The sequence below is a fragment of the Podarcis pityusensis genome (genome assembly GCF_964106645.2).
Source record: "Podarcis pityusensis genome assembly, chromosome: 14".
In the NCBI taxonomy this organism is placed as follows: domain Eukaryota; kingdom Metazoa; phylum Chordata; class Lepidosauria; order Squamata; family Lacertidae; genus Podarcis; species Podarcis pityusensis.
Genome location: NC_138039.1, coordinates 1,711,018 through 1,841,222, shown reverse-complemented (window position 1 = coordinate 1,841,222; position 130,205 = coordinate 1,711,018). Strand labels below are relative to the sequence as shown.

At 48.1% G+C, this 130,205-nt stretch overlaps 1 protein-coding gene and 2 long non-coding RNA genes across 3 annotated transcripts; 1 reads left to right on the top strand and 2 right to left on the bottom strand.

Moving 5' to 3' along the window:
- Positions 1–10,460: 10,460 nt before the first annotated feature.
- LOC308462959 (trinucleotide repeat-containing gene 18 protein-like) lies at positions 10,461–60,056 on the bottom strand. The gene is made up of 3 exons (XM_080981052.1): positions 59,915–60,056; positions 14,497–14,622; positions 10,461–12,438 (listed from the first exon to the last, which is right to left on the bottom strand). Exons 1-3 carry the CDS (start codon positions 60,033–60,035, stop codon positions 10,541–10,543), a joined length of 2,145 nt encoding a protein of 714 aa, XP_080837178.1. The 5' UTR covers positions 60,036–60,056; the 3' UTR covers positions 10,461–10,540.
- A 104-nt stretch (positions 60,057–60,160) lies between these two features.
- On the bottom strand, positions 60,161–65,557 carry LOC308463121. Its single transcript, XR_013979453.1, has 3 exons — positions 64,845–65,557; positions 63,127–63,589; positions 60,161–60,258 (listed from the first exon to the last, which is right to left on the bottom strand). It is a non-coding gene; the product is annotated as an uncharacterized lncRNA (long non-coding RNA).
- Positions 63,828–65,563, top strand: LOC308463125. The gene is made up of 2 exons (XR_013979457.1): positions 63,828–64,314; positions 64,824–65,563. It is a non-coding gene; the product is annotated as an uncharacterized lncRNA (long non-coding RNA).
- The last annotated feature ends 64,642 nt before the right edge of the window (positions 65,564–130,205 follow it).

Below are 130,205 nucleotides of genomic sequence, written 5' to 3'. Positions count from 1 at the left end.
AATGTAAAAATGCATCCACTATATTATTGCAAAAACCAGTTGGTCAATGCAAAACGATGGTTTAAAAATCAGTATTAGCTTCCTACTAAATAACACCAGTAACACTAAGTAAACTCTGCCTAATTGCTTTTAAAATAGGATTGGAGGAAGCGAGGGGCATATTAACAACATAATCCTATGTCTACTCAAAAGTAAATCCTCTTCACTTCCATGGGGTTTACTCCCAAGTAAATGGGATTAGGACTGTAGCCTTGCACTTGGAAAAGTGAGTCTAGGATGCTGGGAAGGAGCAGATTCAAGGCACTCTCAGAATTAGAGGCGTAAACTGCATTGTTCAGCAGACCAGGGAAGAACGAAACTTGTATAGCTCTTTATATTTAGAAAATAGCTATCAGCACATTTTAATGGCATCATTAACTGCATGTGCACTTTTAGATTTCTTTCCAAAAATTATTTGATGGACAAAAAGTACAATATGCTGCTCTTTCATATTTCAATGCCTCATATGTACACTTGGAGGGGAAAAAAGAATTGGCACCCGGGCTGCAGTCCTAAAATGTTCAGAAGTCTTAAATTCATTAAGCAGAGAGACACACATTTGATCTGGTTTTGATGTGCACAGCCTCCCAAGAATAAAGGAAATGAAGACCCAAAGGTTCACAAATCAGACAAGCGGGTGCACTGGAAAAAGGAAGGGAGGGCCCAACTTCTGCAGACAAAAAGTGGGGCATGATTCTCCTATGAAGGACCACTCTCCCCATCTTTAGTTGTGATTTGTGCATTGGCAGCGGGTTGGCCCTAGATGACGTCGCTTCCAACTCTACTGGAGCTGAAGTCTCCTAAAACATCAGCTGTATGTGGCATGGATTTGCTGTGGAACAGCCCTGCTTTGCACTAATTTAAAGGAAAAGAAAACAGCACACCTTCAGATTGAAGTTGCAGGTAGGCAGCAGTGTTGGCCTGCCGTAGTCGAAACAAAATAAAAATTTCCTTCCAGTAGCAACTTAGAGACCAACTAAGTTTGTTATTGGTATGAGCTTTCATGGGTGATACAGTCATCAACAGGTTTACCACACCTATCAGCCAATCACCCATCCCCACCACCCTTTTAAGTACAGTGGACGCTCGGGTAGCGAACGTGATCCGTGTGGGATGCACGTTCACAATCCGCAGCGGTGCGTCTGTGCATGTGTGGGTTGCGATTTGGCGCTTCTGTGCATGCGCGACCACTGAAACCTGGAAGTAACCCGAAAAAACAACCTGAAGCATCTGTAACCTGAGGTATGACTGTAATAGCACACCCCACCTTCTCACTATACAGTGGTACCTCGGGTTACATACGCTTCAGGTTACATACGCTTCAGGTTACAGACTCCGCTAACCCAGAGACAGTACCTCAGATTAAGAACTTTGCTTCAGGATGAGAACAGAAATCGTGCTCCGACGGCAGCGGGAGGCCCCATTAGCTAAAGTGGTCTTCAGGTTAAGAACAGTTTCAGGTTAAGTACAGACCTCCTGAACGAATAAAGTTCTTAACCTGAGGTATATAAGGGTCTGGTGACTTCTGTTTCAGTGTATCTGAAGAAGTGTGCATGCACACGAAAGCCCATACCAAGAACAAACTTAGTTGGTCTCTAAAGTGCTACTGGAAGGAATTTTTTTATTTTGTTTCAACTTCAGATTGAAGATACAGTATGCCAGACAAACGTGAAGTGCAACTCGGCAGCTACGCTGTGCAAAATGGCAGGCTGCTTGGTGTTTTGGTGTTCGCTGTTCATGCATTTTTAGAGGGATGAGGTGCATGACGCAATTACCGTATTTTTCGCTCTATAAGGCGCAACAGACCATAAGACACACCTATTTTTTGGAGGAAGAAAACAAGGAAAAAAATATTCTGAATCCCAGAAGCCAGAACAGCAAGAGGGATCGCTGCGCAGTGAAAGCAGCAATCCCTCTTGCTGTTCTGGCTTCTGGGATAGCTGAGCAGCCTGCATTCGCTCCATAAGACGCACACACATTTCCCCTTACTTTTTAGGAGGGAAAAAGTGCGTCTTATAGAGCGAAAAATATGGTACTCCCCAGAGATTCTCACAGTCCCTCTGCCCTCTGGAGATGGAAATGTGTATGACTTCATTCTCTCCACTGCTGAATTTGTCGCTCATTCTGCTGAAGAGAGGCAAACCCTAAAGTATGACAAGTCTAGCTAACATTTTAACAAGGCATCCCAAAAAAGGTTTGTTTGTTTGTTTGTTTTTAAACCAAATCAAGGAGAAAATCTGATGTTGATTTTCTAGGTACTGATATTTTCCGCCCTCTAAAAAATAAGGTGCGGGCCATCCCAGCAAATAGAGATCGGGAAGCACACAGAGGCGACAAGCAATGATTTTTGGTGTGAAGAGAGGGAGAGTCACCATTTCCAGAGGGGATCTCCTTTTGCAGGAAAAACAATCTTGTGGTACCTTCAAAGTCTAGCACATTTCTTATAGCAAGATGGGCTCCACTCCATCAGAAGCACAAAGTCCTATCCTGCGTTGCAGGTACATATATTAAAGGTAAAGGTAAAGGACCCCTGATAGTTAAGTCCAGTCGCGGATGACTCTGGGGTTGCGGTGCTCATCTCACTCTACTGGCCGAGGGAGCCGACACAGTTTTTCTGGGTCATGTGGCCAGCATGACTAAGCCGCTTCTGGTGAACCAGAGCAGCACATGGAAATGCCGTTTACCTGCCCTCCGGAGCGGTACCTATTTATCTACTTGAACTTTGACGTGCTTTTGAACTGCTAGGTGGACAGGAGCAGGGACCGAACAACAGGAGCTCACCCTGTCGCAGGGATTTGAATCGCCGACCTTCCGATCGGCAAGCCCAAGGCTCAGTGGTTTAGACCACAGCGCCACCCACGTAAGATACATATATTACAGAGTGGTAAATAGTGAGGTCAGAAGGAAATGAAATTATAGAATCAGAGGAAAGGAGAGCTGGAAGAGTCGACAAGGGTCATCTAGGCCAACCCTCTGCAGTCCAAGAATCTTTTGCCCAACGTGGGACTTGAACCCGCAACCCTGAGATTAAGAGTACAGTGGTACCTCGGGTTAAGAACTTAATTCGTTCCGGAGGTCCGTTCTTAATCTGAAACTGTTCTTAACCTGAAGCACCACTTTAGCTAATGGGGCCTCCTGCTGCTGCCGTGCTGCTGGAGCACAATTTCTGTTCTCATCCTGAAGCAAAGTTCTTAACCCGAGGTACTATTTCTGGGTTAGCGGAATCTGTAACCTGAAGTGTCTGTAACCCGAGGTACCACTGTCTTGTGCTCTACTGACTGAGCAAAATGCACACGGGGCTATAACTGTGTCATAAACAGGGCTCCCTTGCGAAAGATTTTAGAAAAACCTCCCTAGTTTTGCTGGTGAAAACACGGAGAGCATATGAGGGACTGACCCTCGCTGCTTTCGGACTCCCAAACTTCTTTGCCCAGCGACACCAAACCTTCCCTGCAACGCATGCCGGAGTCCACAACCCAAATGCGGAGTGCTTGGTGCCAGCTGATTTGGGGTTATTTTTGCACCTGCTAACTAAGCCCAGCCAACAGGCAGCCTCGGGGGTGACCCTCACCGCAATGGCACATCCAGCACACTAACCCACACCCCTGCCACGCAGTGCATTTTATTTATTTAATGAAATGTTCAGCCGCTTTTCAGGGGGGCTGCTGGGTTGGAGGCAGCCTGGACTCAGTCTCCCACACACAGACACACACTCCCTGCCACTCTTGCATGCGCCAAAATGGCCTGAAACCAAACAAACAACTGGCGTGGTGTTTATTTTTGCAAGACACATTATTATTATTCCAAACTATTTGTTGCTGCGGCGGTTCATTGTGACGTCTGACTGCAAAAAATAAGGAGGGTGGATAACAGCCAGCATACTCTTTGCTCTCTCTCCCCCCCCCACTTGCTCATAAATGTCACCCACCCCATTCCTGCAACAGGATAGGCCCCCCTGCAATTTACAAGCCGGCAATTGTCTCCGGCAACTCAATGGCCGGTCTTGTCTCGATAAAATACGCCCGGCGTTTGACGCACGAAGCGCCTTCGAGATTCAATCAGTTATGCGCAGGCTAAAGCCAGAGGGGTGGGGAGCAACCCTGGGCCCCGTTGCCTCGGCAACCGATGCCCTGCATTAAAGGAGTATAGGTTTACTTGCCAAATACGAGGAGATTAGCCAAGTAAAGCCCTGGGCTTTTCTCTTAAGGGCGGGGGGGAAACGCTTCTGAGCATTCAAGCGCCCTCCACTCGGCGCAAGCGAACTAATGTTATTAGCGAAAACGTCTCTTGGCACACCGGGACGGGGGGAAAGGGGGCAGACGTGGCTGGAGAGAAAGGCAGGCCTTGTTTTCTTTCTGAAAGCCAATTCCATCGCTTAGCAACCGCCCGGGCAGCCTGGCAGAATGCAAGCCTTGTTTGCAGGCTTTTAGTTCTGCTCAGTAAATTATGTTTAACGCGGCCGGGGAGGGTGGCTGGGGTGGGGTGGGCTGCGGTACAGAGCAAGGGTTGGGGGGGCCCTCTCTCCAAACCAGCTCAGACAAACAAATCCCCTCCGTGGGCTTGCAGCCACCACCCCTCCCCGTCTCCTGGCTCCAGCCAAAGCAGTGGGCCGGGTGCTGTGGGAACCGGGTGCAAGGCGGAGCAGGGAGACGTCTGCCAGAAAAAAACGAGGCCCCGGAACAAAAGCGCTGGCCTGGCCGTCGGTGGCAGACGGACTGATGGATACGTCCAAGTCTGCCTCTCCCTTTCTGAAGTGCAAAGAGGGAGGGTTCGCTCCACCAGGCCCAACGCATCTGCCTCGGAGAGCATCAGCGGCGCACCTTTGAGTGGCCAGGGAAGGAAGGAGAGGCAGGAAGGCTGCAGGGCCGCCAGCGAGCATGGGAAGGCACATGCCTTGCGAGCTGGCGGCAAGGAACAGCATCCTCGGCTGGCTGGAGTCCTGCTCCTCTTGGCTATACAGTCACACCTCAAGTTACGTTTGCTTTGGGTTGCGCATTTTCAGGTTGCATCCCGTGGTGAACCAGAAGTAATGGAACGGGTTACTTCCAGGTTTCACCGCTCGCGCATGTGCAGATGCGCAAAATGACATCACGCGCATGCGCAGAAGCGGCGAATCGTGACCCACACGTGCGCAGGCGCGGGTTACGTTCTTTTCCGCTTGCGAACAGGCCTCCTGAACGGATCTCATTCGCAACCAGAGGTACCACTGTAAATTTAAGGAGCACTCTGCAAATTCTAGAATTAAGATGCCTTCGCTCTTGGCTCTACCTCTCTCACACGCAAATGCATGCACCAGCCGCTCCCAAATCTCAGCAACCTCAGTCAGTGTGCAAAAATCCCTTTCTGAGCCAAATCCTGTGTGCATTTTAACAATACGGGTCATTTTTCATGTGGGGCTCCTAAACCTAAAAACTAGCCAGTGGGCAACACAGTGGAACCTCGGTTGTCAAACGTAATTCTTTCCAGAAGACCGTTCGACTTCCGAACCGTCCGACAACCAAGGCGCAAAGGGCGGTCAGCAAATTCCATTGAGAAACGCACCTCGGAAGCTGTCCGACTTCTGAAAAGCGTTCAGAAACAGAGGCAATTACTTCCGGGTTTTGGGCGTTTGAAAGCCGAAATGTTTGGCTACCGAGACGCTCGAAAACCGAGGTTCCACTGTAAATACTTTTTCTCACGGAGTAGGGAGGTGAACAGACCACACGGTCTTAATTTTGTGAGAGTTCTCTCCAGTTATGTTAACACCGCAAAGGCTTTCAGCCTCACACAGCGCTGCTACACATAATTCACGCTCTAATATTTTGTGCAAAGCTTCTGTTCAATTTGGCAAATGGACCGGACTCCCTGACCCTCAAATCCAACAGTAATGCGAGTTGTCAGTTAATTCTGCTACGGGTTTGATTTTTCATCATGTCTCTCTTTCCTTTTCCTTCTCTGTTGCACAGCACACCCATGTACAACTCAAAACCCTAGTGAAGATTTGACGTTTTCATCCCCAAAAAGTTTTTGATTTGAGTTTCTACTGAAATGAGGCTGCATTTTAATGTTGCACGTTAATCTTGTCTTTAAGTTGTATTTTAATCAATGGTTTTTATACCTGGTGTTAGCCGCCCTGAGCCTGGTCTTGGCTGGGGAGGGAGGGCGGGGTATAAATAAAATTTTATTATTTATTATACAGCGGCTCATTTTGGCTCATTATGCTAGAAAAGGGGGACCCCATGTCTCCAAATACATTTTTATTTTTTTTAACCACTGCTCAGAGGTACACCACATGGTTTGCATATGGACTATCCCAGCTTCAGTTCTGGGCATCTGTTGTTTAAAAGGAACCAAGTCACAAACCCTGTGAAAAGACTCTTGGCCAAGACTCTCAAGAGCTGCTGCCATTCAGGGCCAAGAATGCTGCGCTCGATGGTTCAATGGGTTCACCCATTATATGGCAGCTTCCTACCTTCCCCTTCTAGGGCTGCTTCCAAGTTAATGGTGGAATCCAGTGTGGCTCATTCATGTGATTTTTATTATTATTATTATTATTATTATTATTATTGTGGTACCCACACAGGGCTGTTGGGACCAAAAAGGCCAGACAACATTTGAACCAGATTCTCCCTGTAACGTGGAAAAAATAACCCATTAAATGTTCACAGTTGCTGCTGGTAGGAGGGACCTTTCGTGGTATGTGGGTAGGCTCTCTGGCCATGTTCCTACTTCCTTTTGCTCCTCACCTGAGCACAACCAGCGCCATTTTGTTCTCAGTGGCCTATTGCCACAGATCATCCCATGATCACATTGCCACCACCGCACTAGGAGGAGCCGGGTGCTCAAGATCTCCACATAGGACACATCGCATCAAAGTGATTTCAGGGCCATTTCCACAAAAGGCAGCAAATAGCTATGTCCGGCTTTAAAATAAGAGCAATAATGTGGAGGTCTTGAGCAAGACCTGTTTTTCACTCTTGGGCAAGCTACGGTTAGGCAAAGAACACTCTTGGACAACAGCTGAACATTGAAAACAGAACAAGGACACCCAGAAATGGATTTTACCAGCACCACCAAAAGATCTAGTCTCCATTTTGCCCAGACACAACTCACTCACTCTAACATCTATCTATCTATCTATCTATCTATCTATCTATCTATCTATCTATCGTTCAAAATGTACCTGTGTATAGTGCAAAATGGCAGGCTGTGCACCGAACGCTGAATTGACACCAAAAAAGACGCCACGGTGGGCCGGAGTGTGCACGCACGCTCGCACGCAGGCGCAAACGCTATTTCTGATGCTTCGTCTGGCGCGGAGGAGGCGTGCACAGCTTCCCATTGGCTGCAGGAGCGTCCTGCAGCCAATGGGAAGCCGACTAGCGTCACAGAAGGCAGTCCCCGCTCTACTCCGCGCCGGTTTAGCGTGGTGCATGAGAGCCGACTGAGCTGGCAGCGGGAGTCCATGGCCCCCTTGTGGCCCATGGGCCTTAGGTTGCCAACCCCTGCTCCACCACCACTGCCAACACATCATTCAGGAACCTAACTTCTACTAGGAGTTCTTGAGGAAGAAGTGGGGCTCTTCAGCTCTAAGACAATTTTCCTCAAATGACCCAGCAAAGCTGAACAGGGATGCAGATATTCTAGAGGCAGGACCGTGAAACGGGGACTGTCCTGGATAAATATGCACAGCTGGAGTTTATGCCTGTAAAAATTAAAATAAAATACACACACACACACACACACACACACACACACACAGGTTGTCAGCCAAGCAAACAGAAAACAAAGCAGTTTTTTTAGGTCCAGTTGCTAGAGCAAGTCTTATTCCTGCCCCCTCCCCAGAAAACCGCTTCTTTAGACACACACATCAGCTGAATAAACAGGTTTTGTGCTTCACTCCACACCTCCAAACTGGCCAAAAAATGCTGGGCTTTGCCACGGGGTGAACCTGCCAAAAGCCACTGGCCCTGCCTATATCCCAGACCCATCAAAAACCAGCTGAACGCCAGCCTCCTGGCTCGGCCAACACTTCCAATAAATTGCTTTTCTCAAAAAGAAAATAAAAAATGAAGAAGCCGAGTGACCAACATTACAGAGAACTTAAGTGACACACAGACACAACCCTCACAATTACTCAGGCTAAAAGATGGCTAACGACACCAACGGCAGATTTTCAGCTTGTTTTTAACAGCAGTGGTCAAGGGGAGATTTGTTTTTCAAAACACAGGACTGACCCAGCTAGAAGGAACCGGCGGTCATTTTGCATCATTCCCTACTGAGTACAGTAGGGCTTTCTCGTGAGTAAGCATATATAGGGTCAGGCAGTCTCTCTCATATACAGTGTACACTGCACATATTTTCTCTCTCAAAAATAATAACCGTTTACTCCTTTTTGTGATACGACAGTGACACCCAATGGCCAGTCTAATTCATTGCAAGTTCAGGAGATGCCCTGTTGCATCAGTTTCTACCTCGTGGGAAATAAAAATTTGACCAGCCTCCGCTCAGTATGGAAAGAGCCATGGGTGATTACGGCACCTCTCATAAAAATTAAATGTGGCAGTTCACAGATAAAGGGGTGCTTGTTTGAGAGAGAAGCTCAGAGCCTTTGAAAAACAAAGGAGAGAGACCTTCGCAAGTAACCAGCCACGTCTCTGCGCAAGGACTTTGGGATGCCTGCAAAGGGAACAAACAAACACAGACCCCCTTTGCATGCTAGGAGAGCTTTCCGACTTAAACACACACCCTTCCAGCCTAGAGAGTTATTACTATCACTATTGATTTTTAAATTTATCAGCCGCCTTCTCTCCCCTCAGGCAACTCAAGACGTCTTTGCAAAACCACAAAAAAACCCCATATATTCTGTAGGATCAATGAGTGGGGTGTGTGTGTGCTGTGAACTCAAAAAGAAAGAATACTCTTAATTCTGCAACATGAAAATACTGAAATCTGCCTGTAAACTATAAACCCAAATGTCCATAAAACTCATTTTTTTTTTTTGCATCGGTCGTTTTGCATCGTACAGTCCTGGGAAAGACCAACAGGCCTTGCTAGGCACCGGAGCCCCCTCTCATGGCCAACAGAAGCCCCCCAGCACATCACCCCACACTTGCTAGGCACTGCAGCACAACACACCTGTCTTGGCCAACCTAACACTCCCTGGGCATGGGGACTAGAGTGTCCGGCTGCCAGCCTCAGCCACAGACATCTAGCTTTGGCAGCAAGCTGGGTGAGCTCTGAGGCCCCTTCTGAATCTATGAACCCACAGCGGCTGGGCACAGCCCCACAAGCAACTCCCGCCCAGCCTGATCCATCTAATTCAGGGGTTGGCAACCTAAGGCCCATGGGCCACAAACTGCTCATGGGGGGTCATTTGACCGGCCCGTGGACCCCCGCTGCCCGCTTGGTTGGCTCCTGTGCAATAACGCAGAGGTCTTGAGCAAGACCTGCCTTTCGCTCTTGGGCAAGCTATGGTTAGGCAAAGAACATTCTTGGACAACAGCTGAGCATTGAAAACAGAACAAGACACCCAGAAATGGATTTTCCCAGCACCACCCAAAGAACAAGCCTCCATTTTGCCCAGACACACACACACTCACTTACTCACTCTATCATCTAAACTCTATCATCCATCTAAACTTTGCACAGAGCAAAGCAGGGACCACTTTTCGCAGTGCTAGCCGGCTTCCCATTGGCTAATAGCGTTCGTGCATTTGTGCATGTGCACACACTCTAGCCCACCACGGTGTCTGCAGGACCGCAAACCGGCCCAAGCCACAAAACTTTGCTGACCCCTGATCTAATTCCTGCATTGCAGGGAGTTGCATGAGCTGAGCTTTCGGTTCCCCTCCATCCACCCTACAATTCTTTTTTTAATTTTTTTTTTATATAAATTCATCTTTATTGATTTAAAATATCACCTTACATACACATTACACATAGTTACAGCAAAATTAAACACAAAAAGATAAAAGAAAAAAGATAAAGAAAATAAAAATTCAAAAGCAAAGAAGAGTTAACAATAAGATGAACATTGGCTATAACATCCTGTCTTTTCTAATAAAGTCTTCTGAAAGAAACTTCCAATCATTCTTGTTGTACTTTTTCTATTTTCTTAATTTTATCGCACAGTTTGTTTTATAACTTTTCCTGTATATTTTTCTAGTATATTTATTCCATTTGTTTATTATATACAAGTATCATTCGGTTCTGCTAGGATAACGTCATTTTTACAATATAATCTCATATATTCTTTGAATAGTCTCCATTCTCTAAATATTTTTTGATTTGGGGCCCCTCTGATTTTTCCGGTCAGCTTTGCTAATTGAAAGTACTCAAGCATAACTGATTGCCAATCTATTATTGTAGGTGTTGTTTCACATTTCCAACTTCTGGCTATCAGTATTCTTGCAGGCGTCACTGAATACATAAGCAGCGGACTTGTATTTTGCTTTATTTCTATTGGCAGTTTTCCTAGCAGGAAAATCTCCGGCCTTTCCTACAATTCTACCATCACCTGCTACCCGCCAGAGAATGCCCAGCCACCCTCCCCATCGGGTGACCTACCTTTGACGTTGCCCAGGGAGAGGGCGCGATCGTGGTCCGCCAATCCCGGCCCCACCTTCCCGCCGCTGCCACTGTTGTCCTTCTGCCTCGCCACGGCCACGGCGATGCCCACGGGGAGGTGGCGCACCTCCCCCTCGCCCTGCGACCCGATGCTCTCGCGCCCAAAGGACTTGGCACTCTCGGGCCGCTCAGGCTCCTTCTTCAGCTGTTTGCTGGCCTGGGGGGGCAGCAGCTGCTGGATCCTGGCCGAAGCCTGCAGGGCGGGGTCGGCCTTCATGTGCCCCAAACCACCGAAGGGGCTCTTCTTGCCGCTGCCCGACCGAGCCGCCGCCGCCTCCTTGGCAAAGCTGCCGCTGTACTTGATGAGGCTCTGCATGGCCGAGCCTTCTCCGTGAGAGGTAGGATGGAGGCCTTCCGCGCTCCGTGTCGCCGTCACCACGGTCCTCTGCAGGCCTCCGGGGTCGAGGTACGCCTTCTTGGCTTCCTCCTCCGCCCGGCTGGCCTGGTTGTGCTGTGCTGCCAAGACCGCCATCTGCGTGGTGGCAAAGTTGCCCATGTCGAAAGGCTTCCATTTCTGCTCGGAGGGCTTTGGGGGCTGGCCGTGGTCGAGGTGCTGCCCCCGGGATGAGGCGGACGACAAAGAAGAAGAGGAAGAGGAGGAAGAACTGTCCAAAGTGCCATAGATCTTCGCCGCGTCCTTGCAGCCGGGCCGCGGAAACCGCTCCCGCTCGCAGGAGCGATGCTCTGACTCCGAGCCCGGCTTGAGCAAGTCTTTGGAGGCGAGGAAGTCGCCCCTGCTTTCGGGGGAGCCGAGCCGGGGCCTGCTGAGGAACGTCTCTGGGGGCCCCTGCTTCCTGAGCGCCGTGGAGGTGGCTCGGATGACGGAGCCCTTCTCGCGCAAAACCTCCATCCTCTTGGCGTCGCCGTGCGCCGCAAAGTCCGGGGGCAGCAGGCTGCGGGCGCCGTCGCCCAGGCACCTCTCGGGCAAGGCCTGGAGGACACCCACCCGGGCGGCCGGCGGGTCCTTCTCCTTCACCTTGCCGCCACCGTTGTCCCGGGCCTGCGAGGCGATCTGGATGGGCCCGCTGCGTTCGTCATAAGCCTCCACGGAAGGCACAAAGGTGGGCGCGATGACCTTGTGCTCCCTGCCGGCCTCCTTGGCCAGAGGGAAGATGGTGTACATGTTGGAATGGACCGGCTGCGGGGGGAAGGCAGAGGAAGCGGGGGCCAGCTTCCCCGGCTGGCCCGGAGAGGGGCAGCTGCAGGCCACGTGCAAGGCGGCGGCCCCCGCCCCGGAATCCCCCCTCCGCAGCCGCTCCGAGTGCGAGGAAGGCCTCATGTTCTCGTCGTGTCGCGCAGGGTCCCTGGCGCAGCGGTCCTGCTCCGAGCCCAGCGCTTTCCCCAGAGGGTCCCCTCCGCCGTTGCAGTTGCTGAGCGAGGAGGTCTGCAGCGGGTTCTTGAACTTTGGTTCTCCGCCGTGGGCGCCGCGACTCGGCACGTGCTCAGCCAGGAAGGGGGGCAGCGGCTGCTCCCCGGCCCTGGCACCCTTGTCGGGGGCGCTCACTTTCCTGTCGCTGTCGGGCTTGGCGTCCTGGGTGAGGTCCACCACGCTGTGTGGTCTGGGTTCCTCCCGGGCCTTGCCCTCTTTCTTGGGGCCGGCCAGAAGGACGTCGCCCCGGCATGCCCGCTCCTTGCTGATGTCCCTGGCACCGTCCTTTGAGGCCCTGGGCAGGTGCCCAAGCTCCTTCTCGCGGTGGAGGGCGCTGGGCCCGTGGCCGGCTGCCGTCCTCAAGGGGGGGCCCTGGGGGTGCAAGGGAGGCTGCCCTGCGTGGCCGCCAAGATAAAACCCATCTGCAAAACAAGGAAGACACTTAAGCAACCCCAAGCAAGGCGGAGAGCTTGCAAAGGAAACATGATTGCACAGATTCAAAGTGCCACAGGGACCCAAACAATGCGATAATTCCAACAAAATGCGGCATGACTTAATTGTATATGCATAATAATGAGGAACATGGCAGGGACGTGTTAATGGCACAGATTGGCATATAGAGAGCAGAGATGGGTTTGGGGTTTTTGGTTTTTTATTTCACACCATCTGTACCCTATAACACAGAAAGTAAACAAGTTAATGTAGTAAACCAAACACGGCAACGTTAATGGTGAAGTGTATTATAATTTGCCTTGGGTTAGTACCCCGTTATTTCCTAATATTGAAAAGAGTTTATTTTGCTTTGGTTGGGGGGGGGCAGAGTTCTCCGATCCTAATGACTTTCACTTACTTTAGCTTCTGTATGCCTGAGACACTTGCTTTTTCCTTTTCGTGTGGATTAGTATTTTGAAATTCAATAATTAAAAAATGGAAAAATACAACGAAATATCGTTGTGTGCCGGGGAACCCCAAGTTGACCTGGCAGGTGGCGGGGAAAAGGGGTTAAGCTTTCTGCCTTGCTTGGATATGACTTGCACAATTTCAACCATGTGAGATGCACTCATCCTGTACCATGCAAATGTCTCTATGCGCATCCCATATACATTCAACACCATATTCGTCCCATATACATTCAGCCAGTGTGGTGCGGTGGTTAGAGGGCCACACTAAGAGCCGGGAGAGACCTGGGTTCGAATTCCCCACCTGACCATGGCAAAGCTCAGTGCGTGACCTGCGGCCACTCACTGCCTCTCTCAGCCTAACCTGCCTCACAGGGTTGTTGTGGGGAGCAAATGGGAGGGATAAGACCATGTGTACCAGTGCCTGAAATGGACCGTGCCTTCTGTGACAGAAGTCTAAGAAATTATGTCTATTTTGGGAGGAAATTGAGGAGAGAGAGAAGCTTTTCTCCTTCCATAAGTCTGGAAGCCACCCAGAAAACAGATTCTGGATGGAGAAATGGGAGCCTGCCCTTCTCCCAGAGCAGAAATTCCTGCCCCAAGATGGGAGGCAACAGGCGACCAGCTTAGGCAGCTGCAAAAAAGAGGATCAGGCAAATGCAAGGAGAAGGAAGGAGCCATCTCAGGCCACTAGTCCTCATGGTGCCCAGGTGCACTTACAGGACCAGAGGCACCCAGTCATGTGGCAGCTAGACTGGAGACTGGGAGTGGCTGTTGAGACCACATAACACCGATCCTGAAAGACCTACATTGGCTCCCAATATGTTTCCAAGCACAATTCAAAGTGTTGGTGCTGACCTTGAAAGCCCTAAACAGCCTCAGTCCAGTATACCTGAAGGAGCATCTCCACCCCCATCATTCAGCCCGGACACTGAGGTCCAGCTCCGAGGGCCTTCTGGTGGTTCCCTCACTGCAAGAACCCAAGTTACAGGGCCTTCTTGGTGGTGGCACCTGCCCTGTGGAACGCCCTCTTATCAGTCAAAGGAAAAAACAACTACCAAGCTTTTAGAAGACATCTGAAGGCAGCCCTGTTTGGGGAAGCTTTTAATATCTGAAGGATATTATTGTATTTTAATATTTTGTTGGAAGCCGCCCAGAGTGGCTGGGGAAACCCAGGCAGATGTGCGGGGTATAAATAAATTCTTCTTCTTCTTCTTCTTCTTCTTCTTCTTCTTCTTCTTCTTCTTCTCCCCCCAATTAACCTCCATCTCCAAGGCCTGCTCCTCTGTAGGGTTGCCATACGTCCGGAATTTCCTTGACAAAGCCAGTATTCGTCCCTTGTGAACAGCGTCCGGGTGGAAATCTGGACATATGAACGCCCTCTTGTCAGATGTCAAAGAGAACTACCACCAAACTTTTAGAAGACATCTGAAGGCAGCCCTGATTATCATCATCATCATCATCAGTGATGGTGAGCAACCACAGGAAGGGTTTGTTTGTGTTCTGCATATGTGCCATTTGGGGGCTTTCCCAGGGGCAGTTGGGGGCACTGGACAAAGGGTGGGGGGGAGCCCAACTCACCTTTTGGAGACTCAAAGAGGCTGTGCTGGCCCAACTGAGCAAGCAAGGGGCTGCCGCTGTTGTGAGGCTCCAGGTGGCTCAGAGGAATGTATGAGGGATACAGACCGTTGGGAAGGTGGGAGAATCCTGGAAAAGAGGGACAGAGGAAAGTCAGGTGTAAACCTTATTATTATTCTTATCATTATTATTTATTAAACACATCGGTTGGTTTTTATAAACCCATGCAACTCAAAGTGACACGCAAGAGTGATTAAACGACACCCGTTGATTCCAGCATAGAACACAGCACAGAAAAGTTCTAAAAATGCATTCCTAATTTTGTTATGATTAAGAATAAACAAAATAAAGCAAAGATAAAGAGCATGCAGAAATACTGCCACAGCAGGCTGAAAGCAGCATGAAGTTGGATGTTGTCATTGACTTTGTTGTTCCAAAACTTTGCAAAGAAAAATGCCCATTTTCCCCCATGAACCTGTTACGCCGGTCTATATGTATTATTTTGTAATAAGTTGGCTTAGTCATAAATTACTAAGGATAAAATGTTCTTAATCCATTCAGGTATAGTATGAGATTTTATCCCCCACCCCGCATTTAATGTGTTATAATCGTAGCAGCAGCAGCTATAAAACACTATTTGTTTATTATTTTCCGGAATAACATCTTTTAGATTATCCAGCTGAAATATTTTGGGTTCTAAGGGTGTAGTCAGATACCCTAATGCTTCAGGGATACTAGCCTGAACGTATTCCCAGAATATTACAAGATATTCAGAAGAAAACGCATCCACGTTTTTAAAACTGGAGTGCTAGGGGTCGTCCCACAAGATCTTGCGAGAGCTTCCTAAACCAAAGAGGTTTTAAGCTTCATAGAGTTGGCCGAGACCCCCAGAGGTCATCTGTTCCAACCCCCTGCAATTCAGGAATCTCATGCCTTGCTTTGATTTAACTTGCGCAATTCCAACCAGCCCTATGGTTGAAATCGGGAAAATGAAATGCTTCTGAGCTGCAAACGCACACAAATGTCCCTCTGTGCATCCCACACATTCATCACCATGTTCGTCTCGTGCATTCAGTGAGAACAGAGTAGAGGTTATTATGTCGGACTCATATCTAGGAGAGACCAGGGTTCGAATCCCCACGAGGCCACGAAGCTCACTCAATGACCTTGAGCTCAGTCACCACCTCTCCTCCGGGGTGGGGGTGTTATTATCTCTGCCCCCCCTTTACTATAATTATATTGTGTGTTTCATGGTTTATGTTGCAAAGCACCCCGTGCTCTCCGGGTGAGGGGTGGTATATAAATTTAATGAAATAATAATGACGACGGGTGTCACGGAATCACAGAACTGTAGAGTTGAAAGGCACCCAACGGGTTAACCAGTCGCACCCCCTGTGATGCAATCGTCCCGGCTAAAAAACCCCTAAGAAACTCAGATATACAATCTAATCACCAAATGGCACCTTAAACCTAGGTTATGATGTCTTTTTTTTTGCAATGGGGTTTATTAGTTCTATTAGTTTCACTACTATAATTGCTTCATAAAACCTCAAAGCGGTTGACAAGTCTTTAAAACATCAGATGAAACAATCCAGGATAGAACAAATTCAAGCTCCCAGGAAAATGTTCCAGATCCTTCTCTTAAGTGTTGTTTTGCTTTCCCCAGCGTCCAGAGATCTCCACGTGGTCGCAGTTGGACCTGCGCCAGTCGCAAAACGCACCTGGCGCCTGGCTAATTTCTAACACTGCCTGATACCTTGGGCTCATAGTAGATAGGTCAATGAAGACGTCAACCCAGGGTGCAGCGGCCATGAAAAAGGCAGATTCCGTGCTAGGAAACATTAGGGAAAGAATTGAAAATGACACTGGCAACGTCACAAGGCCATTATACAAATCTATGTTACAACTGTGTTTGGGTGTACAACTCTGGAGACCTCAAAAAAGGTTGAGAGAAAGAGCAACCAATGTTCAGGTGGTGAAGCAAACACCCCTAAGGAAGGAAGGTTGCAGCGACTTCTGAGTTCAGAGAAAATGTGAGGAGGTTTATAATATTATGCATTGCAAGGAGAAAGTGGACAGAGAAACGTTCTCCTCCCTCTTTGGTAACACCACAACTTGTGGACTTTCAATGAAGGGGAGCGTTGGGAGATTCAGAACACCTGAAAGAAACCACTTCTTCACACAACGCCTAGTTGGACTGTGGAACTCCCTCCCACAGGAAACAGTGACGGCCACTAATCTGGATAGCTTTAAAAGAGAACTGGACAAATTCATGGAGCAGAGATTCATCGAGGGCTGCTAGACTTGGTGGCTGTGCTCTGTCCTCCATAATTGGAATAATAATAATAATAATAATAATAATAATAATAATAATAATAATTTATTTATACCCTGCCCATTGGACTGAGTTTCCCCAGCCACTCTGGGCAGCTCCTAAACGAGTGTTCAAAACAATAGAGCATTAAATATTAAAAACTTCCCTAAACAGGGCTGCCTTCAGATGTCTTTTAAAGATAAGATCGCTGTTTATTTCCTTGACATCTGCTGGGAGGGCGTTCCACAGGGCAGGAGCCACTACTGAGAAGGTCCTCTGCCTGGTTCCCTGTAACCTCACTTCTCGCAGTGAGGGAACCGCCAGAAGGCCCTCGGCGCTGGATCTCAGTGTCCGGGCAGAATGATGGGGGTGGAGACACTCCTTCAGGTCTACTGGGCCAAGGCCGTTTAGGGCTTTAAAGGTCAGCACCAACACTTTGAATTGTGCTCGGAAACGTACTGGGAGCCAATGCAGATCTCTCAGGACTGGTGTTATGTGATCCCGGCGGCCGCTCAAAGTCACCAGTCTAGCTGCTGCATTCTGGATTACCGGTAATTGCAGTTTCTGAGTCACCTTCAAAGGAAGCCCCACATAGAGCGCATTGCAGTAGTCTAAGCGGGAGATAACCAGAGCATGCACCACTCTGGCAAGACAGTCTGTGGGCAGGTAGGGTCTCATCCTGCGTACCAGATGGAGCTGGGAGACAGCTGCCCGGGACACAGAATTGACCTGCACCTCCATGGACAGCTGTGAGTCCAGAATGACTCCCAGGCTGCGCACCTGGTCCTTCAGGGGCACAGTTACCCCATTCAGGACCAGGGAGTCCTCCACACCTGCTCACCTCCTTTCCCCCCAAAACAGTACTTCTGTCTTGTCAGGATTCAACCTCAATCCATTAGCCACCATCCATCCTCCAACCGCCTCCAAGCAATGCTTCTAAAGACTAATTACTAGAAACTAGAGGATGGGAGAATCCTGCTTTCTGGATTCGCACAGGCAACTGTTCAACCCCTGTGAGAATGGAGTGCTGGAGTAGATGGACCACTGGCCTGATCCAGCGGGCTTCTCTTATGCCCTTATGACAGATGGCCACCTGTCTGTCATGGACTCCCTTCCACCCCAGCCAAGGGAAGGGACCAAGTTAAGGCTGCTTTGGCTTGCTGGCTTTTTGCTCTGACCACATCTGCCCTGTCTCCCCCAAAAAGCATGCAGAAAAACTGGGGACGGCAGCGTCCGTTAGCGATATTTCACCAAAAAGCAGCAGGCGAGCAGGAACCACGCAACAGAAGCGAGTCTTGCTTAACCCTGCTGCGCAACCGCGTCGGCCACAACGACAGGCCTGTGGCTGCAGAAGGGAAGCAGGTGCAGTGGCACATGGCAGCAACATCCTCGCACATGCTTCAGCCTGCTTCCTCCCAAGCGCCCTGCCTGCGCACCGCAGCCGGATGCGGCGACAGAGGAAGCACGTCCGCAAGCTTTGAGTGCCTCGTATCTTGAAAGAACATAACAAACATGGGTTTCGTGGTTCGGAATGGCAGCAGAATGGTGTTCTTCTGGAGGAACAGGTGGCCGGGTTTGGGGCACGGCTGAACCGGGAGACTTAGCTGCCCAGGAAACCACAGATCTTGCAAAATAACACAGAGGCTGCGTTACGCAATCTGAGAACGGGAAACGGATTTGCACAGGCCTCGGAGTTGCAATAAGGAGACCATTAGCTAATGCTCTTCCAGGCTGCATCAACAGAAGTCCAGTGTCCAGATCAAGGGAACTGCTCTATTCTGCCTCGGTCGGACCACATCTGGAGTCCTGTGTTGAGATCTGGGCACCACAATTTAAGAGGCTGACAAGCTGGAAGGTGTGCAGAAGAGGGCAACCAAGATAATATGATGCTGCTGATAATAATAATAATTTATTATTTATACCCCACCCATCTGGCTGGGTTTCCCCAGCCACTCTGGGTGGCTAACAACAGAATATTAAAATACAATAACCTATTAAACATTAAAAGCTTCCCTAAACAGGGCTGCCTTCAGATGTCTTCTAAAAGTCTGGTAGTCGTTTTTCTCATTGACATCTGGTGGGAGGGCGTTCCACACAGGGTGGGGTGCCACCACCGAGAAGGTCCTCTGCCTGGTTCCCTGTGACCTGGCTTCTCGCAGTGAGGGAACCGCCAAAAGGCCCTCAGAGCTGGACCTCATTGTTTGGGCAGAACGATGGGGGTGGCGACGCTCCTTCAGGTCTACTGGACTGAGTCCGTTTAGGGCTTTCAAGGTCAGCACCAACACTTTGAATTGTGCTCGGAAACATACTGGGAGCCAATGCAGGTCTTTCAGGACCAGTGTTATGTGGTCTTGGCGGCCACTCCCAGCCACCAGTCTAGTTGCCGCAATCTGGATTAATTACAGTTTCCGAGTCACCTTCAAAGGTAGCCCCACGTAGAGTGCATTGCAGTAGTCCAAGCGAGAGATAACTAGAGCATGCACCACTCTGGCGAGATAGTCTGGAAGCCAAGCCTTATGAGGAGCGGTTGAGGGAGTTGGGCAGGTTTAGCCCTTCATGGATCACTGGCTTGCCGTGGCGAAGGGGCTTGAATAACTCAGAGAAGCTATGAACTATGCCGAGCAGGGCACCCAAGATGAACAGGTCATAGTGGAGAGTTTGGACCAAACGTGATCCACCTGGAGCAGGAACTGGCAAGCCACTCCAGTATCCCTGCCAAGAAAATTCCATGGACAAAGACAACAGGCATATAAGCTCACTGGAAGGACAGATCGTGAAGCTGAGGCTCCAATACTTTGGCCACCTCATGAGAAGAGAAGACTCCCTGGAAAAGACCCTGATGTTGGGAAAGATGGAGGGCACAAGGAGAAGGGGACGACAGAGGATGAGTTGGTTGGACAGTGTCTTCGAAGCTACCAGCATGAGTTTGACCAAACTGTGGGAGGCAGTGGAAGACAGAAGTGCCTGCCGTGCTCTGGTCCAGGGGGTCACGAAGAGGCGGACACGACTAAACGACTAAACAACAACAAGCCTAGAAGTAAAGGAGACTTGAGAGGAGATACGATCAACATCTGCAAATATCTCAAGAGCTGCAAGCTTGTTTTCTGTTGCTCCAGAGGGTAAGACTCAAACCAATGGAGTCAAGTTGCAAGAAAGGAGATTCCGACTCAACATCAGGAAGAACTTTCTGACAGTGAGAGCTGTTTGACAGTGAAAACAACTCCCTCTGGAGGTTGTGGACTCTCATTCATAGGAGGTTGGATGACTGTCATGGAAACTTCAGCTGAGATCCCTGCATTAAAGGGGGCTGGATTAGATGACCCTCAGCACCCCTTCCTATTCTGCCATTCTATGAAAACACATCTAAAAACAGGCAGGCGGGTTCTGCAAAATGCACAGGACCAGTACATTTATCTTTTGGAGTGGGGAACCTTTGGCCCTTCCAAGCATCATTGAACTACGATTCTCCCCCCCCCCCCCCAGCCCTAGCAAGCATGGCCAGCAGCCAGGGATGTTGGGAGCTGTAGTTTACCAACATCTGGAGGGACAAAGGTTCCCCACGGCTGACCTGGTGCATCGAGACCAAGGTTCGAATCCACGCTCAGCCACGCTGAAGCTCCCTGGATGACATTGGACCACTCATTGCTCCTCTCTGCCTTCACATATCCCTGTATCTCATTGTGACATTCCTGCTCATGGTTGAATCGCTCATTCTTCCAGGGTGCTGTAGTGGTTGGATCAACCTTGCGCCTCATGATGGGAGTTGTAGTCCAACAACATCTAGAGACCCACAGTTCAGAAATGCTGGGTTAGCTTTTCAGACTAGGACCCAGGGAGACCCGGGTTCGAATCCTGACTCGGCCATGAGGAACTCTGTGTTGAGCCAGACACTGTGCCTCCTGGTTGAACCTACCTCACAGGGTTGTTGTCGGGATTAAAATGAGGAGGCAAGAGCCATGTAGACTACTTTGAGCTCCCTGGAAATTAGAGTGGGAAATAAGTGCAAATCAATAGATTTGTTGCACCGCGACTCTTGTCTAGGCCTCCCAGGTGTTCCTTGGGCACAGGTGGGCATCTAGTCCAATGGCACGTTGGTAACACCAGCCCCCCAGATGGCAACTCCAGGCTTGGAAGAAGAGTCACACATCTTAGCAAAATCTCAGAAGTCCACCAAGTTCAAGCACCCTCTCTGTCCTTCCTCACAACCAGCAAAAGAAATAAATAAATCATAATCATAATCATAATTTATTATTTATCCCCCGCTCATCTGGCTGGGTTTCCCCAGACACTCTGGGCGGCTCCCAACAGAATATTAAAAGCACAATAAAACATCAAACTCTTCCGTAAACAGGGATGTCTTCAGATGTTTTCTCTTTGACAACTGGTGGGAGGGCATTCCACAGGCTGGGCGCCACCACCGAGAAGACCTCTGCCTGGTTCCCTGCAACCTCACTTCTCGCAGGGAGGAAACCGCCAGAAGGCCCTCGGAGCTGGACCTCAGTGTCCGGGCTGAACGATGGGGGTGGAGACGCTCCTTCAGGTATACTGGGCCGAGGCCGTTTAGGGCTTTCAAGGTCAGCACCAACACTTTGAATTGTGCTCGGAAATGTACTAAATTATTATTATTATTATTATTATTATTATTATTATTATTATTATTATCATCATCTAAGTGGCAGGTCCACTGCATAAAATATACCTTCTGTGAGAGCTCCTCACCCCATATATGTCCACTTGACTGCTACAGATGCCCCATACTACATGCACTGCATCTCTCAGAACTCAATTGTTTCGTGTGGCAGCACCTGCACTTTGGAACTCCCTGCCTCTTGATATTATTCCCATTTATGCAGGTTTTGCCATTTACTCCAGAAGGAGAAATAGGCAACGGCTCTCTGCACACACAATGTTAAGTTTTTTTTGGGGGGGGGCCTGAATTTAAACAGAGGGGCTGGAAAGGAAGTTACACGTAGCTTATGGACGACTCATTTTTTTTCTTCTTCCCTTTTTTACTGGTCTGTAGCTTACTCCTTGGGCTGTAGACAGCAGCCTCTGGAATGCTCTGTGGCTTCCAACTCTGTTTTACAAGGAAACTGATCGGCAAGGCGAGAGAACCCCACCCCTCTTTCCTGGAGCAGTTGTTCCAGGAGGAGTTTAGATTCCTTGAAAGCAGAGTCAAGATGCTCATTCCCTCAAGTGGGGAAGGGCAGGTAGTCCCAAGTTTGGGGCAAAGGCGGTTTCCGAGAGCCCCCCCCCCAAAAAAAAATCTCCTCCTCATTAGCAGCACAAAGGGATGGAAGAGACCCCTCCCAGAGAGAGGGGCAGGGGTCTGGAGCCAGAGACTCCTGCAGAATAAGAACACAGAAGAGCCTGCAGGATCAGGCCCATGGTCCAGCATCCTATTCTTGCTGTAGCCACCCAGGGGCCTGTAGGAAAACTGCAAGCAGAAGAGGGGCACCAGAGCCCTTTTCTCTCCTGCAGCAGTGAGTTCCAAAGTTTTAAGCAAAGTTCTTTCTTTTACCTGTCCTGGATCTTCCAACATTAGGTAAAGGTAAAGGTAAAGGGACGCGGGTGGCACTGTGGGTTAAATCACTGAGCCTAGGACTTGCCGATCAGAAGGTTGGTGGTTCGAATCCCCACGATGGGGTGAGCTCCCTTGCTCAGTCCCTGCTCCTGCCAACCTAGCAGTTCAAAAGCACTTCAAAGTGCAAGTAGATAAATAGCTCCAGCCAGTAAAGCAAGATGAGCGCCGCAACCCCAGAGTCGTTCGCTACTGGACTTAACTGTCAGGGGTCCTTTACCTTTACCTTTTAAAAGTAAAGGACCCCTGGACGGTTAAGTCTAGTCAAAGCTAAATAGAAAACTATCTTTAGAAAGATTTTTCCTCCAAAAGCATTTTATTTTAAAAATCTTATTTAAATTAATAAAAAATCTGATTTAAATTAAAAAAAAAATATTTATTTATTTATTTTATCCACCCTGGTTGGAAGGGACCCCCAAGAGTCCAAGGAGGATGGATGGCGGTTAACAGATTGAGGTTGAATCCTGACAAGACAGAAGTACTGTTTGGGGGGGACAGGAAGCGGGCAGGTGTGGGGGATTCCCTGGTCCTGAATGGGGTAACTGTGCTCCTGAAGGACCAGGTGCGCAGCCTGGGAGTCATTCTGGACTCACAGCTGTCCATGGAGGCGCGGGTTAATTCTGTGTCCAGGGCAGCTGTCTACCAGCTCCATCTGCTACACAGGCTGAAACCCACCTGCCCGTGGACTGTTTCGCCAGAGTGGTGCATGCTCTGGTTATCTCCCGCTTGGACTACTGCCATGCGCTCTACGTGGGGCTACCTTTGAAGGTGACCCGGAAACTACAACTAATCCAGAATGCAGCAGCTAGACTGGTGACTGGGAGCAGCCACCGAAACCACACAACACCAGTCCTTAAAGACCTACACTGGCTCCCAGTAGGTTTCCGAGCACAATTCAAAGTGTTGGTACTGACCTTCAAAGCTCTAAATGGCCTCAGCCCAGTATACCTGAAGGAGCATCTCCACCCCCATCGTTCTGCCCAGACACTGAGGTCCAGCGCTGAAGGCCTTCTTGTGGTTCTCTCCCTGCAAGAAGCCATGTTACAGGGAACCAGGCAGAGGGCCTTCTCAGTGGTGGCGCGCGCCCTGTGGAACGCCCTCCCACCAGTTGTCAAAGAGAAAAATAACTACCAAACTTTTAGAAGACATCTGAAGGCAGCCCTGTTTAGGGAAGCTTTTAAGGTTTAATAGGTTATTGTATTTTAGTGTTTTATTGGAAGCCGCCCAGAGTGGCTGGGGAAACCCAGCCAGATGGGCGGGGTATAAATAATATATTATTATTATTATTATTATTATTACTATTATTATTATTATTATTATTATTATTATTATTAATCTAATCCAACCCCTGCAATGCAGGAATCTCAGCTAAAGCATCCATGGCAGAGTCTATTCAACTTCTGCTTAAAAACCTCCAAGGAAGGAGAGTCCACCATCTCCCAAGGGAGGCTTGTGCCACTGCCCAACAACTCTTGCTTAACACGAGTTCCTGCGTCATGAGAGAAGAGGAAGCCCTTTCCCCTTTCTCCACGCCAGGCGTAATTTTGCAAACCTGTGTCACCTCATCCTCGCCTCTTCTCTAAACTAGGAAGTCCTGCGACCGTTCCTCATAGGGCTGCTGCTCCACCCCCTCACTCATTTTGGTGGCCCTTTTCAGAATCTTCTTCCAACCCTTCAAGATCCTTTCTGAGGTGGCCAGAACTGTGCACAGCACCCCAAATGCGGTCGCACCATAGATTAACGTAATGGCGTCAGGATCATGGCAGTTTGATTTTCAATTCCTTTGCTAAACATCTGCCCAGGCATTTGTCTGTCCAAATGATTAGTCCAGGGGCCCATCTGGAGATTATTCTAGGTAAAGGGTAAAGGGACCCCTGACCATTAGGTCCAGTCGTGGCCGACTCTGGGGTTGTGGCGTTCATCTCGCTTTATTGGCTGAGGGAACCGATGTACAGCTTCCGGGTCATGTGGCCAGCATGACTAAGCCGCTTCTGGCGAACCAGAGCAGCGCACGGAAACGCCGTTTACCTTCCTGCCAGAGCAGTACCTATTTATCTACTTGCACTTTGACGTGCTTTTGAACTGCTAGGTTGGCAGGAGCTGGGACCGAGCAACGGGAGCTCACCCCGTCACGGGGATTCGAACCGCCAACCTTCTGATCGGCAAGTCCTAGGCTCTGTGGTTTAACCCACAGCGCCACCCGTGTCCGGAGATTACTCTACCACTGCATTAAACCTGGAGACTGCCCCTCTCGATTAATTTAGATATTGGAAATCCCATGGGGAGGCTATGGGGTTGTGGGACCAGTTTTGGCCCAGATTGGCTGTGCAGGAAGGAAAAGAAACAGGCTGAATGGCTTTCTCCATCCCTGGGAATGTAAGAAAGTAAAGAACTTCTGGGAAATGATATATAATGAGATGAAAAAGATGTTGAAATACACATTCTTAAAAAAACCAGAAGCATTTTTACTTGGTATTATAGGCCAAGACATTAATAGACAAGGTGTCAAACTGTTCTTATATGCAACAACAGCGGCAAGAGTATTATTAGCCCAGAAATGGAAGCAAGAAGAAATTCCGATGAAAGAAGAATGGCAGACGAAATTAATGGACTACGCAGAATTGGACAAAATGACAGGAAGGATTCGAAACCTGCAAGACCAGAGATTTACAGAAGATTGGAAGAAGTATATGAATTATTTGAAGAGCAAATGTAATCAACAAATTATGCTAGTAGGACTACAAGAAGTTTTGTAAGGAGAAATATACGAAGTGTTACAAAGTAGAAAAAGATAGAGATATTGGTTATGAGTTTGAAATGTAATAGGGAAAATAAGAAATGCATACTAAGAGATTAGACTGGAAAATTTTCAGACAGGACTGATGGAAGTCAAAAAAATTGAATAAGATGTAAAGGTATGTTTAATTACTGTTGAAAATGATATGTTAAAAAACTAATAAAAAAATTATATATATATAAAAAGAATGGCTTTCTCCATCCCTCCCAGCCTTGACCCCTTTCCTAATTGGCAAACCAGCTAGCAGGCACCTACAGTCCGGGTCTGGAGAACGGGCCAAAGGCACCCGACCAGGAAGAAATCGCAACCTTTCCCCCGCTCTCAGACCAGACATTTCATCTGTAGACACAAACAAGAGTTTTGAAACCTCCTAAGGGGTTACATAACTCCAAACAACCGCAAGACTTTAGCAATCTTGCTGACCGCGCAGGAGAGCAAGTTGGCCCTGCGACTTCCCAGGCCCAGGAAGGGGGCAAGAAAGGAGATGGGTGCAAGGGGTTTTCTGCACACACAGTGATTGGTGTTTGCTGTGCATGCAGGATTTGGGCAAATCTGGGTGCTGGGTCAATTGCAGCTTCGCTCTTCACTCCCATCTTTGAAAGCACAGCCACCCGCTAGGTCCTTTTTCTTCCATGCGGTTTCTGTGGCCTGTTGATTCCTAATCTCATGACCGGATGCTTCCTCTCCTGTTGGTGAGTCAGATATATATATATATATATCTCACAAACACACAAATTAACCCCACCCTTTCGTGTTTAGAAAGAGGAACAAAGATTAAGATTTCTTTTTCCAGGGACGAGACGGGTGGGTTTGCCAACTTCTTGCAACATCAGCCCTCGCAGGCTCTCCTCCCAATTTCTCCCAAAGTAGGTCAGGCTCATTAACCCCATTTGATGGACAAGGAACACCGAGGAACAAGGGAGGTTTAAATGACTCGTGATTCATCTTCGGGGAGGGGGACTCGTTCTGCAGAACGCCTGGCTTCGCAGGCACTCCTCCTCCATGGAGAAACATGACAAGAGACTGGACTGCCTAGTCCAACACCCTGCTCTGCCCGTGGCCGGTCGCGTCCGCTTGCATTATGAAACACAGCTCAGTCACAGGTGGGCAGGTGCAGGGCTACAGCTTCTGAGGTGCAAAGCATGCAGAGAGGGGTGCTTCTCCTGCCCCACTTCTCTCCCCCCCGGCATTCACATACCAAGAGCCTGTTGGATCAGACTCATGGTCCTTCAACTTGAGCATCCTCACAGTGGCCAACCAGCTGCCTGGGTGGGAAACACTCAGGCAGGGCCCAAGCCAAAGGCGCCCCTCCCCTCCTATGGTTTCCACCAGCTGATATTCAGCACAGGGTGAGAAACTAAGATACTGTGGTCCCTTGGTTCTCAAACGCCTTGGTTCTCAAACAACTTGGAACCCAAACACTGCAAACCCGGAAATAAGTGTTCCGGTTTGCGAACTTTTTTCGGAAGCCAAACATGCTCCGTTTTGAGTGCCATGCTTCCATTTTGAGTGCTACACTGAGTTTTTGCTATTTATTTTGCGTTTTGAAGCAAAATTTCTGATTTGCAAATATGGGAAAATGAAAGATTCCCCTCCTTATGGATTTCAATGTTTCCTGAGGTCATTTTGTGTGTTCAGTAAAGAAAAGCCAACCAGCTTTCCCGTTGCCCCCTTGTCACCTGTAGTTTATGGGAGAGTTTCTCCAGAATTTTGTAGTTTATGGGAGAGTTTCTCCAGAATTTTGCATCCGGTGGACAACCTGAGCTGCAGAAGGAATCTGCCAAATGGCTCTGGAGATAAGCTTGGGGTGGGCTCCTGGTCAAAGGGCATTCAATTTCAGTGTTTTAGGAAGGAAAGCAAGTCACCTCCACAAGGTGCATTGCTCAGGATTGAAACCAATGTCCACCAGTGCTCAATCTCTGTACAGTGGTACCTTGGTTCTCAAATGCCTTGGTAAACAACTTGGAACCCAAACACTGCAAACCCGGAAGTAAGTGTTCCGGTTTGTGAACTTTTTTCGGAAGCCAAATGTGCTCCGTTTTGAGTGCACCACTTCCATTTTGAGTGTTACGCTGATGTCTGTCTGTTTTTGCTATTTATTTTGCTTTTTTGTTTTGTTTTTGTGACTGCGTGGAACCCAGTTCAGCTACTAATTGATTGATTGTGTGACTGCAATACATTGTCTATTGCTTTCATTTTACGGATCAACTGTGTTGTTAGATAGTAAAATCCAAGTTAAATTGCTGTTTTAAGGGTTGTTTTTAAAAGTCTGGAACAGATTAAGTTTTGCATTACTTGGTTCTGCGCCTTGGTTTTGGAACGCTTTGGTTTTGGAACGGACTTCCGGAACGGATTAAGTTTGAGAACGAGGGTACCACTGTATATAATCTCAGTGCTTTTTTTCTTAAAAAATGTTTAGGGGTACTCTCATTTTGACTCAATGAAATCACTATTTTACAGTTCAAATCGGGAAAAATAAATACAGTCAATGGACAAAAGTACAAAGATTCACAAAAAAGGTTAGGGGTTTGCGTACCCCTGCGTACCCCCAGAACAAAAAGCACTGTATAAGCTAATCGCTAAGTGGCACCTTAAACCTAGATTACGTTCGCTACAATGGAATGTCTAGGCAACTTTTCCTTTTCCAATGATGGTGATGATTAATTCATTTCTAGACCACTTTATATTTAAAATAAATCCCTCCAGGCAGTTTACAACACATTAAAACATCAAATAAAACACCCAGAATAAAAGAAATTCAAGCTTCAAGGAAAACTTTTCAGCTCCTTCAGTTTTCCCCATATTGATTTACCTGCTCAATTTTTTTATAGAGCTGTCCCATAGCAGAAGGACTCTAGGAAGGCAGCGGGGTGTAGTGGTTAGAGTGTCAGACAAAGACCTGGGAGATCAGGGTTCGAATCCCCATTCCGTTATGAAGCTCACTGGGTGACCTTTGGCCAGTTACAGCCTCTTAACCTCCCTCGCAGGGTCATTGTAGGGATTAACTCAGGCGAGGGGTAAACCATGTGCTCTCAAAAGGTGAATAAACTCTTTTGCTTACCTGTGTAGGAAAGCTAGAGGGGCCAGCCAGGTGGAGATGGCATGCAGACATCTTCACAGGGTCGCCATTGGACCCACGCCAGGTGCAAAACCCACCTGGGAAATTTCTAGCACTATAAATGACCCTCTGGGTTCCTTCCGACTCTACAATTCCATGATTCTATGGATGATGGGAACCGTAAAGAGCAAACCTGCAGTTTCCCCTGCCCAGCCATCAATTGCACCATTTTCCTAGTAGGTATTTCAAGGGATGCGGGTGGCGCTGTGGGTTAAACCACAGAGCCTAGGGCTTGCAGATCAGAAGGTCGGCGGTTCGAATCCCCACGACGGGGTGAGCTCCCGTTGCTCGGTCCCTGCTCCTGCCAACCTGGCAGTTTGAAAGCACGTCAAAGTGCAAGTAGATAAATAGGTACCGCTCCAGTGGGAAGGTAAACGGGATTTCCATGCGCTGCTCTGGTTCGCCAGAAGTGGCTTAGTCACGCTGGCCACACGACCTGGAAGCTGTATGCCGGCTCCCTCGGCCAATAAAGCGAGATGAGCACCGCAACCTGAGTCAGTCACGACTGGACCTAATGGTCAGGGGTCCCTTTACCTTTTTATTTCAAGGGATGGGAGCCGCCTTGAGATTTGCTCGGATGCTAACTTCCCCCAGTGCCTTTCGGCGCAGGGAGCAGGCAAGGACACGGCTCTGGAAGGCTCTGGAAGGGAGCCTTTTTGCCGAACGTCTTTCCTGGGGTCATCCAAGTCCCTCCCAGCCACCGACCCAGAGGCACCATCCGCACCCAGGCGGGGGCAGATGTTTCCACCTTCCACAGAATGCCATCAGCTTGCCAGCATCTCCCCCCCCCCCCAAAAAAAGCTGTATTTGACCCTCAGGAATAGGCAGGGGAGCGCTTCTCCCGGAGGAAGGCTCCTCGTGGAACAGGAATGTGATGACACAGATGGGTTGGAATCCAGACCCCTTAAGCTTGCGCAGAGGCCAGCTGTGGGTCTCCTGCAAAGAATCCATGATTGATGCTCCACAAAGGAAGCCAAGGAATGAGTTAAGGCACCTAGGCAGCTCTGCAAAAAGAGGAAAGAGTATTGGCACAAAAATGGAAGCAAGAAGAATTAGCGACGGAAGAAGAATGGAGGATGAAGTTGATGGACTATGCAGAATTAGATAAATTAACAGGAAGGATTCGAAACCTGCGGGATTCTTAAGAGGACTGGAGTAAATATATGAACTATTTGAAAAGTAATTGTGAATAACAGATTACGATAGTAGGACTGCAAGAAGTTTTGTAAGGTGGATTATTTGAAATATTACAAGAAAGACTATGAAGAGAATTATTAGTTAAGGACAATTAAATGCAATATAGAAATTAAGAAATGCAGAATGAGTGATAAAGAACGGAACATCATCAGAGGTGTTGACGGAAGTCTAAAACATTGTATAAGATGAGAAGATACGTTGTAAGACTGTTGGAACTGATATGTTAAAAAATCAATAAAAATGTATAAAGGGGGGGCAGGAGGAGAGGGGGCAATCTCAAAAAGGCACCTTTTCCCTTTGCCTGTTTCCCACACCACCGAAAGCCCTCTCCTCCATCCATTTGCCCAATGTGCTCTTAAAGCCACGAAAGCTGGTGAGCATCACTGCCTCCTGTGGGAGGGAGTTCCACAGTCTAACTATGAGCAGCGTGAAGATGGACTCTCTCATCGGTTAACACGAGCCAGAATGCGGCGTTTCTATGACTCTATTGGTGTCAGAAATCCAGATATATTAAGGTAGGCGCCAAACGGCCCCTTAAATCTAGGTTGCCACAACACAATGTCTTATTTGCCAGGGAGGTTGGACTAGATGACCCTTGGGGTTCCTTCCAAGGCTACAATTCTACGATCTCAACTACATTGCTTGACTGCAGCTTGCTCTTGCAACAATTCACTTGTCCCAATATGCAAGGAGGAGAAACACACACAGTGGAAATGGCATCAACTATGGACTAAGGAAGAGGTTTTTAAAGGTGGTCTGTGAGTTCCATTTGGGTGGCCTTTGGAAAGCCTGTAGCACAGTCAAATACAGTGGTACCTTGGTTCTCAAACACCTTGGTACTCAAACAACTTGGGACCCCAAAACTGGAAACCCAAAAGTAAGTGTTCCGGTTTGCAAACCTTTTTTGGAAGCTGAACATCCTCTGTTTTGAGTGTTATGCTTCCAATTTGAGTGCCACACTTCTATTTTGAGTGTTACGCTGTCTGTTTTTGCTATTTCTTTTGCGATTTTGTTTGATTTTTGTTTTTGTGACTGCATGGAACACTGTTCAGCTACCGATTGATTGTTTTATGGATTTTATGGATCAGTGGTCTCTTTAGATAGTAAAATTCACGTTCAATTGCTCTTTTAGGGGTCGTTTTAAAAAATCTGGCACGGATTAATCCATTTTGCATTACTTTCTAAGGGAAAGCGCACCTTGGTTTTGGAACATTTTGGTTTTGGAACAGATTTCCGGAACGGATTAAGTTTGGGAACCAAGGGACCACTGTATATCTGCTCTCAGCCCTGCATTTACTTCCCTTGATGTGATGATGGAGGACTAAGATGCCCAGAGAGGGGTCCCTGATTCATGCGGCAGCGCAGAAGCACAAGACTTGCGTCCTTTGCTGTAAACAAGTCAGCTGCCTTCATTGAGATGCCAGTTGCCAACCTGGCGCCCAGAAATATGCAGGTAGTTGCAACTGAACCCACAGCAGGAGCAAAACACACCTGGAGAATTTAAAGCACTGGATTGTATACCTTACAAAAGCAGAACAAATCTGCACAAATAAAGAGGAAACCACGTCACCGTTTCACAGGTGGCAAAACGTGGGGTTACTCTGCTAAATAATTTGGCATTCGCCACCGAGCAAACCCAGAGCCCAGGGTCACACCGCTCTACAAGAAACCGAGGTTGCTCCCTCCATCTCTGGTATTCAACCCGTTCCAAATCGCAGCTGAAGCTCTTCCTGCAAGTTCAGCCTTTGCTGTGAGGATTGTAAAACATCCTCCCTACACCTAATACCCGGCCTTCAACCGCCACGGTCTTAATTTTCACCCCAGCCTGCTCTCTGAGCCGGTTGTCACTTTGGAAAGTTTAATTTACACAGCCGATCTTATGCCTGCCCCCACCTCGAGGACCTGGCAGGCTCCGACTGGGCCCCCTCCCCTCCCTGAGGGTGGCAATATCAATTTGACGGGTTGTCTCATCTTCCAGCAGCAACAGAGGCCAGAAAAACAGCCCTCAGCAGAGGCAAGCTAGTCTATTGGGCACAGGTGTGTTTGCAGCCTGGCACTGCCAACATCCCAAGTGTGTGGCAAGAGGCTGCCACCTGGAAGGGGACCAACGGGCAATGGGAATGTGGGGGCTGCATATAGGCCGCCCGCCCCCCCCCCCCACTCCACCCCTGCATTTCTGGAAGAAGCTTGCGGCAAGATTCTCACATCGGTTTCCGGAGCGACGCTCTCAGCGGTTAGACTGTCAAGCGAATCAATCATTTACCGTCAAATTCAAAGACGGGCGTGATCAGATCTGCCGCTGGCTTTGCATTTGCCACGAAGCAAATTCCGCCGACATGCAACCAATTGCAGACGGTGTGTATCTGGCGATCGTTCGTTCCTGCTGAGGGTTTCTTAATAAAGCACATTTTGACTTCTACATTGCTGCTTTCTTTCTTTTTTTCTTTAAAAAATGAAACCTCTTTAGTTGTAGAGTTTTATTTATTACGCCGTGGGACTGATGCAAAATAAACTCTGTGCGTATCTAAAATAACCTCTGCCATGCAAGAGTAATTTATAATTGAGCGAATGGCTGCCTTTGCACATCACATTAAGGCCTGGTTAATGGCCTGCTGTATGCGCCCAGATTGATCCGCCTTTACTCATTGGCACTGGGCAGCAGGGGCAGCAAACCATGGCCTTGACTTCGTGTTATGCTTGAACCAGGAATTGCTGTTTGCTTCCCTCTGAACAATCCCATATCAGAAGTCGAGGCTTCTTCTCAGCGTACCAGCCATGCAAAACAAATTGGGATCCTGCAGGTGGATGTAACTCTACTGCCAAGGGTCGCAGTCGGCTGCTTCCACTCGGCAGAATCATCTGCGTGTCCGCGGTTTAGTTTTTCTTAATTATTATTTATTTGTTTGTTTTTTCAGAATAAAAATTTACAGACATATATTGAACACAGATCATAAAAACAAGATTCCAAGGAATCTCCTGGACTTGCATCTTCCCCTTTGTGGGTCCCATTATTAATCATTTCCTCCTGCATCTTTTATGATGATCCCAATCTTTTACATCCCCGTTATATCCAAAATCCACTATTACACTACAAGTGATAATTCCAATCCTACTAACGATGCTAACTGTTTACAATGGTCTTTAAGATTGGGAAATGTTTATTAGGTATATACAAAATCATTGTAAACAGCTCAAAACATTAGCAGGATTTTAAGCACACTTGCATTGTAACAGAAAGTACAGATAATCTAGAAATATGAAAAACTGGAGAAGTATTGATATGTAGTTGGGAATAGAATTAATAGAACCCTGGGAAGGGATAGGGGGAAGTCAAGAGATTCAGAGTAATATTGAAATGTGGAATTTTTATGATATTATAATGTAACTCTTTTTTTCTGTTCTTTTCCCTTAATCTTTCTCTTTTTGAAAGTCAATAAAAATCATATGATATTAAAAAAAGAACTCTCTCTCCCTCTCTCTATATATATTTATTCAGAAAAGACCACCCATCAGATGAGTTGGTGTTGCCCCCCGCAAAACAGCCCCAGTTCCCCAAAGTGGAACTTTGAGGGGCAGCAGGAAGAAGAAGGCCAAAGCTTCGGACCAATTCTCGTTTGGACGCTTTCCCCGAGGCTCAAGGGAGGGCTGCCAACTTGGCTGAGCCCGCTTGGCCGAAGCTCTTTGGTCTGGCAGTGCCAGCCTTTGGAATGGAGGGCCTTTCCTTCTGCCATGGCAAGAGATCAAACAATCACAGCAGTGACTGTCAGGACTGTTAAGGAAAAATTCTGGGGTGAGTGTCTACTCAACAGTCCAGCTCATCAGGGTCCCCCACGGATCCATGCATCTAGTTACAGGTAGGTAGCCGTGTTGGTCTGCCATAGTCGAAACAAACAAACAAAAAATTCCTTCCAGTAGCACCTTAAAGGTAAAAGTAAAGGGACCCCTGACCATTAGGTCCAGTCGTGGCCGACTCTGGGGTTGCGGCGCTCATCTCGCTTTATTGGCCGAGGGAGCCGGCGTACAGCTTCCGGGTCATGTGGCCAGCAGGACTAAGCCGCTTCTGGCGAACCAGAGCAGTGCACGGAAACGCCATTTACCTTCCCACTGGAGCGGTACCTATTTATCTACTTGCACTTCGACGTGCTTTCGAACTGCTAGGTTGGCAGGAGCAGGGACAGAGCAATGGGAGCTCACCCCATCGCGGGGATTCGAACCACCGACCTTCTGATTGGCAAGTCCTAGGTCCCTAGGCGTCCCAAGGTGCCACTTAGCGATTAGTTTATACAGTGCTTTTTTTCTGGGGGTACGCAAACCCCTAACCTTTTTTGTGAATTTTTGTACTTTTGTCCATTGACTGTATTTATTTTTCCCAATTTGAACTATAAAATGGTGATTTCATTGAGTCAAAATGAGAGTACCCCTAAATGTTTTTAAGAAAAAAAAGCACTGAGCTTATATACAGTGGTCCCTTGGTTCTCAAACTTAATTCATTCCAGATGTCTGTTCCAAAACCAAGGCCCACAGCACCACCCACGTCCCACCTTAGAGACCAACTAAGTTTGTTATTGGTATGAGCTTTCATGTGCATGCCCACTTCTTCAGTGTCCATGCGGTCAGTAAAAGAAGGAAGTTCCAGCCAAGTCATTTGGAGCAAAACAGCGGTCAGTAGACCATGATCTTTATTGTTGCGCAACAGGTCCCCACAGCAGTAAGAACCCCAAACATGGGGTGACATCCTCTTTAAAAACTTCCCTCTTTCCCCCAAAATACACTTTGAGAGGCATCACTGATACATCTTCACTACATCACTAGCACGTCACAAATGGGGAGGGGTCTACAAGGGTTACACAAGTTCAACATGAGGTCACTTGATCAGACCCCTTTCCCAACACCTCTTAAGTCCCCATCACTGGGAAAACAATAAAACTCTTGACATCTCCTTGCCCTCAGGACTTGTCTGGAGATGGGCTTCCGGACTTGCTCAACTGCCTCTGCAGATGTCTAGTGTTGCCCCCTTGGTCGCTCCCTGGGTGGGGGGCTGTGTCTGTGCTCTCACGCTTGGGGAATTATGGCGGGATGCCCCATTCCTGCTGCCTACGGGACTTCCTGCTTCTTGGTTCATAGAGGAAGGTGGAGCCCAAATTCACCTTTCTTTAAGGGTTAAATGGCGTTGTAAAGTTAAAGTGTGGCTTTTCTACAAATTTATAAAGCTAAGTACAGTGGTACCTCGGGTTACAGGCGCTTCAGGTTGTAGACTCCACTAACCCAGAAATAGTACCTTTGGATAAGAACTTTGCTTCAGGATGAGAACAGAAATAGTGCGGCGGCAGCGGGAGGCCCCATTAGCTAAAGTGGTACCTCAGGTTAAGAACAGTTTCAGGTTAAGAACAGACCTCCAGAACGAATTAAGTTCTTAACCCGAGGTACCACTGTATCTTCCCTGAGCTGTCAAGTTGAAAGGATACATTCAGGCAGAATATTTGTAGCACTGCAACAACTTTAAAGATGTGCCCCCCCCCATGTTATTTCCGTAACAGGACGCTCAGAGAAGCAAGACGATACGATCATCTTTACTGTCATTGTCCCATACAGAACAAGGAAATTGAAAAAATCTACACCAGACATTCAAAAATCAACAAGCCTGCTATCCCAGCCACCCCAGCCTGGTTAACCCCCTAAAAACTCTGATACCCCATAATTAAACACAATATACTCCCATAAAAACTACCTTGCACTGCGTTTAAAACCCAAGTCGCATTTGGATAGAAACTGTTTCTCAGACCTCCGCTTTTGTGCAACCGTCATTCGAGGGGGGGGGGGACTCCGAAACACACACACATGGTTCTTTGGACTGCCTCATATTGTATGGGGGGGGGAGCCTGTGGCCCTCCAGGCGTCGCTGCACTACAAATCCCAGCAGCTCACGGCAACATGTGCAGAGGACGACGACCAAGAGGATCAAGGGTCGGGGGGGGGGGCTGATGAGGAACGGTTGAAGGAGCTGTGTAGGTTTAGCCAGGAAAAGAGGAGATTGAGAGGAGATGTGAGAGCCATCTTCAAATATCTCAAGGGCTGGCGCATGGAAGAGGGAACAAGCTTGTTTTCTCCTGCTCTGGAGGGCAGGACCCAAATCAATGCCTTCAAGTTACAAGGAAGCAGCATTCAAAATTCGCCGGGTGCCAGAGGTGCATTTTGCACCTGGCTCTTGGCCACTTGCGACTGTGTGAAGATGCCCAGATGCAGCCTGACGTCTCCACCTTCTGGAGCTGCACGCCTGGGGATCCATGGATCTTGCCTGTTTTCACACTCTAGCAAAACATCCTGCAGAATTCTATCTGTGATACGTTATCTGCACAATCAGAACAAATGTCAGGAACCAAAACGTGGTACAGAAATACCTCTGCAAACATCCACCTTGTCTAGCGTCCATTCCGGGGAACATCCACTGCAAACCCAGAAGTGCCAGAAAGGGTTGCTTCCGGGTTTGCTGCTCGCGCAATGCGCAGAAGCGCAAACTGCTACGTGCGCATGCGCCACTCAGAAGGCAGGAGGAGATAGGGAAAGGAGCAACAAAGGCCCAGTCCCTTCGTGGTTTGGCCATTCTGGCTCCTGACCATCACTTGTAAATATTGACGGCTGCCCATCGGGCTCCAGGATTTGATTTCCCAAGGGGAGGGACAGCTGCCAATGCCATGGAGGTGAGCTTCACCTGCTAGTGACATGGTATTAAGCATGGGTAGGCAAACTAAGGCCCTTCTCAATCCGGCCCGCAAATGGTCTGGGAATCAGCATGTTTTTACATAAGTAGAATGTGTGCTTTTATTTAAAATGCATCTCTGGGTTATTTGTGGGGCACAGGAATTCGTTCACTCCCCCCCCCATATAGTCCGCCCCCCCCCACAAGGTCTGAGGGATAGTGGACTGGCCCCCTGCTGAAAAAGTTTGCTGGCCCCTGGTGTTAAGTCACCAGATCTGGAAAGAGATCTGTGTATCCCCCACCCTCTGGGATTGGCTAATGAGCCTGGGGGGGGGGGGAGATGGAAACCGCTCTCTTGCTGTGTGACGGAAGGGGTCGCTGCTTGCCACCAGGAACTTGGCACGGGCAGAGGGCCCGCCAGGCGCCTTCAGCACTCAGTCACAGAATAACAGAATCAACTGCCAAGTTGGAGGGGACCCCAGAGGTTCTCTAGCCCACCCCTGCAATGCAGTCACCACAAACATCTGTGCCACCCGGCTGGCCTTTGAGGAAAGAGTAGGTTGTGACAACAGCCACACGGGTGCTACTAGCCCAGAGATGGAAAGAAGACAAAGTTCGTACCAGAGAGGGATGGCAAACCAAGCCGATGGACTACGTCGAAATGGCAAAACTGACCAGAAAGCTCAGGAACCAACAAGACAAAAACTTCAAGAAAGAATGGGAGGGGATTGTAATTTAATTTAGGAGACCACGGTAAGCAGATGAAAACATTAGCAGGATTTTAGTAACACTTGTAATGTAACAATCACTGTGGACAATAGGGAGAGATACAAAATATAGATTATGAAATAATATGCAGTTGAAAATGTTGACAATAAGACCCATAGAGAGGATGGTGGGAAGTCAGGAGATTCAGAGAAATCTCTAAATATGGATATGCATTTGGTATTGTTATAACTTTACACTTGTAAAATCAAATAAAAATTATTTTCAAGAACAACAACAAAAAAGAGGAAAGGGCAGGTTCCCTCTTTTCCTTGATGGGGGAACGTCCAAAGAACCTTTTCGGTCTAAAAATGTATGATTGATCATTTCGGTGCCCCTTTTCCAAACTTTTTCCAACTCTAGACCAGGGTCAGCAAACCTTTCCAGCAGGGGGCTGGTCCACTGTCCCTCAGACCTTGTGGGGGGCCAGATTATATTTTTTGGGGGGGAGAACGAATTCCTATGCCCCACAAATAACCCAGAGATGCATTTTAAATAAAAGGACTTGTAAAAACACCCTGGTTCCTGGACCGTCTGTGGGCCAGATTGAGAAGGCAATTGGGCCGGATCCGGCCCCCAGGCCTTAGTTTGCCTACCCATGCTCTAGACCAGTGGTTCTCAACCTGTGGGTCCCCAGATGTTGTTGGACTACAACTCCCATCATCCTTGAGCTCTGGCCTTGCTAGCTAGGGGTGATGGGAGTTGTAGTTCAACAACATCTGGGGACCCACAGGTTGAGAAAGGCTGCTCTAGACAATCCTTTTTGAGGTGTGATGACCAGAATTGGCCACAGCATTCCAATGCAGCCACACTATAGATATGTATGGCGGCATTAGGATATCGGCAGGGGTTTTTTTCCCAACGCACACTATCCTGGGAATAACCTACACGAAATGCAATGCAACTTACCTCATACATAGAATTGCACTGTTGCTTGCATAGGAGCAGAGGACTGGGTCCCTGGCATCCACCGCCCGCCCGAATTTGTGGAGCCCCAGTCACAGCCAAAGCATCTGTGCGTACCATGCAAACCCAGCGCGAATAAATATAGGGTAAACCTGATTAAATAAGGTTTGGCGCGCCCGTCAGTAGGGATTCCAAAGCTGATCAAAAGGTAAATGCACAATCAAAGATGAGGCCATGCGGATCAAGTTATGTAAACATCATGCAAATTTCTAACAGCACAGCCCTCTGGCGGCAGCGGGGGTTGTGGCGAGGAGCAGAATCCTTGCACTCTTGCCAAGCTCAAAATTGCAAAAGCTTGGGCCACCCAGCAGCACATATTTCGTGCACTCACAAGTATCACGACCTGCAGTTCAGGCAGGATGGGGTAGGGCTGGGCTGGGTGGTATATTGATATATCATCCAAAGTCAGTTAGAAGTCCGTATTGGGATATTGGCTTCACACTTTTTCACCAGGCAATATACAGTGGTACCTCTGAATACGCACACATCTGGTTGCGTATCCTTCAGGATGCCGACGCGCCAAAACCCAGAAGTATTTTCCCGGGTTTCGCCGTGTGCACATGTGCTGAAACACTCTAGGTGCCGTGCGCATGTGCAGAACAAGCACCTCCGGTTGCGAATTTCTCAAGATCCGACCAGACCTCCGGAACGGATCCAGTGCACAACCGGAGGTACCACTGTACAGTGGTACCTCGGGTTAAGTACTTAAGAACAGACCTCCGGAACGAATTAACCTGAAACTGTTCCTAACCTGAAGCACCACTTTAGCTAATGGGGCCTCCTGCTGCCGCCGAAGCACAATTTCTGTTCTCATCCTGAAGCAAAGTTCTTAAGGCGAGGTAATATTTATGGGTTAGCGGCGTCTGTAACCTGAAGCGTCTGTAACCCAAGGTACCACTGTATCGCAAATCAGGATGTGTGTGTGTTAAGCAAAAATCACAATGTGGGGGGAAATGTGAAGTCAGCCTATGCTTTTCTCGATTCCTGCAACTCCTGTAAACTCTGTCAGCTCAGCTCTCCCCTGACCTGCAGGGAGCAGCAAATCGCAAGAGCAGGCGCTGGCAAAAATCACGATGAAGGAAAAACCGTGAAGCCAGCCAACGCCTCTACATAGCTCCATCCTTACATCTTGATATATCGGTAAACAAGATGTTTAGATGGTGATATATGGCGGTGTTGAAAACCAAATATTGGCCAGCCCTACACCAGGGACTAGGAGAATCCACCGCTCCTTCCAGAATGGCACAAACTGGGTGTTTGATTCTCCTCAGAGCTTCTCACATTGGCCAGGTAAAGGCCCAGTTTTCCACCAGGTGCAAAATGGAGGCAACCAAAAGGTAAGGGGAGCTGAAGCAGCAGCAAACAATAATAATAATAAAAAGATTTAAAGCAGCTTACTAAAGAAGGACGAAGGCCTCGTACATTATTATTTATTACTCTATATATTTATTACATTTATTGCATTTATACAGTGGTACCTCTGGATACAAATGGGATCCGTTCCGGAGCCCCGTTCGCATCCTGAAGCGAACGCAACCCGTGTCCACGCGTCTGTGCATGCGCGGGTCGCGATTCGCCACTTCCACGCATGTGTGTGACGTCATTTTGACCGTCTGCACATGTGCGAGCGGCGAAAGCCGGAAGTAACGTGTTCCATTACTTCTGGGTCACCGCAGAGCGCAACCCAAAAGCGCTCAACCTGAAGCAACTTGAACCCGAGGTATGACTGTATTATATTGCATTTTCCTCCAAGGAACTCAAGCTAGCATTCTCCCTCCCCCGCCCAATTTCATTCTCACAACAACCCTGTAAGGTAGGTTAGGCAGAGAGACATCTGATTGGCTTCCAAGGTCACCCAGTGAGCTGCATGACCTGGTGAGCATTTGAACCCTGGTTTCCCAGGTCCCAACCCGACACTCTCCCCGCTACATCACACTAACTCTAGCACCGTCAATGCAGATGGTTTTTTGCAGTATCATCATAAGCAACCGGAATAGGCCCCTGCCCCAGGGAGGTTACAGTTACCGCAACCAACAAGGTAGACTGGTGATCAGTTGTAGCCCCCGCCCCCCACCTTGCCTACATCACAGGGTTGTTGCAGCAGTAAAGGGAGAGTAACCCCCACATGAGTTGCCGCCCTGCACTCCTAGGGCGGGATGCAAACATAATAAACATTAATTGCTTAATTGCTTAATCATTTTAAAGCCAGGAGAGTTAATCGGCTAAAAAAGTCTTTAAGCCGCTGGCCTGCCTGGCTGGGGCATGCAGGAGGGAAGGCAAGTGAGGAAAAAACCCAACCCATGGGCTGACGATCTTGCTTATGTGACAACCACATGCAAGCAAACATCTTGCAAAAGCCTCACCACTGCAACCCGTTTGTAACCTCCAGAATGTCAGTTTCTGCAGAATAACTAGATCAGGGGTAGGCAAACCTAAGGCCCATGGGCCGGATCTGGCCCAATTGCCCTCTGGATCCGGCCCACGAACAGTTCTGCAATCGCCAATTGGATTGGCGCAATTGCCATTTTTTTAAAAAAAAAAATTCGGGTGCCATTTTTTTTGCAATTTCCTCCCCTCCCTCCCTCCCTCTTCCTGACTTCTCCCCGCCCTGTGGAGGAAGGGGGTTGGGCTTTGATAGGAAGCCTCGCCGTCCACCCACCGGCCTCTCCCCATGGCCGCACTGTGGGCTGGTGATTGGTGCAGCTATTGGCCCTGTGCCTGGGAAAGTTGGCCCAAAAAGGAGAGGCGCCACTACTGCCGCTGGCTACCAACCTCAGGCACGGTGGCGGTGGAGGTAGGCAGGGGGAGGGGAGGGGCTGGGGGAGGGAGAGAAGCCCCCTCTGCCATGTGCATGTCCGGCCCACCACTAGGTCTGGGGGACAGTGAACCGGCCCCCTCCCAAAAACGTTTGCTGACCCCTGAATTAGATGCACAAACAGAAGATGGGAGACACGGACCAGGCTTGCCAGTAGTACATGGAACAAGGATCTAGGGGTCTCAGTGGATCACAAGCTTAACGTGAGTCCACAGTGTGGTGCAGCAGCAAAAAAAGCTCATGCTATTCTAGTCTGCATCAGCAGAAGCATAGTGTCCAGAGCAAGGGAAGTAATAGAACCACTCTATTCTGCCTTAGTCCGACCACACCTGGAATACTGTGTCCAGTTCTGGGCACCACAATTTAAGAAGAATATTTATTGACCAGCTGGAACATGTGCAGAGGAAGGCAACTGAGATGATCAAGGGCAGGGGTCAGCAAACTGTTTCAGCAGGGGGCTGGCCCACTGTCCCTCAGACCTTGTGGGGGGCCGGACTATATTTTTGGGGGGTGGAATATGAACGAATTCCTGTGCCCCACAAATAACCCAGAGATGCATTTTAAATAAAAGGACACATTCTACTCATGTAAAAACATGCTGATTCCCGGACCATCCACGGGCCAGACTGAGAAGGCGATTGGGCCAGATCTGGCCATGCCTCCCAATGGACTAGATGATCCAACTCTACTATTATATAATGCACTCTCTGTGGGGCTGTCCTGAGGCCGGTCTGGAAGCTGCAACTAATGTGGCAATGTTGCCGCTCAGCTGTGGACCAGAACTCCTAACCGTGCTTGCATAACCACCACCCCTTTAGTATTACAAACTTCATTGAAAATCTTTTAAACAATTACCAAGCATAAAGTGTTATCTTCCAGGACAAATACATGTACCATATGTTAAGTCTTGTGTGCACTCATCCACACAGCATCAAAACAGACTTGGACAATCTTAAAAGAGCTGTCCTCTGGTGCCTCTCTAAGGAACAATCTCCCCGCTGGTGAAATTTCAGCGCATGCCAAACACTTGCGGACTCTCCAGAGCAGGGGTCGGCAACCTAAGGCCCATGGGCCACAAGCAGCCCATGGGGGTTCATTTAACCAGCCCATGGACCCCTGCCGCCCGCTCGGTCGGCTCTCATGCACTGCGCTAAACCGGCGTGGAGCAGAGCAGGGACCGCCTTCTGCGACAATGGCCAGCTTCCCATTGGCTGCAGGAAGCTCCTGCAGCCAATGGGAAGCTGTGCACGCCTCCTCCGTGCTGGAAGGAGACCAGATATAGCGTTTGCGCCTGTGTGTGTGCATGCACGCTCCTGCGGGACCCTGAACCGGCCCAAGCCACAAAAACTTTGCTGACCCCTGCCTTTGATAGCAAATAATGCCAGCCTGCTCCTAACCTATCAGTTTGCGATTTTCTGTGTTTGCAATGGTTATCATACACGTGTCGGTTTTATTGGCCCTTCTAAAAAAATATTGCGTTGCACACTGCTTTGTGATTTTGCAACCAACAACAGAATCATAGGACCTTAGACCTGGAAGGGACTCAAGGGTCATTGAGTCTAGAAGTGTGACATTTTTCAATAAACAAATAAATAAGAAATGTTGTGGGAGGCAAGGAGTCCCCAACCACAGAGAGGGGAGTCAAGGGATTTTGGAAGAGAGGTGTTATCGTTCTCAACCTGGGCCCCCCAGAGGTTTTGAGCTATGGCTCCCATCAGCCCCAGACAGCCCATCACCGAACCTTATTATTATAATCATTATAATTATCATGTATTGCTTTATTTATTACCCAACCTTCCCCCTAAGGTCCCAGGGCGGGTTACAGCGTTAAAAACAATAATTCTATTTCCTTGCTAATTGAGCGGTTTTAAATGTGTACTGCATATTTGACCTCCTTAGTAACGTTTGATTTTGAAATCTTTAAGATAAATTCATTTTAATTTCGCTGCGTTGAATTCTCTGTACTTGACCTTCGCGCGTGTTGTCTAATCCTGAAATCTTTAAGATAATATTTTAGTTTCCTGTTCATTACGTTGCCTCGAATGTATATTTTGTGTTTGATCTCCTCCTGCGATGTTTGTTTAGCGATGCTTTATCTAGTGTTTTGATGTCGGCTGTAAACTGCTTTGAGATTCCCCCCCCCTTAAAAACAGAAAGCAGAATAGAAATGAAATGGATGATAATGTTAAAAACAATTTAAAACAACCGACAGACATGAAAATAGGGTGGGTCCTAAAATCCTACATCTCGGCAGTCTAGATCCAGGGGAGTTTATGGGAGTTTATTTAATTTATTTGACGTATTTATATCATGCATTTCTCCCAAGCTGGGCTTTGAGACAGAATTGTAGAGTGGAAGGGGATACCAAGGATCATCCAGCCAACCCCCAAGAACACAAGAACCTCAAACTAGAAGAACTACCGACAAAAGAAGAATGGCAAATGAAATTAATGGACTATGCAGAATTAGATAAATTAACAGGAAGGATTCGAAACCTGCGGGATCAGAGATTCTTAGAGGACTGGAGTAAATATTTGAAATATTTGAAAAGCAATTGTAACAAACAGATTAACGCTAGTATGATTGCAAGAAGTTCTGTAAGGAGGATTTTGTGAAATATTGCAAGGAAGACTTTGAAAAGAATTACTGGTTAATGACCATTAAAAGTAATAGAGAAATTAAGAAACGCAGAAGAAGTGATAAAGAACGGGAAATCTTCAGAGGTTGTTGACAGAAGTCTAAAATGTTGTATAAGAGAAGAAGTTATGTTAAATGATTGTTGGAAATGATACGTTAAAAAATTAATAAAAATATATACACACAAAAATACAAGAACCTCAATTTAAAAACATCACTACGAAATAATAGAAACAAACTAGTTGCAATGCATTAACTGCATTTAAAACTGGCACTTAAATAGAGTTTACCGTGACAGCAGCCTAGCAGGCAGAGTTAGAAACTCCGATATCTCTAAGCTATCCACCAAATGGAACCTTAAACCTGGGATGTGGTCGCCACAACGGAACAGCTAGGCATTGTTTTTTTACAGAGTGAGGATTATTATTGTTATTGTTATTCTTACTCATTTCATTTCTATACTTTTTCACATGCACACACATATATTATATTTTATTCCTTTTCCAGATTGAAAGTGACATTTGTTCCTGAGTTATATTCCAATTCAACAAAACAAGCCACTTCCCTCTCAACCCGCCATCGATGTTTAGAACCCAAATTGCATACAATTGCATTTTAAGATTCTGTCTCATCTAATTTCATCCTCTTTAAGATGTTTCTTAATATATTCTGCTATTTTCTTACCCCTTTACAAACTGTAAAGAGAAAAAATCCCAAAGTGGTTTACAGCACATTAAAACATCGTCAAATAAAACAATCCAGAATAAAACAAATCCGAGCTCCAAGGAATATATTTCAGATCCTTCTCTAAATGACATTTTGCGCCCCTCATATTTATTTGCCTGCTTAATTTATAGAGCTGCCCCATAGCAGAAGGACTTTAGGAAGGCAGCAGGGTGTAGTGGTTAGAGGGTCGGAGGAGGACCTGGGAGATCAGGGTTCGAATCCCCACTCACTGGGTGACTTGGAGTCAGTCACAGCCTCTTAGCCTACCTCACAGGGTTGTTGTAGAGATTAAATGAGGAGGGAGGTGAACCATGGACTCCCTGGAGGAAAAGGTGGGAGAAAATTGCAACGAATAAATAAGCTCTTCTGCCAGGCTGAGATGTCAGGCACCAATCTGGCATCTAGAGATCTCCATGTGGGCACAACTGGACCCACACCGGTCGCAAAACACGCCTGGCGCCTGGGGGATTCCTAACCCTGCCAGTAGGTCAGCACCTCCTGTCCCTTAATTTCCAAAGGCCTGTGTGAACAGGAAGGATAACAGGGAGAGAGAGAGCCCAGTCTGACTTCTCTTGGGAGTGAATCTCACAATATGGGGGGCAGCTGCAGAAAAGGCCCTGTCTCCCTCAGATCACCACCGACTGTGCCTCCGAAGGGACCGAGAGAAGATGCTCTCCCGAGGCTTGCAAGACCTGGGCAGGTTCGTAGGAGGAGACGCCATACTGGGCTTTTTAGGTCATAACTTGGAATCGTGCCCAGGTTAGGGACAAAGCATTTGGCACAGCGGTTCTCAACCTGTGGGTCCCCAGCTGGACTACAACTCCCATCATCCCTGAGCTCTGGCCTTGCTAGCTAGGGGTGATGGGAGTTGTAGTTCAACAACATCTGGGGACCCACAGGTTGAGAAAGGCTGATTTAGCACCAGACTGGGGCAGGCTGACCCAATGCAGCCCCCAAAGCCTGCAGGAACAGACCCAAGAACCTGGAGCTCCTTGCCGGGAATTTGGGGGTCTAGCCTAGCACAGGGTGTGCCTGTGGCATCAGCCCCTTGCGACTGGAGGCAGCAGGAAGACCCCGGATGGGCCAAGCATGGCATAAGGCTAAGAGCCTGGCTTTCCAGCAGCCAAGTGCACCTGCGCAACGGATCAGCTTCTTCCGGCTGCTGAGCTGGAACCCCCAGATCCGGCCGCTGTCCTAGGGACTCCTGGTTTGTAGGACACAAACAGTGGGTCTGAACTAACCCTCCCTGCCTTGGCCCAGATAGCAGGTGTGTACACACAGAGAGAAAGAGTTATGCGCACCGATTTATGCATCTGTGTACATTAATAAAGAACTGGGCGCGACGCAGACATGAATTCATAATGCAGACAAACCGCATCTCTCTGCCGTGTGCATTCCACACCCACCGCTGCTTTCACCTCTGTTATGCAAGGCCATTCAAAAAAATGAAAGGAAAATCTGAGTAGTCCTGACTCCCCAGAGGACAGGCTGCCTTGTTCAGCCTTTTGTGTGTGAGAGTGTGTGGTTTTTATAGAGAGAAACAACAACAACAAATCCATCCATCCAGGAATTACATTTTGCAAACAAGGCTGTAACGTTTACTAGCCAATAAAGCTGCGTTTTCCACAGCTCTCCCTGCAACATTCCAGCTGCTATTGTTTGTGGCCCAATGGCTGCCTAACGCAGAGTCATTCGCTCGCAGTCGTGGTTCCACCTTGCAAAACCTCCCTCCCTGGTCACCCGGAAGCCAGTCAGACTCGCCACAGGTGAGCACCCAAAGGTTTGTCCAAAGGCCAGAATAAGGCATCCTTTGATCTTTGGAAGGTTGCGCATGAAACACGCCAGTGCTCTTTGGAAGCCTGGTTCTGCAGTTATGGCTGGAAAGGGGTTTCCACACTGCCAAGTGCTCCCCCAGTTTCTCCATACCTGCTCACTGTATGTAAATCTAAGCACACGGAAAGAAATCTTATCATTTTCCCTTATTTCTACAAGAAGCAACAATCAACATTGATCGGAACTTTGCTTTGCGTCTTTCAACATACATATATTGATGATCTACCAGAACTGTATCACTATACAACAGAACCCAGAGAAAAATACTGATCTTCCTCATCCACAGCACAAGACACAAACCCCTTTTTCTTTATGGGAGTGAGAGGGAAAAATCCACTCCTTGGTTATATCTGGATAATAAGAATAAGAATAAGAATAATAATAATAAATTTTATTTATACCCCACCTTCTCTGGCCAGAGCTGGGGCTCAGGGTGGCTAACACCAGTAAAATTACAGTAAAAACATAATGGGGGGGACTAGTTTAAAATACAGGTGAAAATGCAATTTAAAACGCGGCCTCATTTTAAAAGTAGCCCATAGATCACAACCATAAAGGGAGGGAAACACAAGGGTCAGACTGAGTCCAAGCCAAAGGCCAGGCGGAACAGCTCCATCTTGCAGGCCCTGTGGAAAGATGTCAAGTCCCGCAGGGCCCTGGTCTCTTGTGACAGAGCATTCCACCAAGTCGGGGCCAGTACTGAAAAGGCCCTGGCCCTAGTTGAGACCAACCTAACCACCTTGCGACCTGGGACCTCCAAAATGTTGTCATTTGTGGACCTTAAGGTCCTCCACGGGGCATACCAGGAGAGGCAGTCCTATAGGTATCACATTGAAACAGATTAAAAACAGACAGGTAAGTCTGGATCAGGGGTTATTCCACTGCGGTCAGGGGTTCTTATTGCATTTAAAGCCCACGTTTTTCTCCAAGAAAATCCCTCCAAGAAAATCCCGTTAATCCCTTCAATGCCCCTGTGAGGTAGGCTAGGAGGGTGACTCCAAGGTCACCCAGTGATGGAGTGGAGATTTGAACCCAGATCTCATTGGTCCTCATTTAACCCTCTAACCCAGACATCCCAAAACTCGGCTCTCCAGCTGTTTTGGGACTACAGTTCCCATCATCCCTGACCACTGCTCCTGTTAGCTAGGGGTGATGGGAGTTGTAGTCCCAAAACATCTGGAGGGCCGAGTTTGGGGGGGGTGCCTGCTCTAACCACTACACCACTCTGCCTTCCTAGAGTAGGTTTGCCGGATTCTCCGGACATATCTGGAATACTCCAGTCGGCAGCAGTGTCTGGGCGGAAATTGGAAAATCTGGATGTATAACTTTGAAATACTACAACCCTATCCTAGAGTCCTTCTGCTATGGGGCAGCTGTATAAATTAAATAGGCAGATAAATAAAGGGAAAGCAAAAACTCATTTAGAGAAGGATCCAAAATATTTCCCTTAAAGCTTCCTTTTGTTTTATTCTGGATTGTTTTATGTGCTGTTTTAACATGTTGTGAACTGCTTTGAGATATTTTCTTTAAAATATAAAGTGACATAGAATTGAAATGAATAAAATAGTAATAATCCCACTTTTTTTTTTTTTTTTAAAGGCACCTAGACATCCATCGTGGCCACCATAACCTCGGTTTAAGGTGCCATTTGGTGATTAGTTTTTGCATTTGAGTTTCTAACACTGGTCCAAACACTTTGCAGCTCCCCTATGAATAAAGGTTGCAGCGCTCAGGAGTCGGGACGTGTTAGATAAGAGAAGGGGAGACATGATAAACATTTATGAAATTATGGACGGCTTGGAGAAAGTGGATAGAGGGGGGGGAATTACCCCTCTCTCATAGGACTAGAACTGCTGGGCATCCTTTGAAGCTGAACGTTGAGAGGATACAGGACCGACAAAAGGAAATCCTTCTTCACGCAGCACAGAGTTTAACTGTGGAACTCCCTGCCACAGGAGCAAGGGCTGGCCAACTTGGATGGCTTTAAAAGAGGATTGGACAAATGCAAGGAAGAGGAGAGGGCTATTGAGGGCTACTCCACCCCTTTCGTCCAGCCCGGACACTGAGATCCAGCGCCGAGGGCCTTCTGGCGGTTCCCTCATTGCGAGAAGTGAGGTTACAGGGAACCAGACAGAGGGCCTTCTCGGTGGTGGCGCCCACCCTGTGGAACACCCTCCCTTCAGATGTGAAGGAAATAAGCAGTTATCCTATCTTTAAAAGACATCTTAAGGCAGCCCTGTTTAGGGAAGTTTTTAATATCTAATGCTGTGTTGTTTTTAACATTTGATTGGGAGCCGCCCAGAGTGGCTGGAGAGACTCAGCCAGATGGGCGGGGTATAAATAATAAATTATTATTATTATTATTATTATTATTATTACTACTACTACTTGCCAGAATGGCTCTGCTGAACCTCTGAGGGGCCTGGGATGGTGATCTCGGGGTCTGGGTCGGTTGCTATGGGGAGAGGCAGTCTTTGAGGTGTTGCATAAACTTTATAGGACAAACCATCACTTTGAACCGGGAAACTAACTGGGAGCCAGCGTGGCGAGGGCAGGATTGGTGTTACGTGCTCGGGCCATTGGACTTGCAAGACTTTTTATCGCTTCGTATTTTCAAAGTTTCCGTGTGACTTACAATGCAACAAAACCTACTAAAGCAATAATATCAGAACAATAACAGCGACGGAAAAGAAACATGTTGCTAAAGCCTGGACTGAGCGACTGTAACAACAATCTCATTATAGCTGCCCCACCAGGTCTTCCTGCCAGCAACTCCCTTGCCGGAGCTATTTCAAGATCAGCATGCTCAACTGGAACTGCCAACTTACTGGGCTAGCCTGCTCTTGCCGTCTGCCGGATCAGACCAAAGGCCTGTCTAGCCCGGCCTTCTGGTCTAGGTGCCCCAAGGGAGGTCCATAAGCCAGCAGGACCGGAGTTCAAGTGCTGCAACACACTCCCCCCCTTCCACTTGTTAGCTGTCGCTCAAGGGAGAAGGCCGCGGTCAGTTTAAGGAGTTGGCAGCCCTATACTCAACTTCAGTGGTCTAAACCACTGAGCCTCTTGGGCTTGCCAATCAGAAGGTCGGCGGTTCGAATTGCAGCGACGGGGTGAGCTCCCGTTGCTCGGTCCCAGCTCCTGCCAACCTAGCAGTTCAAAAGCACACCGGTGCAAGTAGATAAATAGGTATCGCTGCGGCGGAAAGGTAAACGGTGTTTCTGTACGCTCTGGCACTTGTCACAGTCCTCGGTGCGCCAGAAGCAGTTTAGGCCTGCTGGTCACATGACCCGGAAAGCTGTTTGCGGACAAACGCGGCTCCCTCATCCCAAAAGTGAGATGAGCGCCGCACCCCATAGTCGCCTTTGACTGGACTTAACCATCCAGGGGTCCTTTACCATTACCTAAGTCAACTTCAGATCCACAACACACAAACCCCTCTGCTCCCTAAACTGTTGCTGAGAGGAGAGGCAGGCTTAAGAGAACATGCCCATCATTTGAGGCAAAATGTCTTGCTGGGTGGCAATCGCTCACTCTGAGATAGAAAAGCCTCTGTTTAGAAACATCAACAACTGTGACTGTTTTCAAACACCTACATGCGTAACAAATACAGTGGTACCTCTGGTTGCGAACGGAATCCATTCCGGAGGCCTGTTCACAACATGAAAAGAGCGCAACCTGAAGCGCCGTATCTGCACAGGTGTGTGGCGCAATTTGGTGTTTGTGCGCATGCGCGAGGCACGATTTAGCGCTTCTGCGCATGCACGAGCGGCGAAACCCAGAAGTAACCCTTCCCGGTACTTCCGGGTCGCCGCAAGACGTAACCTGAAAGAACATAACATGAGGTAGGACTGTACGGAAATACTCTTCCCTAACTTGGAAGTGGCTGTACACACACACACACACACACACACACACACAGCCCCCCCCCCCTCTTGAAATGAAGGTTGCCCAAGGCTCCTCTATGGCTAGGAGTGCCTTTCATCAGTCTGGTTTGCCAGCTATGGCCATTCCCAGACAGGGACAGACTGCCCACCGCAGTGCACATGATAGGAACCTGGAGGCTGGACTGCTGCAATGTGTTCTTTCTGGGGCTGCCCTTGGGCCTGGTTCAGAATCTCCATTTGGTGGAGAATGCGGCCGCTGGGCTGCTGATGGGAGCATCAGGCAGACAACGTGTCACACCATTGTTAAAAAAAAAATACGCACTGGCTGCCCATCTGGTCGCAAGCCAGGTTCAAGGACTATCTTTTATCTGCCCTGAATCTGTTGCGTCGAGGGAGCTGCCTGCTCCCTGTGACCGTCCCTTGTCCACAGTCTGGCTCTTTCGACATGTGGACATTTCCAAGCAACTTTTCAAAGGGCATGCTGCTGAAATCCAAGCAGGGGGAACGACGGCATGTGTCGCTGTGGCCAAAGCAGGCAATAAGTCTACTCAACAGAGTAAGACGCTGTTGCAAACTGCAACGTCCTTCTGCCAGGTCCCAGCCAGAGAAGGTAAACGTCGCCTCTGCTCCCCCCCCCCCGACATTATTTGCAGCCCCGGCAGCACAAAGGCCAGCCTGTTCCCCAACCCAGTCTCTTTACAGGCTGCTGTTCTTGGGAAAGTTAGCATTAAAAATAAATTTGGGGAAATGCGAGGCAGCTGGTGGGGAGTCTCCTGCCAGCAAGGCCATCTTCCGCTCCCAACCCCCACCCCACCCACTGGAAACACACACAAACACACCCTGTTCACCGGAGGGGAGCGAACCAGAGGACTCTACCTAGAGACAAGGCTTGCCTGGCAAATCTCTTCCAAAGGCAGGGTTTAAAATAACCAGGAAAGCTGCAGCAGCACTCTGCTATTTTTAAAAGGAGACATTTATTAGGACTGGGAGACCAACACACGACAGTCCTTTTCTCCAGCTGGAGGTTGCATTTGGATGGGGCTGCTAAAAACAGAGAGAGAGAGAGAGAGAGAGACTCCATTTCTCCCCATGATTTTCCACTTCCCATAACTTTAATGCAAAAACTAAAAGGGGGGCTGTTATTTAATTTTTTTTGCCAGGGCAGGGGAAGTGTGACTGTGGGGTGGGGAGCCGATTTAGGAATAGAAAGCAGCTGCAGTCATCTCAAATGGAAAAGTGTCAAAGCCAGCAGAGTGAGAAATCCCTTCCCCACCAGCTACAACGCAAGTTTAAATTGCTAATGGCGATTTTTTAAAAAGAGAGCAAGGAAGGTGCTTTTAAGAGTGGCTGAAAGCGCTTTGCTAAGGACAACACCCAAAGGTTTAGCCAAAGATCTCCAGAGTGTACCCCACTGCACATTCAACATGCAACAGCTGATGAGAGAAAAAGAATGTCCGAAGGGTAAAGCTGTGCCCCCTTCGGAAATGGCAGCTGACTATTTTTCCTGCACGATGAGGACTTGAAGCTTGGTTGTCTTCTTTTTTAAAAAAGAGCAGGCATTCTGTACATTTGAATCAACCCTTGCTTGGGATAGGAAGCAGGGAGAGGGGGTGGGGAATTGCCAGCCAGCCAAGCAGGAAGGAAGAAATCAATACCGTACATGTTTTTACTACGTCCTTGAACAAAATCTGCACATGGTGCTGGCTGTCTATAACCGCTAAAGCTGTAGTTTTCAACCAGTGTGCTGTGGCACCCTGGGGTGCCTTGAATGCTGGTCAGGGGTGCCATGGGCAACACTGGCCTCTGTCCCTCTTTCCTTCCCTCCCTCCTCTGATGCCCTCTTGAGTCTCTGCCTCCCAAAGGCTTGCACAGCTGTTCGTTGCAGCAGCCCTGGCTCCAAGCTCCCCAAGCGAATGGTGCCTCTGGGGCTGGTCAGGGGGTGCTGGTTGCCAGAAGCAAGCAAGCAAGCCAGTGGGCGAGGGAGCCCAGCCAGCCAGTCCACCAGCTCTTGCTGGGAATGGACAGACAAGTCCCAAGTCCCTGAGGGGCAGTGTGAAGAGGCACCTCTCTTTGGGGCAGCTCAGAGACCGGGGGGGGGGGTGCTGCCCGGAGGACTCCCAAGGAGATGGGAGAGGAGAGGAGGCTGAGGGAACCCTCCACAAGGGAGTGTGTTCGAAAAAGGGTGAGAGGCTGCCTGCTCTGCAAGCAAAGGGTGACATAACTGGGCCCCTGAGCCCCCCAGGGGTGCCGCAGAAAGAATGTGGTTGGCCAAGGGAGCCGTGGACTCAGGAATGTTGAAAACCTCTGCACTAAAAGGGTATAGTGCACAGGATAGTGCACACCCCGGAAATGATCTCTTTCAGCTTCTGCCTTCTGGAAGAAGGTACAGGGTTATAAAGACTAGGACTAGCCGCCTGAGAAACAGTTTCTATCCAAATGCGATTTTGGTTTTAAATGCAGTGTAAGTAGTCTCTATGGGAGTATATTGTATTTTAAAAATGGGGTATCAGAGTTTTTAGGGGCTAAGCAGGTTGGGATAGCTGGGATAACAGGCTTGTTGGTTTTGAATGTCTTATGTAGATTTTTTTTCCAATTTTGTTGTTCTGTATGGGACAATGACAATAAAGACTATCGTATTATATTGTATACAGTGGTACCTTGGGTTAAGTACTTAATTCATTCCAGAGGTCTGTTCTTAACCTGAAGCACCACTTTAGCTAATGGGGCCTCCTGCTGCTGCTGTGCCGCCAGAGCATGATTTCTGTTCTCATCCTGAAGCAAAGTTCTTAACCCGAGGTAATATTTCAGGGTTAGTGGAGTCTGTAACCTGAAGCGTATGTAACCTGAAGCGTATGTAACCCAAGGTACCACTGTATTTCTATTCCTCCACCTGTTCCCTTGTGCCTCAGGTGCAGATTGCTGCCACACTTAAAACTCAAACAACCCCTCCAGCTGCAACCTGAGGCTAGGCAGATGTTTGGGGTGGGAACCAAGGCTAGGCTGGGCCAGACAGCAGTTGTGCTCCAAAACATCTGGAGAGGCCCCCAGATGCCGGTTATCTTCGCTTGGAATGGAATCCAATGAATTTGCCTGCATCAGCAGGTTTTGGCGATTTGGAAATGATGTATGGTACTAGGAGCTATTTGGGAGTAAGACAGGGCGGGTGGAAATCAAACAGGTGCACATCTAAATATGTGGCTTCAGAGGAGGAGGAAGGCAGCCAATTCAGAGAGTGTAGCTGGGATCTCCAAAATTTATTCAGCGGGCTGATCCAGCTCTCCCAAAAGAGGCTGAGCTCCCAAACCCTTCCTCTGTTGCAATTTATATTGCAAGCTGCTCGGGGCAGGGGACTACTGCTTTCTCCACTAGTAAGAGCATAAGGACAGAAGAATAGATAGCCCATCTAGTGCAGGATCATGTTCCTGCAATGGCCAACCAGATGCATCAGTGGGAAAATAGCAAGCAGGATTCAAGCAGAAGAGCAACTCTCCTCTCCTGCAACTGAGGTTCAGATGCTAGGAGCCATCAATCACCCTCTCCTCCTCCAGGAATTTGTCTAATCCTCCTTTAAAGTCATCCAGGAAGGAGTTCCACAGTTTAAGTACATGTCGTGTGAAAAAGTACTTGCTTTTATCCGCCCTGATGCTGTGAGCATCATTGGCCCAAGAGGCTGTCATGCTCCAGAGAGGCCCAGCAACAGAAGCCAGGACGATGGCAACTTCTCCTTAAGAGTAACAGACGCACATTTAATCCACATCCCACACTGGATGTATCCACACCAACCATGTCAGCTGGACTTTCAGCAGGGTGCCTAGGAAAAGTCTCGTTGGAAGGGACCCCAGAGCATCATCTAGTCCAGCCCCGCCACAAAGCAGGAATCTCAACTAAAGCATCCAAGGCAGATGGCTAGCCAAACTCTGCTTTAAAGCCTCCAAGGAAGGAAGAGTTCACCGCCTCCCAAGGGAGTCCATTCCACTGTCAAGCAGCTCCTACTGTCGGAATCTGATGCTGCGCTGCAATCTCCTAACTTGAAGCCATGTGTTCGAGTCCTGCCCTACAGAGCAGGAGAAAAGAAGCTTGCTCCATCTTCCTTGTGCCAGCCCTGGAGATATTTGAAGATGGCACATCTCCCTCTCAGCCTCCTCTTTTCCAGGCTCCGGCTCCCTCAACCGTTCCTCCCCAAGGGCTGCTGAAGAAGCTTAGCTGTTCTGGACTGAGAGAGAGAGAGAGGAAGGTCCTCTGGGGGAGAAGACCATCAATGGCTGTTATATTGTCCGAGGCAGCCATGCTTCTGAATTGCAGCTGCTAAAAGCCACTGGAGGGGAAAGGGTTCTGGGTGCTTGAATCCTGCTTGTGGCTTTCTCCAGTCTTCCAATTTCCAATTGGAAGACTGGAGAAATACCAACTAAAGCACAATGGCAAGAGAAGTTGATGAACGATGCAGAACTGGCAAAAAGACAGAAAGACTAAGAGAAAAAGACAACAGAGACTTCAAAAAAAATTGGGAACCATTCCTATTATATTTGCAGAAACAAAGAAAGGCAATAGACTTGATGGCAGGATTTAAATAAACATCCACATTATTAGCATCAGAAAATGTTTGGAAGATAGTGAAATAAGATGATGTAAATAAGATGATGTATTCAATTTTATTTTTAGGTTTGAAGTTATGTTATTAATAACCTTTTCTATTAAGAGATAGCAAAGTGGGTGAAAATAGAAACAAACCAGAAACGCAAGTTGGGGGAAGTCTTGGGGGGGGAGGAGTGAGGAATATATAGTAAACGTTAAGAATTTGAGATGTATGTAATGAATGAAAAATGAATAAAATTAATTTTAAAAAAGAATCCTGCTTGTGGGTTTCTCAGTGGGGCATCTGTCTGGCCACTGGGACAGCAGGCGCTGCACCCTATTCGATTTGTTGCAGAAGCATAGAATTGTAGAATTGAAAGGGCTCTCCAAGGGTCATCTAGTCCAACCCCCTTCCATGGTCACATTTTGTTTCCTCCATCAAAAGGGTGAACTGCTACCCTTGGCTACTCTACTGGTGCAATGCAGGCCCAAACTGTAATGTGGGTGGGCCTTCATGGACACAGATCCCGCAGGAAATCTCTCAGGAGAGCGCAGAGGAGACACTCTGCACCCCTCAGCCACCCCAGGAATGCACAAACCACCCAGCCTCAGCCACCCCACCCATCGCAAGGTTGCTCCATTTTGGCCTTTCCACCTGGGGAATCTCCCCTACTCACGACGCAAAAGAAATGTGCCTATTCTTACAAAGAAAGGGATAAAAGGGCATGAATCGTATCAGATCCATTTCCAGAGGTAAGCCTTTTGGGGCCTGCCCCAAAGCCAGAGAGTTTGGTTTTTTTAAAAAATTTGTTCTGTTTCCACCCTCTCTTTTCAAAATTTATTAGTTTCGAAGGCAGCAGCTTCCAAGAACGCAATTAAAAACATCGGATAAACACCACCAGAATTTCAGTCGCAGCAAAAAAAACTTGCAACCACAAGACACCATCAAAAGCAGCAAGGACTTTGTGGTTTTTCCCCCCCTACGTTAAAAGCGAATAAAATGGTTTGGCTCTGGCACCCGTTGTGCAGTAACGTGAATAGTGTAAAGGTGAACATCTCCAGGGATGAAATTCCCAAACTGGGGCACCACCACAGAAAAGGCCCTTCTCTGCTTGCTTGCTTGCTAGCTACCTGCCTGCCCTCTGAAGGTGGGGGCACCCACAGCAGAGACACCAGGTATAACCTTACAAGACAACTGGGTTTATAAATCCTTTAAATACCCCACAGTCCTTCTCCTGCAGCTGAGCTCCAGGTGTGCAAGAACTGAGAACAACTTTGCAGGTAAGCGAGCAAAAGTTACTGGCCCACAGCTTTCTACTTTTGAACTCCAGGTAGCAGACACACCATTTTCCATCCAGGTATCTGGTTTTGTTTCAGTTCAGCAAACTTACTGTATCATGTGTGTCTTCAAAATCATAGCTTGGGGGGGGTGCTTAGACAACTGCTACCAAATCTGTGTGTATACACTCAAATATATGTTTGTAGATTTTATAAATATATATAAAATACACACACAAACTTTTGTAAAAACTTCCCAGCTGCTTGCCTGGAAGCTCACACCTGTTCACCAGTGGCGATCAGAAAAGTGGTTCTTCACAACTCTGGTTTAGAACTGTCAGATCATAACCGAAAAAGTGGGCAGGCAGAGATCAGACTAAACCGAAAGTAGGCTAAAATGGTTCCATATCCTATCAGAAAACAACCTCAACATAGGAATGTCATACACAGTGAATGTCAGCGGTTTTCTTCAACAGATTCTAAGAACCTCTCCAGCAGCTATGAGGCCTCAAGAAAGAATTAAATGCTAAAAAAAACCCTTCCATGTGAAAGCAACAACCCTGAGTGTTATTCTCAGCTTGAGTTTGTCTGGACAATGAGTTCACTTTTTCAAAGATTAGAGATTGCCCTAGGAGTGGGGGGGGGGAGGTGTTAAATAAAAGGGTGTTTGCTCATGTGCTTAGTTTTATTGCTCTTCATTCTACACCCCTTGTTTTAGCACCTGGAAAATTGGCGGTGCCACCTATTCAGAAAGCCAATAAATCTTCCCTCTCAACTCGACCAGACTTCCTTCTTTGCAGATGTTGGCAATCAGGTTTGCAAAATTTCAAAGTCATTCATTCCATGTGGGTGAGGTTTCATTATTGCAAAACTTGTCACCCTACCAACCCCTCCTCCTGGTAAACTCCAAGTCACCTATGCACGCCTAGCGCTTTCTTCTTTCTCTTTTCTGTGAAGGGGGGGGGGGGAGAGAAGGCAAACACACAGCAGTGCATTGTAGTACAACTGTGTGTGTGTGTGTGTGTGTGTGTGTGTGCATGCACACACACACATACATACACACACATTTGCCTTTTGCTGGCTTCCAGCAAGCCTCAGCACAGGTTTTAAAAGGGCCAGAGAGATGGCAGAATTTGAGGTCCTCGTCACTGAAGGCAGCACCATTTCCCTCCACAGTTTTGCAACGGAATGCCGCACATCTGCAGAAGGCTGCCAGCTGTTTTTAAACCTAGCCCATGCTCTGGGTGGATTGTCTGATCCAAGTATTTAAAAACAAAAGGGGGTGGGAATCTAATTTGGGAAGAAGAGGAAAGGAAGGGGGGAAGAAACACCAGGCAGCTTCAAAGTCTTAGACCTTAACAGGGAAGGAAAAACGCCTAAAGCACTTGGGAAAAACTGCAAGGAAAAAACCCCATCAAGTTGGGAATGAGTGCTGTTGTTTTAAAGGGGTTTGGGGAGGCTTAGATTCCTCTCCACACAGCAGTTTTCTGTCTATGGGTTTTAAAATATTTTTTCAGAAGACCAGCTACCGCTTGGCTCTTGCACAGATACCCAACCGCAAAAATCCATCCCAAGTTAAAATGAGCACATGCCTGCAGAGGCACTTTTTAAAAGGTTCTGGGCATGGATTAATGCTCTCCTGGATTTCGTATCACACACATGCACAGACATAGCCCACTGTGCCCTCCCTCCTTCACCTCCAGAGGGCTGGAAAGAAGTCCAGGAACAAGGAATTTCTGTAAACACTAGAACTTTTCATCTGTTTCAAATTGCATGCACACACCTGCCCTTGCACCCAAAGATGGCACTTTAACTTCATTGCAGAACAATCCCTTTCTCGCACACAAAAGAATTCCAAGAGAAGATTGCAGGAGATGGGGGCATTTTTTCAGAAAAGAAAAGAAAAAAAAAGATGGATCCTACTATGCAAGTTTATTCTACCTGAGAGCCAAGAAATTAATAAATAAGCACAGGTTTTTACCCTCCATTAGTGCATTTAAGAGAAACCTGGGTTTGCTTTGGGCACATGGTAAATAATTCTTTTCTTTTTCAATCCTGGCAGCAATTCTTTTCAACACTTTCTCTTTTTTTAAAAAAAGTTAAAATCAACACAGGCAAACACTGGTAACTAACCAAACACAGCCAGCTAAGTTCTGTGCAATGTATATATTTGAAGACGGCAGGCCCAGTAAGATAAACAGACTTTAGCAAGACAAAGGAATCTTTGGATATTTTAAAAGGTGCCCAGAAACAGGGAGGGGGAGAGGGGCCAGTGTCCCTCCCTCACAACATTCTTCCATATTATTCTACAAATTCAAACCACAAGATTTGAAAAGGTTTCTTATATTATTCTCCATGCATTTAAATTATAAGCTATGACAACAAAAAATAAATAAATCCGAATCTCTAGTAACAACATATTATTTTGCAACTGAGATGCAAAACATTTGATCCACAACAGATGTCATTCAAATCTTGCAAGGTGAAAAGAAGAAAAGTTTGGGAAGGGGAGAGAAGAGATTCTTAAAAAATATGTCCCCAGCCATCTGTCAGCAATGCCTGCAAACCCAAAGTATCCGTGAAACTTTGGAGGGGCTGCCAAATGGCTTTGCTAAACGGGCAAAATCTTAAATCTGCCCCTCCCCTGAGAAGGAAGGGAGAAAACTTCTCTCCCTCAAACCCACTTTATGCTTCATGTTGGGCAGAGGGCAAAAAACAAACAAACCCATAGCAATTGGAACATTCAGTGCTATGCAAAGTCACAGAATCCACACTGCAGAAAGAGTCCGGCAGTCATCAGCAGCAAGAATAAAACTGGCAATAAGAGAACAACTTCCAGACTTATTTAAGGCAACAGCCGCCACCGCTAGAGTCGACCATCAGAGGCACCCATTCTCCCAACACAGCCCAGTTTGCACAAATATCTCAGTGCGGGAAAGAGACACCGGTGTGGTACAATCGCTCCCCAGATTGTAAAGGGAAAACTTTCCTTGCCCGTATTTATTTAAAATACAGGCATTTTGTTCAAGAGTTCAAGTTCAGCTGCACAGCCAAGGAAGGCCTGTTTCCCGCTGCCAGAAAAGGGTGGGATCCTGCGGGTCTAGAATTCCACAGGTCTGGAATGCCGGCTTCTGCCAGGCCGGCCAAGATTTATGCTTCTCGGCTGCTCTTGAAAATGTGTGCGGTGCTTTGTGTATGCTTGGGCGGGGGTGATTTCAAGAAATCCTGACGGGCCGACTCCTCTGGGAGAACAGGCTGGCTGGAAGGGACAAGGGCACCCCAAGCCAATGTAGGGCATAGCCTTAAAAGACAGGGATGGGGGGGGGCTGTGCCCTTATCCAAAGCAGCCTGTCTGGCATTATAGGGCGGGTTCCTATCAGTTCCCAAGCTTCATTCTATTGCATTTATTTTATTAGCGGTTTGAGGGCTGTTCCTATGGGACCCCCATGTTTTCTGGCTCACGGGACCTACAGCCATGTAGAGAAAGGGGTGGTCTGTTTTGCAGGGAGGGGGCACAACAGACTACAGTGTATTCCCAAAGCCGTACAGACTATTTAAGTAGAATCGCTTTGGGGGGTAGGGGTGGTAAGAAAGCCACCCTACCAAAGAGAGATTTGTCTGTTTTTAGGAAGCAGAATTAATGTGTCATCTTTATTAAAAGGGGGGGGGGTTGATGTGGACTTAAGGCTGCCAGGCACTTCTATAAAGCCCCATCTCGAATTATTGGGCAGAGGGCTGCTCCCAAGGGATCCCGAGGTTTTATTTTGTTGAATTCATTTTTGTGGGGAGGGTGCTCTACGGCATGCCCAGGTTTTCTGTCTTATGGGGCCTTCAGTCATATGGGGAAAGGGCAGATCTGTTTGGCAGGGGACTCAGTATGTTCTTGGGTGGGGAGGCAAACAGACTGCAGAGTATTTATCCAGCTATTTTTACTGCTATTTAAATGCAATCTCTTGGGAGTGGGGGAGAGAAGCCAGCCTACTAAGGGATTGACTATTTTTCGGAAAGCGGGATTATACAGTATATTTTTGGAGGTTGATAGGGAAGGAAACCAACCCAATTTTCCAAGCTTGGGACCCCCTAAAGTGTGGGGGGGCATTTTGAAGGTAAATTTGCAGAGGAAGGAGCAAAGCCGGACCCCCCCCCTGCACCGGCCTTCCTTCCACCCCCGTTTTCCTCTCCCCCAAATAAACCTTCCTCTTTCCCACCCCCCACCCCCTGTCCACGTCTGCGTGTCGACTTACCCGCGTGGGAATGGAGGTTGAGTCCGGCGGCGAGGTACTTGGCGGTGCCGAGGGGCGCGGGCGGCAGTCCGGCCGCCAAGGGGGCGAGCCGGGCGGCGGCGGCGCGGTGGTGCCCGTCCATGGCCAGGCCCGAGAGGAGCGGCGGCGGCGGGAGGTGGACGGCGCGCGGGGGCCCGCCGAGGTCTCGCCCATCCATGCTGCGCTCCCGCCGCCGCCGCCGCCGCCGCCGGACTCAGCGAAGGCGCAGCGAGGACAAGCGCCGCTGCCCGCGCCGCGCGCCCGGCCGCGCAACCATTCTCCGCGCGCGCGGGGCTCCGGCTGCCCAGGCGGCCCCGGACGGGAGCCTGCAAAAGAAGGCGAAAGGCGCCGCTTGAGTCTCGCAGAAAGGCGGCAGCGGCTCCAGTTTCCCTCCTAGACCCCCACCCAGCCCCACCGAGGGGTCTCCAATTTGCAGCGGGAAAGGAGAGACCGGCATATATATATATATACACACACACACACACACAGAGAGCTGCCTTTTTTCCGCCTTCAAAAAAGGCGAGAGGACAAAAGCAAGGAAACAAGACTCAGGCTTCTTTACTCACAAGTAAACCTCACGAGGTGCAATGGGGCTTACTCCCAAGGAAGTGGGCGTCCAGCACTCCCCACATTTTAAAAAAACAAAGATTCGTCCCTGGAACCCGAGTTCACATTTTGAAGACTTTTTTTTAAAAAAAGAATATATACGTTGTATTTTGTTTGCAGGGGGAAAATGTGTGTGTGTGTACAAAATAAAGACTTTTTAAAAGTTAGGGAGGTTTCTCCTAAGCGGCTGTTTACTCGCGAGTAAGCTCCTTCGGCCTGCAATCGAAAGCTGCCACCGCCGCCGGTATGCGCCCGTGTTCCCGGGCAGCCAGCTCCGATGGGATGAGGCTTACTCTCGAGTAAATAGGCGCAGGATCGTGCCCCAACCCCCCTTTCGGAAGCAGAGAGCTAGAGTCCTGTTTAAAGTCGACAGGGCTTGCTTCGGAAAGGGACAGAAACAGGCTCGCGTTCAGCGCGTTTGGAACCGCAGCTGCGCGTCCCGATCCGAAACGCCTTGGCTGAAAAGGACTTGCTCCCCAGGGGTGGAAAGGGCTCTTTAGGATCGCCCCCTTAACCGAGCCACTTTCCTGCCTCTCTTGCAACCTCGGTCATGGGGTGGGGGAAGATATGAGGAATTTAACCAGACCCACCTTCTTTGGCTTCTAGCTGTTATCTAAAATGGACTATCTTTTAAAATTCCGATTCGTCTGTTGTTTTCCCCCCTCTCCTCTCACGTTTTGCTGGACACCCTCTCCCTCCCCAGTATCGATTTTGACAAATCCTCATTCCTTCCCCTCCATCTTATCAGATGTGGGTCGACAAAAATGTAGAAAGGGCGGCGGGTGGGGGGCTGGGAGCTCCTACTCGCCCGGAGGCGAAAATAACCCATTACATATTTTATCATCTTCTTAGCCCTGGAAAAGTATTTAATGTTTAACCTTTTACGCACACGCTGCAAGCTGGCCCTGATAAGAAGCCCGAGATTTCTTCACGCCACTTGGGCAAAATGGCTCGGAAGGAAAATGGGGTTTTATTATTATTATTATTATTGAGGAAGCCACCAACCCGGTTCTGTTTCCAGCGACGACCTCCCTACACTGGTTGGAATTTAATAAAATAAAATAAAATAAAATAAAGGTTTCTTGCGCCTTCTGTGCGAGAAATCGTGCTAGTTTCCTTCCTAGGAAGCCGAGCTGACTGTCTTTAAGAAGTAAGATTGCAATCCTCGCCCCGTTTACCCAGGAGTAAACCCCACTGTCTTCAGGGTCTCTCCGGGTTCAATGGGGCTTAGACCCCGGTAACACTGGCAAGAATAATCATTTGTATCCTGCGTCTGGTTACTCAGCGGGGGTCGCTTCCAAATCATGGGACAGAATTTTTCTCTCTCCAAAAAATGAGGCTCCAATGTTTGCCATTAAAAAATAAAATCAACCATTCCTTCTTTTAAATGAGGAGGAATGCAGAGAGAAGTTTCCAAAGTATTTTTGGTTGTTTCCCTCTCCCCCACCTCCATAAAATATTCCAAAATGTTTAGAATTCAGCTCACTGAAAAAATGGAGGGAGTGGAAGAGGGACTTGTTGGAAAATGACTTTCTTTTTCAAAGAAAGGCTATTCTCCCTCTCTCCAACCCTGAAGTCATTCACCAGCTGCCTTAAAATCACACCAAAAAAAGAATTTAGTCGATGTTTTAGCTCTCTGTTCCCAGGGGAAAATATCGCCTTGGAATTTCCTCAGACTGGTTCTTATGAACTGGTTGAAGAGAACGCAGTGTTCAAAAATCCCCGTTTGGTCCCTTACTAGGTTTAATTAAGAGTTTCTTACTTTAATCTGGGTTTAGTTAAAACTACCTCCGTGTTTATTAGACAACACCCACCCCAACCCAATACACGCCACTGAAATAGATACAAGATTGAAACGTTTGTTCCCATTTTCTTATAAGCCACGAGATAAATAAATCGGCGGCTTTGCATTTTAAGGATATAAAGGGCAAATGGTCCGTTTGTCCATTTCAGTTGCACGTATGGTGTTTTTTTTGGGGGGGGGAGCCCTTCCCCATAACTTCTTACTCTAAGCTTCAATTTTTGATTCTTTGGAGAGGGAAGGTTCTTGTGTTAATTCCTATTTGGCCTTAATATACAGAAACACACACTTCGGATTCGTGTGTGTGAGATATGGGCACACTTTTCAGATCAGATGGGAATGAAAACCAGACCACCGCATCCCAAACCAATTCTGTACATATTTGGGGTGCGGAGGGGCCGGCTGTGCGTGTACAGAATTTCATTTAATGCCTTTTACTTTCCTTGATCTCAGTTCTTAACCCCCCCCCCCCCAAAAAAAAACATGGCTGGACTCCTGATTTTAATTAAAAGCAGCCTAAGCGAAAATGCCTGGTTATTGGGTTCTCTTTGCCAGGGAGAAGGGGGCGGGGAGGAGAGACCAAATCTGGGGCGCCCTGGTCCGGAGAAGAGGAATTTAGAAAAATTTGGAGAGGAGGGAAAGTGGAGAGGGGTGATGGGGGAGGGGGAGGACCCGGTCCTGAAATTGCCCTGGGGTTCCCCCCCTACACTCCTGAGAAAGCTTTTTTTCCCCTCCCCTCCCCTCCCCAGAGACAACTTCCCAAGTCAGCAAGAGTTGCAAAGCTTACCTTTCGGAAAGAGTTGTATTTTTAATTTTTATCTAGTCCTCTTCTTTGGCATTCTTCAGCCGGGTTTTCTCGCACCTGGACCCCAACCCTCCCTCCCGTGTTTCAAAAAATTAGATCCACAACCGGGGTGTTTTGGGTTTTTTTCCGGGGTGGGGGCTGCAGCGGCCTTCCTCCCCCCCTTCCTCCTCTTCCTCTTCCACTCTGAGCATCCAAAAAGGTCCTTGCTTGGTTCTCCTGGGCTCCCTTCTCCACCCTGAAAAGCGGCAGGACAGGCGGGTTCCTCGGCTCGCGGCTTTCACAAACTCGGGTTCCCTCGTCGTGTGAACGGGTCCGGCTTCCTCGTAAGCTCCAGGTCGGCTCCTTGTCGGTCGGGAGACTTCAAGATCCACACATATACAGCCCGGGCTTGGAATAGGTGCAATCCACCAAAAAAAACCCCTTTCAAGTTCCTCTCCGTGGATCTCTTAAAAAAAAAAAAAAAAGAGGGGGAGGGGAGGAAGGGGGGGAAGCCTCTTTAGCAATGAAACAAGCATTGTTCCTTGCATCCCGCCCCCCCTCCGGGCCAGCCAGCCAAAATTTCATAGTAGGCCTCCCCATTGGCTGCCCCGCCCGCCACTCAGCCTCATGTAAACACTTTGGCCCGCCGCCATCCTTATAAAGCCAATTATGGACCGAGCGGGGCGAGAGCGGGGAGGGGAAGTTTCAAGGCTCCCCGGCGGGGAGGGCTGAATGGGCGAAGCGGGCGGTGGGAATTCAGAGAGGCGGTTTCAAGGTGTCCCCCCAACCCCGGTGTTGTTGTTTTTTGCCATCTCCTCCGCCTCTGGTCTGCTCTGGCTGATCATAAACAGAAAATCGGGGCGGGGGGGGGGAGCTGCCATCTCCAGCCCTCCCCCCCCACCCCGAGGGAGGGGTTGCAAGCCGGCCACCGCCTCGCCTGCCCCACATTTCTTTGGGGGAGGGGGTGGGGAGACTGGTGGCCCCCGGAGCGTTTTGGTGGCCCAGGCGGGTTGCAGCGCCTAGGAAAGAAGGAGGGAGGGGTGTCTGTTCCGCTCTTGCATGCTTACTCGGAAGTAAGCCGGCCTTAAACTCCCAGGGAGGAAAGCAAACGCAGCATCGGCGGCCCGAGCCTAGGCATGTTTACTCAGGTGTAAGCTTCCGCCATGTAACCCCCCAAACCCTCCTCCGCAGGTAAGACAACCGGGGACGGGGGGGGGTAGGTGGGATGGAAACCACGCAGCAGCTCTGCAGCGACGGGGGCTTACTCGAGAGTAAGGCAGCGCGCTGCTGCTGCTGCTTGCCCAGGCTTGGGAGCAAAGCGACCGGGGAGGGGGGGGAAGGGCGCTCGGTATGGAGGTGCAGCTTACTTCCGAGTGAAGGTGCGTGGATCGGGGCCGCAGAGGACCTCAGCTTAGAGGCTTTATTTGGGGGTTCGTGGGGGCAGCGCACCAGATCTATCCTTTCTGGGAGTTCCTGTGGGGCAGAGCCAGGGAAAGCTGCACCCCCCCCAGACATTGGGGCGGCCGGGGGTCTCGGAGCCTGATCCCAAACCCACAGCAGCGCCCCTCCCGTTTTGCCAGGGTGGTTCCCCCCCCTTGCAATCCGAATTAATGCCTTGGGGAGGGGTCGTCCCTCCGCCCCGGAGTTGCTCAGCCCTCCATCCTATTCCCCCGCCCCCAGGCCCCAACTACACTTTTCAGGGACTTCGGATTTATCCTCACCCCCGAGAGAGACGGGAGAACCCTGAACACTGGGCTTCTCTAGCTTGATCCGCTTTCACGCCGCTTGGTTGTGTCTACACGAACTCTCCGGCCAACAAACATCCCAGGCCTGGTCTTGGGAGCGAGGTGCTGGCGAGGATATTTGCAGTTTAGGTCTGGAAACTTGGCTGCGAGCCTGTGCCCTTTGGCGTGGGAGTAATGGCCGGTGGACTTTGGGTCTCACTTCGGAGTAAACGGAGCCGGCTGTCCGGAGTCCAGTTTGGACTCTTCCTCCCCGCCCCCCGCCCCAACAACCTCATTTCGCTTTGCAAAGCAGTTGAACCAGGGCGACCGGAGGGACAAACTGGTTGCCTTTATAAACCGAATTGGCAGGTAATGTTTCAGATTTAGACATACTTTTTAAATGTATGTATATATACATAAACGAAAAGCAAAAAATATCCTAGTTCCTGTTTTCGAGCTTGTTTTGAGTCAATATGGTGATTTAGCTGTGATAACTGCATTGCTAGGGAGATTGAGCTAGTTGATCCCTGGAGATCCCTGCGAACCGGTACAATTCTAGAATATTTTTTTGCTGTATTAAACTCGCCCACCCCGCAAACCTACCCAAAGGAAAGAGATCTGGAAGCTGCATTTGCTTGGACCGGATATTTATTTTGCTTGTGTGAATTAAGAGTGTATTTGCAATAATAATAATAAAACATTAAACGAAACAAAAATCGCTTTTGGACACTCTTATTTGCCCCTGAATGGATAGAGGGAAGGGAGAAAAATTGGAAGGGGGGAGGGGAGACACCCTACCCTTACTTAATTCCAGTGTAAACGTAACAAAAAAACCCACCTAGCAGTTTCAAACTGCCCCCGAAGCTCCAGCGAGGCAGTTTCTAGGCCGCCCTCTTTGGGAAGGAGAGAGCGCGGGGGGGGGGGGGGGAGAGAGAAAGCGACCGAAAATAGAAGCCGAAGAAGAAAAATGCAAACTTCTTTTAATGGTTTTTTTTTTTTGGGCGGGGGGGGGGCGTTAAAACGTCGCGATGCAAAAGGAGATAGCAACAAATAGCCAAGCTTGGTCTCTCTCTCCCCCCCCCCCGGGCTAGTGAAGGAGTGACGACTTCGCCTCGGGATTGAATGGCCGGGATCCAAATTAGCGAAGGAGCAACAAGAGAATTGTTTTTTTTTTTTTTTAAGCGGGGGGGGGAGGGAAAAAGAGGAGGGGCGAGAGCCCCGCCGCCTGGGCAGAATGCAGAAAAGGGGGAGGCCCCCCCCCGCCTCTTTTCCCACCACTCCGGTTTTATTTTACAACGGTAACGGGTTTGCATGGAATTGTGTGTTGTTTTTTTAAGCCTGCAGATCTTTAAAAAATAAATTAGGTATTCCCCTCTCCCCCCCAAAAAAATTATTTTGCAGGACGGAGCCCTCTCTCAAGAGACGTGGAGCGAAGGTTGCATCAGATTCCCGGTTTTCCATGCAGGGGGCTGCTTGGTCGGGGTTTTTTGGGGGGGGTATTTTTTTGGCCCCATCTCTTTCTGGAGCAGAGCAAGCGTACAAGCCTGGATCCAGCCGATGGATTTTTTTTTAAAAGCACCCCCCTGATAATATTTAATGTTTTCACACCCGGATCCTCGCCAGAAGCTGCGAGTTTTTATATTGGGGGGGGGGGAGAAGCTGTGCGATAAATCCCTGCTTCGTCAGTAAAACGAAAGCGCTGCCTGTTTATTTTCCTTTTTGCAAAGGCGCGTCCTTTTGCAACACCCCCCCCCCCGTTAAAAATATATATATATAAGCGGTTCCCATCAGGCCGAGGCTCAAATCTGCATTTCATTACAGCGCCGGACAGCCCATCCCGCCCTCTCCGGGTTAGTGACCCACCCAGTCCCTCCCCCGCGTCTCCAGATTTTCCTCCCCGGCCGGATCCTCGCGCGTGCTTCCTCCTCGGGAGTAAGACCCGCCTGCCTTTCCTCCCGGAGGGGTTTACTCGAAGGCAAGAGGATTGCGCCAAGAAAAATACAGCTTTTGCGGGCGGGGCATTTCCCGCTGCAAAAAAAAAAAAATGCACCGGGGGGGGAGAGGGAGGTCGGGTCCCCACCCCGCGCGATCCCTCCCCAGCTGCGGGAGGAGATTTTGCAATTTTTAAAATTGCAATAAATCCCCAGTTGGGCCCTCCGGTCGCCTCCGCGGCTGCAAAAAAGCGGTTCCTACTCGCACAGAACCGCTTGTCACTGCAAGGCTGCTGGCGGATTTTCCCCCCACCCTCTCCACCTTTTGCATCTCTCTCAAAAAAAAAACAAAAAAAAACCCAACAAACCACCCATTTTTTAAAAATTCGCTTTTTCCCCGCCCGGTAAACAACAGCTGGGAGCCATCTTGGCAGCAGGGTGGAGTATGGGGGGGGGGCAGAGGAGGACGACGAGACGTCTAAAAAGAGCCTTATTGAAGATCGCTCTGCGCTTTTCTTCCTTTCCTTGCCTCTTTCCCCTTATTTCAGCATTTTTATATATTTTTAAAAACCTGTTTGCAACGCGCCGCCTTCCAGGTTAGTGCATGGAAAGAGCTGTCCGGCAAGGCTTGCAGTTCCACGCCGAGCTTTTTCCGGGGGGGGGGAGTGTTGGGGTGCCCTTAACCAGAAGTTATTGCATTTCCTCCCTCTGTAATTTTTATCCGGGGGGGAAACATGCTTTGCCGTAAGTATTTAGACCAATTCGTCTGACTTTAGATGGAGGGAGGGGGCTGTTCTTCATTTTCACCATCTCTCTCTCTCCCCCCCCCCCGCAACCCCGCAAAAAAATAGCACATAATTCCCTTTCGCATCCCCCCAAGATCTGTGAAACGTTGTGTTTATTTTTAGCAGCCAGGAATGTTGCTGGTGGTTTTTGCAACAAACTGTCGAGCCCAAAATGTATATATATATTTTCTCCTCCTGAATAGATCGATCGATCGATAGATTCTCCTCCCAATTCGGTTTGTCCATCCTGAAACTGGAGCTTAAGAGTTGCAGTTATATCCCCCCCCCAAAAAAAAAGCCTATTTAACAGCACAGCCTGTGGATGTTTACTCGGAAGTAGGCCCTATTGTGGCTCTGTGTACTCTCAGGTAAGTGCAGAGGATTGTAGTCCTAAGGATTTCTCTCTCTCTCGCCCCCCCCAAAACCCCCCAGATTTAATTCAGTAGATGTCCAGGGCTAATATATCCTGAGGAATCGTAAATGCATTAATTTAGGAAGCTGCCTGGACCACAGAATAGTAAAAAAATTCTTTTTTTCCCACCACTTACCAAAGGTCGTTCTAACCTTGAAGCAAGCTTTACACACACACACACACACACAGCCCTCCTCCAGCTTCCAGATTCTCACCCCTGATGCAAGCTTTGGGGCTGCAACCCTACATCTACTTTCCTGCGAGTAAACCCTATTGAAATCACATTTCCTTTAAATAATAATAATACATAATACTATTATTATTATTATTATTATTATTAAAGAATGCTTAACTTCACAAACATAATTGCTTACAGAAACACATTAGTGAGTTTGTAGTAGTGGTGTTACACTATTTTCACTATGGCGTCTATCACCAGTTTACACTACATTCCTATTAAATTTACAAGTCTTCATTTCTTGTTTTTTCTGTTAAATAAAAAAAATCACACCCCATATCTCAGTGTTATAGTTTGCAGTTTGTGTGTGTGTGTGTGTGATTAGATTAGCAATGCTGCTTGTTACGAAAATAAAACATTTTGCTTGGGGTTTTTTAAGCTGTTGGTGGTTTTATGGAAAGCTTTTGGGAACCGTTTTTTTTTCAGGCACCACCCTTGTGCTAGCAAAGAAGAGGGAAAGAGAGAGGAGGCCGGTTTCACAAATTATTTCTAGAAGATCAATAGCGCAGTCCTGATCATGTTTACTCAGGAGTCGGACCCCTTGCAAGTGTGTGTACTAGAACTCCGTCCTTAGAGAGGAACCTTGAAATATTTATTTATTAGACTTGCCTGCCTTAACAGGGTAGGAAAGGGGTTAGAAACAGTCAAGGTCTCCCCCCCCCCCCCGTGCTTATTTTTTCTTTGTATTAAAGCTTTCATGTATAAGATCAAAGTCTTTTCCCATGTGTCCCCCTTGCTTTATAAAGCTTGCTAGTTTTAAACCTGTGGATTACAAAGCTTTTTCGATTTTTACCCCCTCCCTAAAAAAGACAAATTCTCAACTGTAGGCTGCCAATTTTGTCCCAGTTTATGGAAATGACCATAAACTATTTTGGCTCTGGCTGTATTTTATGTCTTCTCCCCCATCCTTCCAACAGACAACTTGATTTATTTAAATAGGTGTTGTGGCAAAGGTGTGGGGCATCTTCCTTCAGCAACAATTGGGGAATCTTTTAGGGTTTGGGGGTTTTCCGTAAGGGCTTGGTGGATGAGCTACAGGTTTCCTGGTCTCTGTTCCCATGTTTTAGGACTCGGGTGCAGCAAGGGGGTGTTGACCCTTCACCCATTTGGGTGTTCAGCTGCTGAAACCCAAATATAGCTTGCCTAAGAAAGTGGGGAGTCCAATCTGAATATTTGGCTGTGCGTCTGCTGGGTCACAGGCCTCAGTGGGTCGATAGCCAGATACTGATATATGCATTTGCACAAGCTGACATAAATGGCAATATGATCTTACAGAGTTTCCTTTTGGCAATGCTGCGCTGTTGTAACCGCCTGATTTAAAAGCCCAGTTCTGGGCAAGGAGGAATCTGGCCTTAAGGAGGATCCTTGCGCTCCCTCCCGCTACCACCAATGATGTAAAACTTTAAATTTCCCAACTGGAAATCCTGGACCCCAAGATTTTTGGCTGGAGGGCCGGGTAAGGGAGGGAGTATTTGTGCATGTGTCTTATTTCCCTTGTGGCCTCATGGAGCACTGGATCGATGGGCAGCCATGGCATCTCCCTGGTGAGCCAGGAGAAGACGCAGTCCGTCAGCTGCCTCCTGAGAGACGCATCGCATTTCCTGCAAGGAACTGAATAGAAGAACTGAATTGCCCCCCAGCCCATTATATCACATCAGCAACTGCATATGCAGGTGAGGCTGAGAGGTGGCAAATTTGGCTCAAGGTCACAGTGAGCTGCTTGCCAGGGTGTGGGATTTGAACCCAGGCCTTTCCAGTCTCAGCCTTACATACTGACCATTGCACCACCCTCCAGGGTTTGTGGCCAAGTCCTGCATGCAGCTGTTGGCTTTGAACACCTTTTCACATGCTGTCTTTGGCTTGTGGGGTAAGAAAGGGGGTATTCATATCTGTTACACCTTTCGTTGGGGAAAGAGAGCCATTTGCAGTCTTCCCACGTTGCAGTGTGTACCTGCAGTATACTCTGTACGAAAGCTGGTTTTGCAAAGACTACGAAAGCTGGGTTTGCAAAGACGTCGGGTGTGTTCACAAAAGCATGTCGATTTTATTCCTGGCCAGCACCAGTTAAAACACACAGAAACTATCTCTAGGAAGCAATGTCAGTTCCATTTCATTTATAACACTGCAAGTGGGAAGCACTTATTTTAATTTGCTGCCCCAACAATCAGAGATTTAAAAAATCTTAGAACAGTAAAATGGAGTTGGACTGCCAAGGGTCATCTAGTCCAGAGTCCCTGGCAGGTGGCCATCTGACCTCTGAAAAAGGACTTTTCCCTTCCTTCCTTCCTTCCTTCCTTCCTTCCTTCCTTCCCTTTGTAAGGCATCTTGTGCAGGTTGCTATTCTGTTAACCACAAATACCCACAAGACCCACCAGCAACAGGGAAGAGTGGCTTCGTCCAACAGGTTGAAGCAAACACACAATACTGAACGGGAATCCTTGGTCAAGGTCAAGGCTTCTTCACACAGAGAGGCCCATTATAATTTCTCAACACCCCCAAAGCCCTTTTTCTGAAGGTGGATTGCCCAGCAGAGCTGGTAACAGAAGATGCTACTATTTGAGCAGAGTTTCTCATCCACATTGTGAAAAGGGTGGAGCTGCAGAATTTGCAAACTTTGACCACCAAGTTCCTTGGTGCATAGGGGAGAAGGCCCAGCTCAGTTGCCTCCCGTTTGGTGGTTACATTTAAATGATTACACCTCCCAACACTTTGCATTGATATGAAGAGTCACAGTTGCGGTGCCTGCAACAGTGTGGGCAGTTAGTTATCTCTTCTTCCAGAAAGTCACATTTCCACCAAACATTATTGCTGCTATTAATCATTTCTGCAGAATGGTTTCTGTTTGCAGGCTTAATTTTTTGTATATGTTTTTATTTTTAAAATAACAGATGCAACCATATATATGAAAAATGCACAAAGTATTCCAGACAGACAGACTGTTAAGTCATGCAGGTAAGAACACAGGGCTCAAAACCCCTAAGTTTCTCCATGCATTGTAAAACATCAGTATGAAGGTGCAAAGGAAACTATTCACATGACATCAGCTAGGATAAGTTGAAAATGATAAACTGCTCAGCATTTTACAGTTCGTTTATGAGCGAAGGTGACAAACATCCACTGTGCCCTTATCCAGGCTTCCTCAACCTCGGCCCTCCAGATGTTTTGAGACTACAATTCCCTTCATCCCTGACCACTGGTCCTGCTAGCTGGGGATCATGGGAGTTGTAGGCCAAAAACATCTGGAGGGCCGAGGTTGAGGAAGCCTGCTCTTATCCCTGCACTCCTGGAGGAAGGGTGAGGTGTAAATTTAATAAATTATTTCAGAAAACGTAACCATTTAATAAAGCAGCCTTTACAAGGGTTCAAAGTTTGACCCTTTTGGTTTGTTTTTTGTTCCCCCCCAAAAAACCACCCAAAATTATTACAAGTAGTTAGGAATGAAATGGACTCTCAGACAAGGTGGGATCATTTCTGAAATCTGCAAACTGCTTCATAGTTTTTAAAAATGTGACTAAGACTACTCACAGCTGTTGAGAGTGCTCCAGTGACTCTGAGGCTAATCCTAAACCTGTTTACTCTGAAGGAAGTTCTACTCAGAACAGTGGCAAATATACCCGCATAAAATAACATAAAATTTCAGAGCTGGAAGGGTCCCTGAGAGTCGTACGAGACTGATGCCCAAGGTCTTATGAAATGGACTTGAACCCAGCTCAGTTTCCTTCTTTATGAAATGATTTCCTTAAACGTCATTGTAATGCCATGCTCTTTCAAGCAATCTGAACCTCATTTGATGGGGCTCCTGATTTCCTTCCGATTTTTACGTATTGTAATGAGTGAGGGCCCCAGATCAAGCTCTGGGCCAGATCTGGAGACCCCCGGGACCCAACCATTCTCTCTGCAAAGTGGGGGCTGTGTCACTGAGCCCAGAGGACTGAGCAGCGTCCTCAAGAAACCCCAATAAAACGAACCACGGATTGCTGCGAAGAGCCAACGCTTCCTGAAGCAACCTGCAATTTCAATTCCAGGATGGCCTGGCAGTAGTGTGTCTCCCTCTCTACACACACCTGTTTCTGCATTTGCACAACTTAATACAGCAGCAGCCGTTGTGCTGTTCAACACGTTCCACTCTCCCTCGTTCAGGGTTTAGCGATTTGCGTTTGCCTGGCAAGCTGATAGGATCACATCACGTTGCAGCGTGTGGGCAAACAGAATTTTCCAGCGATTTCTCATCAGCTCAAAATGTCCAGCTTCCCAGAGAGCCGGCTTAGTGGGGGAAGGACAGGAGCTTTACGTCTGAGATTACTCTGTAGTCTCCCAGGTGAGGTGAGCCACAAAACTGGGAAGACCTTAGAAACCAGCCCATCCTGAACATCACTCCTGCTTGTTTCCTATTTGTAACACACACACACACACACACACACACACAGACAGATATCCTCACTCTCTCCTTCCATCTCTTAAATGCCTGCCCAAAAAATCAACCCGGATTTCTTCCCAAGCTAGGCTGGGGAGAGTACAGCTACGCTCTTATTTCCACAAACATCCCTCCTGCCTGCTGTGCATTTGATACAGAATTTGCTTTGAGCTATAAATCCCTGGGGAGGGCTGGGAAAAGCAAGAGGATGAGAGAATCTGCAGTCACACTTCCAGAATTCGAGAGAGTGCTGGGTGTGCACATTTTCTTGTTGTTGCATCGTTAATGTGCCATTTTTCAAGGCATGGTGAGAGATATACTGTTAAGGGGAAGGCACAGATTTCTAACTTGGAAATCTGCATTGTTTAAAGCCATGTTTGGGCTGGCGGGGAGAGCATTGATTTGCCCCCCTTGCTGATGGATCCTTTGAAAGGAAAGCCAGTTTCAAAAGAAAAGGGTACTATTAAGAGAGAGAGAGAGACAGAGACAGAGAGAGAGAGAGAGAGAGAGAGAGAGAGAGAGAGAATGTATGTATGGGGGGGGGAGTGTTTAACCTATTCCCTCCCCAAGGCACCAGTTGATTAGAGAAATCGAGATCAGAGCGCCCTGGAAAATTCATACCAGCTGAAGTTTGCTCGGGCTTTTAGCTGGAAAAGGACAAATTTCTAAAACCAACAATGGTCTGAATATACAAGATGCACTGAGATACAGCCATTTGTAAAAGGCTGCAAGTGGGTGGCATGTCCTCCATACAGTATTTATGTTTTATCTGTTTAAAAAAGACAAAATTTTAAGTACAGGTATCTGCATTAAGGTTCCATCAAGCTGAAAGAGCCTCTGGGTGGGTTTGAGCAAGCAGCTAGCCCTCAGTGTGCATACCTCACAGGAGTGGTGTAAGGACAGCTCTGAGCTCTTTGGATGAAAAGCAGGATACGAATGTGATAAATACTCAGAGAGGGAGCGGAAGGGAGAGAGGGAGATCTGCCCTGAGGAACTTCCAGTCTGATAGGTAAGGAAAAGTTGCCCTAATAAAGGGGGAAAGGGGTGAATGTGAGCAAATGCATCGATCCTTTAAAATAAGAAACATCTGGCTGCAATATTCGCATGCAAAGATTGTCATTTTTAAAAGAATAGCGTTGTCTGTTTTAAAAGTTACGGGTGTGGCCAGTGCCAGATTTATGTATCAGCTAAACAAGCTATAGCTTCAGGCCCCACTCTCTTGGGGGCCCCAACAAAATTAAAGGAAAAAACCAACTGGATGTACATTTCCAAAACATAAGATAAAAAACAAATATAATAAAGCCTACATACAGCAGCAGTGTTTTGCGTTGTGTCGGCTCCTATGATGTAAGTCATGGGTGCTGCCTGCTAGCCTGCTCCCTAAAACATCACTGGTTTGCTCCTTTCTATATATAGGGTGCCTACATTCTGCATGGACTGGTTGCACGGCAAGATGTGCAAATGGCTTGAGATACCTGTTGGGTCCATAAATCCCCATATAGCATATATTCAACACAAAAAACAGTGGCAATTTGTTGTTGACAAAGGACAGCTGGACATAGAAAGGGCCCCATTACCTTCAGTAGCTGAGGGCCTCATCAAACCTAAATCTGGCCCTGGGTGTGGGCACATATATGCACACAGACACCCACAACCTCGAGGTTGTGCGTGCCTCTCGCAAAGTCTTCCACCTCCTCTGGTCCCTGACAAATCATTTGAGAACAGAAAGGAAGTTATAAGCTCTGGCGCCGCTTTGGAGATGGAAGTGAAAAAAGCTGTCCAGGAAATGTAATCGCAGGTGTGATTCTGAAGACATGTCCATTCTGCAGAGAGGCCCAATGGCCTTGGTTTTTATTTAATTGAACAGAATAAACTAGCTTGAGAGAGAGAGGGAGGGAAGGATGAATAATGTCCTAAGTTGCAAAGCATACGAAAGCTAATGTTTGTCCTGCACATGCAGACGAGCAAAAGTTACAACCTGAGCGCCTAATGTTTCGCTGTGCTGGGATGCACTCTCTCACCCAGACATGTTCAAGAGTGTGATGGGGCAGCAGAGCTCCAGGGGTCTATCATAGAAGCAGGGATGGTTGCTTTGGGCTGGGCTCCTGGCCTCTCTTGCAAGGCACTCTTCGCAGCCTGTGTTTTGACCGTGGAGGGTGCAAATGGCCTGCTTTCAGCCATGCAATTGGTGTGCTTAGACTATGTGTGGGTCAGAAGCCGGGATGCAGGACTTGGGGCCGGCCCTATCATTGGGCAGTGTGAGGCTGGCAGGGCGGCAGCAGCAGCAGCAGCACTCTGGCTGTCCCTCCTCCTGAGCGCAGAGGCTTGCAACCTTCTGTTGGAGGGGAGAGCTGCGTGTGCCAGTTGGTCTTTCTTGCCTAATGCCAGGGCCGGGCCTGACCCAAGCAAAAAGCACAATATATAAAGACAGACAGTCCTTCAGGCAGAGGCGTAGGTAGGCCAGGTGGTACCCGGTGTGGGAAATTTCTTGTTTCTCCCCCCCCACACACACACATTGATTTTTATTTTATTTTATTTTTTGCCTGCGGAAATGGTTTTATGTTATTTCATATTTTCTTACAAAGGAATGTGGATCCTGGGCCCCTGATAACAAGTAGGCGACTGTGGACAGATACTTAAATCTACAGGATGGATTGTGTTTTGGCTGCACTGAATTGAAATTTCAGCCTTCGCGACATATGAAAAGCCAAGTAAGCAGTTTTTTTCGTGGAGGAGGGTCAAGATATTAACTGATATGCATGAAATTTCAGATATAGCCAAATAATCCCTAGTGTAGAAAGATAAGACCTTTGGAACAGGCATTTTCAAAACAAAAAGTTTTTTTATGAACCACCCTAGTAGCGCAGTAATTGTTCCTTGATAATTTGTCACCCCCCTCCATGATGGCACCTGGGGCGCCCCCCCCCCTACGCCTCTGCCTTCAGGGTCTTTGGGACACATTTTTGATGCTCTGCTTAGATGGGGAACTGAGGAAACATTCCATTTTCATGGTACTTGTAGCATTTTGCAAGTAGGAGGGACAGTTTTTGTATATTTATAAAGTGCAGAAGAGGGCATCCCAAATGGTCAAGGGGTGGAGCAAATAAAGGTTTCTGCGTTGGGGACTTTTTAGAGAAAAGGTAAGTTAGAGGCGACTTCCTAAAAGTTTGTAAAATTATGCCTGGCATGGAGAAAGTGGACAGAGAGGTTTTTTCTCACCACACCAGAACTCGTGGACATCCAATGAAGCAAATGCTGGAAGATTCAGGAAAGTCATTCATGCAATGCAGAGTTAACCTGTGGAACTCCCTCCCACAGGAGGCAGAGAGGGCCAGGAACTTGGATGGTTTTAACACAGGATTAGACAAATTCATGGATGAGGAGAGGTCTATCGATGGTCACTTGCCACAATGGCCATGCGCTGCCCCCACAGTTGGAGGCAGCCTCGCTTTCGAATACTAGTTACTGAAAACCACAGGAAGGGAGAGGACTCTTGTGCAAAAATCTGGCTTGCTGGTTTCCTATAATGTGCACCTGGTTGTTCAGGGAGGCAGGAGAGGATATATTGTTCATTAATATCCTTCCTAACTTGCGCTAGCAAGTTCCTTCACTGGGCAGAGATTTACATTCCCCTTTTAAACGCACAGCAGATAGCTGGTTGCAGGCTTGTTTAAGGCTCTCAATATTAGGGTCCTGGTAAGTCTCCTTATATCCCTCTTAAAAGAATGAACACGCCACAATCTTGTGCAAAGTATATAAAAGAAGTTTACTCACATCATCAGTTCACAGTTGGATCCCTGAAGGCAGATTTAGTTACAAAGTATATACATGTGGATCTATCCCATGTGGGGATAACCCCAGTGTCCTCTGTTGGCTGAAGCCAACAGAGCGTCTCTAGCTAAAAGCTGCTCCAACGACAGAGGAGTGAAAGAGAGAGGGTGTGCTGCGTGTCTTGTGCTTTTGTTACCTGCACAGGTAAGGCCACGCCCACCTCTAGCCACATGCAAGAGGAAGGATGCTCCAGGCCAGGAGGAAACAGGAAGTTTTCGACTGGATGGGCCAAGCATTCCCCTGCATGTCCACTCTAGGAAAACAAGGAATGTTGTACTTGTCTGCTACTTATGTATCACATCCCACAGTTGTTGGCATCTTGACAGACAATGGAGTACACTTCTGGGGGCGATGTCAAACCACTGTGTTAACAGAACTGAAGTGACCTCCCTGGGGCACAAGCCCAGGCAGTGTCCTGGGATGTCCAGACAACAAGAACCTCCCCCCGCCCCGCACCGCCTCGCTGAGGTGCTCAAAGGAAATCGGAGCAACATGTTCATGCATCTGGTTGTCCCTTGTGAGAACACGATGCTGGACATAAGTAACAGTCAAGTACAACATTCCTTGTTTTCCTAGAGTGGACAAGCAGGGGAATCAGGCCACTGGCCTTATACAGAAGACTCTGCTTATATTCCAATTAGTCTGAAAAGTTGGCACTGGTATACAGCTACTGGTGTGTGGTCTTTAAAAAAATAAATAAATAAATAAAGGAAGAACACTTTTTCTAAAGACAACATTAAATAAAGAACTAGGCACAGAGAAAACTGTTTAAAGACCATGGCAGCCCCATAATGCATCACAATTAGTTATCCTTTCTGTCTGACCTTTTTGGCCAAAATGGATCGATAAAGGGACAGCAGGAAACTGCAGGAATGAGAAGAGACTTGTGTTATGCTTAAAATTTCCCCCAGGGACCCCCAAGGCTGAAGTTCGTGGCACAACATTGTCTCAAAGCCTTGCTAGGTGGGTTTTTGCTGCAGTGCCTGCTTTGGGAGGGGAGAAGGGGGGGGGAGGCAGAGAATGCTTTGATGGTGGGATTTTGGATCAAGGGCAGCCTGATGTCCTCTGCTCGCTCGTATCAAATGTATTTCTGATTATATGGAAGCCGAAGCACGAAAAACAGCGAGAGATATGCATACAAATCTGAAAGCCGGATGCCTTTTGCATATCTTATCAATCTGCTGTGCACTTAAAAAGGGGACTTTCACGGCCATTGCGAATCTGCAAAATCTGATTAAAAACAATAAACAAAACCAAAACAAACCAGCACCCGGCAAGGAGCTTTCGTTCACCTAGGAAAGAGCTTGGATATGAGCCACTGACCGTTCCCCCATGCAATGTCACAAGTTGCTTTCAAGAAATGAAATGAAACCTTTGGCCTGGGGGCTGCTCCCCACAGGAAAAACAAGAGTCTGAATTTGGGAGGCAGGACCACAGAGCAGTGCAAAGAGGACATGCAGAAGGATTTCACCTCCTTCCGCAGGGCCTGTAAGACAGAGCTATTCCGCCTGGCTTTCAATTTGAACTTAGCCTGATCTTTTATTCCCCTTCCTTCCCTCCCCCTCCCCTTTTTATGAAGATTACCCACTCTGGGATCCCACAGCTAATTCTCCCCTGGTCTCCTCACTGGCCCAAATAGGACTAATTTAGCCTGCTAGTCCTGGTGATCATCTAATGTTTATTGGATGGATTCCGCCCCTAAACTGATTTTTGAATTCTGAATTTATTATTCACGTTTTATACTGTATTTTATGTTGTTTGTTGTTGAATCAATTGTTTTAAATTTGTTATTAGCTGCCCTGAGCCCGGTTTTCTGAACCAGGAAGGGCGGGGTATAAATAAAAATTTATTATAATAAACACAGGAAGGAGATCCCATTTCTGCCAGCTGCATTGCCAAGATCACCCCCCCCCAAGCACTTTCAGTTTTCTTTTCCAGGTGGCACCAAACATGCTGAGCCTATGGGGCATGCTCAGTCCTCATTGGACAGAGGACTTGGAATTTTCTTTTCAGGATGTGTTGGACTTCTGCATCCCTGGGGGGTGGGAGTGAAATTGCGGTTCTGCTGAGCATGCCGATACCCCCATCTTGTTTCTGCTTGTTTCTCCAACGAAAATAGGAACATCCTACCATACTGTGATGGCCTGGGACATGACTTGGACTCGGAACCAGAGGAGTCTCAGTCCGCACCAGATCCTTTGCCTCAGGCAGCATGTGAACCAGGTCTGGGGTCTGATCCTGAAGAGTCCCAGTCTGCACAGGTTCCCCTGCAACAAGCACCAGCTGGGCCGAGTCAGGGGCCTGAGCCTGCCCTGGCTCCAGATGCAGGGATTCCCTCGTTGCCTCCAGCTGGGCCATCACTTACAGCTGCTCCACTAGCGGTTGGGTCAGGGGAGGCTGAGGCGGCCTCGGGGTCTAGTAACCCAACAACGTCTCCCGAGCTGCAGAGACTAAGGTCTGAGAGAATGAGAGACCTGAGTACTCGCAGGAGGAGTGCTTGCCTTCGGCCGAGACAGGAAGGTGGGTCGCCGGGGGATCAGGACCAGCCGCTACCCTGACAAAGATAAAAGGCTGTCGGACCCCGTCCCAGGTTGCTGGAGCAACGTTGCTGTTTGCCAGAACCTGCCTGAGATCCTGTACCTGTCCTTGCCTGGTTTCCTGCCTCATGTCCTGCCTTGGCCTTGTCGGACTGACTCCTAGCGGAACCTCCGGATTCTGGACCGGTCCTGGACCACGTTTCATGGGTTACCCCCGGGCCCACCACATCTGCATCCCTGGGGGGTGGGAGTGAAATTGCGGTTCTTCTGAGCGTGCCAGTACCCCAATCTTGTTTCTGCTTGTTTCTCCAGTGAAAATAGGAACATCCTACCATACCTTCCAGTATTTCTCCAGTGAAAATAGGGACGTCCTAAGGAAAAGCGGGTCAAGATGGAGCAAGCTTGTTTTCTCCCACTCTGGAGGGTAGAACTCGAACCAATGGCTTCAAGTTACAAGGAAGGAGATTCTGACTGAACATCATCAGGAAGAACTTTATGATGGCAAGAAGTGTTGGACAGTGGAACAGATGCACTCGGAAGCTTGTGGCCTCTCCTTCCTTGGAGGTCTTCAAGCAGGGGTTGGATGGTCACCTGTCATGGATGCTTTAGCTGAGATTCTTGCATTTCAGGGGTTGGACTAGATGGCCCTTGGGGGGCCCTTTCCAACTCTACAGTTCTATTATTCCAGGATCAAATCAGAAACCTGGTCAGCTTCTGTAAATCCAGGACTGTCCCTGGGAAAAAGGGACAACTCAGAGGGTCTGAAGTTGGGGTTCTTCCTCGGAACGCAGATGAGCTTTTCTGCACCACTGATGGTCCATTTCCTGAGATGCGTCCCATGTGAAAGTCAAGAAGATAATTCTGGGATGGAGGGAAAGATTGTGTGTGTGTGTGTGTGTGTGTGTGTGTGTGTGTGTGAATGCCGGCGTTATCTAGGTTCCAAGACATTTCATCCCAAGGCAGCTGAGTGTATCTTAATATGCATGTAAAAGTGTGTGTCTGCCCCCCGCCCCCGTCTCCGTCTCCCACATGGAAAATATTTGCAACTGCCTTTGCCATTTGAAGGATCCGTTGCCAGGGACATTTCAAGGTGATACGCAAGTGCTGTGTTTGGAAGATCACAGAGCATTAACGCGGCAGGAGACAGAGAGAAAGAAAGTTGAAAAGTTACCTGCCTCCTCCTCCTCCTCCTGTGCCTTTGCTGCGTCCTTCTTAAAATTCGCCTCCTCCATTCACTGCCCTTTTAAACAAGCAGAAATCTCTTTCTCTTCCCCCTCTCTCTGAACTGGAAAATCTAGATCTGCATTATCGGCAGATTTGCTGTATCTGAGAAAGAGGCCTTCTTGAATGCTCTGGAAAATACAGGCAATTTTTGCCCAAGGTTAGATTCCTGAAGGCACCTCGAAATAACATGAAATCAAACATAACATTGGAGGGGGGTGGGAAGAAGATGGCTTTCTTTGCAAAGTCAATGAGCACCTGTTTGTCTGAGAAGGACACTTGTTTAAACAAAAATGCCTGTTTAGAAGATGATGAGCTGCTCTGGTCCCAGTTTCATAGCAGTAATAAAAAGATAAACCTTGATAAGGAAGGAAGGAAGGAAGGAAGGAAGGAAGGAAGGAAGGAAGGAAGGCAGGAAGGCAGGAAGGCAAAGCTGGGAAACATTTTTACCATGCTACAAGATAAAAAATATAAACCTAGTGATTCAAAGTTCTCACATTTGGTTAACTGAAAGATTTATACCCTACATTTAACCTAATTAGGATTCCCAACATGGCTTAAGGGCAATGCAAACACCCCAAATTGTTATTCAAACAAAAATGTGAACAGACCTAGTCACTGCGCCTCTGATGAACCTTCCTCACAGGGTTGTTGTCAGCAGGGAGAACCATGCATATGCAATTATAAAGGTATATACTGTTGTGGGTTTGGGGTGCCAGTCTAGACAGAAGGTATGAGAGCAAGCTTGCCCAACCAGTCCTTTTGCCCAGGCAATGGCTGTGGATGACTATTTAAGCACTATGATTCAAATAACCGAAGAATTTATCTGTGCCGTAGGATGAATGGTCTCACCTAGCTGCCAGGTAGAGACCAATAGCTGGAGAGGAGCGTGAGAGGAAGCTGGAAGCAGGGGGGAAGCTAGAGATATGGTGAACTGCTAGATCTGTGCTGGATACCAAGCTGTGACTCATTTCCCCCCAAAATACAGACGTGTTTCTACACTTGCAAGACTGGATGTTTTGCCATCTGCAGTACTCGAGGGTCGATTCCAAAAGATCCCACCTGAGAAACGTCTTTGCCCCTGTGGAGATGGTAGCACTGAAACAGCGGCACACGTCCTCCTGTCCTGTACTCTCTACAAAGACCTGAGGAACGAGATCATCACCCCACTCGTACTAACCATCCCAGGGCGCTCAACCACTGCCACAAGGTCCTTTCTTCTATCAGATCAAAATGAGCAGATAACAGCAAAGGTTGCTAAGTTCATAGCCGGGGCAATCAGAATAAGGGTCACTGCTGATTCAAGACTTTAAATTGTGCTTTTATATCAAATTTCCTTTTCTGCATATACTGTAATGTTTTACTGTTGCTATGACCATTGGCTAATGCGAATAAAGTTTTATCTCTCTCTCATAGAATTGTAGAGTTGGAAGGGATCACCAAGGTCACCACAACCCCCTGCAATTCAGGAATCTCAACTAGAGCACCCACAACACATCGTCCTCCAACCTCTGCTTAAAAACCTCTAAGGAAGGAGAGTCCACCACCTCCTGAGAGAGACCGTTCCATTTTCAAACAGCTCTTACTGTCAGAAAGTTCTTCCTGAAGTTGAGTCGGAATCTCCTTTCTTATCACTTGAAGCCATTGGTTTGAGTCCTACCCTCCAGAGCAAGAGAAAACAAGCTTGCTCCATCTTCCATGTGAGAGTCTTTGTCACGGTCCGGTCTACAGGCGATCAAAGTCCCGGCTGAGGATGTCGGGACCGGGGGCAAGATGGCGGGGTGGGAGCAGGAACGAGAGTCCAGAAGCCAGGGGTCCAAGGGTCAGGAAGCAGGGAGTCATGAAGTCAAGGGTCCGAGGGTCGAGAAGCAAGGAGTCAAGAAACCAAGGTCCAAGGATCAGGAAGCAAGAAGCCAAACACAGCAAGACAGGAAACAAGTTGCTGTGGCAAAGAGCCGAAGGGAAAAGCTGACCTTATATCCCTTCCCGGCTCTTGCCACCAGGTGCTGTGAGTTACCAAGCGGCCTCACCTGTGCAGCCGTGCCTTGCCTCCCCAGAACAAACTTAGGAAGACCCCAGTCCTGCAAAGCCCTACTAGTCACAGGGCCCAGCTCCTGCATGCACTCCTGACAGTCTTTTAGATATTTGAAGATGGCTATCATATCTCCTCTCAGTCTCCTCTTTTCCAGGCTAAACATACCCAGCTTCTTCAACCGTTCCTCAAGGCTTAGTTTCCAGACCCATGACCATCTTGGTTGCCATAAAGAAGACCATAAAGAAGGCTGATTGCCGAAGAATTGATGCTTTTGAATTACGGTGATGGAGGAGACTTTTGAGAGTCCCATGGACTGCAAGAAGATCAAACCTCTCCATTCTGAAGGAAATCAGCCCTGAGTGCTCACTGGAAGGACATATCCTGAAGCTGAGACGCCAATACTTTGGCCACCTCATGAGAAGAGAAGACTCCCTGGAAAAGACCCTGATGTTGGGAAAGATGGAAGGCACAAGGAGAAGGGGACGACAGAGGATGAGATGGTTGGACAGTGTTCTCGAAGCTACCAGCATGAGTTTGACCAAACTGCGGGAGGCAGTGGAAGACAGGAGTGCCTGGCATGCTCTGGTCCATGGGTTCATGAAGAGTCAGACACGACTAAATGACTCAACAACAACAAGCTACCTTTAGATTTTTATAGACTTTTCATTCTTTTTAGTTTTTCAAGACCCCCCTTAATGCTGGTCTATGACCGTAATAAAGATTTGATTTGATTTGATATGTGTGTATATGAGGGTTCCCCACCTTGGTGGATACCGAACAGGTCTTTGGCCAGGATGGCAGACTGGTTGGGCCCCAATCCTTGGCCTGATACCTCATGTTCCACGGCAGAAGAAACCCAGCACATAAATGCTGGAAAATGAGACAGGCCCAAATATTTGGACAAGCAAGGCAAACTTTGGATTTTACCAGAGACAAATTCCGGCAACCGCAGAAACAGAAGAAGAAAAAGAATCGGGATTGGTTTGTTTGCTTGGCTCCCCCACCCCCCTCCTTTGGTGGCCAAAAGCCCCGTTCCCCCACCCCAGCCCCAATTCACCTCCCCATCATTTCTCATCAAGCAAAGCTCTTGAGACCTCAGCACCCGCCTTCCGCCGTGATTTCCTTGACAACACGGAGAGGCAGCAACAGACAGCTGCTCTAAAGTCCTCCTTAGAGCAACCTGGAATTTGATGTCATAACAACTGTTTTTCTACTGTGTGTGTCAAAAAGGAAAGGGCTCTCCAGGAGGGGAAACGGGAGAGATTTAATTATAGAGCTGCATTGTGAGATCCCTCTTCTCTCTCTCTGCGCATGGGTTTTTGTACATGTGCATCTCCCGCTATTATGATTTGGCTACAAGTGCGTCGTGGCTGATGGGACCACACACACAAAGGAAAGCCATGGGTGTAACGGCAGGGGCACCCGACTTACCTCAGTCTGGGTGCTCCAAGGACAAGCTCTTATTTTGATTTCTGCAAATCAGGTTACGAGAAAGCGGCGGCCAACCCGACACCTGGTGGAAACCAGCAAGCATGACCCGAGCGCAAGGGCACTCTCCTCTCCTGTGGTTTAAGAAGCATCGCTGTCAGAACATAGCCATCCTGACTAGTAGCCATCGATAACCCCTCTCCTCCTCTGTGAATTTGTCTAATCCTCTTCTAAAACCATCCAATTTGGTGCCCATCTCTGCCTCCTTCAGGAAGGAATTCCATAGATTAACTATGCACTGCATGAAGAAAGACTTTCTATTCTCTTTTTAAAAAAAAAAAAAATTTATTAGTTTTTAACATATCATTTTAAACAGTAATTAAACATACTTTTACATCTTATACAGTTTTTTTTACTTCCATCAATCACATCTGAAAATTTTCCGACCTATTCCCTCAATATACATTTCTTACTTTCACTATTACATTTAAATCTCATAACCAATATCTCTATCTTTTTCTACTTTGTAACACTTCGTATATTTCTCCTTACAAAACTTCTTGTAGTCCTACTAGCGTAATTTGCTGATTACAGTTGCTCTTCAAATAATTCGTATATTTCCTCCAATCTTCTGTGAATCTCTGGTCCCGCAGGTTTCAAATCCTTCCTGTCATTTTATCTAATTCCGCGTAGTCCATTAATTTTATCTGCCATCTTTCGTTGGAATTTCTTCTTGCTTCCGAAAGGCTTTCTCTTCTCTGTCCTGAATCTTCCTACATTCAGCTCCATTGTATGCCCGTGAGCTCTACTGTTAGGAGAGAGGGGGATTTCCCCCCTTCTGTCCACTTTCTCTTGGCCCATCTTACCCAGTGAAGCTAGTGGCGCAGGGTGCCTGCGCACCAAGCTCTGGAGGGCGCCAAGCGAGAGTCTGGGGAACACCAAACGAGCGCGCTGAGTGAGCGATGCTGTTAGACTCCAACTCCCAGCAGCATCAGTAGGACAGAACGCCCAATGGGCAGCAATGACGCTGCCAGGAGTTGTAGTCTAGCAACATCACGGAGGTCCACATTTTCTGGTTAACTGCCCCAGCAGAGATTGCTCCAGGTGTGAAGAGATAAGTCCTGCTTCCTGGCTATGGACCTACCTGATTGCAATGGCCAACAGCACTGAGACATCATTTAAGATTTTCCCACAATGCTCCAGTGCGCCCAGCATAGTACCATTCTGGGGTGTTTGGGGAAATTTGAATGACAGCTTGTAGCTGCCCAATGTGGGGAGACCAGATCAAGGGGTCAATGTTAATAGGCCAAACTGGAATCCTACTTTCTAGTCTTGCTTGGGGGTTGGAAGTAGTGACTTGGTTCGGATGTTTGCGTGAGCCTGCTATCCCCTCCCTCTTCTTCACCACATCAGCTTCCAGTTTAAACCAGTGCTTTTCCCCCCTTAAAAATGTTTAGGGGTACTCTCATTTTGACTCAAGAAAATCACCATTTTATAGTTCAAATTGGGGGAAATAAATACAGTAAATGGACTAAAGCACCAAGATTCACAAAATATTTATGGGTATGCGTACCCCGGCATCCACCCAGAAAAAAGCACTGGTTTAAACCAACCACAGTTTGTTGGTTCACCTGATCCGGTCACTGTGGTTAGTTCTAACTATGATTTATCTGACTATGCCAGGCTAAAAACCACCATTTTATCTCAGCATGTGTGAAGGAAACGATAAACCACACTTCACTGGTACAAGCAGATGCATTTAAAATAGATGCTTCCAACCTCCTCACTGGTGTGCTGGCAAAGAGGGGTTTGGGGAGGGCAGAACCCAAAGCTTTTGCATTCACAATAAACTGTGGGTTGAGCATGACATTTGAAACCTCCCATTGCCTCTCTCCAGCCGTAGAAGCCCATAGAAGAACTTCAATTCCTTACCCTGCCTAGATCACAAGTAGCCTATACGGTGATCTCTGGGTGCCCCAGCCAGCATGGCCAATGGTTACAGCTTCAGGAGATCTGACAAACAGTGGTTGGTTTAAAATGATAGGAAGTAGAATCCAACTTTTGTTATGGTGCTTCTTGTAGCCAGTGACTCCACTGAAATTGCCCTTTAAATTTTGAGCTGCATGCGGGTTTGTGGGGTTTTTTTAAACTGGTTTATTAATGCTGTGGGTGCCTTGTAGAAATTGTTTTTCAGATCTTTTAATTATCATTGAAGCTGTAATTTTAAATGGCCGTCGTGTAAGCTGCTTTGAGTTTTGCTCAGCAAGACAGCTTATAAATATTTTAAAATACAGTGGTACCTTGGGTTAAGAACTTAATTCGTTCCGGAGGTCCATTCTTAACCTGAAACTGTTCTTAACCTGAAGCACCACTTTAGCTAAAGGGGCCTCCTGCTGATGCTGTGCCGCCGGAGCACGATTTCTGTTCTCATCCTGAAGCAAAGTTCTTAACCGAGGTACTATTTCTGGGTTAGCAGAGTCTGTAACCTGAAGCGTCTGTAACCTGAAGCATATGTAACCCGAGGTACCACTGTAAATGGCATGAGGGACCCAGTCAGTGATTCTATGTGTGGGTTAAAATGAAAGTAATAGCCTCTGCTTCTTGCACAGTAACTTATCATGAGGCCAGTCCTCAAGAAGAAACAGAGAGAGAGAGAGAGAGAGAGAGAGAGAGAGAGAGAGGAAGCCATAGATATGAACGCTTATTTCCCATCCACATTGTATTCATTTAGAGACCCGCTGTGGCCAATGCAAATTCCTTTTTTGTGACATTTCATACAGTGGGATTATTCCCCCTAAGGGGTAACATCCTGTCATTGGGGCACAAGAATGGGAATGAATGGTTTTACTTAAAACTAAGCAGATTCCTGCACCCGCTGCAAACTTCACAGCTTGCAAGTGTTAAGGCGCGCCATGGCATTGACAAATGAAATTCTTTCATGGAAATAATTTGAGCGACTCTTAATTAAGTTTGCTCAGGAGTAAGGGGTGAACATAAAATGAGATAGCTGAGGAGGACAGCTCTGAATCCTTATCCTAGCCAGAAAGCACAAACGGGGGGCGGGGGGGGGGAGAGTTACCCTTGTAGCTTTGCATTCCCTAACCACAAGTTAAACACCGCTGCTACATTTCCTGGCATGGGGTTCAAGAAGAAAACAAGACATGGGGTTTGTCCACACTTCTGCTTGTCCTGTAACTAGTAAGCATGGCTCCAAGAGGTTCTGCCTTTGCCTTGCCACTTTCCCCCCAAAAACCTGTTCTTTAGTGCTAAATTGGAACAAACAGCAGTCCAAACCCAACTGCCCTTTGTTTCCTGTTCAGTGCTAAAGATTGCACTTACCTGGGGGAAAGTGGCGAGGGAAACAGAGATGTGGATAAACCCAAGTCGAGCCTTCAAACACAACCTTTCTTTATCACGTCATAATCAGTGCTTTGTTGAATCACAGAATTGTAGAGATGGAAGGGACTGCGAGGGCCATCTAGTCCAACCCCCTGCAATGCAGGAATCTTTTGCCCACCGTGAGACTCGAACCCACGACCCGGAGATTAAGAGGCTCGCACTCTACTGACTGAGCTACCCTAGTTAAGCAAGGAGATGCATCCACACAAATACGCCTCTCCACACAGCACATGGTTAAACTGCTTGCTGGTCTGCCATTGGGGTATCTGGCTGGCCACTGTGAGAACAGGAGTCAGTACTAGGTGGGAAATAGGTCTTATACAGCAGAACTCATTTGGGGCTTTGAGCACTAATGTGAACAGCTTGAATTGGGCCCAGAAATGAAGAGGCAACCAAGGCAAGCTGTTTTAAAACGGAGGTTGTGGGAGATGATGATGATGATGATGATGATGATGATGATGATAATTACCCCACCCATGTGAGTATGTTTCCCCAGCCACTCTGGGAGGCTCCCAACAGAATATTAAAAACACCATACAACATCAAACATTTAAAACTTCCCTAAACAGGGCTGCCTTCAGATGTCTTCTAAAAGTCAGATAGTTGTTTATTTCCTTGACATCTGACAAGAGGGTGTTCCACAGGGCGGGTGCCACCACCGAGAAGGCCCTCTGCCGGGTTCCCTGTAACCTCACTTCTCTCAGGGAGGGAACCGCCAGAAGGCCCTTGGCACTGAACCGTAATGTCCAGGCTGAACGATGGGGGTGGAGACGCTCCTTCAGGTATACTGGGCCTTTGAGGCCGTTTCGGGCTCTAAAGGTCAGCACCAACATTTTGAATTGTGCTTGGAAATGTACTGGGAGCCAATGTAGGTCTTTCAGGAACGATGTTATGTGGTCTCAGCGGCCGCTCCCAGTCACCAGTCTAGCTGCTGCATTCTGGATTAGTTGCTGTCAGAGCTGACAGTTGCTGTTTCCGAGTCACTTTCAAAGGTAGCCCCACATAGAGCGCGTGGCAGTAGTCCATGCGGGAGATAACTAGAGCATGCACCACTCTGGAGAGACAGTGCGCGGACAGGGAGGGTCTCATCCTGCGTACCAGATGGAGCTGGTAAACAGCCGGCCTGGACACAGAACTGACCTGCGCCTCCATGCTGTGAGTCCAAAATGACTCCCAGGCTGCACACCTGGTCCTTCAGGGGCACAGTTACCCCATTCAGGGCCAGGGAGTCCCCTACACCCGCCCACCTCCTGTCCCCCCAAAACAGTATTTCTGTCTTGTCAGGATTCAACCTCAATCTGTTAGCCTCCATCCATCCTCCGACCGCCTCCAGAGACTCACACAGGACCTTCACTGCCTTCACTGGTTCCGATTTGAAAGAGAGGTAGAGCTGAGTATTGTCTGAAAGCAACCTCAGCCAGCAATCTGGCCACTGTAATTTGGACCAGCTGACATTTCCGAGCCATCTTCAAGGGCAGCCCCACAGAGAGCGCATTGCAATAATCCAATCTGGAAGTTAGCAGAGCATGGAGCATTATTCCCCATGCTGTCAGCTAGCTGCTGCTGCTGGCAGATCCCAAGAGAACGGACAGGGTGATCATGTAATGCCAGAGGACAACTGTGCTATTAATAGCTCTTTTCCCCAAACTGTCAGCTCACGTTGATTTATCAACTCATTCTGCAAACACACCCACACACACTGCCACTCTCCCCTCCTGGCACACAACCCTTTCCGTATTTGCTTTTTCCAAGCACTCTGCACACCATTTCCTTGTTTACCTTTGTTGTTGTTGTTGTTTAGTCGTTTAGTCGTGTCCGACTCTTCGTGACCCCCTGGACCAGAGCACACCAGGCACTCCTGTCTTCCACTGCCTCCCGCAGTTTGGTCAAACTCAAGCTGGTAGCTTCGAGAACACTGTCCACCCATCTTGTCCTCTGTCTTCCCCTTCTCCTTGTGCCCTCCATCTTTCCCAACATCAGGGTCTTTTCCAGGGAGTCTTCTCTTCTCATGAGGTGGCCAAAGTATTGGAGCCTCAGCTTCACGATCTGTCCTTCCAATGAGCACTCAGGGCTGATTTCCTTCAGAATGGAGAGGTTTGATCTTCTTGCAGTCCATGGGACTCTCAAGAGTCTCCTCCAGCACCATAACTCAAAAGCATCAATTCTTTGGCGATCAGCCTTCTTTATGGTCCAGCTCTCACTTCCATACATCACTACTGGGAAGACCATAGCTTTAACTATACGGACCTTTGTTGGTAAGGTGATGTCTCTGCTTTTTAAGATGCTGTCTAGGTTTGCCATCGCCTTTCTCCCAAGGAGCAGGCGTCTTTTAATTTTGTGACTGCTGTCACCGTCTGCAGTGATCATGGAGCCCAAGAAAGTAAAATCTCTCACTGCCTCCATTTCTTCCCCTTCTATTTGCCAGGAGGTGATGGGACGAGAGGCCATGATCTTCGTTTTTTTGATGTTGAGCTTCAGACCATATTTTGCGCTCTCCTCTTTCACCCTCATTAAAAGGTTCTTTAATTCCTCCTCACTTTCTGCCATCAAGGTTGTGTCATCTGCATATCTGAGGTTGTTGATATTTCTTCCAGCGATCTTAATTCCTTTACCTGGCCAAAAATAGGACACTTTTGTGCCTGGGGTGCTTGGGAGGAGAGGCCCAGCCCAGCCCAGCTACAGAGAGGGAAAACTAAGGAAGCAGAATGCTAGAAGATTCAGGATGGATAAAAGAAGGTACATCTTTGTGTGGTGCGTAGTTAAACCATGGAACTCACTGCCACAGGAAGCAGGGATGGCCTCCAATTCGGGTGGCTTTCAAAGAGGATGGGGCAAATTCACGGAGAAGTATTTCAGTGGCTATGAGCCAGGATGGATGTGTTCTGCCTCCACATTTTTCATCTCCGCCAAGCTAAGCAGTTGGCTCCTTACCTCTCTCGCCCTGACCTAGCCACTGTGATCCACGTGACGGTCGCCTCCAGACTTGATTATTGTAACTCACTCTATGTGGGGCTGCCCATGAGACTGACGCAGAAACTCGAGCGGGTGCAGAATGCTGCAGCAAGGCTCCTTATGGGGTCCTCATCGCGGGATCACATTCACCCAGTACTATACCAGCTGCACTGGCTCCCGGTGGAGTACAGGATCAGGTTTAAGGTGCTGGTTTTGACCTTTAAAGCCCTATACAGCCTAGGACCCTCGTACCTACGGGACCGCCTCTCCTGGTATTCCCCGTGGAGGACCGTACAGTCTGCAAATAATAACACTTTGGAGGTCCCAGGCCACAAGGTGGTTAGATTGGTCTCAGCTAGGGTCAGGGCCTTCTCAGTACTGACCCCGACTTGCTGGAACGCTCTGTCACAAGAGACCAGGGCCCTGCGGGACTTGACATCTTTCCGCAGGGCCTGCAAGACAGAGCTGTTCCACCAGGCCTTTGGCCAAGGCACAGTCTGACCCCCTCCCTCCTTCTGTAATCCTCATAGAACTCTAGCCCAATAGTTGCCATTAATTTGATTCTGAATTGATTTTAGAATGTATTTCAATTAATTGATTGTGATTTTATGTAAACTGTGTTACTTTTATTGTTAGCCGCTCTGAGCCCAGCTTCGGCTGGGGAGGGCGGGATATAAATTATTTTATTTTATTAGTATTAGTATTAGTATTAGTATTAGTATTAGTATTAGTATTAGTATTAGTATTAGTATTAGTATTCAGAAGCAACCTTGCTTCTGAATACCACTTGCTGGAAGCCACAGGCAGGGAGAGGCCTCTTGTGCTTGAATCCTGGTCCCATGGGCCCTCTGCCTGGTTGGCCACTGTGAGAACAGGATGCTGGACAAGAAGGACCGTTGGCCTGGTCCAGCATGCTCATCTTAACATTCTTAAGGGACGCAGGTGACGCTGTGGTCTAAACCACTGAGCCTCTTGGGCTTGCTGATGGGAAGGTTGGCCGTTTAAATCCCTGTGACGGAGTGAGCTCCCTTTGCTCTGTCCCAGCTCCTGCCAACCTAGCAGTTCGAAAGCACACCAGTACAAGTAGATAAATAGGTACCACTGTGGCAGGAAGGTAAACGGCGTTTCCATGCACTCTGGTTTCCATCACGGTGTCCCATTGAGCCAGAAGCGGTTTAGTCCTGTTGGCTACGTGACCCGGAAAGCTGTTTGTGGACAAATGCCGGCTCCTTCGGCCTGAAAGCAGAGATGAGCGCTGCAACCCCATGGTCGCCTTTGACTGGAGTTAACTGTCCAGGGGTCCTTTACCTTTTTGTTTTATCCATTTTGTCAGAACCTCATGATGGAGTGAAAATGTCCATGCGCTATCGGTGGTCATGATCCCACAGAGAGAACGTAATAATAATAATAATAATAATAATAATAATAATAATAATAAATTATTTATACCCCCCCCCCATCTGGCTGGGTTTCCCCAGCCATTTTGGGTGGCTTCCAGCAAAATATTAAAATACAAGAATTCATCAATTATGGAAAGCTTCCCTAAACAGGGCTGCCTTCAGATGTCATCATTTGTCATCCAAGCAAACACAATCCTTTCTAGGGGGACATGGATCCTGCAATGGCGAGACTTTGAATCTGGTCCATCTTCCAAGGAGTTCAGGGTGACGCACAGCAATGGGGGTTTCCTACAAGCTTCTGCTTGGCCACTGGGAGAAGAGGGTGCTGGACTGGATGCAGCCCCCTTTGGCCTGATCCAGCAGGCCCTTCTTCTTCTGAGCGCAAATCAAAGTGTTGGTGCTGACCTTGAAAGCCCCAAATGGCCTCGGCCCAGTAGATCTGAAGGAGCGTCTCCACCTCCATCGTTCAGCCCGGACACTGAGTTCCAGCTCTGAGGGCCTTCTGGCGTTTCCTTCATTTCAAGAACTGAGATTACAGGGAACCAGACAGAGGGCCTTCTTGGTGGTGGTGCCCGCCCTGTGGAACGCCCTCCCATCAGATGTGAAGGAAATAAACAACTATCTGACTTTGAGAAGACATCTGAAGGCAGCCCTGTTTAGGGAAGTTTTTAATATTTAATGCTGTATTTTTAACACTCGTTTGGGAGCAGCCCAGAGTGGCTGGGGAAACTCAGCCAGATGGACGGGGTATGAATAATAAATTCTTCTTCTTCTTCTTCTTCTTCTTCTTCTTCTTCTTCTTCTTCTTCTTCTTCTTCTTCTCCTTCTTCTTCTTCTTCTTCATAGCTAGCAGGAGCGAAGAGCTGCTCTCCCCCTTTGGGTTTCTCCATCTTTCCTGTCCCCTCACCCCACCCCAGGAGAGGGACCCCCCTTGGCCACGAATGCTGGCTGCCAGGTTTCCATCAGGAAGTGGGACTTGAGGACCTCAAGGAGAAGCTGATGTCCCTTTAAGGTAATCTCCCGGCGCACGTGCGCGCTATATTGTTTGGCAGATTGATGCTAATGGAAATGCGCAGTTATGTTATGTAACAGAAAGCCCGCTGGAAGACAGTGATGGATGAGTTATGTGTAAGCAGAGCATTAACATAACTTACATTATTGCTTTCCCATAATCTTGGGTAGTACAGGGAGGACCACACAGCGAGCAGGATTATCGGGGAGGAACCGGCAGGGCGGGGAGAGGGAGGGTTATCTGAAGGGGTGCATTACCGCTGGCTCTGAAAAAAGAGATGCGCTGGACCGTCTGGTCGCTTTGCAGGGAAGGGATGTGGGTTCCCAGGTGGGATTTGGGACATCCTGGGTCTCTATAAAATTTCATTGGCCCAGTCTTCAAATGTGCACACCGCACTCAGAGATAATAAGTGCTGAAGTGCATCCACAACAGGATTTCAAATCTAATGGGGATCTGACTCTGCACACCTACGTCGCACATCGGGAGGCGATGGGATGTCCAGATGCTCTGGCACGCAACTTCACTAAAAAGTCACAGAAGACGTGATGCGGTGTGCCAAATCCTGCTGTCTTGAAATCTCAGGTTTCATTTCCTTTAAAAAAAAAAAAAAACAACCCACCAAGTTTCTAGTCCTGTTGGAGAGGTTTGAAAGCGCATGGGAAATACCTGGATGAAATCTCAAATGCCACAGAAGTTGGGGTTAGGGTCAGAGCTTCAGTTCCCTGCGCTTCTCCTTGTTTAGCAAAGCCAGATTAATGACAGCACCCTTACTCAGAAGTGCTGTTAAATGGGGCTCGCTCCCAGGTGAATGGGTGCAGGTGTAAGATTCCGCTGCTAATGAACCAAAAATATGCTTACTTAATTCGTATGTTTTGGGAGGAAAGCAATGACAAACCTATACAGCATCTTAAAAAGCAGAGACATCACCTTGCCAACAAAGGTCCGTATAGTTAAAGCTATGGAAGTGAGAGCTGGACCATCAAGAAGGCTGATCGCCAAAGAATTGATGCTTTTGAATTCTGGTGCTGGAGGAGACTCTTGAGAGTCCCATGGACTGCAAGAAGATGAAACCTTTCCATTCTGAAGGAAATCAGCCCTGAGTGCTCACTGGAAGGACAGATCCTGAAGCTGAGGCTCCAATACTTTGGCCACCTCAGGAGAAGAGAAGACTCCCTGGAAAAGACCCTGATGTTGGGAAAGATGGAGGGCACAAGGAGAAGAGGACGACAGAGGACGAGATGGTTGGCAGTGTTCTCGAAGCTACCAGCATGAGTTTGACCAAACCGCGGGAGGCAGTGGAAGACAGAAGTGCCTGGCGTGCTCTGGATATGGGGTCATGAAGAGTCAGACACGACTAAACGACTGAACAACAACAACAATTCATATGTGTGTGTTAAGAGTTTAGGAGTGCGAACGGGCCTCTCTTGACAGATCAAGATGCTGTCCTCCTCTCTTGATCAAGACACTGTGTATTTCCGGGGGGGGGGGGGAGTTAACTGAGGAAAGAACAGTTCCTCAATGTGTTATGATGCTGCGCATTAGTGTTAAGGTTAACTAGAAAACACTGCCCAGTCGGTGACACCGTGGCATTTATTTTTAAGCTGTTAATTAGGGGAATAAATTTGAAAGTAAGACAGTTAATCAATTCTTTTTTCCAAAAAAAATGTGGTTGGCAGTCCTAATTATCTGAAAGAAATATAAACAGTGCTCAGATTGCAGGAGTCCTGGGGACATGGTGTTGCGTCCCTCAGCAAAAGTTACAGGTCTCATCATTTTTGCATTTATCCAAAAACAGTTGAGGGGGAAAATGCATGTATTTTGAAAAAGTGGCATTGGTTATCTGGATTGCTGCCCTTGAATGAATTATATTTATTCAGAATAAAGGAAGGTAAAGGGACCCCTGACCATTAGGTCCAGTCATGGCCAACTCTGGGGTTGCAGCGCTCATCTCGCTTTACTGGCCGAGGGAGCCAGCGTGCAGCTTCCGGGTCATGTGGCCAGCATGACTAAGCTACTTCTGGCGAACCAGAGCAGCACACAGAAACGCCGTTTACCTTCCTGCTGCAGCGGTACCTATTTATCTACTTGCACTTTGAGGTGCTTTCAAACTGCTAGGTTGGCAGGAGCAGGGACCAACCAATGGGAGCTCGCCCCGTCGCAGGGATACAAACCGCGACCTTCTGTTTTTTTGGTTTTTTTTAAATAATTTTTATTTAAGTTTTAAACAACAAAGAAAGAAAAGAAAAACATACACAATACATATCTCAAAAAAAAAGAAGAAAAAAAATAACAAGAACCCACAAAAAAGAACACAATTCAACAATAAAAGACAAAAAACATAACAATTAAAAACAATATCTCTTTTCCATTTCCGTTTTTTTAGTTTGCTTATTTTCTGGACTTCCTCATACCTCCCTCCCCTGTACTCCAATCCAAGTTGTTTGTCCAGCAATTTCCTTTCAACTTTTTCAATCCCAATCTTTAACTTTAATATAATATTGTAATATATGTCTTCAATTTCTTTAAACCTGATCTTTAATCTTAATATAATATAACATTAAAATTTTCCCTCTTAATTGTCAGATTTCCATTTCTTTAAACATCTTTAATCCTAATCTTAATCTTAATCTATCATTAACTTTAACCTGTACAGCTGGAAACCGCCTACTTTCAGTCCAACATCACTCCAACATTCTTTGATTTTACAATGTTTCTGAAGATAGTCTTTGAATCTCTTCCAATCCTCCCCCACCGCCTCCCCTCCCCGGCCATGGACCCCGCCAGCCATCACGAACTGCGACCTTCTGATCGGCAAGTCCTAGGCTCTGTGGTTTAACCCACAGCGCCACCCGCATCCCTTTATTCAGAATAAGGTGGGCTTTAACTTGCAATCCTACACACACTGACCTGGGAGTAGGTCCAACCGAGTATGGTGTGACTTACTTCTGAGTAAACATGCATAGGATCACACTCTTGCTACTCCCAGTCTAGGAGGGGGGAATCTAATCCAGCCCTCCATGTGTGGATGGATTTTATCAGCCCCAGCCAGGGATTCTGGGAATTGGAGTCCTACAACATGTCCAGGTCCTTCAAGACATTTTGCTTCCTGTTGTCCCTTCCCAAGTTGAGGTGCATCAGACCCCCAAAGCAAGCCAAGTTATGTTGGACCCGAGGCAGAAAACCCAGCAAGCTCCTCTTCCCTTCTGAGGCACTGGGAAAACAATCCCATCAAATTAATTAACTAACAATTTGCTGCCTTTTCATGACACCCAAATCTGCTGTCTGAGGAAGAGCCTTCACTCTGCCAAATGGCAGGACTGTGTCTGCCGGAATTGACCATGCATATGGATTTTACTTTCTTGGGCTCTATGATCACTGCAGATGGTGACAGCAGCCATGAAATTAAAAGATGCCAGCTTCTTGGGAGAAAAGCAATGACCAACCTAGACAGCATCTTAAAAAGCAGAGACATCACCTTGCCAACAAAGGTCGTATAGTTAAAGCTATGGTTTTCCCAGTAGTGATGTATGGAAGTGAGAGTTGGACCATAAAGAAGGCTGATCGCTGAAGAATTGATGCTTTTGAATTGTGGTGCTGGAGGAGACTCTTGAGAGTCCCATGGACTGCAAGAAGATCAAACCTAATCCATTCTGAAGGAAATCAGCCCTGAGTGCTCACTGAAAGGACAGATCCTGAAGCTGAGGCTCCAAGACTTTGGCCACCTCATGAGAAGAGAAGACTCCCTGGAAAAGACCCTGATGTTGGGAAAGATGGAGGGCGCAAGGAGAAGGGGACGACAGAGGACAAGATGGTTGGATAGTGTTCTCGAAGCTACCAGCATGAGTTTGACCAAACTGTGGGAGGCAGTGGAAGACAGGAGTGCCTGGTGTGCTCTGGTCCATGGGGTCACGAAGAGGTGGACACGACTAAACGACTAAACAACAAAATGGACCAAACAAAGCAGGCTTTCCTTCTCCCAGCCTCTCCTCAAGGAGCCAGAGAAGAGGCCGGGGTCTTTGGGGAGATACTTCAGGCTTACTGGTGGAGAGCAATTGTATTCCCAGGGTTCCTTTAGGAAGGCAAATCAATTAAAATTATTTAAGTTTATGGCTATAGCCGTACATTGGTACTTTGTTTCTCAAATGCCTTGATTCTCAAACAACTTGGAACCCAAACACTGCAAACCCGGAAGTAAGTGTTCTGGTTTGCAAACTTTTTTTCGGAAGTGCTCCGTTTTGAGTGTTATGCTGACAATTTGAGTCTCACACTTTCATTTGGAGTGTTATTGTTATGTTCTGAGTTGAATAGGATCCAGAATTCAGCAGTCTGATTGGTCCGCTGGAGCCACTCAATCCAACTCCAGGTGGAAGTGAATCCGCAACCTGATTGACCAACAGGAGAATCCCAGAATTAGCCAATCACGTGGGGTCCATTGTGTAAATAATGTATATAAAGCAGACATTTCGGGAGAACTTCCATTCCTCACTACTATGAGCTGAATAAAGAGCATGAAATCCACACTCAACTCCGAGTATATTTCAGTTATGCTGAAGTCTATCTGTTTTTGCAAATTATTTTGCATTTTTGTGGCTCTCTTTTTTGGTGTGTGACTGTATGGAACCCAGTTCAGCTACTGATTGTGTGACTGCAGTACACTGTTGATTGCTTTCATTTTATGGATCAATGGTCTCATCAGATAGTAAAATTCATGTTAAATTGCTGTTTCAGGGGTTGTTATTTTTAAGTCTGGAATGGATTAATCCATTTTGCATTGCTTTCTATGGGAAAGCGCACCTTGGTTTTGGAACGCTTTGGTTTTGGAACAGACTTCCGGAACAGATTAAGTTTGAGAACCAAGGGACCACTGTATTGCTAGAGGTATACCACACATCTTGATTTATGTTGTAAGTTGGCCTGAGAGTAACGTGGGGGCTGCCCTCCAGATGTTCTTGGACTGCCACCCTATCACTGCTGGCAAGAACATCTGGCAGCCACAAGGTTGGCTATCCCTGCCTAAGATCATAACATAAGAAGAAGCTGTTGGATCAGGTCAGTGGTCCATTTTGTCCAGCATCCTGTTCTCACCAGCGGCCAACAAGATGCCCATCATGGGAAGAAGCCCACAAGCAGGATCCGAGCACAAGAAACCTCTCTCCTCTTGAGCTTTCTAGCAATCGGGATTCAGAAGCACAGCTGGAGGCAGAGCAGAGCTATCCTGGCTCCTAGCCATCCCCAGCCCTCTCCTACATGAATTTGTAACAAGTGCGCAGTGCAGTCCCTTTCAGGCTTTGAGCATAGCTGTCAACTTTTCCCTTTTTTAAAGGGAAATTCCCTTATTCCAAATAGGATTCCTTGCAAGAAAAGGGAAAAGTTGACAGCTATGGCTTTGAGTTTATTGAGTCCAGCCAAATAGAAGTGAAAATACAGAGGAAAATTGTCTTGTGCCCAAAATGGTAGAACTGACCAGCCAACAAACCTCTCAAGAGAGAGAGAGGTGAAAAAAATTGTCCTGTGAAATTTTGGTTTTGGAGGACCAACATTTTAAGAAGGAATGGAGAAAAGTTGTAATTTATCCTCAAAACCATTGTAAACAGTTAAAATCGTTAGTGGGATTGCAAGAACACTTGTACAGTGCTACCTCGGGTTAAGTACTTGATTCGTTCTGGAGGTCCGCTCTTAACCTGAAACTGTTCTTAACCTGAAGCACCACTTTAGCTAATGGGGCCTCCCGCTGCCGCCACACGATTTCTGTTCTCACCCTGAAGCAAAGTTCTTAACCCAAGGTACTATTTCTGGATTAGCGGAGTCTGCAACCTGAAGTGTCTGTAACCTGAAGCGTATGTAACCCGAGGTACCACTGTAATGTAATGCAGAACTATGGACATAATGGAGATATAAAAATCTGGATTATTATAAAAGATGCAGAAGTAAAAGGACTAACACTAAGATCCACAAAGGGGAACAGGGAAGTCCAGAAGATTCTTGGGAATCTTGTTTTTATGTAGTATGTTGTGGTGTGAATGTAAATTTTAAGATGGAAAATCAAATAAATAAATGGGGGGGGGGGGAGAGAGAGATTGTCCTGTGAATTCTGCCTGAAATGGTGGAATTGATTGGCCAGCTAGCCTTCCAGAGGCCCAATTTGTTTAAGTAAGAGAAAGCAAATGTTGACACCTGTGGACTTTGGCTCTCAGAGTCCTTGCTGTGTCCGGAAAGAACTGGGCACTGAAACCACTGCTCATTTGGAGGGTGACATCAGCAGGTGTATATTATCACCAGGTGACATCATTGTGGACCTTGCTCAAAGCCTTGCCCATCAGAAAGATCAAAGTAGGTTTTGAGGGCTCCCAGATCCCGCCCTGAAGATTCCACCTGGAACTTGGACCACCCAGCAACTGTTCCAAAGTGCCTCCACCCACCACCTCCCCAGTGGCAAAACTAGTGCCCCACAGACAATCACCTCAAATGCCAAGGCTTTGGGAAAGTCATGGACTTGGCTTCTGCACTAGCCACCCCTCTGCCAGCTCCATTTATAAGGCACTGCTTCTTTGAAGAGCTGCAGCTTTGGCCACCAGAAGCAGGGCCTCTGCAGTGGTGGCCCCTACACCGTTAGGAATTTTCTCCCACTAACACTTGGCTAAAAACTACTTCCTGGCAATCACCACCCATCGGTTCTCATCCTGTCCCCTGGAGCCACAGAATACAAGATTGTTCCGTTTTCTTGAAGGCCATTGTCACATCCACACTCATCTTCTCCAGACTAAGTTGCCAGCTTTCCAAAGTGGCTCTCTGGGTGGTGGAGGGAGCTGCTATGCTAATTTTAGAACATAGAGAGCCTGTGGGATCAGGCCAATGGGCCATCGTCCTGTTCTCGCAGTGGCCAACCAGATGTCTGTGGGAAACCTATGTTACGGAATGACAAGGGTGGGGGACACATCTTTAAAGTTGTTGCAGTGTTAGAAATATTATGCCTGAATGTATCCTTTCAACTTGACAGCTCAGGGAAGATACCTAGCTTTATAAATTGGTAGAAAATCCATACTTTAACTGACTCTCCTCATTCCAACACCATTTAACCCTTTAATAATAATAATAATAATAATAATAATAATAATAATAATAAATTTTATTTATACCCCACCCTCCCTGGCCAGAGCTGGGCTCAGGGTGGCTAACAGGGTGGCCGATAAACCAAGACCACAAGGGGAGGGAAACATAAGGGTTAGACTGAGTCCAAACCAAAGGCCAGGTGGAACAGCTCTGTCTTGCAGGCCCTGCGGAAAGATGTCAAGTCCCGCAGGGCCCTAGTCTCTTGTGACAAAGCGTTCCACTAAGTCGGGGCCAGTACTGAAAAGGCCCTGGCCCTAGTTGAGACCAATCTAACCACCTTGTGACCTGGGACCTCCAAAGTGTTGTCATTTGTGGACCTTAAGGTCCTCTGTGGGACATACCAGGAGAGGCGGTCCCGTAGGTACGAGGGTCCTTGGCCGCATAGGGCTTTAAAGGTCAAAACCAGAAAAGTGAATTTGGACTCCACCTCCCTCTATGAACCAAGAAGCAGGAAGTCCCGTAGGCAGCAGGAATAGGGCATCCCACCATAATTCCCCAAGCGTGAGAGCACATCCACAGCCCCCCACCCAGGGAGCGACCAAGGGGGCAACACTAGACATCTGCAGAGGCAGTTGAGCAAGTCCGGTGTTCTGGAAGCCCATTTCCAGACAAGTCCTGAGGGCAAGGAGATGTCAAGAGTTTTATTGTTCTTCAGTGATGGGGACTTAAGAGGTGTTGGGAAAGGGGTCTGATCAACTGACCTCATGTTGAACTTGTGTAACCCTTGTATGCCCTTCCCCATTTGTGACATGCTAGTGATGTAGTGATGATGTATCAGTGATGCCTCTCAAAGTGTATTCTGGGGAAAAGAGGGAAGTTTTTAAAGAGGATGTCACCCCATGTTTGGGGTTCTTACTGCTGTGGGGACCTGTTGCACAACAATAAAGATCATGGTCTACTGACCGCTGTTTTGCTCCAAATGACTTGGCTGGAACTTCCTTCTTTTACTGACTGCATGGACCCGCGGGGGACTTGCACCCTGAAAGCTGGCCTGTTGAGTAGTCTCTCACCCCAGAATTTTTCCTTATCACCTACAAGCAGGATCCTTTGCACAAGAGCAACTCTCTTGTTCTGTGGTTTCCAGCAACTAGTATTCAGAAGCATCGTTCCCTCCAACCATAGAGTGTAGCCACCATGGCTAGGAGCCATCCATGGCCCTCTCCCCCTCCAGGAATTTGCCTAATTCTCTTTTAAAGCCAACCCAAGTGGCGGCCATCGCTGCCCCCTGCAGCAGCAAGTACCTCAGTTTAACTCTTTTGCTGAGCAAAGAAGGGCTTTCTCTTATCTGTCACGAATCTCTCAAATAATATCTCCAAGGTCCTGTTGATGGCATTTTACCATTGTACTATTGGGAGTGTATTAACTTATGGTCTGCGTGTGTGGTTTTGGAGCTGCACGGTCAGGGAAAAACAATGCCGTCCAGGGTTGTAAAGACTGCGGAGAGAAGAATTGGGTGCACTCTTCCCACCTTGGATCAAATCTATGCTTCCAGGTGCCATAAGAAAGCTGCAGAGATAGTGCAGGATAGTGCGCACCCCGGAAATGATCTCTTTCAGCTTCTGCCTTCTGGAAGAAGGTACAGGGTCATAAAGACTCGGACTAGCCGCCTGAGAAACAGTTTCTATCCAAATGCGATTTGGGTTTTAAACGCAGTGTAAGGTAGTCTCTACGGGAGTATGTTGTATTTAATTATGGGGTATCAGAGTTTTTAGGGGGCTAAACAGGCTGGGATAGCAGGCTTGTGAGTTTCTGAATGTCTGATGTAGATTTTTTCAATTTCGTTGTTCTGTATGGGACAATGACAATAAAGATTATTGTATTGTATCGTATCGTAATCTCCCAACACCCGGCTTCAGTGTAGGGGGAGGACCAGGCCGGTGCAAGCATGAAACAGGATCCGGCCTCTAAGCCTCGCCTTGGAGACAGCACAGTCGCCTTGACCCTGCCAGCTTCGGAGGCCGGAGGTGCCTCCCGGTGGGGGCTCAGTGGGTGTCCATATTTACACGTTTGACATTTGGGGTTGTATCAGGTTATGCCTCCGTCCTTCCCTATAAATCACACCCCCCACCTGCCACCGCCTCCAAACAGGTGCTTCTGCCAAGCTGAGTCCAGGCTCAGGCCCCCACCCAGCCCTTGAAGGCTGCAATATGCTGCCACAGTTCCTCAAGGGCACCCACAAAGCAGGCAGTGTGGCCTAGTGTTTAGAGCAACCTGTCTTGGGTCCAGCCAGATGTTTCGGACTACAACTCCCATCAACCCTACCCATCACATGGCCATGCTGGCTGGGAATGGAGAGAGAGAGAGAGAGAGAGAGAGAGAGAGAGAGAGAGAGAGCTGAATTCGAATCCTTGCTCAGCTCCAAAATTCGCTGGGGTGCCTTGGGCTCAGTCGCAGACTCTCTCCCGGTGCAACCGACTTCACAGGGTTGTCGTTCGCAGTGGGCCAGTGTAATGTAGTGGTCAGAGTGTCAATCTAGGACCCCGGGGACCTGGGCTCGAATCCCCACTCAGCCATGAAGCTCTCACTGGGTGACCTTCAGATCCAGTCTCTGCCTCTCAGCCTAACCTACCTCACAGGGTCATCGTGAGGATTCACTGGGGAGGTGGAGAACTGTGCAGGCCACCGGGAGCTTCTTAGAGGAAAGGTGGAATAGAAATGCAATAAAGGGATAAAAATTTTATAAAGTTAAAAGTGGGGTGGTGGGGAGGAAACTTTTTATTTTTTATTTTATTAAGAAGATTAAAGTAAAAAAGGGAGGAAAAGAATACATTAAAGCATTTAAAAGGCACAGGAAAAAAAACAATAACAATATGGCAATAAAATGTGATTACAGAACTATATAGCATCTATGTAAATAGATTAACTTTACAAACAAAGGTCTGAATGCAGGTCAAAGGAGCACATTTATTTATTTGCCACATTTTTAAGCCCCCTTCTTTCACCCAAGGTGGCTGAGAAGCAGGCAACTCTTTCTCCCTCGCCCATTTTTATCCTCACAACAGTCCTGTGAGGTAGGCTAGGCAGAGAGAGAGAGAGAGAGAGGCCCAAGGTCACCCAGGGAGCTTCATAAAAACTGAGCTGCCTTTTGCGCCCCCCTCTCTGGTTCCTGCCCAGCTTCTTTAAATATTATACCACACTGTCTCTAATAATAATAACAAAACCTTTGAATACGTAATCTGCAACTAATAATATCTTTCAAACAGCAACCTTTGCATTGTTTTTAAAAGGGGACGAGGGGCTTTTTGTCCCGTGTTGACAGCATTGCTGTGGCAGTGATGAGATGTCTAAAAAAGGAGCAGTAACAAATCACTTTGAAGAGAACACCTTTTCCTGCAATTGAGCCGTTTGACCTACTCAGGCTTTCTACTCATGGGTAACACTCACAGCTTTCTGGGAGAGACCAGGGTTTGAATGCCTGCTCAGCCTTGCTGAGCTTCTCCCACCAAAGAATGCTTGCCCCAAACCTGGATCTTGACAACAGGGTTTTATACCTTTCTTTCCTTGCCACCTGTAGGGGACGCGGGTGGCGCTGTGGTCTAAACCACAGAGCCATGGCTTGCCGATCGGAAGGTCAGCGGTTTGAATCCCCGCGACGGGGTGAGCTCCTGTTGCTCGGTCCCAGCTCCTGCCAACCTAGCAGTTCGAAAGCACGTCAAAAGTGCAAGTAGATAAATAGGTACCACTCCGGCGGGAAGGTAAACGGCGTTTCCGTGTGCTGCTCTAGTTCGCCAGAAGTGGCTTCGTCATGCTGGCCACATGACCCGGAAAAACTGTCTGCGGACAAACGCCGGCTCCTTTGGCCAGTAAAGCAAGATGAGCACTGCAACCCCAGAGTTTTATCCTTGCCACCAGCAGTTCCAAGAGTTGGGGGAGAAGTAGGGCAGGTTCCCCCCCACACACACACCTGTTCCCCCCCTTCCACCTTCTTCATGATAGTGGGTTTCACTCTGGTTCCTCCCAGCCAAGCAGGCACCTAAAAACATAAGCAGAGCTCACTGGATCAGGCCAGTGCCCCATCTAGTCCAGCATCGTATTTTGACAGTGGTTGAGCAGTTGCCTGTTGTGGGAAACTTGCAAGCAGGATTTGATCCTATGGAGTAACAGAGAGATGGAGGTGAGGGGCGAGGACTTTTGCTCCATTGCTTTTCACTGCCGCCGATTGAGAGGGACTGGTATACAGTAGGTATACATTTGGCGCCCCCCGGAATTTGGCGCCCGGGTGCCCTGCACCCCCTGCACCCCCGGGTAAAGACGGCCCTGGTCCTGTGGTTATCAGCAACTGGGATTCAGAATAATAATAATAATAATAATAATAATAATAATAATAATAATAATAATTTATTTATACCCCGCCCATCTGGCTGGGCTTCCCCAGCCACTCTGGGCGGCTTCCAACAAAATATTAAAATACTGTAATACATCAAACATTAAAAGCTTCCCTAAACAGGGCTGCCTTCAGATGTCTTCTAAAAACTGGTAGTTGTTCTCTTTGATATCTGGTGGGAGGGCGTTCCACAGGGAGGGCGCCACCACCGAGAAGGCCCTCTGCCTGGTTCCCTGTAGCTTCACTTCTCGCAGTGAGGGAACTGCCAGAAGGCCCTCAGTGCTGGACCTCAGTGTCTGGGTAGAAGGATGGGGGTTGAGACGCTCCTTCAGATATACTGGACCGAGGCTGTTTAGGGCTTTAAAGGTCAACACCAACACTTTGAACTGTGCTCAGAAACGTACTGGGAACCAATGTAGGTCTTTCAATGTAGGCGGCTGCTACCAGTCACCAGTCTAGCTGCCGCATTCTGGATTAGTTGTAGTTTCCGGGTCACCTTCAAAGGTAGCCCCACGTAGAGCGCATTGCAGTAGTCCAAGTGGGCGATAAACAGAGCATGCACCACTCTGGTGAGGCAGAAGCGTCACTGCCTTCATTTGTGGAGGGCAAAGCATAGCTGCCCTGGCGAGGAGTCATCGATAGCCCTCTCCTCCATTGATCTGTGCAGCTCTCTTAAAGCCAGCTCAGCTGGCAGCCACCCCTCTCCCCACAACGCCGCCTTCTTCTTCTTCTTCTTCTTCTTCTTCTTCTTCTTCTTCTTCTTCCTCTTCTCTTTGCAGAATGGCAGGTTCAAAATAGCATTTGATGCAGTGCACGGGGGCTGAAGCGCATGGTTGGAATGCCAAAAGAGGGAGCCAGCGCCACAAGGCAAAAAATGCATGAATTCGCCATTGAGGGAGGGGAGGGGAGGGGAGGGGAGGCAGATGAATCTTCTCAACTAACAGAGTTTTCTTCTTCTGTGTTAAACCCGGCAGGCCCGGGCATGTTGTGTTTCCAAGGCTAAACACAGCAGCCTTTGAGAGGCAGGTCTGTGGCTTCACGGCTGGGGTGGGGATGGGCTGGGGGATAAATGGAAGGGATTCTTCTTGCAAAAGTCAACTTGGCACAGCCCGCAAGTCGCTTAGCTTTTGCTAAATGTGTGTCCAAGGAACGATATCACAGGGCTGCCTGTGCCAGAGGAGTTCCGCGTCAATTCCGCCTATCAGTATCACAATATTACAACATCACGGAATATGAAGTGTCAACGTAGGAAGGGGCGTCACGTGGAAGATGGAGCAAGCTTGTTTTCTGCAGGTCTGGAAGAGAAGACTTGATTCAAATGACAAGGAAGAAGATTCCAGCTCAACATTAGGAGGGGGGCTGTTAATGGGTTGCTGTTTTTGTTTTTATTATGTATTTTGTGGTTTTACATCTTTGATTTTATTCTGTGAACTGCCCTGAGACCCCCGGGAGGTACCGTATTTTTTGCTCTATAAGACTCACTTTTTCCCTCCTAAAAAGTAAGGGGAAATGTGGGTGCGCCTTATGGAGCAAATTCAGGCTGCGCAGCTATCCCAGAAGCCAGAACAGCAAGAAGGATTGCTGCTTTCACTGTGCAGAGATCCCTCTTGCTGTTCTGGCTTCTGAGATTCAGAATATTTTTTTTCTTGCTTTCCTTCTCCAAAAACTAGGTGCGTCTGGTGGTCTGGTGCATCTTACAGAGCAAAAAATACGGTATATAAATTCAATAATAGGGAGGTATATAAATTCAATAAATAATAAATAAGTAAGAGTGGCAGGGGCAACCCAGTCATACATAAATAATAAACTATTATTGGTATTGTTATCCTTGAAGGTAAGAGCTGTTCAACCGTGGAATGGACCCCCTCAAGTGACTGTAGACTCTCTCTCCTTGGAGGTTCTTAAGCAGAGGTTAGATGGCCATCTGTTATGGATGCTTTAGCTGAGATTCCTGCATTGCAGGGGGGTTGGACTAGATGGCCCTCAGGATGTCCCTTCCAACCAGAGACATACCTAGACTCTATGTGGGGCTACCTCTGAAGGTGACCCAGAAACTACAACTAATCCAGAATGCGGTAGCCAGACTGGTGACTGGGAGCAGCCACCGAGACCACATAACACTGGTCTTGACAGACCTACACTGGCTCCCAGTACGTTTCTGAGCACAATTCAAAGAGTTGGTGCTGACCTTGAAAGTCCTAAATGGCCTCAGCCCAGTATATCTGAAGGAGCATCTCCACCCCCATCGTTCAGCCCGGACACTGAGGTCCAACGCCAAGGGCCTTCTTGTGGTTCCCTCCCTGTGAGAAGCCAAGTTACAGGGAACTAGGCAGAGGGCCTTCTCAGTGGTGGCACCTGCCCTGTGGAACGCCCTCCCACCAGATGTCAAAGAGAAAAACAACTACCAGACTTTTAGAAGACATCTGAAGGCAGCCCTGTTTAGGGAAGCTTTTAATGTTTAACAGACTATTGTAATTTAATATTGTGTTGGAAGCCACCCAGAGTGGCTGGGGAAACCCAGCCAGATGGGTGGGGTATAAAGAATAAATTATATTATTATTATTATTATTATTATTATTATTATTATGCCTTCTTATCTTATCTTTCTGTGATTCCTAATTCTTTTTTTCTTTATGTAAATTCCATTTATATTTATGTTTTGTGAAGTTGGGTTGGGTGATCTTGGGTTTATGAAGATACACACAGGAAGATGATGGATGGAAGAGGAAGGGCCTTGCCCGTAAGAGCCATTCCCTAGGGTCCTGTACCCAATGAGGCTTAGAATCTAATAGAAGAGCCTATTGCTGAACAAGTCGAACAAGATTCTTTGTAGGACCTTAACTGGCCATGTGAGTGTCCTCACCAGCAACCCCAAAGAATGAGCCAGGTTGCAAGAGCTGCAATTGAGCGATGGGACCCTCAAGGCTAAGGGGTGGGCCTTTCCTTCCCCTTCTCACCTAGCTGCTAGGTAAGAGAATAATAGCTGGTGTGAAAGCAGCCTGGAAGCTGGAGACACGGAGACCTGCTTGCTCTGCACTGGATCCAAAGCTGAGACAAACAGAGAAGAAAGATCTGATGGGTGCTAATGCTGTGAGCCCCTCCATCACATGCTCAGGTTGTAAAAAGGTAAAGGGAGCCCTGACCATTAGGTCCAGTCGCAGAGACTCTGGGGTTGCGGCGCTCATCTCGCTTTATTGGCCGAGGGAGCCGGCGTACAGCTTCCGGGTCATGTGGCCAGCATGACTAAGCCGCTTCTGGCGAACCAGAGCAGCACACGGAAACGCCATTTACCTTCCCGCCGGAGCAGTACCTATTTATCTACTTGCACTTTGACGTGCTTTCGAAGTGCTAGGTTGGCAGGAGCAGGGACCGAGCAACGGGAGCTCACTCCGTCACAGGGATTCAAACCTCCGACCTTCTGATCAGCAAGTCCTAGGCTCTGTGGTTTAACCCACAGCGCCACCCGCGTCAGGTGTATCTATGTGTAAATAAACCATATATCCTAAAGACACCACAGTCTCCACTGACCTTCCTTCCAAGGAAGGTAAAAAAAGGTAAAGGACCCCTGGATGGTTATGTCCACTCAGAGGCGACTATGGGGTTGCGGCGCTCATCTCGCTTTCAGGCCAAGGGAGCCGGCGTTTGTCCACAGACTGCTTTCCAGGTCATGTGGCCAGCAGGACTAAACTGCTTCTGGCGCAACGGAACACTGTGACAGAAGTCAGAATGCATGGAAACGCTGCTTACCTTCCCGCCACAGCAGTGCCTATTTATCTACTTGCACTGGTGTGCTTTCAAACTGCTAGGTAGGCAGGAGCTGGGACAGAGCAAAGGGAGCTCACTCTTTTGCGTGGATTCGAACCGCCGACCTTCTGATCAGCAAGCCCAAGAGGCTCAGTGGTTTAGACCACAGCGCCACCCACGTCTCTTCCAAGGAAACCAAACCCTGAATACATTCCCAGAACCCCTGGATTCTCTCGCCGCTGAGTGATTGGGGTGGCGAGGAACGCCATCAACAGTACAAAGAGCATGTTTTCATTTTTCATATAATGTTTATTCATTTTCAGGAAGAATGTTCTACGCAGTGTTATCAAACAGGATCTGGTGGCGATATACACAGTCCACATACAATTATAGATCGCTGCCGAACAAAAGCGGGCATGAAATAAAACCAAAGTAAATAAACCTCAGATATGTGAATGCCTGGTAGGTGGAGGCTGGAACTATTCATAGCATAGGCATAACGGTTAAACAAGACGTGGTAACAAAACACAAGCGCTATTGTGCCAAGGGAAAGTAAATAAAGCATTCAAACGCCCCAAGTCCTTGCATCAGGCATATTCGTTTGTAGGCTGAGGGAAGTGGTTTCTCCTTGCCTGCAAATGAAATAAATTCAGACCAAACAGGTCCCACATCATCCTTTCTTCTTTGGCCCCTCGTAAAGACTCTTAGCTTATTAGTTAGGTGGGGTTTTTCCCCCAGCAAGGCAACATCCCACACTTTAGTGTACCCAGAATATGATGTTTGACCCCATCAAAACTCTGCTAAAACCGGACTCTGAAACGGAACCCTCCTGCTGAAATCTGAGTGTGTGGAATGGGAGGGGGGCTGCCCAGCGCTTAATCTTGGCTGGATCCTGCACACTCAGTCTGCGTTCCAGCAAACACCCTCCCACGCTGAGCTAAATATTTCACAAATTAGCACGTGCCACCATTAACTCATTTTATCCTTCGCATTATTATTTCCCCCCTGCCCTTATAGCTATTTAATAATCCTGAAGAACAGACCCTATCTTACGACTTCCAATTTTTAATATGACTTTTGTCTAAGGGGGTGTCAGGCTGATACCCCAGTATCAAGCTGGCAAAACCCCAAGGAAAATAATTTCCTGTCGACACATTCTTGCTCATTAAAAAGGACATCTGAGCCGTCGAAAGGAAAACAGCACCCAGGATTTGAAGAGGGAAAGAGGATAGCAACTTTGGGCGAAGGGAATAATAAAACCTTAAAATAAAAACTTGGCTTCTGTTTGCTGGTAGAGCAAGTGATGGTCACTGCAGGCTGGTTGGGGAGCCATAGACACACATAGCAGGAAAGAGGAAGTGCAGCAGGAGGAGAGATTTGCATAACATTTGCAGGTTTATGCAATTTGCTAATTCATAAGTATTGGTGCGGGACGCGGGTGGCGCTGTGGGTTAAACCACAGAGCCTAGGACTTGCTGATCAGAAGGTCGGCGGTTCAAATCCCCGTGACGGGGTGAGCTCCCGTTGCTCTGTCCCAGCTCCTGCCCACCTAGCAGTTCGAAAGCACGTCAAAGTGCAAGTAGATAAATAGGTACTACTCCGGTGGGAAGGTAAATGGCGTTTCCATGCGCTGCTCTGGTTCGCCAGAAGCGGCTTAGTCATGCTGGCCACATGACCCAGAAGCTGTACGCCGGCTCCCTCGGCCAATAAAGCGAGATGAGCACCGCAACCCCAGAGTTGGCCACGACTGGACCTAACGGTCAGGGGTCCCTTTACCTTTACTTAAGTATTGGTGCAATTTAGGAACAATTGGAAACACAGTACACTGGGGAAGGTGTGTTCTGTGCCAGCTCAGGTGCTGTCCAGGTGCTCAGCTGAGGATGGATGAGACGGTCTCTGCTCACCCTTTCTCTGCTTCTTTTTCTTACAATAATAGTAGCAATAAATTATTACTTATACCCTGCCCATCTGGCTGGGTTTCCCCTGCCACTCTGGGTGGCTCCCAACCAAATATTAAAAACACAATACAGCATTAAACATGAAAAACTTCCCTAAGCTGCCTTCAGATGTCTTTTAAAAGTAAGATACTTGCTTATTTCCTTGACATCTCATGGGAGGGCGTTCCACAGGGCGGGAGCCACCACCAAGAAGGCCCTCTGCCTGGTTCCCTGTAACTCCTCTTCTCGCAGGAAGGGAACTGCCAGAAGGCCCTCGGAGCTGGACCTGTGTCTGAGCTGAATGATGGAGGTGGAGACGCTCCTTCAGGTATACTGGACTGAGGCCATTGAGGGCTTTAAAGGTCAGCACCAACACTTTGAATTGTGCTCGGAAACATACTGGGAGTCAGTGTAGGTCTTTCAAGACCGGTGTTATGTGGTCTCGGCGGCCGCTCCCAGTCCCCAGTCTAGCTGCCACATTCTGGATTAGTTGTAGTTTCCGGGTCACCTTCAAAGGAAGCCCCACGTAAAGCGCATGGCAGTAGTCCAAGCGGGAGATAACCAGAGCATGCATCACTCTGGTGAGACAGTCTGCGGACAGGGAGGGTCTCAGCCTACGTACCAGATGGAGCTGGTAGACAGTTGCCCTGGACACAGAACTGACCTGTGCCTCCATGGACAGCTGTGAGTCCAAAATGACTCCCAGGCTGCACACCTGGTCCTTCAGGGGCACAGTTACCGCCAGATAGCTCTTCAAACAAAAGGTCCTTCCAAACAGATTAGGACAGGGCACCCTGGGGTGCAGGTAGGACAGGCGGTTTTTGATCAGCGGGACTGGTACTTCTACAGGTGCCACATTATCACCGTTCTGCAGTTGTAAGAACTCGATCAGTTATACTGTGGCACTTTGGAACTCCCTGCCTCTTGATATCAAGCGGCACCTTCGCTGCACCCTTTCCCCAGCCTGCTGAAAACATCCTTGCTTAGACAAACCTGTCCAGATGTGTAGAGAGTGGAGGTATCTTTCATCCAGCCTTTCTCAAACCTGGTTCCCCAGATGTGGCTGGACTACAATTCCCATCATCCCTAGCTAGCAGGAGCAGTGGCCAGGGATGGTGGCAATTGTAGTCCAGCCACATCTGGGGACCCCAGCTGGAGAAAGGCTGTTTTAATCTGTTTTAGTATTTTAACTTTTAAAGTACTGTGGTCTTTTTTTCCTTTATTGTTTCATCTTTTTTGTAAACCGCTCTGATGGGATGTTGTTGTTGTTGTTTACAGCCAAGCGGTGTGCAAATTTTATGAAATAAGTAACCCCCTAGGCCATGGGCAGGCAAACTAAGGCACGGGGGCCGGATCTGGCCCAATCGCCTTCTCAATCCGGCCCATGGACAGTCCGGGAATCAGCGTGTTTTACATGAGTAGAATGTGCCCTTTTATTTAAAATGCATCTCTGGGTTATTTGTGGGGCATAGGAATTCGTTCATTCCCCCCCCAAAAAAATATAGTCCGGCCCCCCACAAGGTCTGAGGGACAGTGGGCCAGCCCCCTGCTGAAAAAGGTTGCTGACCCCTGCCCTAGGCACTCCCTGCAAGCAGAAACTTCACCTGCTGCAAAATTTAGCTGCCAGAATTCTGGGCGGCTTTAAAAGAGGATAAGGCAAATTCACGGAGCAGAGGGTTGTCACTGGCTACTGGCCACAGTTGGAGGCAGCAATGGTTCTGAATGCCCGTTGCTAGAAACCACAGGAAAGAGGGCTCTCGCACCCAGAACCTGCTTGCAGGTTTCCCATGGGAGCACCAGGATGGCCACTGTGAGAACAGGATGGGCCACTGGCCTGATCCATAGCTGTCAACGTTTCCCTTTTTTTTAAGTGAAATTCCCTTATTCCGAATAGGATTCCTCGCAAGGAAAGGGAAAAGTTGACAGCTATGGCCTGGTCCAAAAGGCTCTTCTTATGTTGAGAGAGAGAGAGGAGAGAAAATCTTGGCATCCTCCATCTCTCAGCATCAGATCAATAACTGATCTTTCCCTCACAGCCTGACATCTTTCATCTTGTCTAGCAGTGGAGTTAATCTCCTGCTATCAGATCGATGTCAAAAAAACCAGCATTAAGGCTTCGGGGCCCAATCAAAACTCATCTTCATCATCTTCGCCATCTCTTGTCCTTCGGAGGCAGGAGCGGCCCCATCGCTCCTCGCAGGCAGGTGAGCGTTATCTGCGCCCTGCAGGTGGCCGGGAGGAAGGTGGAAACAGGTGAAAGGATGGCGGCTGTCAACTAACCCAAGGAAGAGACGGGTGACGAACCATCTTGCCTCTTAACCAAATGAATTAATCGACAGAATGCCCGCGTTTTGCACCTTGCCAAAAAACCTCGGGGCAGGTCTTCCTTTCCGGCATCGAGGAAAGGGTGGTGCAATTTGCAGTTTAATAAAAGTCAAGCTACTAGTCCTTCACACAAGGATGGGGAAGCTTTCTTGGCCTGAGGTTGGCAAGCCCTTTTAGACTACCTTGCAGGGGTGGTGTGTCGGTGGTGGGCGGGGCTAGAGGCAAAAGGTCCCTAGAGGAAAAGGTTACCTGGAAAGAGCAGGTGATGTTCAATGCTGCAAAAGTCAAATGTTGCTAAACACACTCGCATTCATATTCTCCATCTGGGCATCATTACAGATCAAAGGACATTTCGCAGCTAGGTAAAAGCACCTGAGATGAGGCCTGGGGAGTGCTCAGGAGAGATGATTATTATCAATAATAATAATAATTTATAAAATTGTATATGTCTGCAAGTCTCAACGCAGTTCCCAACATAAAAGCACAATATAAAAGCACAAAATACATAATGAGAAAGAACAATAATTTCCCGCTCCACCATCCCCAACACATTTTAAAAGGGCGTTGGATGTCAATCAGCCCCTCAAACGCTGTGGGCCCAACTTGGCCTGCCAGGGATTTGAATTTTTCCTGCAAGATTGGAATCTGGCCCATGGATCAGAAAGTTCCCCTGCCCCAATATACAGGGGTTTATCTGCAGATATATGTGGTGCACACTGCAGAATTCATTTTGGTGGGCTTATTGGTGAGCTGGTTTTGTTTTGATTTTACACGTTTGATATTTTATGTGAACCGCCCTGAGACCTTCGGGTATAGGGCGGTACAGAAATTAAATTTAATTAATTAATTAACCAATGGTTGAAGAGGAAAGTTTATGCCTGGTGCCTAAAGGTGTGCAATGAAGGCGCCAGACGAATCTCAATGGGGGGGCACCCCACAAACGGGGTCCGTTCTCATGTTCCAGGGGCTAGAGAGAATTTTTTATTAATATTATTATTTGTACCCCGTCCATCTGGCTGGGTTTCCCCAGCCACTCAGGGCAGCTTCCAACAAAGATTGAAAATACATTAAAATGTCACACATTAAAAACTTCCCTGAACAGGGCTGCCTTCAGATGTCTTCTAAATGTCAGATACTTGTTTTTCTCTTTGACATCTGATGGGAGGGTGTTCCACAGGCCACCACCAAGAAGGCCCTCTGCCGGGTTCCCTATAAGCTCACATCTCGCAGTGAGGGAACCGCCAGAAGGCCCTCACAGCTGGACCTCAGAGTCCGGGCAGAACGATGGGGATGGAGACGCTCCTTCAGGTCTACTGGGCCGAGGCCGTTTAGGGCTTTCAGGGTCAACACCAACACTTTGAATTGTGCTCGGAAACATATTGGGAGCCAATGTAGGTCTTTCAGGACCGGTGTTATGTGGTCTCGGCGGCCACTCCCCAGTTACCAGTCTAGCTGCCGCATTCTGGATTAGTTGTAGCTTCCGGGTCACCTTCAAAGGTAGCCCCACGTAGAGCGCATGGCAGTAGTCCAAGCGGGAGATAACTAGAGCATGCACCACTCTGGTGAGACAGTCCGCGGGCAGGGAGGGTCTCACCTGCGTACCAGGTAGAGCTGCCTGGGATACAGAATTGACCTGTGCCTCAATGGACAGCTTTGAGTCCAGAATGACTCCCAGGCTGTGCCCCTGGTCCTTCAGGGGCACAGTTGCCCCATTCAGGACCAGGGAGTCCCGTCCCCCACACCCGCCCGCCCCCTGTCCCCCCAAAACAGTACTTCTGTCTTGTCAGGATTCAACCTCAATCTGTTAGCCGCCATCCATCTTCCACCCACCTCCAGGCACTCACACAGGACCTTCACCGCCTTCACTGGTTCTGATTTGAAAGAGAGGTAGAGCTGGGTATCATCCGCATATTGATGGACACCCAGTCCAAACCCTCTAACCATCCTCCAACCGCCTCCAATGGATTTGAGGGCCACATGCTCCAGCCCAGCCTTAGCAGAAGAAAAGGCCAAGTTATTAATTGATTGCGTTTTTATCTCACCTTTTCCTCCAAGGAGATCAAGCAGGGGCTCCTGGTTCTCCCCCTCCTCATTCCACCCCACAACAACCCTGCGAAGTAGGTTACGCTGAGAGGCAGCGACTGGTTTCCGAGGTCACAGAATCATAGAATTGTAGAGTTGGAGAGGACATCCAGTGCAGGAATCTCAGTTAAAGCATCCATGACAGACGGCCATCCAGGCTCTGCTTAAAAAGTGAAAGAGAGTCCTCCACCTTCCATTCATTCATTCATTCATTCATTCCATCCCTTCCCTTCCCTCCCTCCAAGAGACCCCCACACAGCAAAAGGCGAGGACAGTTAAAACAATACGTAGCTGTTTCAAAAGCAGTGCCAGCAGCATTAGGTAGGGCTATAGCAACCATAAAACACTAAAACAGCAGAGGGTTGTTGTTGTTTAAATAATGCAGGAGCCATCAAAAATAATTTACAGGCCGCGGCAATTAAAACCACTTCAAAGGGGGAGCCACTCTTTACGATCCCAAAGTTGCCCTAAAGCCCTGAGCAGGTGAGATGGGCCTCCTCGCCTTGTATTGTTGCAGAGCCTCCGAAAAGAAAGAGATGTCCCTTGTTGGGCCAGGCAGGCAGGGTCAGCCAAGGCTATTTATTTGGCCAACCAGCCAGAGCAGCAAATGGTGCCCCCAAGGCAAGGGGCACCATCAAAGCCCCCCAAGAGGACTCGGGGGCACCAGGTTGGGAAAGGCTGCCCTCAACCACGCTGATTCGATTGCAAAAGCTGTTGATTCACCATTCCGTGAACCATCTTTGTCCACTAGAAGAGCACAAATGAAAAGCAAAGCAGATGTACCTGTATCTCCCGGGGGGGGGGGGCAGATAAAACACACACACACACACACACACACACACACACACACACACACAGAGGGCCAGATTTAGGTTTGATGAGGCCCTAAGCTTCTGAAGGTAATGGGGCCCTCTCTATGTCCAGCTGTCCTTTTGTGTTGAATATATGCTATACCTGAAGGAGCGTCACCATCCCCGTCGTTCTACCTGGACACTGAGGTCCAGCGCCGAGGGCCTTCTGGCGGTTCCCTCCCTGCGAGAAGCTAAGTTACAGGGAAGCAGGCAGAGGGCCTTCTTGGTGGTGGCACCCGCCCTGCGGAACGCCCTCCCACCAGATGTCAAAGAAAAAAATAACTACCAAACTTTTAGAAGACATCTGAAGGCAGCCCTGTTTAGGGAAGCTTTTAATGTTTAATAGGTTATTGTATTTTAGTCTTTTGTTGGAGGCCAGATGGACGGGGTATAAATAATAAATTATTGTTGTTGTTGTTGTTGTTTATTTATTATTATTATTATTATTATTATCATCATCATCATCATCATTATCATTATTATTATTATGTCATTTATGGACCTCATAGGTATCTCAAGCCATTTGCGCATGTTGCCATGCAGCCAGTCCATGCAGAATGTAGGCACCCTATATATAGAAAGGAGCAAACCAGTGGTATTTTAGGGAGCAGGCTAGCAGGTGGGGCCCGTGACTTACATGATAGAAGCCTACACAACGCAAAACACTGTTGTTGTACGTAGGGTTTTTTAAAATTTGTTTTCTATCTTATATTTTGGGAATGTACATCCAGTTGCTTTTTCCTTTAAATTTTTTTGGGGCCCCCAAGAGAGTGGGGTCCTAAGCTAGAGCTTGTTTAGCTTATACATAAATCCGGCACTGCAGAGGATGTATGTATAGGAGTCGGAAAATAGAAACAGAGCCTGCAAAGCGAGTGGTGTGGGAGAACTCTGGACCACTTCCCCAATATCTCCCTGTACAACCATCCCTCTCCAGACTCCAGAGATCAGGGGAGGGAGGCAAATGCTATTCTGGGAGGGTGAATGAGAAAGAGACCCTCTTCCCCCACGGTCAGAAAGAGCGTCAGAGGAAGCTGGGCCTCCCCAGTCTGGTGTCTCTCCCCCCCCCCCTTTTTTTAAAGGATTTTTATTTGGTTTTATGAATTCATTCACACACAAAATCACAAATGATAAACATTACCCAAAAAAATTCCAAATCTTTAGACTTCCCTCCTCCCCTCTGTGGGTTCTTTCGTTAACCTTTTCAGCTGCGTCTTATAAATCCTCCTAATTTTTCCAGTCCTCCAGCATATCCATAGTCTCTGTAACATTACAGGAGTTATTTAAAACCTGCCCAAGAGTTCAAGTGTTTACAGGGGTCAGTCAAATATATAATATAGATTTCTCCCATTCTTTGTTGAAGTTTTGATCCTCCTGGTATCTGATTTCCCCAGTCATTCTTGCCATCTCTGCAACCAGCCTGGTGTCTCCAGATGTTGCCAGACTCCAAATCCCATCAGCCCCAGCCAGCTCAGCCAATGGTCCAGGGTGATGGGAGTTGTAGTCAAAAGCATCTTCACCAACAATAAGGCTGATGTTCCATGTGAACCCCTTTTAATGTATTTGCTTGTCTCCGCTTGGCTAACAATTGCCCAGGGATCGAGAACTAACACAGTCTCCCCCTTGATACTTGGTTTAAGAAGGTCTTATTTGCTGCAATTTCTTTTTAAAAAACTCACCCGTTCTTCACAAATTTCCAGGGCTAAAGCGAAACCTAGGGTCTAGCCATGGTGGTCACTCGTGGCTTAGATCAAAAGACAGACTCGTGGCTGGCAGGTTCCTGCAAAGTATGATTTTATCTGGAGTCAATTGTATTCCAGGAATTATTATTGACCTCTCCGTCGTGCTTCCATGGGATAGAAATCTTTTTATTTGCAAGATTGCTTTTAGATCTCTGCAATAACCCTTCCTCTGCTCTGCGTCAGTTTCTTTCTTAAGCTGCGGGCCATTCAATGGCAAGCCGGCAAGTCGTGGTTCGTTTCTGTATCCCTCAAACATCTGTATGGTTCTGTGTAATAAAATAGTTTTTAAAAATTAAAGGGGAGAAATCTGAAAGGGACCAGGTTAAAGGAACCTCACTTACCTTGACAGGCAGCAATGGCACTGCAGGGTTTCAAGCAAGGCTCTCTCCTAGCCATGGGTAGGCAAACTAAGGCGCAGGGCAGGATCCGGCCCAATCGCCTTCTAAATCCAGCCTGTGGACGGTCCGGGAATCAGTGTGTTTTTACATGAGTAGAATGTGTCCTTTTATTTAAAATGCACCTCTGGGTTATTTGTGGGGCATAGGAATTCATTCATTTTTTTTTCTTTCCAAAATATAGTCCAGCCCCCCCAAGGTCTGAGGGACAGTGGACCGGCCCCCTGCTGAAAATGTTTGCTGACCCCTGCTCCTAGCCCTACCTAGAGATCCTGAAAACTGAATCTGAGATGACCTCCATGTCCTGAAGATGCTCTGCCACTGAGCCATGGCACTTTGCACATGAACAGGAGCTCTAGGCAGCCGCTGCCATCCTTTTCAAGGAGGCTAAGGCAGAAGAACATGGGAGAGGCTGTGGCTATCTTAATCAGGCACTACGGTATACAGGACCGAGGCCCTTTAGGTCAGCACCTAACACTTTGAATTGTGCCTGGAAACATACTGGGAGCCAATGTAGGTCTTTCAGGACCGGTGTTATGTAGTCTTGGCGGCCGCTCCCAGTCACCAGTCTAGCTGCCGCATTCTGGATTAGTTGTCGTTTCCGGGTCACCTTCAAAGGTAGCCCCACGTAGAGCGCATGGCAGTAGTCCAGGCGGGAGATAACTAGAGCATGCACCACTCTGGAGAGACAGTGCGCAGACAGGGAGGGTCTCATCCTGCGTACCAGATGGAGCTGGTAAACAGCCGGCCTGGACACAGAACTGACCTGCGCCTCCATGGACAGCAGTGAGTCCAAAATGACTCCCAGGCTGCGTACCTGGTCCTTCAGGGGCACAGTTGCCCCACTCAGGACCAGGGAGTCCTCCACACCTGCCTGCCTCCTGTCCCCCAGAAACAGTACTTCTGTCTTGTCAGAATTCAACCTCAATCTGTTAGCCACCATCCATCCCTCCTCCAACCACCTCCATGAATTTGTCCTCTTTTAAAGCCATCTGATTTGGTGGCCATCACTGCCTCCTGTGGCAGGGAGTTCCACAGTTCCACAGTTTAGCTTTCTTTTTTCTGCCCACGGATATCAGAATTTGAAAAAGGTCCCCCAGGGAAGTGACAGACTCCATACCTCCATTCGGGGCATTTTTTCAGCCACGCAGTTCCGGCCCCTCTCAGGTGGGCGCCAGTGCCATTATAAGAGAACAAGGGAGGCGTTCGCAGTGAGTTCCAGCACCTTCCCCCCGCCCCTCCACCCCCCTAGAAAAACAGCATTGCCTCCATGTCACCCCACCGTGGCAAGCAAGCTCAGTTCTCCCCTGGGTCCACCCCACGAAGGCAGTCGCTGCTCTGAGAGGGGGAGGCAGTAAAAAAAAAAGAACAAGCCGGAATGAAAAGGGAACTGTTTGATTTACTGTTCTCAAGAAGAATTAGGAGAATGCTGAAAGAAAAGCAGAGGAAAGGCTGGGGGCCATAAATCTTGCTTCAGGAGCAGATAAAGAAAACATGCTTCTATTCCTGGAGGAAGGCAAAGGAGGACTCTCTCTCTCTCTCTCTCTCTCTCTCTCTCTCTCTCTCTCGTGTGTGTGTGTGTGTGTGTGTGTGTGTGTATACTGAGTTGAATACGATTCAGAATGCAGCAGTCTGATTTGTCCTAGAAAAATAGGATCCAGATTGCAGCAGTCTGATTGGTCCGCAGGAGCCACCCAATCCAGCTCCAGGTGGAAGTGAATCCACAACCTGATTGGCCTACAGGAGAATCCCGGAATTAGCCAATCACATGGGGCCCATTGTGTAAATAAGGTATATAAAGCAGACATTTCGGGGGAACTTCCATTCCTCACTACTATGAACTGAATAAAGAGCATGAAATCCACACTCAACTCCGAGTATATTTCATCCTCTTTTAAAACCATCCAACTTTTAGACCATCCCTGCTTCCTGTGGGAGGGAGTTCCATAGTCTAACAATGTGCCGCATGAAGAGGTCCTTTCTTTTATCCAGCCAGTAGTCCGTTTACATCCGCCTTTCCCAACCTGGGGAGCCTCCAGAAGCTTTAGACTCCAGCTTCCACCAGCCAGACGCCCCTTTGGAAGACTCAGGAGAGAGAAAAGAAAGTCCTTCTTTATGCAACGCAGAGTTAAACTGCGGAACTCCCTCTCACATGGAGCGGTGATGGCCTTAAAAGAGGATATGACATATTCATTTAGAAGGAGAGGGCTATTGATGACTACTGGACAAAATGGCTATGCTTTTTTTAAAGTCCCAGTGGACTTCTGTTCCTATAGTTTTGCATTAATAATAAATAATAATAATAATAAATTTTAATTTATACCCCAGGCTCAGGGCAGCTGACAACAAATTTAAAACACTTAATTATAAAAGGAGCATAAAATACAGTATAAAAACATGAATAACAATAAAATTCAAAAATCAATTTAGGGGAAATAAGCATTAGATAGTCCCCAGGGCTAGCTGGCTGAATTATTAAATGTTAATAGCATTATTATTATTATTATTATTATTATTATTATTATTCTGTTAGTATTTCCAGTATTATTTCTATTCTATGTTGTTAGCCGCTTCGAGCTTTCCTGTAAAGGAAATATAAATACATTTTCATATTAAATAAAAAGCCACAATTTTGTCTGCTCAACCACTAACATATTATTTCCCCTTTAATCAGAGGTCACGGTGAACCCCCTCGCCCGTCACTCTCTGGGTGGAAAATTGCCCCACCGCCGTCGGGCCACGCAAAGCTGCAAGCTGCCCCTGTCCTCATGTCAAAGGTTGACCGGATTTATGGTTTTTAATATTTGCACTATTGATTGTGAGGTTGTCTCGAGGGTTGTCGCAACGAGCACAACTGCTGCTCTTTGGACGGAGGCGGCTGCTTTTGAAGACTCCTGTGCGTGAAAAATGGGTATTAACTGAGAGGAAGAGATTTAAAAGCATTCATAAACCTGGATGGGTTTGTTTGTGCGGTTTCCACCCCAACTTTTCCCTCCTGTAATCTTTTCCCCCTTATCCCCTTCCTCCCTTCCCCTCTCTCTCTCTCTCTCTCTCTGGCACATGAAGTTCTTAATAATAATAATAATAATAATAATAATCTATTTATACCCCTCCCATCTGGCTGGGTTTCCCCAGCCACATTGGGCGGCTTCCAACAGAACACTAAAATACAATAACCTATTAAACATTAAAAGCTTCCCTAAACAGGGCTGCCCTCAGATGTCTACTAGAAGTCTGGTAGTTGTTTTTCTCTTTGACACCTGATAGGAGGGCGTTCCACAGGGCGGGTGCCACTACCAAGAAGGCCCTCTGCCTGGTTCCCTGTAACTTGGCTTCTCGCAGGGAGGGAACCGCCAGAAGGCCCTCGGAGCTGGACCTCAGTGTCTGGGCTGAACGATGGGGGTGGAGACGCTCCTTCAGGTATACTGAACCGAGGCCGTTTAGGGCTTTCAAGGTCAGCACCAACACTTTGAATTGTGCTCAGAAACATATTGGGAGCCAATGTAGGTCTTTAAGGACTGGTGTTATGTGGTCTCAGCGACTGCTCCAGTCACCAGTCTAGCTGCCGCATTCTGGATTAGTTGCAGTTTCCGGGTCACCTTCAAAGGTAGCCCCACATAGAGCGCATTGCAGTAGTCCAAGCGGGAGATAACCAGAGCATGCACCACTCTGGCGAGACAGTCTGCGGACAGGGAGGGTCTCATCCTGCGTATCAGATGGAGCTGGTAGACAGCTGCCCTGGACACAGAATTAACCTGCGCCTCCATGGACAGCTGTGAATCCAAAATGACTCCCAGGCTGTGCACCTGGTCCTTCAGGGGCACGGTTACCCCATTCAGGACCAGGGAGTCCTCCACACCCGCCCACCCCCTGTCCCCCCAAAACAGTATTTCTGTCTTGTCAGGATTCAACCTCAATCTGTTAGCCGCCATCCATCCGCTTCCACTCACACAGGACCTTCACCGCCTTCACTGGTTCTAATTTGAAAGAGAGGTAGATGAGGTGGAAGCTGCCCAGAGGTTCTGGGTGGTCCTAGGGGGCTGGGGTTGGGGGTGGCCTCGCAGGGAGGGCAGCATGCCCTGGGAGGCCCCGATTCCAGCGCCCGATTTCTGCTCACATCCATGCAACGCACACATACAAACCGCTCTGAGCGGCGGCTGCTCCCTCCATCATCGCAGTGCCTCTATTGACAACTGCAGAAGGAAAATTGATAGTCTGGTCAGCATGCATTGCAGTCAGTTGTAGGGGACGATGTCTCTCAGTGGGAGAGCACACTGAGAAAATGCAGGTGATCCCAAGTTAAAAAACCCACCTGCATCTCCAGTACAATACAGTCTGGTGGCCCTGCATGAGAGACTGTCCTACTCTAAGGAAAGCAGCGCTCTGAGCTGGCCAGAGGGTCATGGATGCGATTCCTGCAGCACAAGGGGTTGAGCTGGATGAGCTCTGGGGGTCCCTTCCTGTGGTTCTATGATTTTCCAACCCTGTCCAAGGCAGCTCTGCCTAGCAGCCAGCCCCGGGGGGAAGTGTGGCTCTCTGGCTTCCGCCTTTGCAGCCCGTTACGACTGGCTCGAGGCTCAGAAGAAGACTCAGCGCCGTAGGTTTGAGTCCCACGCTGGGCAAAATATTCCCACACCTTGGAGGGAAGCGCAGGATTCAAAGATACAACAGTGGAGAACCCATCTTTAAACCTTTAAAGCCCTATGCGGCCTAGGACCCTCGTACCTACGGGACCGCCTCTCCTGGTATGTCCCACGGAGGACCTTACGGTCTTCAAACAAAAACATCTTGGAGATCCCGGCCACAGGGAGGTTGGGCTGGCCTCAACCAGAGCCAGGGCTTTTTTGGCTGTGTCGCAAGAGACTAGGGCCCTGTGGGACTTGACATCTTTCCGCAGGGACTGCAAGGCAGAGCTGTTCTGCCTAGCCTCCACGACCCTTCCCCTCTGCAGGGAGGTGGGACCGATTCGGATGGTCCGCCCCCGCCACTTAATGGATCCAAATGGTTTCCAGAGAGCGGTAGGGGATGCTTTATCCCATGTTGATGGCCTTTCAGTTGATTCCCTGGTGGCCCGCTGGAATGTGGAGTTAACCAGGGCTATTGACTGTTTGGCTCCGAAGCGCCCTCTCCGATTGCATGGAGCCCGGACAGCCCCGTGGTTTTCCACGGATCTGAGGGCAATGAAACAATCGTTGAGACGGCTAGAGCGCCGGTGGCGGATGACCCATTCTGAAGCTGACCGGACACAGGTTAGAGCTCAGTGTCGAGCCTACCAAGTGGCGGTAGCGACGGCGAAGAAGGCTTTCTTCGCCGCCTCTATTGCATCTGCAGAAAACAGCAGCAGGAGACTTTTTCAGGTGGTCCGCAATTTAGCGGAACCACCTGCTACATCGGGGCCCAGTACGGGCCACATGATCTCCTGCAATGATTTTGCAAAGTTTTTTGCAGATAAAGTCGCTCAGATTCGGGAAGAGGTAGACGCCACCGTGGGAGCAGGGCCGGGGCGGGAGAGTGCTAGAGTCCTGTCTAGTCAAATTGCGTGGAATCAATTCCAATCTGTTACCTCCGAGGATGTGGACAGGCTGCTTGGACGAGTGAAACCAACCACCTGTCTCCTTGATCCTTGCCCATCCTGGCTTATAAAAGCTAGCCGGGAAGGGCTGGGCGATGGGCTTCGTGGGGTGGTGAATGCTTCCCTCCGTGAGGGATCCTTCCCAGACCCGCTGAAAGAGGCGGTTATTAAACCGCTTCTTAAAAAACCATCTTTAGATGCGGCCACGATGGCCAACTATCGCCCAGTCTCAAATCTTCCATTCTTGGGCAAGGTGATTGAGCGAGTGGTTGCTGAACAACTCCAGGCACGCCTGGAAGAAGCGGACCATTTGGATCCCTTCCAATCGGGATTCAGGCCTCATCATGGGACTGAAACTGCCTTGGTCGCACTGGTTGATGATCTCCGGCGGGCTAGGGACAAAGGTGAGAGCTGTTTCCTAGTTCTGCTGGATCTCTCAGCGGCGTTTGATACCATCGACCATAACATCCTTCTGGACCGTCTTGAGGGGCTGGGAGCTGGGGGCACTGTCATACAGTGGTTCCGCTCCTTCCTCCTGGGCCGTGTTCAGAAAGTGGTGGTGGGGGATGAGTGTTCAGACCCCTGGGCTCTCACTTGTGGGGTGCCTCAGGGTTCTGTCCTCTCCCCCATGCTTTTCAACATCTACATGCAGCCGCTGGGAGAGATCATCAGGGGGTTTGGGCTGGGTGTTCATCAGTATGCAGATGATACCCAGCTCTACCTTTCTTTCAAATCAGAACCAGTGAAGGCGGTGACAGTCCTGTGTGAGTGTCTGGAGGCGGTTGGAGGATGGATGGCGGCAAACAGATTGAGATTGAATCCTGACAAGACAGAAGTACTGTTTCTGGGGGACAGGAGGCGGGCAGGTGTGGGGGATTCCCTGGTCCTGAATGGGGTAACCGTGCCCCTGAAGGACCAGGTGCACAGCCTGGGAGTCATTTTGGACTCACAGCTGTCCATGGAGGCACAGGTTAAATCCGTGTCCAGGGCAGCTGTGTACCAGCTCCATCTGGTACGTAGGCTGAGACCCTATCTGCCCGCGGACTGCCTCGCCAGAGTGGTGCATGCTCTGGTTATCTCCCGCTTGGACTACTGCAATGCGCTCTACGTGGGGCTACCTTTGAAGGTGACCCGGAAACTACAACTAATCCAGAATGCAGCAGCCAGACTGGTGACTGGGAGCGGCCGCCGAGACCATATAACACCGGTCTTGAAAGACCTACATTGGCTCCCAGTACGTTTCCGAGCACAATTCAAAGTGTTGGTGCTGACCTTTAAAGCCCTAAACGGCCTCGGTCCAGTATACCTGAAGGAGCGTCTCCACCTCCATCGTTCTACCCGGACACTGAGGTCCAGCACTGAGGGCCTTCTGGCGGTTCCCTCACTGCGAGAAGGCAAGTTACAGGGAACCAGGCAGAGGGCCTTCTCGGTAGTGGCGCCCTCCCTGTGGAACGCCCTCCCACCAGATGTCAAAGAGAACAACAACTACCAGACTTTTAGAAGACATCTGAAGGCAGCCCTGTTTAGGGAAGCTTTTAATGTTTGATGTAACATAGTATTTTAATATTCTTTTGGAAGCCGCCCAGAGTGGCTGGGGAAACCCAGCCAGATGGGCGGGGTATAAATAATAAATAATAATAATAATAATAATAATAGCCTTTGACCAAGGCACAATCTAACCCCCTCCTTTGGTAATCCTCATAGAACTCTAGCCCAATGGCTGCCATGAATTTGATTTTGAATTGATTTTAAAATGAATTGATTTTAGAATGTTGTTTTACTTTTATTGTTGTAAGCCGCTCTGAGCCTGGCTTCAGCTGGGGAGGGCAGGATATAAATAAAAAATTATTATTGTTATTATTATTATTATTATTATTATTACCTCCACCTAGACAGGGTTGGGGGATGAGGTGGAAGACGTTCTCTCTGTGAGGTTGTGAGGACTGATAGCGCATGGACATTTTCACTCCGTGCTGCAGGCCTGACACAAGAACACAAGAACACAAGATATGCTTGCAGGATCAGGCCAACGGCCCTTCTGGTCCAGAATCCTGTTCTCACGGTGGCCGACCAGATGCCCCAGTGGGAGACCCACAAGCAGGATTCGAACACGTTCTCCACTCCTGTGGCTTCCAGCCACTGGCATTCTACCTGTGGAGGCAGACCACAGAAATCGCAGTTGGGAGCAATTCATAGCTTCCTCCATACATCTGCCCGGCCCTCTTTTTGAAGCCATCCAACTTGGTGGCAGTCACTGCCTGCTGTGGGAGGGAGTTCCACAGGTTAACGGTGCACTGCATGAAGAACATCATCTGCAAACCAGCCTCAAGTGTGGCTTGAAGCCTGCTTTGCTATGGAGGCGCAGGTCAGTTCTGTGTCCAGGGCAGCTGTCTACCAGCTCCATCTGGTATGCAGGATGAGACCCTCCCTGCCCGCGGACTGTCTTGCCAGAGTATTATCTCTCGCTTGGACTACTGCAATGCGCTCTATGTGGGGCTACCTTTGAAGGTGACTCGGAAACTACAACTAATCCAGAATGCGGCAGCTAGACTGGGAGCGGCTGCCAAGACCACATAACACCGGTCCTGAAAGACCTTCATTGGCTCCCAGGACGTTTCCGAGCACAGTTCAAAGTGTTGGTGATGACCTTAAAAGCCCTAAATGGCCTTGGTCCCGTATACCTGAGAGAGCATCTCCACCCCCATCGTTCAGCCCAGACACTGAGGTCCAGCTCTGAGGGCCTTCTGGTGGTTCCCTCACTGCGAGAAGCCAAGTTACAGGGAACCAGGCAGAGGGCCTTCTCGGTGGTGGCACCCGCTCTGTGGAACGCCCTCTTATCAGTCAAAGGAAAAAAACAACTACCAGACTTTTAGGAGACATCTGAAGGCAGCCCTGTTTAGGGAAGCTTTTAATGTTTGATGTATTACTGTATATTAATATTTTGTTGGAAGCACCCAGAGTGGCTGGGGAAGCCCAGCCAGATGGGTGGGGTATAAATAAATTATTATTATTATTATTATTATTATTATTATTATTATTATTATTTGCATGGAAAAGGTAGCAGGTCCATTCCCTCAGGGGATCTGCAGGTAAAAGGAGGAGGGAAAAGAGGTGAGGAGTCTCTCTCTCTCTCTCTCTCTCTCTCTCTCTCTCTTCTTGGACCCTGGAGAGCGCTCCTGTTTGCTTCCAAGCAAGCGAGCATGTGAGAACTGGTCCCTTGCAAAGCAAAAAGAAAGGAGCGAAATAAAGGCACTCTTGCCACCATCATCCACACACCATGGACAGCCATTTCAGGGAGGAGGAAGAGGAGAGGAAATGGGCCACCGAAATCTGACCGGCAGCTGCACTGAGGCCGCTCGCCTCTGCAGTGGGACGTGCATCGCGGCACCTTCTCGCTGTTACTAAGCAAGGCTGGCAACAGATGGACACAAAGGAGCTCTGCTCCCTGCTAGTTTATAAGCCACATGCGAAGCAGGCAGCCTCTCCAACCAGCCTGGAAAAGAAGAGGCAGGAGAGAGACTCCCCGAGGTGGAAAAGACTCTTTGGCGCAGAGGAAAGGAGAGCAAGAGTCGGCGCGATGGAAGCGTGTGGAATCACGCATGGCAAGGAGAAAGTGGGTCATCTCCTAACTCATGGAAACCCAAGAAAGCTGAATGTTGGAAGAGTTCAGGACAGAGACAAGGAAGCCCTTCTTCACGCAGCACAGAGTTAAACTGTGGAACTCCCTGCCACAGGGATGGTCACTGACCTGGGTGGCTTTCAAAGAAGATTAGACAAGGAGGAGGAGAGGGCTATCGATGGCGACTAGACATGGTGGTTACGCTTTGCCCCCACAGTTGGAGGCAGCAGGGCTTCTGAATCCCAGTGGGTGGAAACCGCAGGAGGGAAGAGGGGTCTCACACCCAGATCCTGCTTGCGGGTTTCACACAGGCATCTGCTCCACCTCTGCAATAAGGGGATGCTGGACTAGGGGAGCCACTGGCCTGGTCCAGCAGGATGCTCTTACGGGGATCCCACAAGGAGGACTCGGGAGCAAGAGCCCTCTCTCCTCCTGGGGTTTTAAAGCAACTGGTATCTAGAATCACAAAACAGTAGAGTTCGAAGGAACCCCCAGGATCATCTAGTCCAACCCCCCTGCAATGCAGGAATCTCAGCTAAAGCATGCAAGGTAGATGGCCATCCAACCTCTGCTTAAGAACCTCCAAGGAAGGAGAGTCTACCACCTTCTGGGGGAGACCGTTCCACTGTCCAACAGCTCTTACTGTCGGAAAGTTCTTCCTGGTGTTGATTTCGAATCTCCTATCTTGTAGCTTGAAGCCATGGGTTTGAATCCTACCCTCCAGAGCAGGAGAAAAGAAGCTTGTTCCCTCTTCCATGTAATAGAGAGGATGGCCATCAGTGTTGGGATGCGTCCGGGGAGACAAGGGCAATTGGCAGGCCCCCAGCTGGCTCCAGCCCTCCGGCCGGCAGCCGGGCGAACTCCTGTTCTCAGAACAGCATCAAAACTGCGATTCAAGCCTCAGAGACCTTTAGGGACTGAGCACGCAAGCCAGCGGAGATAAGAACTCTTTGCAACAGAAGTAGCGGACAGAGGCATATGTAAGCATATTTACAAGCATTTATTCAGCATGAGGACAAAGGAAAAACATGTCTGCTTCCCTTCGTGTCCAAGCAAACAGCAGCATAGGCAAAAGCTATACACAACAGAAGTCCCCAGCAGACTGTGCTGGAAGGAAACAGACATGTGACATACAAGAACTCCACATGCCTCTTCTAAAGGTGGAACGGAACTATATCCTAACAATCAGATCTCCTCTCAGTCTCCTCTTTTCCTCACTAAACACACCCAGCTCCTTCAACCGTTCCTCATACGGCTCAGTATCCAGACCTTTGATCATCTTGGTTGCCCTCCTCTACCCACGTTCCAGATTGCCAACATCTTTCTTAAATTGTGGAGCCCAGAACTGGACACAGGACTCCAGGTGTGGTCTGACCAAGGCAGAATAGAGCAGTACTAATAATTCCCTTGATCTGGACACTCGACTCCTGTTGATGCAGCCTAGAATTGCATTAGCTTTTCCTGCTGCTGCATCACACTGTTGACTCATGTTAAGCTTGTGGTCCACAGAGACCACCTAGATCCTTTTCACATGTACTGCTTGTAAGCCAGGGGTCCCCCATCTTAATATTTCTGCACCTGGTTCTTCCTGCCTAATTTCCGAGCCCTCCTCATCCTGAACCTTCCAGGCTTCTTGCAATTTTCTCTGCTTGGGACCGACTTCGTCCTTTCCCAACTCCTCCAGTGAATGAGAAGAACTCTTGGGCTCCACAATTCTTTTCTGCGCCTCCACTTGGGACCCCAGCATAGCTGTCAACATTTCCCTTTTTTTAAGGGAAATTCCCTTATTCCGAATAGGATTCCTCGCAAGAAAAGGGAAAAGTTGACAGCTATGGACCCCAGACTCCACAATGGCTGACCTTCCCTCTTTACACCTGCCAGTCTTTCTTGGCAGGTTTCCTCCGGCTTCGAGAAAGAAGCATTAAAGAAAAACGACAGCAACGCCCACACAGAAAATGCCCGTGACCCTCTTTGATTCTGAGAATCAAGGTAGTGGGGGGGTTGAAGAGCACGCTTCGAAACGATGATTTCAATCTCACATTTTTTAATTAATGCTGCAATAAGGCTAAAACACTCGTTTTTGTATCTTCTGATATGGCACGAGATCACACACTTTAATTAACATATCTGGAGGGGTAAACAAGCAAGGCTTTAATTTGTGCCAAAAGCAGGGCGGGAGTGGGGGGAGAGTCCCAAACAGAAATGTAGAGTTCGTTTCTTTTACTTTCAACTAAATTCTCCAAAGCTCGGGGTCAGGACACCTTCTCAGAGTGAAAAAGGCCCCGGGTTCAGTCCTGCCATCTACAGATCTGAGGTCCCACAGCTGGGAAGATGTCTCTGACTGCCGCAGCTCCTGGAGAGATGCTTCTGAGCTGACTGCACAGTGCTAAGCTAGAAAGGGACCCGTGGCCTCAAACGGGCACAAGGCAGGTTCCAACATTGTTGATCATCACCACTCCCCGCCAGGGTAAATCCTCCAAGCATCATTCCGGTCGCCACTGGAGTGCCACTGGTAAAAATCATCATGCCAACGCTATGCCAGTTAACTCCACCTTGACTGTAGAATTGCATTGTTGTCGGCATCTGCCTGTCTCAAGAGACACTGGAGTAAAAGGTAAAGGTTAAGGACCCCTGGACGGTTAAGCCAAAGATGACTATCGGGTTGTGGTGCACATCTCACTTTCAGGCCGAGGGAGCCAGCGTTTGTCCACAGACAGCTGTCCGGGTCATGTGGCCAGCAGGACTAAACCACTTCCGGCGCAATGGAACACTGTGATGGAAACCAGAGGGCACGGAAACACCGTTTACCTTCCTGCCACAGTGGTACCTTTTTTTAAAAAAAAATTATTTAACATAATTGTTACAAAATATAAGCAAAATATTGCAAATACATACATACATACATACATACATACATACATACATATATATTTCAAATAAGCACATATATATGAAAAAGGAACAAAAGAGAAAAAGAAGAAAAGAAAAAAGAAGAAGAAATAAAGAGGAAAAAAAGAAGAAGAAAAGTTGGAAGAATTTCTTCCAAGTTTATTCTACAAATATTTCTATATGAAAATAATAATAAAATTTCATTGATTGACTTCCATCACTTACACTGCACTTCCTATATACATTTTAAGCAAGATCGTATCTTTAAGCAGTACCTATTTATCTACTTGCAATTTGATGTGCTTTCGAACTGCTGGGTTGGCAGAAGGTGAGACAGAGTAATGGGAGCTCACCCCGTCACAGGGATTCGAACCACCAAGCTTCTGATCGGCAAGCCCAAGAGGCTCAGTGGTTTAGACCACAGTGCCACCCACGACCTCCCTGGAGCACAGGCCTGGGCCGTTTGTCTGCAGGTCCTGGGCTGCCCAGATGACAAGACCCCACTCTCAGCCTCGCCAACGGGGTCCAAAGGAAAGCAGGGCAAGATGTTGGGCTCTAGCTTAGCTGCAGGAGTTGCTGGAAGGAGGCGTACAAGGCTCCACCCAACCGCCTTAGGGACTCTACTCTGGAGTTGTGTAGGGTTTCCTCCGGAGCCTTTTCTTCTTATAAATGAAGCAAGCTGATCTGTGGTGTAAGACAACTCTGCCTTATACCGTCTTTGTAAGCTCTCCTTGCTGCTCAGATATGCCATGTCAAATGCGGTTGGTGGTGGTGCAGTGGTTAGAATGCTGGTCTACGACCTGGGAGACCTGGGATCAAAGCCCCTCTCCGCCACAAATAGTGTGACTGCAGTAGAAAAAGGGATACTGTATAGGGGGCACCCAGCTGCAAACTTGGGATCTCAAAGAATCTATGCCTCTGGATCTCTCTCTCTCTCTGCCTTTCCTATGAGGAAAGGGACTTTTAAGCTTAGATAACAGGCGAATAAGAGGCGGCACGAAAGCAGTGTATAAAATGATTCGTGATGGGAAGAAGATGCATATAGGGAACTGTTTCTTCCTCTCTACAAACACTAGAACTAGTGGGCAGCCAATGAATGAAAGAGTCAGGACAGAGGGAAGTCCTTCTCCAGGCAGCACACGGTTAATCTATGGAACTCACTTCCACAGGAGGCAG

What these genes read in the sequence shown, in the direction of transcription:
- LOC308462959 (XM_080981052.1), bottom strand. Translation starts at nt 60,035, where the DNA reads ATGGACGGGCACCACCGCGCCGCCGCCGCCCGGCTCGCCCCCTTGGCG. An exon ending in CAACCTCCATTCCCACGCGG is followed by an intron (nt 14,623 to 59,914) that starts GTAAGTCGACAC and finishes CCTCTTTTCCAG; the next exon opens with GATTCTCCCACCTTCCCAAC. An exon ending in CCTCTTTGAGTCTCCAAAAG is followed by an intron (nt 12,439 to 14,496) that starts GTGAGTTGGGCT and finishes CTTGTTTTGCAG; the next exon opens with ATGGGTTTTATCTTGGCGGC.